The sequence below is a fragment of the Sebastes fasciatus genome, chromosome 2 (genome assembly GCF_043250625.1).
Source record: "Sebastes fasciatus isolate fSebFas1 chromosome 2, fSebFas1.pri, whole genome shotgun sequence".
NCBI lineage: Eukaryota > Metazoa > Chordata > Actinopteri > Perciformes > Sebastidae > Sebastes > Sebastes fasciatus.
This window is the reverse complement of record NC_133796.1, coordinates 41633936-41778114: the sequence shown is the minus strand read 5'-3', so window position 1 is coordinate 41778114 and position 144179 is coordinate 41633936. Positions and strand designations below refer to the sequence as shown.

Genomic DNA, 144179 nt, shown 5'->3' with positions numbered 1-144179 from the left:
GGAATTGGACCTAAATGCAGATAGTCCAGGCAGACTGGAACAGTTGAGGGATTTATCTATAAACTGAAGGTGCATAAGCTGATAGGCAGGTACAGGTACAGTAAGGGTTCAGGTACAGATTGCTGGAAAGCCAAGCATGACAATCTGGCAATCTGGCAGACATTGAGTGGAAATGGGCTGGTTTCATACGGCATGGCTGATGAGGGGAAGTGGAAACGGGTGAGCATGTGGGACAGGTGGGACAGGTGGGAGAGTCTGAGGGCACCTGGTGGAAGGATGGAGAATGCAGGGACCTGGGGAGGTGTGAATGTGGCTGGAGACAGGGACTGACGGGCAGACTGAGGGAAATAAAACCAGGCAGACATTGTGACTCACTTGCAATGACTGAAATAAGGCTTTGAGACAATATTCTGTAGGAAACCCTGTAAGCAGCACAGTGCATACGCACGCAAAACGGCGTTTATGCTCAACGCGCTGTTCGTTGCAGTATTCTCCGAAACGCAAGAGGGCGTACAAACAGAATATTCTGTTGAGAAGCAAGAAGTCAACAAGTGTTACGGACAAAATGCCATAAACCAAACTCCTCAAAGGGAATTGTAATTAACTACAAATTCATATTCATGGACACATTTGATCGTCTTTATACAATCCCTGTAAAGAAAGGAGTAAAATATGAAATGTATTATAAAGAAACAAAGGATGGAAGGTTTAATATCCTATAAACAATTTAATTTGGCTGGCTATATTTACTCAAATATAGATTTCTAAGATCTCCTGCTGTTAAAGCATTTCCAAACTAATTATCCGTCTTTCTAATTAATTATTTTACTTCTTAATTTAAGGTATTTTCTTTTATCTTATTGTGGTGGGCGCCTATTTACAAAAATTCAGAGGTGCACAGCCGAGCGCTGCGACAACTTGCGGAGGTTTTGCACTTTTTCAAGCTTGTATTATCTGACAACAAATGTCACACAAGATTTTTCTGTAATTATTTAATTAATTATTCAATCTTTTTCAAATGATCAAGAGATCTGTCATACTGTTTTATAAAACAACATCTATCTATCTAGTAATATAATGTCACCTGACATTCACAGTTTTACATTCAGTGAGTGGCAAAGGCTTTCGAGCAGTTATATAACATTTCTTCTCTCTTGAAGGTGAAGAAGATTGTGATAACATCTAATGCGTAAAATAATAATTTGTCATTTTCATACTGTATATCATGTCATCTTGCAGCTGCCTATGGAACTGATTGAACAGCTGGTAAGCTGGCCTTTAGTTATTCACAAAGTAGTCAAGCAGCATTTGTCTGCACTTGTTCTTTAAAGGGACTGTTTGTAACTTCTTACACGTATAAATCAATCCTGGTCGGTGTCCCATGCGCGCTCGCGTGTGGCTACGCTGTTCAGACAAGACTCCAACACAAACTACAGTGAAGCACCAAAACCTCTTGGTTGTATCTAGTGAAGCCGTCTGTTAAACAGTGTTGGCCGCGGTCGGAGGACGCGGGGGAGACCGTAGCTTTGGTCTCCAGGGCCGGAGTCTCTGCTGTACTCTGCTCCTCTGCTTGCCTTCACTCACACACCGCGCTCGTTCTCGCTCTTTCGCTCCACTCTCACATGCATGCGCGCACACTCCACACTGCAGAAGAGTTAGTTTAGCTCTGAGAATATCTAGTGAATGTACAGTGAATGTCTGTGCAGAAATAACTGCTGCAGCTCCTCCAGACCAACAGAGGTTTCCCGTGTCTTGTGAAGTGACGGGGCTCCTCAGAGAGAAACGTTATCGTCTCCGACCAAAACTCCGGTGTCACCCCTGTTCCCTCCGGCCGCAGTCGGGAGGCTGAGGCAGGAAAAGCCAACACTAGGATCAGCAGTGATTCATGGAGAGACCTTCGTCTGGTCAGCTAACATTACTGCCAAGCAGCTGAAATATAGAGTGATATTGTGCTTTTAGCTGACGTGTGTCGCCTCACTGTGTTAAGCGATGCTCATTCATGTCTATGTAGAGCAAGCACAAGCGCAAGCGCGAACGCTGACTTTCGTTGACTTAGCGGCCACAGGTGTCGCTGTTAACAAGACATTTCTGATTCTTACAAACAGTCCCTTTAAATATGTACACTGTGAAAGAGGTAGAAAAGGTTTCTGATGAATATACCTGCTCTTCTAAAGGATTATGAAGTCCAGATCCGCTCTCTGGGTTTATGAGTTGTCGTATAAAGATGAGGAATTCTGATAAGGGACAGAAATTTGATGTGTTCATATTTCGGAGATTCTCTGGTGTAATATATGTGGCTGTCTGTGTGAGTGTCTCTGTGATTCTACTGATCCAGTGGAACAGAGAGTGAACACTACTGCTGACGATTTGGATGTTTTATACGTGGAAATAGGCCAGGGAGTGTGCAGAGAGGCTGCTAGGTGCAGTAAATGCAGATGTCAGTATCAGGGAGATCTTTGTGGACCCGTCCTTCCTCCTCGTCTGCCACTGGAGACACAACCAGTCACACTGAAGGTAAAGTGCAGAGCTGTCTGTCAAAGGTTTTCATCCTACTGCTCCTCCCCTGATCCCTCACTACGCTATTGTTCATCAGAGGTTTAATGTCACTTTAAGAGGTTTAAACTGCAGATTAAGTCAAATGAAGATAAATAGGGCCCGTGTCCTAAAGGAGAACAGTATTTGTCATTGTGTACTTGATAAATCAATCCCATCTGTCATCTTTTGGACTTTCTCGCCAGGAGACTTTAACTCTCTGAAGTCAGATTTCTGCAGCAAAAAAACAGACAAATTATTTGTTGTACACATTAATATGACGGGTTCCTTCCCTTCCTTTTACAGGATTGATTTGAACGTGGAAGTTAGTAGACCAAGTAGAAAGAACAATTATCTCAGGGATGTATAAAATATTGTGTCAGAACGGCAAACTTTTACATTTTGTTTGACATCAAAAGAATCGGACACTTCAAACAGAGATACCAAGAAAGTCCGCTGACAGAAAATCCTCATCCAGACAGAAAAACAGAAAACACAACTCACATTTTCAGGAGGTCAAATTCAATGCAGATGTAACCTTGAACTCTTCCTCTGGGGTCAGGAGGAGCTCCTACATCAGGAGAAAGAAGAGCAATTACTTTCCTTCCTCTTATCCATTTTTATTCTTCATAACCCAATCCCTTTTGTTTCATCAGGTTAGCTAGCTAAGGCTAATTAGTGAGTTGCATAGCAACAAGAACAATGATGAACGCTCCTTCAGCCCTTTGAGCTCCTGCTCTCTCTGTTGCTATTGAATGAGCTCTGTCTCCCCATAACCCCGTGGCTCTATGAAATATGTGATGAATGTTGCCTGCATTCATATAGATCTACTGAATCTCTCTTCATCTATTTTATTCCTGACATCCTCTGCAGCACCATAATTACTGGAGATTTAATTAGTCAAAGAACAAAGGCGACTTGACCTTCTCTGCCGGTTCAGGATACATCATACGGACAGTAAGCAGATGCTTGATATTTGCCACCAGCTTCCCTCAAATAAACTAACTAGCTTAAAGGAGCAGTGTGAAAGAGTTAGTGGCATCTAGTGGTGAGGTTGTAGATTGCAACCAACTGAAGACCCTCCACTCACTCACTTTCCGTGCACATCAAAGAGCATACGGTGGCCTTCAGGTAACGTAAAAACCAACACGTTCTCACTCCCAACTCAGCAAATACCGACGCTTGGTCAGTGCCACTCGGTGTCAGACTATGACGCTCAGGGTTACCCTCTAGCGGCAGTTTTGGACGTGTCAGGGACGACATGTCAATATACGCTTGTTACATGAATAATGTCTTTTCAAAATAAAGTTCTATCTTCACAGGAAGTTTAGGGGCACTGACCAGTATTTGTTACGAGTGAGAAGAGTCAGTGTTTGGTTTGTCTGTTCTAGGCTACTGTAGAAACCTGCCTGGTCTCACTAAATGGCGTATGAATGACACAGTAATTTGTAAATCCTTTTGCATGCAATAACAACGCCTTTGTTGCTTTTGCCGTGTCATGTGTCATGTGTCATGTATACCCCATGTAGTTTGTGCTGACTACTATGCAAATGCATCCATGTGAATGTACTACGCTCAGAGCTAGTCACGTAGAATAAATAATGAGATTGCTTATGGTGGATGGGTCCAACAAACACAGGACTTTCAATCAGGAGACAGGTGTTCGTGTTCCAAAGTGTTGTTGAGTTATTTTAAAGTTACGTTTGTGACGTTTGTGATGTGTTTTCCATACTGTTATGTTGTTTATGTATGTATTTTTATTTATTTATTTTCTAAACATTATGTTTTGGCCATTTTTCAGAGGACCTGCTCCCTAAGTAGATATGAAGGGCTCATTTTAAGCTAAAAAAACACAAACCATTCTTATTTTCATGTGATTATACACTAATGAAAACAGTTATTAATATTATATTCTCTTTTTCTGCTAATAGATCCCCCGAAATCCTTCACACTGGATTCTAGACCAAATACACAGATCAGATACCTGAACGCAAACTCACATCGGAGTTATTTATGCATGTTTACACCAGGAAAAGCAAGTTTCTTGCTCACCTCCGTTTGAGAGGAGACAGGGGATATCCTTGCTATCTCCCTCGCGCTCACAAAGACAGTAATTACCCAGAAGGCCATTCAATTAAAGGAGGCCGTGCACCTACATGGCTTGTCACAAAAAAAGAAAAGAAAAAAGAATCGTGGCTAATTAAATGATTCAAACGTGGACTCGAGGCCACAGCATGGAGACACAGAGGAGGGGAGACGCTCCGGGTGAACACCAACCTTCAGCTGAATACTCTGATCAGCACCTGAGAGACACAACACACACAAAAAAGCAATTAATAGACTTTTCAGACTTCTGCTCAGAAAAACTGTGCTGTAAGTTTGATACCACCAACTTTGTGTGGCATATTCAAAAGGGCCAACAGTCCTGTGTGGGCTGCTGGTGGATGAATATGATCATGATAATAGTATAACATACACTACCTTTCAAAAGTTCTGAATCTCTTGCCACAGAAGCTTGATACAGTCCGATGGCTGAGAGGACTACTCTATATGTTCAGCCTGTTCTGATGTCCAGGGCGTTAAATACCAACACTTTGTCAAGCCCCTCGGCATCTGATACAAACACGAGGCACCCTTTGGCGTCGGTACATAGTGAACCCATCTGCGGCAGTATTAAACACTAATAGAAAATGCTCCGGAAGTGTGGTGACGTGGTATAAAGACCTCAAGAACCCACACAGGACAGTGGGAGGGGTGGTGGATGGGTCAAACAAACACAGGGCTGTCATCCAGAAGACCGCTGTTCATGTCCCGTGTTGTGTTCACAACATTAAGTTTCACTTTCACTTTCGAAACAGCCGTGTGTCCCGTAGTCGGCAACTAACTGTCTGAGAAGTGAAGCCAATGCTGAAGTACCTGAAACCTGCATTCTTTCTACCGACTCCTCTGGTTGTATAGAAGTCTGATTGTATAGATTCATTGTAAACATGAGTTTATGGTCTCAATCGCTAGCGGTGTACAAATGACATGAATGATTTTTCCTCCTGCTTGTATAGGTCTGTATCTAATGGTCATTCATTACAGTCAAGGTGAATTCCAGTTTGGACATCTTTGGCTTCTTTTATGAGCTCACACAGACAGGGAGAGGCGATAATTTCATCTAGCTCCAACTCCAAACTAAATGAGCATAAAACAATGACTGCTGTGTCAATAGAACATTTTATCTAATTTGTTGCTGCTTTGCCGTTGAATTCGATTTCTCAAAATCAAAAATGTGTGCATGAGACAAGGTTTCTACTAAGCGTTTGGTTTTAACGTCTGTTAATGCTGTTGCATGCATCTTTCAAGTCCTGGTTTGCAGCATTTACGCTGTAAAGAGCTACTCAAGAAAAAACACTTCATTCACCTCATGGAGACTTCAAACACTTTCACACTCTGTGGTCAAACGTATTGAAATTCAGTGTGCGTGGTGGAGAATGGAGAGCGGCTGGATAAACAACTGTGACACAGAGGTTATCATACTCAATTAAGCCTCCATCGCCGAGATAGAAACAGATCTTTTGTCATGTGAAGGCAGAGGGGCCGAGGGCGAGGCGGCGTCTCATGTCGAGTGGCTGCTGTTAACTCCCAGGGCAAACACAATTGACACCGTGTGCCAACTATAACAGCTGTAGTTCGTCTGAGTGAGCCCGAGTGTGTGTCTGTGTGTGTGTGTGTGTGTGTGTGTGTGTGTGTGTGTGTGTGTGTGTGTGTGTGTGTGTGTGTGCGTGTGTGTGCGTGTGTGTGTGTGTGTGCCAGGGGTTTGCGTCATCGGAGTAAAGAAGAAACACTGGCGCCAACAGACTGTTTCACAGGACAGAAGGAGAAATTCCTCAGGATTAAAGGAAAAATCCTCCTCAGATACTCTGACGCTGTTAGATCTCATCAATTTTTCATTTTGTTTGCTGCAAAGAAACGCTGTGGTGCCAGAAATGACGTTGTGTTTACCTCGTTTGTGTGTGACTGAACTGCTGTTGTGTTACTCCAGATTTAATAAGAGCATTTTTCTGATAACGCCAAGATTACTGGTTAAAGAGTATATTGGGTTTGTTAAAATGCCTTGGAAGTCCTTGGAAGTTAGTCACTTTTGTTGTGTTTTGTTTTCCTTGTTCAGCCCTGAAATTCAGAAATAACTAAATAACTCAACAACATGAGAAATCTTATTGAACTCCCCTTATTGAAACCAAAAACTCAAAAATTCCATTTTCATTTCTACTTTTTTGGTCTTGTCAATTTGCTTCTTTTCCCTTTTTTACTTCTAGTGCTTTCCTACATTTTCCAAAATGTCTTTAAGGAACCCTCAAAGACAGAAAGTGAAAATGTAGCTGTGGTGGAAGAAGTACTTAGATCCTTAAGTACAATACTCCATAACAAGCATGTCGTGCATTTAAAATAATCGGACTTAAGTGAAAGTACAGAAGTAGACCAGTTGTACATAAAGCTAAGTAAAAAATAGTGCTGTCAATCAATTACATTTTTTAATCACTATTAATCGCATGATTGTCCATAATTAATCAGGATTAATCGCAAATCAATCACATTTTTTTATCAGTTCTAAATGTACCTTAAAGGGAGATCTGTCAAGTATTTAAAACTCTTATCAGCATGGGAGTAGACAAATATGTTGTTTTATGCAAATGTATGTATATATTTATTATTGTAAATCAATTAACAACACAAAACAATGATAGATATTGTCCAGAAACCCTCACAGGTACTGCATTTAGCATAAAACAATATGCTCAAATCATAACATGGCAAACTGCAGCCCAACAGGCAACAACAGCTGTCAGTGAGTCAGTGTGCTGACTTGACTATGACTTGCCCCCAAAGTGCATGTGATTATCATAAAGTGGGCATGTCTGTAAAGGGGAGACTCGTGGGTACCCATAGAACCCATTTACATTCACATATCTGGAGGTCAGAGGTCAAGGGACCCCTTTGTAAAAGGACATGACAGTTTTTCCTGGCCAAAATTCAGCGTGAGTTTGGAACGTTATTTGACCTCTTTCATGACCAGCTGGTATGACATGGTTGGTACCGATGGATTCATCAAGTTTTATAGTTTCATATGATACCAGTAGCGTTAAAGAAAGTAGTGGCGTTAAAACAAATTTGCGTTAACGTGTTATTATCGCATTAACTTTGACACCCCTAGTAAAAATTAAGAAATAAGAAGCATAAAATGGAAATACTTAGTACTGTATCTCAAAATTGTATTTAAAGGTACAGTGTGTAGGATTTAGTGGCATCTAATGGTGTGGTTGCAGATTGCAACCAACTGAGTACCCCTCCGCTCATTATTCCCTTTCCAAGACTGACGTAACCTGAGCCGCCGAGTGCAAAACCGTGGTTACGCGGTTCTCCTCGCTCAGAGGACATCCATACCATAATAACACTACTTTAGGAACAACAGAAGTCAGACGGCGGCTGGCGGTACCATGGTTTTGTACTCTGTGGCTCACGATACCACACTTCTCATGTCGGAGAACTACGGTGGCCTTCAGGTAACAAAAACTCTAAAGCCTCTCTCTAGAGCCAGAGTTTGGTTTGTCCTTTCTGGGCTACTGTAGAAACATGGAGCAGCAACATGGAGGACTCTGTGAAGAGGACCCGCTCCCTATGTAGATATGAAGGACTCATATCTACATGTTGATAATGATAGCCTCAGTACTGCGTTTATCTCTTTATTAGATTCAATTGGTTTCTCGCAGAACGTGCATAAACCCACTCACCGCTTTAACCACACCCTCGACCTTGTTATGTCATATGGCGTTGAAATTGAACATTTAATTGTTTTTCCACAGAACTCTCTTTTATCAGACCATTATTTAATCACTTTTGAATTCTTATTACTAGACTATACACCATCAGATAAAAGTGTGTACACTAGATGTCTATCCGATAGTGTTGTAGCTAAATTTAAGGAAGCGATTCCATCAGCATTAAATTCAATACCATGTCTCAATATAACAGAGGACTCGTATGTTAATTTTAGCCCTACCCAAATTGATCATCTTGTAGATAGTGCTACAGACTCAATGCGAGTCACACTTGATTCTGTTGCCCCTCTAAAAAAGAAGTTAGTAAAACAAAGGAAGTCAGCTCCATGGTATAACCCTCAAACACGCAAATTAAAGCAAGCATCGAGGAAACTGGAAAGGATATGGCGTTCCACCAAACAGGAAGAATCTCATTTAGTCTGGCAAGATAGTCTTAAAACATATAGGAAGGCTCTCTGTGATGCCAGAGCAGCCCATTACTCATCATTAATAGAGAAAAATAAGAACAACCCTAGGTTTCTATTCAGCACTGTAGCCAGGCTGACAGAAAGTCACAGCTCTATTGAGCCATGTATTCCTACAACCCTCAGTAGTAGTGACTTCATGAGTTTCTTTAATGATAAAATCATAACTATTAGAGACAAAATTAATCACCTCCTACCGTCAACTGGTACCAATTTATCCTCAAACTTAGGAACCTTAGAAACAGCTGTACAACCTGATATATATTTAGACTGCTTTTCTCCTATCGATCTCCACAAATTAACCTCACTGATCTCCTCATCTAAATCATCTACCTGTCTCCTAGACCCTATCCCAACTAAACTGCTTAAAGAAGTTTTACCTCTAGTTAGCACCTCTTTACTGGATATAACCAATGTGTCTCTACTAACAGGCTATGTACCACAGTCCTTTAAAGTAGCTGTAATTAAACCTCTTCTTAAAAAACCCACTCTTGATCCAGAGGTCCTAGCCAACTATAGACCTATATCTAACCTTCCCTTTACCTCCAAAATACTCGAGAAAGTAGTTGCCAGTCAGCTGTGTGACTTTCTACAGAACAATCATTTATTCGAAGATTATCAGTCAGGATTTAGAGTGCACCATAGCACAGAGACAGCACTAGTGAAAATTACAAATGACCTTCTAATGGCATCGGACAAAGGACTTGTCTCTGTACTTGTCTTGCTAGATCTCAGTGCTGCTTTCGACACCATTGACCATGACATCCTATTACAAAGACTGGAACATTTAATTGGCATTAAAGGAACTGCACTAAGTTGGTTTAAGTCCTATTTATCAGATCGATCTCAGTTTGTACATATCAACGATGAGTCCTCCATGTACGCCAAAGTTAGTCACGGAGTTCCACAGGGTTCTGTACTTGGACCAATTCTATTTACCTTATATATGCTTCCCTTAGGCAATGTTATTAGAAAACACTCCATAAACTTTCATTGTTATGCAGATGATACTCAATTATATCTATCAATCAAGCCAGACGAAACAAACCAGTTAACTAAACTTCAAGCATGCCTTAAGGACATAAAAACCTGGATGACCTGCAATTTCCTGATGTTAAACTCAGACAAAACTGAAGTTATTGTACTAGGCCCTGAGCACCTCCGAAACAAATTATCTAATGATATAGTTACTTTAGATGGCATTGCCCTGGCCTCCAGCACCACCGTAAGGAATCTGGGAGTTGTCTTCGACCAGGATATGTCCTTTAACTCTCACATAAAACAAACCTCACGGACTGCCTTCTTTCATCTACGTAACATTGCGAAGATCAGGCACATCCTGTGTCAAAATGATGCAGAAAAATTAGTCCATGCATTTGTTACCTCTAGACTCGATTACTGCAATTCCTTATTATCAGGCTGCTCCAATAAGTCTCTTAAGACTCTCCAGTTGATCCAGAATGCTGCAGCACGTGTACTGACTGGAACTAGAAAAAGAGATCATATTACGCCTGTATTAGCTTCTCTGCACTGGCTGCCTGTAAAATCCAGAATAGATTTTAAAATCGTCCTCCTCACCTACAAAGCGCTAAACGGTCAGGCCCCATCATATCTTAAAGAGCTCATAGTACCCTGCTACCCCACTAGAGCACTGCGCTCACAGAATGCAGGGTTACTTGAGGTTCCTAGAGTCTCCAAACGTAGAATGGGAGCCAGAGCCTTCAGCTATCAAGCTCCTCTTCTCTGGAACCAGCTCCCAGTTTCAGTCCGGGAGGCAGACACCGTCTCTACATTTAAGAGTAGGCTAAAGACTTTCCTCTTTGATAACGCTTATACTTAAGCTGCTATAGGCATAGACTGCCGGGGGACTTCCTATGACACACTGTCATAAGGAACTTCCTATGACACACTGAGCTCCCCTCTCCTTCTGTATATACTCATGTCCCATGTCCATGTTGTTACTAACTTCATTCCTTCCCGGGAGTCCTTGTGCCTCCTTGTCTCGCAGCTAACCGTGGAGCGGGGTCACACCTGGAGCGGGATCACACCGGGAGCGAGGTTATACCTGGAGCATGGGTACACTTGGAGCAGGGTTTCACCTGGATCTTGGTGGTCTCCGGTATTGTGGCTGCATCTGCTGCCGCGTCGGTGCCTGCTTGACACCAACTGCTACCATCCCTAATTAACTACGTCTGTACGAGGGACTACCAATGCTAACGAGGGATTTCCAACACCTAATGACAATGTGGCAGCCTGGAGAATAACACTTCTCAATCACTGCCAAAGACATCAAGAGCTCCCAGCAAGCATGCTGATGCTGCAGGAACCAACGCACGGGCATCGATCGCAGGGACGTCCCACACCAATACACATGGACGTACTGAGGAGAGATGCTGGACAGTGCTGGCTTTCCGATAGTTGTATTATCACTCTTTCCATCCACCACTATTGGTTTTGTGTTATCAGCCCTACTTGTATTAGTTATTACAGCTGCTAGACTGCTATTGTGGCTGCTTCTATATCTCTCTCTCTCTATCTCTCTCTCTCTCTCTCTCACTCTATCTATCTATCCCCCCAGCCGGTCTCGGCAGATGGCCGCCCGCCCTGCGCCCGGTTCTGCTCCAGGTTTCTTCCCAGTAATCGGGGAGTTTTTCCTGGCCACAGTGCGCTTGGTGGATCCTGTTGGGTCTCAAAACTATGGTGTACGGTCATAGACCTGCTCTACATATAAAGCGTCTTGAGATAACTTCTGTTGTGATTTGACGCTATACAAAAATAAATTGATTTGATTTGATTTGATTTGATTCTAAGATAATGAAAACACAACCATTCTTAGTTTCAGGTGATTATACACTAATGAAAACATAGTTATGAATATTATATTCCATTTCTACTAATAGATCCCCAGAAATGTTATACACTGTGTGTAACATGTCGGGGTTCTACATTTTTCGCGTCGGCCACCATAGTTCTCCGACACACTTGGCACATAATTGGGAGAAGTTTCAGTTGGTTGCAATCTGCAGCTTCACCCCTAGTTTTAGCCAAATTCCACACACTAAACCTTTAAGTACAGTATAGTACATGAGTAAGTGATGAGAAATGTTTCATTAAAAAATTAAAAATATGGGAATACAGCAGTATTTATTTTCAGTTTTAAACATTTGGATGAAAAATAACTCCAATAAAAAAGTACTGGGAAGTTTTACAGTTTGTTTTGTGACTTTGAAAGAATTTTTGTACAATTTCTTCCCATTTTTCTCTGATTTTACCATAAGATTATCCCAAAACCAGAACTGATTACCTTTAGCTGCACTAGACCGGACAGAAAAAACTGAATGTACCTCCGGCTCCATGGTTTATTCAGGCTGAGCTGCCTCAGCTGCATCAGGCTGGGGAACACTTGCTTTTCTTGAATCAACTTTTTTCCAACCCTCTCCTGGTACTGCAGCCCCGTTGACCCTCCCGGTGCTGCTGTTGGCATCCTGGGCTGTGGCTGCACGCTCCCAGCCAACGCTGCCATAATGCTCCCCCATATGGCAGCCAGCGTCTCCTGCTGAGAGACTCCTTCACTCCTATTAATACACACAGTGTAATAAAGGGCTCAATTGAATTAATCAGCTTGAAGACATTAATCAGACATTAATGAAGTATTGACCTCTGCACCGCACTGCTGTTCACGGTGTCTGCCTGCTTGTTTACGTCTAGCGTGGTATCGACCTGCTGCTCCACTTCCTGGAAGCTTTTTCCTCCACTGTTGAGAATCACCTGATTTTCACTAAATGGACATGAAAGCTGAAGCTGTTGCTGAGTTTTCTGTACGATGACCCACAAACAAAGGAACTCAGAAGAAAAAGACATTTTCAATGCAAATGTATGGATTCATTGTGAAACATGGTGTTCAGCATGAATTGTTGACCTTGGGCATAGTGGTTTGACAAAACGTTCTTAGCTCAAGGTCCACTTATTACTGTGGATTTTTACTAACATGAGATGCAGTTTAAAGCTCTAGTAAAAGCTGGTTAGTGGACCTTGAATTATAATGAATCTTTGTTGAATGTGGAGCACCTGTTTCTGTGCAGCTTCCTCCAGTCACTAGTTTGTTATTTGTGCTTTTGATTAACCAGGATTCCGCATATATGTTGTCAGGTAGCCAACAAGTTTAGCTTTGTGATATTGTTTCAAAATGTTTTTAATTCAATTAAATTTATTTGTATATAGCGTCAAATCATAACAGAAGTTTTCTCGAGATGCTTTTTATATAGAGCAGGTCTACACCGTACTCTATAGTTTAGAGACCCAACAAGAGATCAGGCGAGAGCATTGCATTGGAATGCTCTGTGGCCAAGAAAAACTCCTCGTTTAGCGGGTAGAAACCTAGAGCAGAACCGGCTCCGGGTGGGAGGCCATCTGCCACGACACGTTGGGTTGAGAGAGAGAGAGAGAGAGAGAGAGAGAGAGAGAGAGAGACAGAGAGAGAGAGAGAGAGAGAGAGAGAGAGAGAGAGAGAGAAAGGAAGAGAGAGAGAGAGAGAGAGAGAGAGAGGGACAGAGAGAGAGAGAGAGAAAGAGAGAGAGAGAGAGAGAGAGAGAGAGAAAGAGAGAGATAACCCAAGTGGTCAGAGCATTAACTACAATTTTTACGTCAGCAACTCTACTTTTCCTTTCACCACTAAATTTATAAGTACAGCTCCATGTTTGTAACTCTAATCACCACCAACTCTGTTTCCAACAAAATGGCATTCCCATACAACTAAACTGCATTCTCAATTAAGTTTTGAGGGAAATGTATTTTCTCAGTTTTAAACACGTGGTTAATGTTGTAAATTAAAAAAAAGAAAAAAACACAACGAAACAAAAAAACACAACAAAATGAGTTGGTTAGGGTTGGTAAAAAAACATTGTTTGTCTTAAAATGACTGCGTTCGTCACGATATTAAGCTATGAACGTAAATTAAAATAAGTAACCGTTGACTTTTAGTTCCACATGGGACACGAACAGCATTCTCCTTGGGGAAAGTCCTGTGTTTGTTTGACTCATCCACCTCCTCAACCTCCTCCCTACACAGACTTTTGGATTATGATTAGAAACGGATTATGTCACAATCAATAACTATCCTAACTAATCTGGGACAAAATACGTGTCCCTTGAAACATAATTCACAATGCAGCTTGGCTGTATGGGAACGTCATTTAGTGGTGAGGAGCCTCCTACACAGAGCACAACGTCTTGTCAATGAAGTGGAGGATGGAGAGAAGGGGGTGAACTCTGGATCAGCGGGGGTATAAAGAGCGAATGAAGAGAATCCTACGTCAATTTAAGACCAGGACAGATGCTGCTCAATCAGTGGCGACCACCAGGAGCGGATTCTCCTCTGTAAAGTTTTGTCATTTCAAAAACTTTTAAAAAAGGTTTACTTTTTTTGATTGTTCTTTTCAACTCACAAATTCAGAGATTAAATTGTGAAAAAAGTGTCAAGTATTCAAAAAATCATAATCAACCTATTTGACAGTCAATTGGTCGTTTTTTTATCTGAGTCAAGTCAAAAAATCGAATTGCTCAAATTGGATGGGTGAAAATCAGGATGAAACCAAAATTTTGGATGAAAAAGTTGAACAGCAGTCAGTCCAACACGTTCTCATCCCAACTCGTCACATACTGTCGCTCTGTCAGACCCCTCGGTGTCACTCTTTTGGTCGCAGTCAACACATGCTTAATGTTGTGACTTAAACAAAAACACTTGCTTAGGTTTAGGCAACAAAGCCACTTAGTTAGGTTTAGGAAAAAAAACGGCATGGTCGGGCTTAAAATGACTACAGTACGTTTTTACAGTGAAAATGTGACTGGACGTTGTGAACACGGGACTCGAACGATCAGCTGATTGCAAAGTGAAAGTGAAACGTATCACACGGGACACTAACAGCGGTCTCCTGGATGAAAGCCTCGTCTTTGTTGGACCCATCCTCCTCCCCTCCCCCCCGCCCCATGTGTCTCTTTTGCTCTTTAAACTACGCCACTACAGCACTGTCTCTGAGCGTTGACTGTTGCCGTGGATGGGTTTACATTGTAGTTAATGGAAAACCAGGTGCATCTCCGACCGCTGCGAAAAGGTGCAAAGCGTCGGTATTTGACGCTGTGGGAATGAGGACGGGTTGGACAGTCAAACATCTGTTCTATCAGGTTACGTCAGTCATATGATCCAAGAAAGAGCAGTTCAGATGCGCGACTAACAACACCAGACACTCACATAGTAACGTACACTATCTCTGTACACTAACCGTGCTCCGTACTGATGACCTTTTTCACCGATCGCTGAATAAATACTTCCAGGTTGTGCATACAATTTATACGGGTGTCATCTTCAGTTCCCCCTCTTTCATTCAAGCAAGAGACCTCCACTCCATTTGTTAATGTGAGTGCGCACTGTGCGCCCACAGCACCCGCAGCATAGTTTCCAGGGTATCAGAGACTCAAAAGCAATGACAGGGCTTACGAGGGGAACGGAGAACAGGTGAGCAGGTGGACAGGGTGGGGGGGAATCAGGGGCATGTTCAATCTGAAATGGTGTGCACTGTTTTGCTACGGTTTCTGAGTAGAACGTCATGTTAAACGGTGTGAAACAGGCTTTGAGGTACGTTTTCTCTCGTTTAGTATTTCCACCAATGGGCAGCGAGGTGTATATAAACCCCGCCGCGATAAAAAGGCCTAATACTCATAATCAAATAATTAGCTCATATAGTCTCCAAGGTAAGAAGTGGATTATCCTTCACCTGAAATGTTTGCCTTGTCATCCTGAAATGCAAGGCAAATGTTGGATCACTATAATTAGGAATGACAGTTTCCACATACACCTTCGATCGATTGGGATGTCCTCTGCTACTCTGCACAGCGAGGACAGTGTCTGTCACATCCAGTGTGTTTTGTAGCATTAAACACGTATTTAAACAGATTTCATCAGGCTCCGAAAATTCTTTGAAAAGAACGCAGAGCGGCCCTCTCAGGTGGCCCTCTCAGTTGAAAATAACTCATGACACATGACACACCAAAAGCAACAAAGGTGTACACCAGGTGTACACCAGATGACTTAGAAATTGCTGTGTCATTCATACGCCATTTGGTGAGACCGGGCAGGCAGTCAGGTGACTTGGACAGGTGGGAAAGTCTGAGTGCACCTGGTGGAGAGGTAGAGAAATGGCAATGAACGGGGCTGGAGTGGAAATGTAGCGGGACTCTGGAGGGAGAGCTGGAGAGGAAGAATGTGACGAATGCTCTAAATTCAGTGGTATATAGATTTCAGTATTAATGATTCAGTAGTGATTAGATTTCAGAAATCTAAAATGTCACGGCCTTTCTTCGCTTCTATATTCACGACATCACCTGCAACAGATTCACTGCGATGTGGCTGACAGCTCAGAGAAAACCAGTACGTTGTCCTTTGAGTTGAAGTAATTTGGTCACACTTACTAAAACTACTTCTGCATTACTTTCCTACCTCCAGTACTAAAGAACAATTTCTGTAGAATCTGCAACAATAAAAGCTGCATGTTTCCATCTAATTATGTGTTCCGGCGATGTCAGAACTAATTAACATATTAATGGTGCCCAGTATTTTATAATTTGTTTCCAATCAGAGGAGAAGCTACACTGACGTGTTCGATTGTGAAGGACTTTGATTGTCCGTTGAGCAACGTTCTTGATTGGTGAATAATGGAACAATGGTGGCCAACACCTGTAATCACGGTAATTTTCTAAACTCCACACAAACTAATCAATGAGGCGCTTACAAGAAAAGAGAGAGACAGGAGAGCGAAAATCAGGAAGGAGGTAAATTATATACCATTAGACAAACGTAGCTTTTGTCTGTTGTGGAGATGTAAAGAAACGGCGGAGGCACTAATCATCTCCCGTCATTCAGTCGATCCACTTGTGATAATCACGTATTGTTGCCGGGGTCGGAGGGTCCCCTCTCTTCCAGTTCAATCAGCTCCTTTAAAGCTCTGGATGTAAAGAGAAACGACGGCATCAACCCACTCTGCAGGGGAAATAATTAACTTGAAAAATAATTAGCCAATGAACTTTCAATTTAATTTGATCAAGTTTTACATTTGGAACTGACTAAATTAATGCCTGCCTGATTTGCATACGAACGGCATATATTCACATTTCTGTCAGGAAATACTCAGTGTTTCTATTTTGATTTTATAAAAGTGCTCAGGAGTTTATTTATCTCCATTTCCAAATCTTGTCCTCAAGCAACCCCCAAATAATGAAAAATGTCATGTTAAAACATTTAGTGTAAAAAGATGTTAAATAAGGCCACATGGGGAAGATGAGCGCATGGAAAGCATGAGGCTGCATGACTCCCATTTAGAGAATTATTTCATACCAACTGCACTCGTGCCAAATGAGCTCCAGATTACAATAATACCACTGGCGGGCAATTAAGTCCATATAAACACTGCATGCAGAGAGCTGGCACCAGAGTAAGCCACACACACACACACACACACACACACACACACACACACACAGGCTGATGTGGTGCTCAGACTCCATCAGCCTTCACCGTGTCTTGCCCCGTATCCATCAGCAGCAGACGAAGGCTAGCCTGACAAACACCCAACAGCAGCGGGATAATAAGCAGGATAATGTACAGCTAGCGGCTCATTGATGTGAAATAAACCCCTTCAGAGCGATGCAGGACCCTGTCTGGGCTTATTTCACAACAATGACCGACTTGCTGTACATTATTGCTTACTTGGCGGGGTTTTACAAATATTGTGAAAACAATATTACCAAACAAGCTGTCATTTTATGGTAAAAAACACAGATACAAATTTCAGTAAACTTCGATGTGTTCACTCACTCATACAGTATTATTTAATTTGAGAAATATTTGACTGATGTGAGTTGTATTCAATCTTTTGGGATAAGGGAGGACCTGCTGACCTTCATCATCATTGACATGGGAAGTTGTGTATTTAGTTGTCTGACTGCACTTTTTGTGGGTTGCTATAGCCTATGTATCTAACATTTTATGTAAGGGATAACGTACAGCGAGTCGGTCATTGTTGTGAAATAAACCCCGAGGGGTAATACACCGCCCTGAAGGGTTTTAATTCACAACAATGACCCGCTAGCTGTACATTATCCCGCTTATTACACAGCTACTTACTGAAGAAATCAATAATTTGACACAAAAACGGTCCTCCAGAGTCCGACATCTGAACTGCAACCATAGCAACGGTCTGTTATACGTAGCAACGGTCTGTTATACGTAGCAACGGTCTGTTATACGTAGCAACGGTCTGTTATACATAGCAGCGGTCTGTTATACATAGCAAAAAAATAACGGACTGTAGAATGCTGGGATTGACCAATCAGAATCGAGTATTCAACAAAGCCGTGTAATAACTGTGGTTATTTAATGTAGATATGAAGCTTTGTATTTTTCTGATGTGTTTTCTATTGTGCATGTGTGGTTTTACACAGGTTTCTGCAAGGTCACGATTGGGCTGTTTTTTATTGAATTGGGCTGGAAACTCAATCTGATCTGGCAACACTGCAAACATTTAGCATTTAACGTTTACCTTGTTAGCATTCTAATTTTACTATGTAATGTTTAAAATACAGTATTAGTATTCCAGTATGTTAAAGGAGTTGATATACAAATGGTCCTTTTGTTGGTGAATTATGCCTTTCAGGTTAGTTTAGGTTACGTAACTAACATGCTAATCTGAACCCGGCAAGTTACATGAAAAAAATTTGATCAATTAGTCATTAAAGCTCATTAATCACTCATTGAAATAGTAGTTATACTCAGGGAATGAAATTAGCACCTGCCACCTGCCAAATACAGGGTAAATGTTGGCTGTGGCAGGTGAACATTTCTGGTCACCTGCCACCATGGCAGAGAGGTTTTCTTTATATTTATTTTTAAAAAGCAATTCTAAAGTTTAAATTAAATATATGGTAAGACTTTATTTTACAGGTCCACAAATGTCATGGTAATTAGGTAATAATTAGCAAGTAACCTATTTGACATTTCTTTGGAATTACTGCCAAATTACCCAAATATTTGCCTATAAATTGATTGAAAATTACTTTATTATAAACATTATTTAATAATTATATTCTGCTATTTCTCAATAGCTGGTAATTTACTTAATACATTTTCAGGAAAAGAATACAAAGTGAATTGATAGGCTTTATTTCCATATCTGCTGGTAAATAGATAATAATTAGCAAATAACTTCTTTCATCTTCTATCATGACATTAATGACATCAGCTACCAGGTTACATTTGTGTTGACAATAAGTCACAATTGTGATCAGAAGTGTTTTCTGTTAGTTTTAGTTTTCCAGCTCCGATGAAGAGCAGCGCCTCAGGGCCCTATTTTAACGATTATATACTATTTTAGCATGCTGTGAGCTCAGAGCAGACAGCTGTTGATCAGAGGAGAAATGAACTCTCTGTAACGTTACTACCCGACCTCGTAGAGCGATTAAAAGACATTACAACGGGAATACTGGCAGCTACTTTGTTTTCTTGGGCTAAATAATACGTAAAAGTCTACTAAAGTCTAAGCTGCTAGGTCTAGCTTTTAATACAGACAACACAAGTTACACTCCAAGTCTAAAGTTCTGTGTAATCCATTTCTTCCTCCATACTTGATACAAATGATTTATCATTTTACTCTGTTTGTAGCTGTTGCCATAACTACATGATACTGTTATACACCTTGATATTATTAAATGACAGTATATGCTAACAGTGAATCTGTCATGTTTTACAGGTCATCTGAGTGACCTGATGCTCGGCCCTGAATCCACCAGACTCTCCTCAGTCTCTGTATCCATGGAGACCAGGATGACCACTGTGACCTGAGAACTCTTATTACCAGCTGACACAACTTCACTCTACAAGAAACCCTTTACACTGAAGGAGGACATGATCTGGACAGTTTACATACAAGTCATGGCTTTGTTACTTTTGGAATTATGTGTACCCAATTTATAATTCAGTGTTATTATTGTGAATAAAGATGTGTATTTTTAAGGAGGGTTTTGTCATTTTTAAATTTAAAATTTTGTGGTGTTAGATAAATATAACATGTTCTTTCACAAAGGCTTTATGTAATTACACTGTTTAAACAGGTGATATGAAAAATGTATTTAATGTTATGCATGTAGAAGAGTACAGGTAGTAAATAGTGACTGTAAGCAACACAACACATTTCTGTTTCACAGTCAAACTTTATTTGAGTAGACAGATGACAATGTTAATTATACACAGCATTTTGAATGTGAACAGATAAGCTGCAGCTTTGACAAACATTTCACAGCAGAAATATGGCAATAACTGTCTGACAGGTAAAACGGTTACTCTGAAACATAACATAACGTAAGTCCTCCCAGTAGCTGCTGATACTGTGGTTACTAAGTAGTTTTTATATAAGATCAGTAATTCCACCTTCACTTATGTTGACAGAGACAGGATAAAGTCTATTTCAGCATGTCATGACTACAGACTACCGGTCTGTAGTCATGGTAACACAGAGACAGCTCCTACAGTAAACAATATACCATTACTCTGATTACTTCACTACGTTTATCAGGTGTCTTTTACCAGAAATAATGAACTGACTACTGTTTCACATCTTCTATTTTCCACCCTGATGTTCACTGTGTTTACACACGTCTCATAGCGGTAGCATGTAGCTACATGCTAACGGGTTAGCTCTGTATCCCCCATCTGCTCACTGCTAATGTTTTCTCCTCCACTGGGATGATTCTGTCGGTCATTTCTCACAGATGGATCTGTAAAGACAAACGTAAAACAGAGTGTATGTTTATGGTTTACAGAGTTGATGCAGAACGTAAACACTGAGCCAGCTAGCAGAGCTATAAATAGCATTATTTACCGGAGAGAAACCGTCAGGAAAACCTGGAGTCTTGACTGCAGATGTTGTTCATTTGTCGCCGATTTCTGATCAGATTACTCCGGTAACGTGCGCTGGGTGAAGTTTCTGGTTTATAAACTTTTAGGTAATTTATACGTGAAACTCTTCCTGGCTGCTTCTCTCTCTGTAGCTCACGGAGAGCTCTGGGGAGAAAGTGACGCAGTGTTGAGGACGTTTGATTGACAGCAGAGACCAGGAAACACTGACCAATCAGAGCAGACTGGGAGGAGACAGGCTCTGAATCAGAGTTTTTCAGACAGAGGGTGAAAGAGGCTTCATGCAGGCAGACTGAGGTAGACAGTATGAGAAGAATAAAGTTTTTTTTTAACATTACAGCATGTAAACATGTTCTAGTACAATATTAAAATACATCTATGAACCTGGAAATGAGCATAATATGAGACCTTTCAGTAAAAGTACGAAAGTATTAGCATCAAAATTAATTTAAAGTACCAAAAGCAAAAGTACTCATTATGCAGAATGGCCCATATCAGAATGAAATATTACTGGATTATAATTATTGATGCATTAATGTGTTTGTCACTTTAATGATGCGGCTGGTAAAGGTGGAGCTCATTTTCGTAGCTTAATCTCTCCTGCGTAGTTTAATCCATAATAATCCATAATCTGAATCTGCAAAGGAACTAAAGTTATCAAATATATGTAGTGGAGTAAAAAGTACAATGTTTACTTCAAAAATAGAAAAAAAGGGAAAAAAGGTAAATACTGCAATATTTAGCATGCAATACAGAACAAGATTGTGACATATAGTTCAGGATGTAACATTTGGAATATTAGCTTGTTAGCAGCATCTATCAGTTAGCACGTAATGTTGACATCTAGCATGTTAACGTGCGCTGGTGGTGTGTTCAGAGGAAGATGTTTAGCATGTAGCATGTGATGGAGCACAGGGCTATAATAAAGGACTACAGTACATTAGTGTATGCTATATATTTTAAAAGGACTGCAGAGATATAACATGTGCAGCATTAAAGAGCCCGTATGCATTCACACCCACTCTAAGAGGTTGAAGGAACAGAGCGGAGCCGGAGCAGCCGTGTCTCCTCCTGCTCATCTGTGGCCTATGTTAATATGATTAGACTGGATTATGGTAATGTGCAGGGGGATCTGGTGGGTGTGGGGCGATGCTTTGCTGCTCTCGTTTTGGGGAATAGTTAATTGGTTGGGTTGCTTTGATGTTGTGGCGATGAGAGAGGGGGGTTGGTGGGAAAGGCTGGCAAAGGCGCCCCGCAACTCAAGCCCATTTTATTTTTGGCCTAAGAAGGATCTGTGCTGGCCAGTGTTGAAAAGGAATGAAACCTGATGAAAGCAGTGAGAAATGATGCAGATCTGGAGGCGAAACATTGTGAATATTCAGATGATAACAAGTAGAAGGAGAAACACAAGCCCCGTTCTTATTCTCTCCTGCTGAGTGAAGCATGTTGAGTCATCTGTTGATCGGAGTTTGGGATCTGTTAAAGCTTCTTTAAATTGTAGGGTGACTTCAGATAAATCGGGACAGCAGAAGAAAGCAGCGTTGTTCTCGGCCCTGAAAAGTGGGGGGATGATGTGGTCAGGGGGATGATGTGGTCAGCATCGAACATGTAAGAGAAATGGCATAAGCTTCAGCTTGATTTTAATATATGGTTATAAAATTTGAATAACTAATATATTATAGATATAAATGATATGCAAACATGTATGATGTAATAGTGTTCCAAAATAAACATATTGTTTTGAAATTATGTTTAGATTTTTTAAAATTAGGACATTTTGGTTAGTCATGCTTTGTAAAAATATCATACACCCTTAATTTCTTCCCATAAAGAAAGAGACCTTGAGAAATTCAGAAATGTATCATACGTTGGGTTATTTTTATAACTGACGACAAGAACGTGATCACAAGATAGAATTACAAAAACGGTCCCAATATAGCTGAATTCACCCTCCTGATAATGTTCAATTAATAATCGATTGACACATTTACTGTGGTTGAAAACGTCCTTCATATCTGCTCTTTAAGAAATGTTGATCCCCTTGTCAGGTGTGTTCTTGTTGACAGTACCAATGAAGTGAAAAGATGAGTTTCATACCATATTTATCTACTGTTAACGTCACTAGCTGATGCAGATTTAGTTTTGCAGTAGTTGATACAAACAAACAGCAGACTTCCACCACTAAGCCACCATTTCAGCTGCTCTTCTAACATCGTCAAATCATTTCAAATAAACCTCACAGCTGGAGAGGTCAACAGTGTGCAAAAAGTTTTACATGTTTTTTCCACAGTCACAGCGGGGAAAAGCTGCTGCTGTCTTTATCTTCATCTGTGGGTCAAGACTTTAAAGCATGTTGCTCTTCTGGCCTCGGCACAATCAGGACCAGCAGGTGTTCCGCCTGTAGAGGTAAAACACCTGCTGGGACATCGGGCTGTGCAGATGAGTATACATTTATTTACTTTAGACATAAGCATACAAATGGCTCTCATAAGTAGGCCAAGCGTGCTTACAGCGAGGTCCACTGCTCGGTCCAAACCATCAACATCAATATTTACATGACGTGCAAATGTTGCTAACGTCAAAAGAGTATCATGTAAATGTAGCGGTTATTTGAAGTCAAACTAATAATTTATTATTAAGCATTCATTATTTCTGTAGATTTACTGTTAATTCAGTTTAAAAAATAAAAATGGGATTAGATTTGGTGGAGGACATAATGACTTGCGTAGTACTTAACTCTGGACTCCATAGCCAAGACTTGAGACTGAAAACCAATTAACAAAACAGAAAACTGTTTCCTGTTTTGTTAATTGTTTTCCATCCTGTTCTGTGTGTTGCACCTCGGGGCCACCGTACAGGCAATACGACAGCATTTAAAAAGAAATCGTCTTTGGAGATCTTTAATACGCTCCGTTTTCCGTGATGAAAATAGAGTTAGTGTGAACTTGACTGAGACTCAAAGTTAGATTAATACATTCAGGACTAAATGGACTTGGAAGACTGGTCACATTTAAAGATTAAAAACCGACAGACAGAACTTGATAAGTAAAAATCTTGCAATTTTATTTGCATATAAAGGCAGCTAAATATATCACAGTAAACTGAAAGAGAGAACTAACATTTCCATGAAGAGGGATACAATCAGAGAAAGAGCGAGAGCGGAACAGAGCACGGAAAGAGCATTTACAGCGGCAAAGTTGAGACAACTATTGGCAACGTTTTTTTTGTGCTAGCAAGATTGCATTTACACTCAGTGCAAAATTAGAAAAAAAGAAAGCAATAAAACACAAATACTATCAGATTTACACTTTAAAGGACAACTTTACCAGGCAGGCGTGTTGTTGGGAACAACCAGCACCTGTTGGATTGTGACTCTGACACATTTTCCTCTCTCATCCAATATTAACGTCTACCCTACCGGGAGAGTCGATAGAAAAAACATGAAACAAACGTCTGATGGGAGTATTAAAGAAACGGGTCAATTAAACCGGCGCATACAGAAAAAAATGCACCAGATTTTCTTTTTTTCGTCAAACACAACTTTTAGTACAGATGTTTTACAACATGAATATATAATATATATATATATATATTTTATACATACATTTTCCAAATTAGATCAGAAATCCATAGCGGGATGTTACAAAGTAAATTTTTGGGGCTGTAATTTGATAGCTTTCTGTCCCGGCGTTAGTCAGGTGTTGTTTTGCGTGGTAAATAAATAAGGACTTTTCTCTGAGCTTGCAGAGAGTGGGGCTCTAGCTGAGAACATTAAAGCTAGTTTAAGGCAGCGTCCCTGTCAGCCAATAAGAAAAGAGCAACTGACGAGAAAAAAAAAAGACCTAAACACAAAATATCAGATGATACAACATAAAACAATGGCATTCATTGTCCGGCCAATGCAAACCAAACATAAAGAAATTGTACAAATTCACAAAGCATTATTTATCTTACAGATCTGACCAATATTTATCAAGAGCAAGATTGTTTAACCACAAAATCCCTCTGAAAAAGGAGAATACCGGCACTCATAGCTCAGTTTTACATTCCCCACAAATTCATTTTGCATTGCATACTTATGTATAATTTAACACTTATTTTTCTTAATACAAACTTTCCAAATTAACGAAGACATGCAGATGTGACGGTACCACGTTACGGAAGGCCAACGAGGACAAGAGTGTAAATATTCCCCATGTTTGTTTTCCTGTGATCATGAAATTGTGATTTTTGTGATAAAAAAAAAATTAATAGCTTATGTCAGAAATGCCAAATAATATAAAGTATTTTCCTGTAACAAAACAAAAATATTGTTTGGCGACCTCAAGAAAATGAGCTTGCTATGATGAAAATAACTTAATGACGTCATGATCCAGAAAAGAAATGGTCTTAAATCACCGCCGAAGAGTATAGAAGCAAAGAGACCAAACAGCTGCTGCCGCCATTTTGGACTTATATTTATAATATTTAATGTTCGACACAGGCCATTTCGGTAGAATATGACAACAGAATAGAAATAATATTGTTTGACTTTTGTATGGCACTTTTTAAGCGGACGTTTTACTGGCGTCTGGTCGTCGCTTTCAGTCCAAAATGGCGGAAGCGTAGCTCTGCTGCTGGGGGCTGATGTCGCAATGGAACGAATAATTGACTTTCCCTTCGTGGTGATATACGTTCTTTGTCACCGCTCTCCCTCTCTTCTATTTTGCACTAAGGCAACGTATTTTGGAGGGATTATATCCCGGTTAGCATCTCTTCCCGTGGCTGTCAGGCTATTAACAGGAAGTGGAGCGCAACACTGAGTACCGCTGATATAAAAATGCTGAAATCAGGACGAAGTTTCTTCATGGGTTATCTCACTTTGTGGAAGTTTATTTTCTGAGATTGAAAAAAAGGAGGAAAACGAGCCCTGATATCTGCAACTACGCTGACTGTGTGTAGAAAAACTGAAATCCGAGCAGGAAACCAGCATCGTTGGACACAAATTGGACAAAAACTTAAACACCGGTATTCTCCTTTAACCCTCCCAGACAACCCCCCCCCCCCCCACCCCCCCCCCCCCACGTCTCCAAATCTTCTCAAACTCAACAACAGCTTGGAGAAGACAAAAAGTTTGCAAAGAAACACAAAGATTTTTTTTTTTTTTTTTTAACTTGACATATTTATAGAAAAAAAGTAGTTTATCGTCCCCCCCACCCCCCCGTCCTCTGGTCTCAGGAGCTGGAGGGGTTGGGCAGGTCAAACACGATGGGGGGGTTGGTGGGCTGAAAGCTGACGGTGCAGGTCGACGCGTTGATGAACGTCGTGTAGCCGTCTGTCATGATCCCGTAGCCTGAGGAGGAGGAGGAAACATTCAATCTCCTCACAAAGTGAACCGGCAGAGAGGAACTTCCTCATAAACTATTCCACCAAATCTCTCATTTCTGCGCTCAATAGACCCGATTCCTTTCACTCACTTTAGCAATTTATACTCTCTACTTTAAAGTATCTTCCATGAATTTTAAAGTGTTCATTTATCACCTTTATTCCACTTTCTCGTCTTAACACATTCGCTTGGATTAAATACAATTACATTATTATTTAGGGGTGAATTATGTGCATATAATTTGGGTTTTGGCAATTAAACACAATGTCTTGTTTTCTTTGACTTCCCTTAAAAGTGTTTTAAGGGATGAGAGATTTTTTGGATGTAATGATTTTAATGATTATGGGGAGTCAGATCTTAATCTGAAGCTCTTTATAGCTGAAGTCGGAGACACAATAATGCTATTAATGTTAAGAAATAAAGTAATTTGAATGTAGTAGGATTACTATAATAAGGGGAAAGAAATATGTTTATGCAACGCATGAATTAGTTATTTCAGGAATGCTAATTTTAGGTTAGAATTTCTTTGAAGGAAGAACTCAGCAAAACTATTTTTTTTAGCCCAAAAAGACAGCAGGCTGTATGTTGTTCCTTTGTTGGTGAAAGATCCTTTTTCTACATGTGTACTCTCCAGACACCATTCCTCTATCGTACACTGATTTTCCACCGGGTCACCAGAATAAAGGAGGATATACAGTCAGTCAGTACAAAGCTAGACATAACGGTGGCCGGTGTCTGATATGGAGGACGGAACATGTTCAAATATAAAATAAATGAATAAATAAATAAATGACTCGATAAATTAATAAATATGTCATTAAATATATCAAAAATAATATCAAAAATAAATGTAGCCATTAATTAATTGATAAAATCTGACATAAATTATCTTTGTATTAATTCCCTTAATTATTTACTCTTGTTTCATTTTCCCTTTATTTATTTATTTTTAATCGTTTTTATTTTTATATTAATTTTTTATTCATTTATTTATTTTTGAATTTATCTTTTATTTATTTATATTTTTGCATTTATTTTGTATTCATTTATATATTTTTGCATTTATTATTTATTTATATTTTTTGCATTTATGTTTTATTCATTTATATATATTTTTGCATTTATTATTTATTTATTTAGAATTTTGCATTTATTTTGTATTCATTTATATTTTTTTGCATTTATTTTTTATTTAATTTCTATTAACAATTAACTGTATGTATTTATTAATTTATTTCTTTATGCACGATTTTCCATTTGCATTTCACCCCTTATTTATTCCCCCAAATGTATTTATTTCTGTAATCATTTCTTTATGCATTTCTGCCTCATAATGCAAATGAGGGGGCTTCATTTATTTTGGATTTTGGCAGGTTTCGTCCTTCATAGTCTGACAACGCTAGTCGCTGACCTAAAATAAAAACCTAAAGTCAGCAGAGGTCTGACTCCTCTGGATGTCAATATGAAGCCCAGACCCTCGTGACCTCTGACCCTGGTTTTTTACTGTCCTCATGTACCTTCATGTATGCCTCCGAAGGCATGAAGTTTGGGTCGCACCCTCTTCTGGACTGTGTTCAGCAGCTCCACACAGCCGACCCGCTGCAGCTCCTTAGGAACCCAGTCTCGGAAACCTACACAGATACAAACGTCACTTGTTTTAATATTCTCAGTTTCCTGGACAGTTCTGGGGAGGTTTATCAGTTTTATCAAGTGCCTCCATTACGCCTGACCGCTCATCAGCAGTGGATATACAGAGCTGTAACACATGGCCTTTACTACTTTAAATGAGGCTGCAGCAGAGAAAGCTCACTGAGCATCAATGAAGTCAAACAACACTCTTAACATAAGATAAGATATTCCATTATTAGTTGTAGTGACTTTAGTAACATGTTTTATTTCCTACAAAGAGTCATGTAGGTACAATGAAGTAAACTAACTGCAATAAGGTGTAGGGATGTCATGATACCAGAGATTGAGTACTCAAAACAATACCAGTGAAATTCCATGATTCTCGATACCCAATCGATAACACGGTAAAAAACAAAACAAAAACAAAACACTTTGAGCTAGTGTTAGGAAGTTTTTCGGATTTTTTTGAAGATTAAATTAAATGACATTTGAACTTATCATGATAACGTTAGAATTTACCTTTGCTCAATACTCATTTTTACTGAATAGAGTTTGTCCTGCTGATTGCATCACAGATTAGTTGTTCACAATGTCGCTTTATCAGAGAAGAAATAGGGTGAGTCCCCTAGATGTGACTTCACTGCATGCTTTTTACATGCTGTTAGTATCAAGCCCCGGAACAACCAGTACCGTCACGTTTTCACAATTTTGGCATTGACTCGTTACCGAAGTATGGTTCTCGTGGCATCTGTATTAAAGAAGTCTTCATTACATTTTCACATGCACACAGACTGCACGCTCTGTTAACTATCACTTACAGTGAGTCCAGCGATTCCAATTTTGCTCATTGGATCTAGTTGTTATAAAATCCTGGCTCTGATTCTTATCATATGGTTTGAGTCAAAATATAAATATGACGTCACCCGTTGGTTTGTGGACTACGGTTTTGAATCCTCGAGTTCGGCATATTAGCAGTCGGCATCTTGGTTTTTGGCCGTCACCATGTTGTTTTTTTGCAACCAGAAGTGAAACAAGAGGACGGAGCTACAATTAACTTTCATGAAGTGAAAACACACTGTGAAAACCTGTCAATCACAAGATAGTCCCGCCCTGAAGCATCCCCTGCTTTATGGTCTATCTGACTCTAAATGGGACCATCATTTACTAAATGAACATCATGCTGTATTGAAGAAGACTTGAAACTAGAGATTGAGACCATAAACTCATGTTTACAATGTTTACTGAGGGAATAAATCAAGAGAGAAGTAGACTCATTTTCTCATAGACTTCTATACAACCAGAGGAGTCGCCCCCTGCTGGCTATTAGAAATAATGCAGGTTTAAGGCTCTTCAGCATTGGCTTCACTTCTCAGAACTAGGGATGTCACGAGAACCGATACTTCGGTACCAAGTCGATGCCAAAATTCTAAAAAGTGACGGTACTCCTTTTTCTACGGTACCAAAGGTACCGTACGATGCCTGTAATGGTCGTTGGTAGGGATGCGACAGTGAGGAAAAGTTTCCCACCGGTTAATAAACTTGTGACAACACCGGTGTTACCGATTACACCGGACATTTTACAAGAAAAGATGACGTCAACATGTACAGAGCGCTGACTCTGATCTCTACTGTTGGGTGGCGGTGTGTCTGGCCTCTCCGGTAGAGCTTTTGCTGCGGGGCTCCGCTGCGGGGGTCTACATGGAGCCGCTGCTCCGTGCACACCGGCTGTGACGGCTCCATCCACCTCGCAGCGATTACCTCATTAACGTTATGGTTCCCTTTATAGCATAGAGATTAAACATGAAATATTGCCAAATAGGTGCGCTTTGACAATAAATCTTCTGCCTCCTGCTCCTACTCCTGCTACTCTGAGCTGGCAGACCAGATGCATTCAAGGTCAGTATGTAGCGTCCGTCATCTGACTATCGATTGACAACATGCCGCTGTTACACCAAAATGAACCAAATGGGTCAATTATTTTTATTTATTAATTAAAGGCTACATGCCTCTGTTTTCTGTAATGTTCAAATGTTTTTAATAAAAGAATACGTGTTGAATTACAGAACAGGGGATTTATTTATTATTTTTTTTTTTTTACCTTGGTATCGAATTTGATATCGAGAATCATGGAAATTCACTTGTATTGGTATCGACTACTAGATTTCTGGTACCGTGACATCCCTAGTTCGAACCAGAGGTTGCCGCCTGGCTGCCACATGCTGTCATTTGTTCTAAATGCCGAAGTAGTTTGTGATTCTTTTTGTTAAAAATGTAAAGTTGAGAAACCGATACTCTCTCATATCTTGCTACGCACAAGTTTAAAGTCTGCAGTTTGCTGCTGCAAGAAATGCTTCATTATATATATATTGGACTTCCTCCCCTGCATGAAACTACATCCCGGCAATGATTCTATTGTGCTGCTTCACTACTGACTTACTGTACAGGAAGCTTATCTGAACTCCTGACACCACACAGCGACCGTACTGAAAGTTCATTTTCAGAATCTAAAAGTAAATTTTTTAACCAAATTGCCTGTTGTGATATATTGGCAGCCTTTTCTAGCTCAGATCCACCTCTTGATACTCGACTCAACTGTTCATTTACTGCCTTTTCATCGCAATTTAACAGCAATCCAAACACATTCTGGCAGATGAAAACCATTCTTCATATTTATGCCACAGTCGTACAACCCTGATTTTGGTTTTCATTTTGTGTTTTCCAGTTGTGGAGAGCCACCCTACATCTACCAGCCCCCCCCCCCACAAGCTTTGCTCTCCTCTCCCATGGTCTCTCTCCAATCGTTTGCAGCGTCTGTCACACTGCTGCAAAATCGAGTTTCCATGCAATCAAACGGCCACAGCGGCTGCCGCAGCAGCACCAGCAGCAGCAGCAGCAGCAACTCTCCGAAGGCGAGAGGGAAGGAAATCACTCAATAAAGCCAGATGGAGAGCGCGAAAGAAAAAAAATCAACTGGGGCCCAAACAACTAGAAGGAAAACTGAATCAGTCTGTAGTGAAAACCAAACAATATGTATTTTCTTTTTCATAAAGTCAAACACAAATATTGAATCAGACCGTGTTCGGGGTGGATTTAGATGAAAACAGCGTACAAACGCACACATCTACACACACCGCCTGCTGCGACGCCTCCAGTGACTCCATAGAGATTTTGAATAATGAGGCACAATCTCATTAGATATGGCAATGAGAGGGCTGTGATTGGTTAATTGGACTCACCGAGCGGAGGTCCGTGGGTCATCAGGATGTCGATGCCTTCGGGGACGAGGTTCCATTTATCCAGCAGAGACTGACCTCGAGGCAGGTTGAACCCCCAGCCGTTAAACCACGGAGTCCTGCGGAGACACAGGGAGAGAGATCACATTCACATTAACTCAGGAGACTAACTCTACTATGATTAGAGCATAAAGCTAAATAGATATCTGGAAGAAAAACATATATTACTGGATTTATGCACATACTCTTCAGCATACCATTTCTTAAAAGCTGCAGCAGCAGCAAGAAAGTCTTGTTTTAAAGGGCTCCTTTTATGTTTGTTCCCTTTCCATTAGTGTGTTATATAGATTCTGTTTTGTGCTTGTTAAACGTCTGTAAAGTTACAAAGCCCAAAGTCCACACCAAAGGGAGTTCCTCCCCCCCACAGAAACACTACTCCTGAACTGCTTGAAACGCACCGCTTGAAGTCCTGCCTTTTCTTCTGTAACGTGGTGATGTCACCAAGTAACACAATTGCATAACGCACAGCCGGTATGCGAAAAGTAAAGCGTTTTTTTTAACATTAAAGCATGTAAACATGTTTTAGTATAAAACCCAAAATATAAGTATGCACCTGAAAATAAGCAGAATAGCTCCTCTTTAATTGTTATCTTGCTCCTGTGTCCATATTTACTAAACTCACTTCATTAACGTTTTTTACAGCTTCATCCAGGAACTGTTTTGAAGACGCTGATGGATGTTGTCTGAGTGTTTGTGTCCCTGACCTATGCTGGATGAAATATTCATTAAAATAGGTTCAATTATTACATTAATAGTGAATAGTGAATAGTGAATAGTGAATAGGCTGTGTACGCATCACAAAGACAAAGGGCTGCAAGTTGTCAGAAAGAAGGTTCATAAAATGTTAATGCTGCTGCTTCACTGTAAAAGGAACTGGTTATGGCTTTTATTGTGAAGCATCAGCAGGAAGTCTGAAGTTGGCTTGTGTAGTAGATCATAGAGAAAAACTATCACAATATAGAAATACTGTGTTTCTACTAGAGATGTTCCTTCCCGATACCGATTCCAGCCGATACCAGCGTGATCAAAACATATATAATTGAGTTATTATTATTTAACAGCTGTTTACTACTGACCATGTATACAGTACATTTGATAGGATTACTATCTTTGTTGTATAGTCTGGCTCAGGTTAAACCAAATATTACCAAATGGCTGACATTTTCCTCGCCCTGACTACCGTTACCGTTACACTCTCCACCAGCGCTGCACTGTTGTTGTTTGTTATCATCACATGACAAACTACCTGTAATCACTTCTTCTTCGCTGCTCTAAAACAGTAGTTGCCAGTGGCAGCCATGATACCTCCAGGGCGACAGCACGGTGAAGGTTGCTGTTTTGGAGCGGAGAAGAAGAAGAACTGATTTGCGGTTAAACAAGTTGATTTTTTTTCTGGGTTAATAAATGTTGGTATTGGATCGGTGCATTGACTGGTGTACGAGCCAATACCCCATCTAGAATTTTGGGCAGTGTCGGACGCATTTCCGATACTGGTATCAGTATCAGAACAACTACAATTAATTCTACAATTACTAATTCTATAATTCTATTCTATTACTAATTGTAATTTATATAATTAATTGTGCTGAAATGATAATCATCACTATTGTGTCCTGTTGCAGTGGAAACATTTGAAATTGAGCAGAACTAAATTCAAATGCACACATTTTTAAATCAAAACAAGTTTTTTATACATGGAACCTGAAATAATGACGACTCCACGGCAGGATCAGGGCTGCAACTAACCATTATTTTCATTGATGATTAATCTGTTGATTATTTTCTGGATTAATGGATTAGTTGTTTGATTTATAAAATGTCAGGAAATGGTGAAAAATGTGATCATTGTTTCCCAAAGCCCAAGATGACGTCCTCAAATGTCTTATTTTGTCCACAACTCAAAGATATTCAGTTTACTGTCGTAGAGGAGGAAAGAAACCAGAAAATATTCACATTTAACAAGCTGGAATCAGAATTTAGACTTTTTTTTCTTCTTAAAAAAACTGATTAATCTATTACCAAAATAGTTGGCGATTAATTTAATAGATGACAACTAATTGATTAATCGTTGCAGCTCTAAACAGGATGCATGAGAAAAAGGACATGCATTTGCAGTATATCACTGTACACTTGCAGGTTATACCCACAGCATGTAGTGAACATGCATGAGCTGGTTAAACCTGAAAGAGTCAGACTGTTTACCCGTGACCAGGGAGAGCGTTTGGTTTGATGCACCAGAGCAGGAGCTTTAAATTCAAAGAGTCACAAGCAAGTTGAATTCATTTTAGAAGCCAAAACTATATAGGACAGGAACGTATTATGACTTTTATTGTGAAGCAGCTGCAGAAAGTCTGAAATGGGCTTCTGTAGTAGATCACAGAGAAATATAGGATATATAAATACTGTCTTTTTACAATTAGTTGTTGTCTTTTTATTGTTTATCTTTTCATTTGTATTTATTTATTTGATGTGTTTTTTGAATGTTTTTATCTATTGTACTTTCTTATCCGTGTTTAAATTTGACCTTTTGTCTTGCTTTTGTTTGGCTTTCTGCTGTTATATAACCTCGTATCCTGCTTTTGCTTTGTCTGTCAAAACACTTTATAAACTCGGTTTTTAAAGGTGCTATATAAATAAAGTTATTATTATTATTATTATAACTGTGCAGCAAACGGCTACATGCTAAAATCATAATCACAAATGTGTTGTGGGAACATTTTAAATTGAGAGAAACTGAATTCAAATGCACAAATTTGAAATCAAAACTAGTTATTTTTTTGTACCTGAAATAATGAAGGTGCCACCACAGGATGCATGAGAAAAAGGACATCCAACTGCAGTATATCACTGTACACTTGCAGGTTATACCCACAGCATGCAGTGAAAATGCAAAACTCAAATGGTTAACCCTGAAACAAACAGCTGCGATCGGTCAGACTGTTTACCCGTGAACAGGGAGAGCGTTTGGTTTGATGCACCAGAGCAGGAGCTTTAATATCTACTTTAATTAATTTTAGAAGCCAAAACTATACGACTGACTGCCTTCTTAAGAAAAAAAAAAGTGAATTTCTAAGCAGCAGGGAGCCACATCATGTGTCAACCCCCATCCCCTCTGCTACACAGGCTTCAGATTGATTGACAGCAGCTGGGCCACCTCCGGCAGCCTGGATGGGAGTCTGCAGCTCCGGGGTGACAGGCAGCATCTCAGCCTTCCCCAGCAGACACAAAGAGAGCCTCGATCTGGCTGAGTGGGAATGAGGGACGGATAGATGGATGGATGGATGGATGGATGGATGGATGGACGGATGGACGGATGGACGGATGGATGGATGCATGGGGGTGAAAACAGATGAAGAAATAAAGCCAGCCATGCAGAGAGGTTAGATATAAGAGCGGGGGTGGGGAGAGAAAAAGAAATGGAGTAGAGGCTGGTTGATAAATTGAGCCTTCATTTATCACAATAGTTGTAATGGCAGAAGAAGGCTGACAACAGAGGAAAGGAAGATAGATTATCACCACATAATACCTCAGTATATAAGCTGACCTATACTGCAACAAGCCCAGAAAATAAGTCTTTTAATTTTCATTTTGCAGCACAGAGCAGCAGAAGAGTCACTGATGAAAAGATGATTTTGGCTCTGTTATTTACTTTGGGACTGACCGCTGAGTTCAGGGCGGCTTCCAGTCACTTAGTGATGGTGCTGCGTATGGTATTTGACCGAGGGGAAATCAGGGCTCCACAAACATCAATAGGCTTTGTTACAGTGAGGGATGGATGCTCCGGCGCTAATCAATACTTCCTGTTCCACAGGAGGGCCGAGTGGGGCTAACCAGAGCCCGAGCACACTCCAGATGTGTAAAACATGAGATCTCAATCCCTCCTGGTTCATTTCAAAACCTGAAGCATCTCCGTTCAAAATAAGACGCCAAAAAAATTCAGCGTGGCAAGAGAAAAGAGCATTATAACACAGTCTAGTTTGGGTCTGGTGCTTGAGCAGCATCGAGTGTTTGTGCGCGGCGGCGGCAGACCTGAAGCTCGCTCTTTGATTTGCTCGCTCAGTCGTTGCCTCGTTCTCTCGCTCGGTGGAGAGCTGAGAAATGAGGTTAAAAATGAAATGTGAGGAGCGCACAGGGGAGTGAAGGCCACAGACTGAACTGATTAATTAGAACTAATCACACAAATCGGAGCTAATGGAAGTCTAATGGATTACTGGGAAGACTCGCCATTTCATGGATGGAAATAGCGCTGCTGCTGCTGCTGTGGAGAAACTTAGAAAGCAGTGAATCAGAGCCGAGCCGGCGTGGTCGGCCGGCTGCACACAGAAAAGCAGGGGCAGGGTATTTGTCTGGCTCTAGTTTTGACTAATGGCAACCAGGCCAAACTTTGAAAAATAGCCCAACGCATTTATTTTCCCCCATTCAGAAAAATAAATTGTGGTTTCAGGCGGCGAAAACAAATAAATAGCTGCAGCGTGGATTTGGTGTTTCACATGTTTTCTCTCGCATAAACACATTCATCTGGGAGATGAAACATAACCCCTGACATGAGCCGTGGATCCGCAGCCAACCAAAAGGTCCTGACTGAATGCATAGCGCGGCGCTGCAGCCCGACGCCACAATGGCCCCATTGTCGGCTGTCTGCCTATGAAATATACCTTCCATGCAAGTGCATTTGTTAACCTCCGCCAAGATTAATGACATCCCGGTCACATAAAGGAGACACATAAAGGAGAGATTGTTTCCTGTGTGGCTGTGACACAAGTTTTATTATACAGTACTTCTGAGTGTGTGTGTGTGTGTGTGAGTGTCGAGAGTGGGCAGAGCGCATATGGCAAGCCGTTTTTACATTTAATAGCTAGACAGGATATTCATTAGAGATATCTGCATCGTAATTTTTCCTAGTCCAAACTCTAAATCAAGATATCCCTCATTCTATTTGGACTAGTCCAAACTCTAATTTTAGATATCTGTAATTACATTTTGACTAGTCCAGGGGTCAGCAACCTTTACTAACAAAAGAGACATTTTAGGCAACAAAAAAAAAATCTGTCTGGAGCCACAAAACATTTGATCATTGTGATGAAGGTATCACAGTTTATAGTCTAAGTATATAGTATATAAGTCTAATGCAGTGAGGGCCAAAGTGCAAATGTACGACGGAGTATTAGGGCCACATTGAGGGGAAAAACATCTGAGATTTTCAGAATAAAGTATAATAACTTTACGGAAAAAAGTCATAATATTACGATAATAAAGTCATAACTTTACGGGAAAAAAAGGTCTCGTAATATTACGAGAATAAAGTCATAACTTTACGGAAGAAAATGCCATAATATTACGGGAATAAAGTCATAACTTTACGGAAGAAAAAGTCATAATATTATGGGAATAAAGTCATAACTTTACGGAAGAAAAAGTCATAATATTACGAGAATTAAGTCATAACTTTACGGGAAAAGAGTCGTAACATTACGATAATAAAGTCATAACTTTACGGGAAAAAAGTCGTAATATTACGAGAATAAATTCATAACTTTACGAGAAAAAAAGAAAATAACACGTAAAATAACTACTTTATATTATGACTTTATTCTCGAAATCTCAGATTTCTTTTTTTCCCCTCAATGTGGCCCTAATACTCCGTACCATAGACCTACAACAATGATAAATAAAAATGAAAATGTAATTAAAAAAACAAATATTAATTTCCATTTTTATAAGTCCACAGGGAGCAACTGGAGAGGAGCTAAAGAGCCACTTGTGGCTCTGGAGCCGCAGGTTGCTGACCCCCAGACTAGTACGATTCAAACTACTTTTGCCATTCATGTGAATGAGGTTTGTCATTACAGATATCTACAACGTCCTTTTTAGATATCTTGAACTGGAATTGTGACTAGTCAGAATGACGTTGTAGATATCTCTAACTGGAGTAAGGGATAGTCTAAATGTAATTATAGATATCTAGAATAGATTTGTGACTAGGTGAAATGACGTTGCAGATGTCTGTTATTACGTCAGCAACTACGGCAAGCGGGAGGTATTCAAACATACTACGGCGCTGCAGCCGTATGGGTTTATAAAGTGAAGACAATAAAACTATAACAGGCTGTACATTTCTAGCACAACTCTCTAGTGAACAAAGCTCTCGTTGGCCACAGTCTCCTGATGATGAGCTCTTTCTATTTCATGTCATTTTCTATCTGATCCACAGCGGTCCCCGACCACTCGTCTCACAGTCGGCTGCACATAGAGACCGATGTTATGTGTCCAGCTCGGAGGACTAAAGGCTGGTTGTGATTAAGATGAGCTTGTAGCTCGTTGTCTACCTCACTACAGTTAGAAATAGCTCTCGTTGGTGTTTGAACTATGTTTCTCTGATGAGTTATTGATCCGGGAAGAATCTGTGAATATCTTTCACACTTTACCGAACTATCCAAGTTAGCAAAAGCTTCTGCTGACACTGTTCAGATGCTTTGTTGGGCCGATATCCAATGGGAAGCCTTGATGAGCAACGTCATGACAACAACTCTGACTAGTCATAATGAGGTTATAGATATGTGGAGTAAGAACTCTGACTAGTCATAATGAGGTTTGAGATATCTGGAACTGTTATTTAGGATAGTCAGAACTGAATTACAGATAATTCCAATGACCAATGTAATTACGACTAGTCAAAATGTCGTTGTAGATATCTCTAATGTTCATTCTGGATAGTCGAGCTGAGCTATTAAATGTTAGAACTTGCCATAGAGTGCACGTCCACCAGCGTCTGAGTAGGATGTGAGTGTTGAACAGAATGTATGCTGCCAGTGTCTCAGTCTGTTCTCAGAGTGTGTATATGTAGACCAGTGTGTGTGTGTATGTGTGTGTGTGTGTGTGTTGTGATCAGACTACATTCGGAGCCCAGTCTTGCCTTGACACTCGCCATCTGGAGCGCGTCGCCGTAGCAACAAAGGAGAAGCGTCTGGAGGCAGGCACAGTGGGAAGTAAAAACACTGTGGCGGAAATAGAAGCAGAAGTAAGAGAAAGAAAAGGATGAAGGAGGTGACGATCAGAGAGAAGAAAGAAAAGAGGAGGAACAACAACGAGGGAAGACGTGGAAAGACGTCGTCGTCATGTGTTTGGATGTCAGAAGAGGAGGCGTTTAAGAACGTCATCAAGAAAACCTACTGTTAGAAAGCATTTATTTAAAAAGACTCTTTAACTTGACACCCGAAACAAAACGCTGCATCAAAAGGATGAAAAGCCAGAAACCATGGTAACAGGGACAGTTAACGATCACCCCCACCCCCAACCCGGGAATCAAACTGTGGAAACAGGTTAAAAACCCTCAGCCTGGGCCGCCGGCGGAGGTGAAGCAGACAGAAGCCATTTAGCCCTCGTGTGCAGAACGTCAATATTCAATTAGGCCGGTGGACATCATTAGGACGGCGGCGCAGCGTCTCTCTGGGTGTGACACCGCTCTTAACCCCTCTGCTCCCCCAGACTACTCTCTCTGGGTCCCCAGACACTCAGCTATGATACCCCCTAATCACACACACACACACACACACACACACACACACACACACACAATTATTGTTATTGTTTTACCAAATTCTGTTGTTCAAATTTATGTTTCCAAATAAATTGTAGTTAAAAATAGTCCAGCTGTTTTTCTTCCATAAGGCCATCAACAGAAAAATAACTGGCAGCTATTCTCACAATTAATCGTTAAAAGTAATATTTGGTAGGGCGGCTCAATTATGGCAAAAATCCTAATCACGATTATGAGGGTCAATATTGAGATCACGATTATTTGACACAATTAAACATGGACTTTGGAAACATCATGCATTTAGAAAGAACATTTTGTAGCCTACATTTTCAAGTTCAATGCATCAATGTGGTGAACGTGTAGAGAAAAAGAGGCTAGATCTATGAAGAATGTGTTGCTCTTTTAAACCATTCAATCATAAACACATTGGCTGTATAGATATGAACGGTGATGAGTCAAAGTCGTGGTAAACGTGACTCGGTGGGTGTCTAAAGGGTCAGGTGGGTTGCCAACATCGCTGCATTAAGGACAGTCTGCCTCACAGCGAGCAGTAAGCGGCGAGGTCCAGGTGAGCGGTGCTGTAAAGTGCCACCTTCACCCCCCCGGGCCTTTCCAAGCTGACCTACAGCTGTCCGCATTGCATCGCCACGGAGGTAATACGCCCCACTTAGCAAGGCAAAAGTGCACCGCTGTAAAGGAAAAGGGTGCGCTGGATTAATAACACAAGACAAAACGAGAGTTATTGAGGAACGGAATGCTGCAAATTAATAATACAAATATTATATATTATAAAAATATTGTTTTATGTCAATAATCTTGTTTTCATGATCTTTGGAAGCCAAAATCGTAATTGCAATTGAAATTTGATTAATCGCACAGCCCTAATTTTTAGTTTCCAATGTTCAAGCTTCTCAAACGTGAGGAATTGTTACTTTTCTCAGTTTTAAATATTGTAAACTGATTTTCTGTCATTTTATAGACCAAACAATTCATCAATAAATCCAAAAAAAATAATCTGCAGTTTAATTGATAATTAACATAATCGTAGCCCCTATTTAGGAGCCTCATACAGCTGATGAACATGGTTTAGTGACTTACAGTTGATCATACTGTATGGTCATTTATAAAAACGCTGGGTTTATGATTAAAGCACGAAATTCTTCACAGATCTAGCTTCTTCATTTTGCTCCAGATTGATGCATTTAACTTTAAAATGTACAACATTTTCTGGACCAAAAACAAGTAGGCCTACTTAGTCATGAGCTGGTGAAAACTCCTTAATCTTTTCATATCGCAGAAAAAATAAATCTCTGTCAGCTTTTTCCAATACGGTGCAGCCCTAGATCATATTGTATGGTTATATCATATTGTAGCTAAACTCTTATGTTCATTGAATGATTATTCAGATGCAAACTGTCATTTCAAACTAAACTGAGCTGTTCCAAGTTTTGGTTTGAATGTCAGTTTGATCATTTTATGTGTGATTGTGCCAAAATGTACTATATTGTGATACATATTGGTATCAGAAAAAACATTCTTATTAATATTAACTTCAGCCATATAACCACATAATAATTGTGCCATTTTGAAGCTGCACACTGGCAGATTAGTTTCAGCCAAATACAGGTCTGCATTCTGCATTGTGCTGAACACGGTCTCGTCTTCCACCTGGCACTTACATAATCCCCTTTTACTAAATTAATCTTCTTCTTTGGCATCCATGACCTGTTTAACTCATCTACTCTTGGACATATTCTAGTCAAGGTACTTTCTGATAAATAAAAAAATACAGTAATGATCATTTTACTGCGAGCCTCTGAAGTTACAGATTCTACATCCTTTTCTTTTTCCTCCTCCTTCTAACCGGTTGCTTATTTACTGGCTGGACCTACACATCTGGCTTTTGCTTTTTTCTCCCCTCTTTCTGTTCAACAAGCTCAGGTCAACCTCTCCCTTATCCTGAACCGCACGCACGCATGCACGCACGCACGCACGCACGCACGCACGCACACAGGTACCTCCATGTACCCGGTGCAGACTGTTTACCAAACACAGTGCAGACTCTCAGCCACCTCTCGTCATGTCTCATTCAACATACACCTGAGACCCAGCAGTACACACCTCACAACAAACACCAGTCTACTGTCTGTCTGTATCACTACACCTTCAAGTCTAATAGTGTCTTACAAAGGTCCCAAAATAGAGACTGCATTGTCCATGTTAAAGACAGACTGAACGATATACTAGGGGTGTATCGATCCATCGATCCGGATTGATGGATCGATTCAATGATCATCGATGCAAAGTGAAAACATCGATACATATCATCATCTTTAAGATACACATTTTTTTTTTATTCCCACGGCACGTCTGTGTCACCATTTCCGTCCAAGCGCACGTCATTCCTAAACATCCAAACAGTGCTAGCGCCGCTTCGGTTATGCTTTCTGCAAGGACGGCTGCACGGACATGAGCTGACGTGGAATCATGACGAGGAAATGAGCGGCGTTCGTTAGCGGTTCATGAGCGGTTCATGAGCGGTTCATGAGCGGCGTGACTCGCCGCCTCTGGAATCTCCCGAGAAATTTTTAAACTAACCGTTGTCCGGCTAAAAACAGATTCAGCAGCTGCACGGCTTATTTCTCACATTAAATGTTTTCAGAAACACATTTCGGTGAACTATTTTTATGAGTTTCCAAACGAGCCGCCATGTTGGTTCTGGTTTGAAAGCTCAGAGCAGCAGCCGAGAGGGAAAGCATTCGTTGAATCAGGAGCCTTGTGTCTAGTGGCAGCTCATCAAGCGTCCAATGCTGGGAAGCGAGGCGATCCCTCGTGATAAAAAATGCCCCTGTAGACGTGTACCATTAGCGAGCGGCGTCGGTGAATAAATGATCCAGCTCTTCCAGACCCGAGCCAAGTTCCTGTGTCTTGCTTGCTACCTGCTGGTTAAAGTGAAGACGGGGTTTGCCCCGAGGTTAGCAACAACTTCAGCTCAGGCTCATTTAAGGTGGACTGTTAAGGTGGACCAGCTGTCCTCATTTTACTGACAAGCCGCTCACCAGCACTGACCAGCACCCAGACCTCCAACAACGGTCTGGTTTTATTCTTTTTATTAAAAACAATACTTTGTTTTTCATTTAGATATCTGGAAGAGCCCAGTCATAAAATTGTCAAATCATATTTGAATTGCTTTTTGTGAGTTACTGATAGAGATATAAATGTTACTGACTGTGTTAAATGAGCATATGATATAGTCTCATTGAATTGAATAGAAATCATATAATGGTTGACTTTGTGATATCTGCAAATACCGTATCGTTGTCTTAAGTATACTTTATATCTACTGCAACAGGAATGAGTCCTAACACCCAGGAATGAGCTAGCATTTTAGCACTTCTGATTCCTTTGTCTGGAAGTCAATGGGTTACAAATAAAAATTATAAAATACATCAAAACATATCCCACTGGTGAATTTGTAAGCCTTTATGTGTCTTGCTAAGTGGCTAGATGAGAGGACTAAACGTCATCACACTAACTCGTTCTCCTTTACAGCCTCATTGTGTTTACTCGCGCTCATGCGACCGTGGTGAAGTTTGTTTATAGCCCAACGTTAGCTTTTTACTTCTGGAGATTGCATTCACACTTCAAAAATCATGAAGGTGGTGTTCATTAGTGGAGATTATCTTGGTGAACAAAACGTGTATCATAAAGTTTGTTTACCACAGAGCTGATTTTCTGCAATAATCCAAAAGCCAATGGTAAAAATCCCGTTGGCTTTTTGTCGAGGGAACCAGGGAGTGCTCAATGCTGATGATTCATTGACTTAATGTTCACCAAGGTCAAGATCCATCGATTCGTTGGGAATGATGTCAAAATCTATGAAATTAAGTGTTAAAGGGACTTCTTACATGTATAAATCAGGTCGGTGTCCCATGCACGCTCGAGTGTGGGTACGCTGTTCCAACACAAACTACATGGAAGCACCAAAACCACAAAGTTCTATCTAGTGAAGCCCGTCTGTTAAACAGTGTTAATTCTTCCTGCTCCAGGCCCCCCTGACCGCAGCCAGAAGACACAGGGGAGACCGTAGCTTTGGTCTCCAGGGCCGGAGTCTCTGCTGTACTCTGCTCCTCTGCCTGACTTCACTCACACACCGCACTCGTTCTCACTCGCTCCACCTCTCACGTGCATGCGCGCACACTACACACTGCAGAAGACGGGAGTCTGAAGCAGGACAACACAGTATCAGCAGTGATTCATGGAGAGACCTTCGTCTGGTCAGCTAACATTACTGCCAAGCAGCTGAATTATAGAGTGATATTGTGCTTTTAGCTGACGTGTGTCGCCTCACTGTTTTGATCGATGTTCGTTCATGTCTATGTAGAGCGAGCACAAGCGCGAGCAACAGGACGCTGACTTTCGTTGACTTAACGGCCACAGGTGTCGCTGTTAACAAGACATTTCTGATTCTTACAAACAGTCCCTTTAAATAAATAGAAAAAAAGGGGAAACGTTCAAAAACTAGACCCTTAAAAAATTTGAGAAATGGCAACTTCTCTCATGAGAGGAACTCTCTGGTCTGTATGAACACATTTGGTCTGCAGAAGAATTGTACAACACACACACACACACACACACACACACACACACACACACACACACACACACACACACACCTGCAGGGCAAGACAGAGCACTGTGTATGTGTTTTGGTCGTGTTGAGAGCAGAGATAAGATCGAAACATGTCTCAGGTAAAGTATGATCCTCCACCTAAAAGCCAGAGAACAGCTGCGCCCTGGGATATCAGCCCGGCGCTGCTCAATACATGACGGGACGAACAAGCTGCACCGTGACCAGCGCGGAGATAACAGCAGAGAGAGAGAGAGAGAGAGACAGAGACAGAGGGAGAGAGAGAGAGAGAGAGGGAGAGAGAGGGAGAGTTGAGTGTGTGTGTGCAGGTCCAGCGATCCATCGTGTCTGACCTCTGAGTCAGAGCGGCCCCAGGGTCAGCGGGGGGAGGGGTCTAATTGATCAACCTGTCAGAACCAATGAGGAGGGCCATGTTAATGGGACTTTTATAAGCCCCGCGGGACGCACCACCTGACACTCAGAGCTGTATGAGTATGTGCAAAGCAGAGTGCATGCCCTGTGTGTGTGTGTGTGTGTGTGTAATCCCAGAGCCCAGGTAGCCTTATTAAAAGGAGCCAAGTGGAGACTCTGGCTGGGTTTTGACAAATGGCCTCTCAACACCAAGGCCACCTTTGCAAACTTTGGGGACGAGGTAGAAGGTGAAGTCACAAGGGTGAAGGGGCCGTGTATGTATGAGTGTGTGTGTGTGTGCTCTGCTCTGCCCCAGCACTAATAACCTATGCCTGATGACTGATGGAGTGTGGAATGGATTAATCTCGCTGCAGTCATGCTGCCAAACGCAGAGGCGCTAAGGGTTAGCCACCAGACTTAGCCCGCTTAGGAAAGGCTACAACCATGGGGACGGGTTGGCTCACACATACAGTATATATACACACACACACGTGCACACACTCTCTCCCAAGGGTTTGTCTCCCACCGAGATGCAGCCAGCTGCAGTTTGACCTGCAGGCCGCTAATGTAACACAACCGCTGCATCAGCCAGCAGACGCTCCGCAGCAAACACAGATGCTCCCGACGACCCGGCAGCTTCCAGCCATCCACTACATGCAGGTCTGAGTGCATGTGAACACAGAGAGAGAGAGAGAGAAGAAAAGAAGAGAAAAGGGCAAGTGCCCAACATTGTAGCAGGAAATCAAATGAGAGCAGAGATGTTCAGAGTGAATCCCCTGCCATCATTACATCTAAGAGACTCTCTCTCTCTCTCTCTCTGGATATACGCTTGATTAGCACCACAGACATCAAAGCCATCAGAGACTACAGTAACTGAGCCTGGCTGTCTGGAAGGGTGACTCAGTGCGTATGCATCTGTCCCACGTCCCGCCACGCAGTGAGGGCAATTCATATTAATATTGACAAAGTGTAAAAAGGAATTTAAAACACAATAAAGTGTCTGCAGCAGAGTGAGTGAGCACACCGTGGCATTGAGTGAAGAACACGATTTTACATTTAGACCACAGCAAAATGTCAACAGACAGTTAACGGGGTGAACTGAAAAAAAGTATTTACAATAAATATATTTGCACATTTAATAATAACAATACATTTTATTTGTAATGCACTTTTCTAGACCCAAAGCTCCATTACCCCCTCATAACCACTGTGGGACTTTGTCACTAGATTTAGCAACTTTTCAGACCCTCTTAGCGATTTTATTTTTAAAAAGCAATATGCAAATGAGGATATGACGTCATTTGGTGCCTTTTAGCAATTTTGCAGCTAGTACTAGCTACTTTATTGGAAAAGCATTGGCAACATTGGTTACTAGACTCCCACAGGCAAGATGCCTTAGCATCTGACAGGTGAAGGTTAATTTACAGGGTTCCAGTCAGACACCATTTAGTCACATTTTGACACCATTGATTGTAACAATTTTTTCCAAAAGAATTATCCAAAATATGAAAATAAATCCTTTTCCACTAGGAGCACCACTCCTAGTTGTGCTCTGGCATATGTGACCGTGTGACATTGAGCTGAATTGGCCAGAAAGCATCACATAGGTTGCACCATGTTTCATCAAGTTTGTTCAATCTTTCTACCTGCATGCTATCAGAAGAACTGGAAAGTTCACATCCAAGGATCAAATAAATCTCTCAAGCTAGTCATTTAAACTGAAATTGGTTCATTAGAAAGGCTTTGTTACAGAACAAAACCCACTTCAAAAAAAAATTACCTTAACGAATTAGCAAGAACCACAGGTGGTGGAGAAGAGCTCACAGTACCTGAAGCTGGGCCAGGTTTCTTTTTTCAGATTAGTCAGAAACTGCTTTGAAATAAACACCAGTAGAGATGATTTGTGTTTCCTGATCAATAACTGTTAACCAACAAGATGAGTGCCTTGCATGCAGTGGTGCTGTGGTTGAAGTACCGCCCAGCTGCAACAAAAACCTGATGCACAAAAAGGTTAAGTCCATCACTTCACCGCCAGCTGCAGTGTATGAACAAAACAGGCAGTTTCACCCGTCCGGGAGAGTTAGCAGCCACAATGTCGCATGCATTGTCGTGGACACATGCAGCCACTTTCCCAGTACGTCTCCTAGTTTAGCTGCGGGGTTACCAGCTGTGTGTCTGCCTGGCGTACTCTGTCAGGGTTTCTGTCAGTGTATTGCAAGCCCAGCGGCCCGCCGTGTTTGCGACGGTGAGCATGAAGTTAGCAGTAACGTTCTAGCTGTGAACGCAGCAGTGCAGTGCACAGTGTATGTACAGTTTATTTGTTGGGGAATAAATGCTAAAACTCCTCAAGACCCAAGCTAAGTTCCTGTGTCTTGGTTGCTACCTGCTGATTAAAGTGAAGGGGGTTAGCCTCACGCCAAATTCACACCGGCAGTGGCGAAGTGCGTCTCTCCGCAATAATTACATTTTTCTGCGGCTGGAAGGCGTGTTCATGTGTTTCAGGCCGGAAGAAATCCTTTGTAAAATAGGTAACATGTCACCGGAGTCACAGGACAGGCTGCGGGTCCTCTCTGGCTGCAATTCGCCGCTAAAAGTTAAACTGACATCACAGACATTGCATGGCAGCTTGCCGCAGGCCGCACTTTGCCGCTGCTTTGGTGTGAAAGTTAGCGCCAACTTCAGCCTAGGCTCACTTAAAGGCCCTGACACACCAAGCCGACGGTCGGTCGTCGGACAGATCGGGGCCGTTGGTGAGCGTCTGTCGGCCTAGTTTCTGCGGTGTGTCCCGAACCATCGGCTCTAGTCTGCCCGTGTCTGAGTTTTTTTGGCTGATTCAGCATGTTGAATTGGCGGCGGAGCTTGTTGGTGAGAGCAATCACTCTTGCTGTTCAGCTTAAACGAATCAGTGCACGAGAAGAGAAACGGAAGTGAGGAAAGCAAGTCAACGAGTAAAGTCAAGAGGATACACACAGAAGGCTCTTCTCATTTTTCAGATCATTCCAACAAACGGATATTTCACAACGTGAGGCAACTCAGCGGACGGCCTTCGGCGCCGCTAGTTCTTGGATGTCAGGTTGGTGTGTCTGGGGCTTAAGGTGACGAGCTATTCTCATTTTCTGTGACAAGCCTTCTCTCCGAATTTTGCTCAGCTTTTAAAATTTGTTTTAATATATTTTTTGAAATCGTTTAACTGATAGCATTAATCGGTCAACATTTGTATTAACCGTTAAACGGTTGGTTATTAACATCCCCAAACACCAGTGCTACTACAACAAATACTAGAAGTACTTCACACAGACACTGAAGACATGCAGGTGCAGAGCTGCCTGTGGATGTGGTGGCAGGGGGTGTTTAGGAGCAGCGAGGTGTTGTAGGAATACAGATGTGTCAACATGTGAACATGGAATCTAAACACTTTGAAATATGGATATGGATCGCCAGGAAGCCGGGCAGGTCTGAAGAAACTGGAGACCAGACTAATAACGAGAGGGGCTCTATTCAGAGAGCCTGTATGGGGGCTGGGGGCAAGGGCCGAGACCCATTCAGCCTGCCCTGAGACACAGGGACAAGGGTCCCATTACCCTCCTCCAGCCCGACCTCCGTGAACTTGATCCTGGGGAACAATGTGAGACGGGGGAGTGAAGGGAGGCAGGTGGGAGGATAATATCTCTGGGAAATAAGTGAGCTTTCCTCAGTGACAATAACTGACAGGCAAGGTTTCGTTTCCCAGCTCTGCTCCAAGGACCTGGGCTGAAACCTTTTTTCTACGGATTTCAAACAGGACAAGGTGATCTGAAAATGGAATGAACGCACAGGTGTGTCTTTCAGGCCGTTTCAAAGCTGTGCCCTCTTACTGCTTTTCTTCCTCAGCACAAAGACTACAGCTCCAGGTCTGCAAGTTAATTGAAAAAAAACAAACGAAAAAGCTTTTTGAACATCTCAAACTTTCATTTATGACATACAAAAGTGAGAGCAGAAAAAAGATTAAAAAAAATTATGAAAAAGGAGCATTGTGTGTTTTGGCCTCTGCTAGTCATTGTGCCTGAACGCTGAAGGTCTGCTGCTCTTCAGACACAAACAGCATTTCAAGAAGAAGGGAAAAAAGCTGATATTTGAGGTGCTTTGACATGAATTAACCGGAGAGATGACATTAGAAGTTGGGGCATTCAGCCTTCAAATCTTTATGCTTTTAATAAAAAGACAGACTGTGTCCAAAATCATTCACTATTCAATACATTGTCCAGTATTTCTCTATCTTACTGTGCATTCTTGTTCTTGGCTGCAGGACCTTGTTGGCTTTGTCCTTCCCTGGATTTAAAAGAGCACTCCGCCAATTTAGCATTGCACTGCTATAACATCGTCGGACAGTTAAAAAAAAATGATCATAATCGATTCAGCAGAACCAGAAATATTGTCTTTTATTATTCCACACATTCTTCTTCCTTGTCGAAACCTGGCGCCTACATTACCCACAATTCAACTCCAGCACCAACAGTTCAGTCGGAGATTCAGGTGTGTTATGCTAGTAGTGGCTAACGTAGCCTCAAGCTGCACTTTTAGGCCATAAAATGTATATGGGAAGTGGACGTAGTCACCGTGACGTCACCTATTGGTTTGTGGACTGCTGTTCTGAAGCCTTGAGTTCGGCATTTTGGCTGTCGCCATCTTAGTTTTTTGCAACCAGAAGTGACACGAGAGGGTGGAGCTAAGTACAACTGAATGCTGAATAAGACATTTTTAGGCGACTAAAATGTTAATATTAACTTTCATGAAGAGAAAACACACTGTGAAAGGGTTAAAGTTGTAAGACGAAAACACGGACGACTCCCAGACTGGACAACGATGTGGTAGCGACCTGTCAATCACAGGTAACCCCGCCCTAAAGCATCTCCTGCTTTATGGTCTGTCTGACTCTAAATGGGACCATCATTTACTAAATGAACATCATGCTGTGTTGAAGAAGACTTGAAACTAGAGATTGAGACCATAAACTCATGTTTACAATGTTTACTGAGGTAATAAATCAAGAGAGAAGTAGACTCATTTTCTCAGAGACTTCTATACAACCAGAGGAGTCGCCCCCTGCTGGCTGGTAGACAGAATACAACTTTTAGGTACTTACACATTGGCTTAAATTTTCCCCACTTGCCCACTGATTTAAGCACCAGTGTCCATATACTGTACGTGCCTTGTTACATGCACAACTGCTGATGTAGATGAAAACACAACATCTTAACAAATCTTAATTGCTATAAATTCACAACCTGCATGCAGCTCAGAACTAGTTGTTGATATCCAAACCTATAAAAGGGGTAGGGAGGACCATCATCTATTTCCAAGCGAACCAAAAAACAGGCTACAGGTGTGGGCATTTGTTGAGATGGACACAGGTAAATGACAGGTTAACATGAGTGGGAGAGGAAGTACCTGGACTTCTGCAGAAGTCTGATGTTTGTTTGACATCTGAGCCGAAGAGAACAGAATATTCTAACTAAAGCCCACAAAAATAGTGAGGTTTATAAAGCCAATGGAGATAAACTCAAGAGGGGAGTTGTGCGCACAGTAGATCAGTGTGGAGTCAACAAAACGTTAACAACAATATATCATAGTCAGTGATTCCCTGCATAGAAGTGGCAGCTCTCGAGATAAATTCGCTCCTAAGAAGCCCCTCAGCAAATTCATTTTTTTATTTGGTCCGCTTTAATTTGTGCACTGAGAAACCGAACCAGACTAAATAGAAAAGGAACCAAACGTATCAGTTTCACTCTGATTCCGACTATCCAAACGGACTACAGCTTGTGTAAGCGCCCTGAGAGAAGGCAGCCCTAATACATATTTTAGAACATAAAGGTGCACTGGCTTTGTTTCTCTTCACAGCTTTCACACTTGTGGGCTTTCCTTGTCACGGTCGGACGACGAGGAAACTAACATCATTAACACTCTGCAGGCTGTTAAATGACATTGCTGCTTTAATTCTATTGGTATTTGTCGGCGTTGATTTACTCTCCCCCTGAGGAGCAGGAGAAAGAAGGCAGCAGGTTCTCACAGACTCCTGTCAAAAGGCCGGGAGCACACCCTGCCCCGTCCTGACATGACGGGCCAACCACTCTTTGCTGGAGAGGTCAAAGGTCAAGGGGGGAGAACGAGGTGGTGCTGTTAAAGGCAACAGGAAGGGCCACGGGGTCAAGTCAGTGCAGATACACGGCACTCTGTTCGCGGTTATTGTCTCGACCTTACGAGTGGATGCTAGCCGGGGCAGAGACGCAGTGGCAACAATAGACACAGGAAAGCACACAAACTGGCATTGTTAGTCTTGTGGGTTTGTATACAAAGAGCCGGAACACAGACAAAACAAGACACACACAAGGCTGACCAGGGCAGTCTGCACAAAGTGGCTCAGAAGTTGTACAGACGCACCCATCAAATAGATTTCTTTAGGGGAAAATGCTCGACAGATTACTCAATACTGGAAAAGATTTGTTAGTTGCAGTTGAACTGGGCAAGAAGTCATTCCATTTCCACATTAATTTGGCATATTCCTTTAAATACATATCCTAAATATAACTTTCTATTGTTGGTTGACACTGATCACTGAATGGAGGTCACAGTTTGCCCACCTTTTTTTTTTTTATTTACGACCCTCCATCCCTGCAGACACCTGGGTGTTCCTACCACCCACATCGGGTGTCTAAATCCAGCGAGTGGCGATAAGCAGAGTCTCGTCCTTGCCACTGAAGCTGTGCGGAGGTCAGCAGGAAGGAAGGGAAATGCAGCAGGACGATGTGAATGCTATCACCGCCGAGCAGAAACCAGTAGGTAGGCTGCCCTTCTGTTTATGGAGCTGTCGCTACCGCCGTGATTGATGGCTCGCTACAGACAATTCACATGTCCCTAACGGGGCCACATAGTGTGGCGGGAGACGAAGAAGTGTGTGAGAGTGTGTGGGGGGAAAACAGTTCCAGCTGTGGTGAATGTTAAGTCCATTTTCTATCATTCTCTAGATGTCCTACACAGTGACATTTCATGATCACTTTAAGTAGATCAGCTCATCTTTCATCATTAGCTCCCTGTCGTTGGAGAAGTTTGCCTGTTTCAAGTCAGAATCATTTCATATTAATAACTAAATTTAACCAAATGTAATAACCTATAGAGTACTAGTTTAGTTAACGCAACATTTTTAGGTAACCCATAGATTAGATCCCAAACTTTTGGACCCACTTTTTAAAAATGACAAACCATCGCGACCCAATTCCCAACAGGCCTCATCTATAAACTCTTGCTTTAGCAGCAGAAAGCTCAGACGTCTGTCTGTTGTGTCATCATGTTGTACACTCATGATGTCGTCATTACGTTAAGTTACATTCGGTACAAAACGTGGTGAGAACTCGCGGTGATGCCGGAGTACTGCCCCGTAATGGCGGCGGGAAATCATTGTTTCTATGATCCTGTTTAAATCAATGGAAAATAAAAACCATACTAGCGAGAGCATTCATTGTTTTTGCAGCAGAAAGCGAAGGCTTCTGTCTGTTGGGTAATCACACTTGGGATGATGTCGTTGCGTTACGTGCGGAATGTAATGAAACCATTAAAACGCCTTTGCACTTGATCTGCTCATAAAAATGTGAGTTAAAATAACTCATGGAGTGTTAAGAAATATTTTGTTCATGCTTCTACATTATGAAATCTTTCTGATCAATATGTTCAATGTGTTGATTTTGTAACATTTTATGAAAAAACGTTGGATTTTTGCATTTGTTTTTCATTTATGACACAATACAATACTTTTGTCAATTCTTATGGTTTATGAATTTACATAACCTCATAGCTTAGGTTGTAGAGATTTTTGAGATATGAAGTGGAGCTGTAACTAACTATTTTGATCGTTGATTAATCTGTTCTCAATTAATCGATTAGTGGTTTGGTCTTGGCCAGAAAATGGTGAAAAATGTGGATCAGTGTTTCTCAAAGCCCAAGATGACGTCCTCAAATGTCTTGATTTGTCCACAACTCAAAGACATTCAGTTTACTGTCATAGAGGAGGAAAGAAAACAGAAAATATTCACATTTAGGAAGCTGCAATCAGAGAATTTAGACACTCACAAATTCATTGATTATCAAAATTGTTGGTGATTCATTTAATGATGACAATAATGACAATTAATTGATTAGTCGTTGCAGCTCTAATATGAAGCATTTGAAGACCCTAAGAAATGAATCACAATAAGCTAAAATACCAATGTAGGCACTGGCTGGCCCATTCTATCGCAGAGTTTAAAGGGTTAACAGGAACTACGGGGCCTAAACCATGAAACATTGTCCAAGAGTACACACATGTATTTAGAGGGTTGAATTCTCTTTAGTAAGAATACAACAGAGTAATCCTCATGTGCTGTGCTATACTGTATAATGCTGCATCCAGAGGACCGAGCTTGAAGTGTGGGCTGCTTTTAGAGGAAGAAGAACACCTTGAACAGTCTGATTGAGCCTTTGCCTCTTTGTCTTTTTCCATTTCACTCCATCTTAAATCATTCATGTTTTCATCCTTCTAAAACTTACAAGAAAACTCAGTGGAGCTTGCACCTCTTTTCTCTCTATCAAAAACCTTCCAGCACTTAGCATCTCCACCGTTACATCCAGACTTGTTGTCATCGATGGTATGACTTATTCATCTGAGCTTCAGCTGTACCAGCACTTAGGTTGGTGACCTTTCACACCAAACTCTGCAGAGAATAATGGCAGGACAGCAAGGCACACGGAGCTGAATGTTTAGGTAGAAGAGAAAAGCCACCGTGGTAAAAGGTGCAGCTAATGCAGGGCTGCCACACCTCAGGCCACAGCAGCTGGGGACACTGGGCTTCCTCTGCTTTTCAAATATTTATCTCCTCATAGCGTGAGACACAGCATGGGACGGAAAACAAGATGGAGTCCTGCTGAGTCCAGGATCTGCCAGTGTACACACACACATACACACCAGGACAAACAGAGCAAAGCAAAAACAAACAGATGGGAAGATTCAGATGTCAGAGACATACACGCGCCCCCTTTGTAACCATGACCGCAGTGTTGAGAATGATGGAAACCCATTGCCGCGTGCCTGCTGAGGTTTGAGCATCTTGTCTGGTGAATGAGCAGGTAGCCTGAGGTCGGGTTCAGGGGGGAGCAGGGAACCGTCTGCTGACAGATCGCCTTCACTCCCCGGCTGGTTGCTGAGCCATCTTGGGCACCCTTCCAGGGGATTGCGATTGCATTTTATAGCCTCGAGCAGCCTCCTCATGTCATGTATCGCTCCTCATGTCGCAGACATCTGGTTAGCTCTGGGCTCTTCTGGTCTCCCCTGCGCTCCCTGCTGTGCTGGATGGTTTGATTAAGCCTGCATCGCTCCTAATCATACTCAGAGCTCCTTCCTTCCCCCCATACCTGCAGACCTGCTCCCTAACGGCCTCAAAGTCCCATGACAACTGCATACCGAGTCTTGCTTCTCTAATTTGACACATTATTAGATTAAACAGGAAGTTTGGGCGAGACATGAGGCAACTGGAAACAGCCACAAGGAACAACCATCAGGGCTCCAGACTGAGACCAAAATGTGTTTTGTGCGTGTGCAAGTTAAAAATTTCACGTGGTCGCATTTATGCGAGTGCATGACAATCATTATCATTGCTGTCCCCACTGGAGTGGAGACATCGGCCACTGTCTGCTCCATCACCGCCTCCAAAGGCTCAAAAGTCAACTTGAGGAGCGAGCGTTGAGCAGGTGCGAACGAGTAGGGAGGGATGAGCTCTCGCTCGTCACAATCCCACGCTCGTGGGACCGTATTTGTGCACATGGAGCAGAAATGCTCCCTCGCTAGGATGCTTTTCCACTCGTGGATAATGTTCTGTGCACTCGTATCACGTGCATATGCCTGGTTTTTATGTGAGTGGGTCTTGAGACTAATTTAACAGCATACATGTGTACGCAGCAGTGCACAGCGCGTGGTGGGTGTGTACGTAGTGGCGTAGAACTTTACAAACCAATCCCTTTAGCTGTTATTGTGTTCCAAAGATGAAGCGGTTCATAGCTGATTAAATGAGAAGAGAACGAAGGAGGCTGGTGGAGGGAGAGTAGGGATGTCACCAGTCGAGAACCGATATCAATTCCATGCCAAAATTCTGAAAATGTGAAGGTACTTGTTTTAACCAGGGATCAGGGCTCAAGACTAACAGCCTCACGTCGTCCAAAGGACCATAAAACAATAGTTAACGTTGCAGCCGGGGAGCAGCCCAATCCTGCTTTGCTAAATAACGGAGCTAACAGCTAACGTTAACGAGGCTTGAATATGTTACATTATGATGCGTTAAGGCTCTATTAAGAACAAATGTTATTGGGCGAAGGTAAATTATAACGTTATCATGATCTGTTCATATGTAATCTTTTGTAAAATTATTTTTTTGGTGTGAAGCTTAAGGCGGATCATTAGGAGTTAATAACACATTTGCAAAAAACAGTAAGCAATAAAGGAGTGGATGTCGAAGTACATGGGATTTATTGTTTTCTACCGCGGTATCAAATTGGGTATCGAGAATTGTGGAATTTCATTGGTATTGGTATGGAGTATTACATTTGTGGTATCATGACATCCCTAATGGAGAGACAATGAGGTTCCGACTCACTCACCACTGATGATGAACGTGCAGGCATGGAGAGACCTGAGTCACTGATTAATACCATGCCGTACCAAAAAGGAGTGCAACCAAAGTATGTACTGGTGCAACCAACCGAGAAAGTCTGTAGCACCAGTACTACCAGTTGAAAAGTTTGGAACCCTGACCATGGACGGTTGGGAAAAGGAAACAAGGGTCTCAGGGGTTAATCCAATTTGTGACAGTGTTTTTCAAATATGTATTTTTATTTAAGATAGTATGAATATATCATTAGTATTAAGGTAAAGGTAATGAATCCACTCTCCCTGCACCATATTTGCCATGTTATGTCTTTCTTTGTTTGGTTTCAACTTGTACAAATACATTTCGGTTTAAAACAAACTTTCATAAATTGCCCGCCGGTACAATCACTATTCTTTTAACACATCGTGCACAAATTGATGACATGTCACCAAACAGCGTAGGATGAACTCTAATATTCATTCGCACTCGCTTGCCTGTTAAATTGTGAGCAGCATGGAACCTATTTATTACCACTTGCTCACCTGCCCCATCACTAAGCTATTCCTTATCAAGGTGACTAACCTGCACAGCCATTAGCTGCAACGCTATTCATTTCTTGTTAGTTAGCGCCGGTATGCTGTTAACGGGCGACGTGCCATTAATTCTGCAGGTACAAAAGGAAAACGTGACCCCGTTTCAGAGAGCTGCGGTGAGCCGGTGCACCGCCAACACACGGCTGCCGTGTGTTTAACGGGCCTCGTAGGGGAAAGAGACTCTCAGTGTGTTTACACAGTGGCATCTCTGAGCTGGTATTAATAATAGAGCCACTTAGCATTCAGAGGCACCGGTCTCAGCCACGCTGTTTGTTTCACAGGTCATTAAATTTATGCCGCAGCCCTAATGTTCATTACAGCAGCAAACTGGCCAGGGGTCTGTAACACTCGCTCACTGTCTTTAATCCCCCGCTGTATTCCTAACACCGGCTTTCTTTTCATCCCTCGCTCATTCTCCCTCTCTCACATCTCAGTCCATTTGCTTGACAACAATCTTTTCCTGTTTTAATTAAAAGGATTGCACCGGTGTTTCCAGGTTTCTTGTGTTGTTTTTTTTCCCCCGTTGTGACTAAATTATTCAACCAGCACAAACAAATGCCTGGACAAATATTGTAGTGCAGAAGAAGTGTTTGTTTTAGAGAACCTACACCCTTCACAAAGTGTCGTTCTTCCTCCTGTGAAAGCTGTCGCTGCTGCTGTGAGGCCAGCTCGGCCAGTTTCACCTTCGTAGGCGATGCTGGCAAGAGGAAGCTGATCCCCTGCTCTGGCTTAACGGCTGGTAATTCCACTTCCACTGTGAACAAACCAAAGTCACCGTGCTGCCAGCTAACAGAGGCTGGAGGTCAGAATGATAGACAAAAGGCACACACGATGTGAAAACTCATCAAGGGCTTTTACAATGATTTTACCAAAATGATAAGAACAGAAAAAAAGCAGGGATTTAAATCAGCTAACAGGGAAACATTAAAAAAGACCTTATGATTCCTTTCTTTTTCCCTTTTGTCATTATTTTCTTAAAAATTAGGGCTGTCAACGTTAGCGAGATAACGCGTTAACGCAAATCAGTTTTAACGCCACTAATTTCATTAACGCATTAACGCAACTTGTGATTTTTAGGTTGTAGCTGGCTCAGCTTTAAAGCTAGAGTGAAGATACTGGCATCATATGATACTATAAAACCTGATGAATCCATCTGTACCAACCATGTCATACTAGCTGGTCATGAAGGAGGTTAAATAACACTCCAAACTTGTGCGAAATTTTGGCAAAGAAAAACTGTCATGTTCATTTTCAAAGGGGTCCCTTGACCTCTGACCTCCAGATCAGTGAATGTAAATGGGTTCTATGGGTACCCACGAGTCTCCCCTTTACAGACATGCCCACTTTATGATAATCACATGCAGTTTGGGGCAAGTCATAGTCAAGTCAGCACACTGACACACTGACAGCTGTTGTTGCCTGTTGGCCTGCAGTTTGCCATGTTATGATTTAAGCATATTGTTTTATGCTAAATGCAGTACCTGTGAGGGTTCTGGACAATATCTGTCATTGTTTTGTGTTGTTAATTGATTTCCAATAATAGATATATACACATCTTTGCATAAAGCAGCATATTAATCCACTCCCATGTTGATAAGAGTATTAAATACTTGACAAATCTCGCTTTAAGGTACATTTTGAACAGATAAAAAATGCGATTAATTTGTGATAAATCGCGATTTACTATGGACCATCATGCAAATATATTAATCGATTGACAGTCGTACTAAAACACCATTAACCTTCCCTGTCTTGTACCTCTATACTCTTCTATTTTAGCAGCTACTCTTTGCCTCTCATCAGGTGCTTCAGCAGAAAAACATCAATCTTAACCATCACACATCTCAAAAACAAACACACTGCCGTCGGGCAAAAGCAGCAAAACACAGCAGTCCTGACGGGGGGGCAGGTATGGGGGGCACGTTTAACACACACACGCACTGTAAATCGACACTGCGTGAATTCACGTTGCAGTCACAAACAGCAGCCTGGTACCACAGGCTCCAACCGCCGACCAATCACTTCATTATTCCTTAATGCCACTGATTATTGTCTTTAGAAAACAAAAACACACACACACTACCCCACAGTCCTGCAGTAGGAAACACTAACATTTTAAGGAGAAAGCAAACACTCAGTTTAATCGAATTAATCCTCTTGGAAATGTAGTGCACTTTAAAGGCCGACTGTACAGCCGCTGGAGGAAAGCAGCAGCAGTTGAGCCGCAGAGGAATGATTCCTTATAGGAAGAAGCTTTATGGGTCAGACACTGACTGTTCATGCCGACAGTCCTCTCCACCACTGAGACCCACAGGAGCTACAATCCCAAACTAACTTCACATCAAGAATCCAAGGATGAAAAAGATGAACATTAAAGCTCAGGCTCCCATTTGAAGTACAAAAAAAATTCGATAAATTAAGAAAACACGCTGGGGGGAAGACTCTGAATGAATATTTCAACATTCGTTCATCACAAAACAAAAAACATGAAACCATTGGACTATCTAATAATGCAACCTCCTATTAATCCCATGTGCCTATGTCGTGATCGTACATGTGTTGTGAGGCCCGTACAGCTGCCAAAACCTTTGACAAGAACCCAAACCAAACCTGGCCCAAAGCTAATGTCTCTGCTCTGATCTGCAGAGGTAGACTGGACAATAGGGATGCTCATTTTGAAAAATGTTCTTAACCGATAACCGAACCTCGTTAACCGATTATTAACCGTTAACCAACAAGATTTGTGCGTCGCGCCAGCTGCAGGAGCACAACAGACAACTGAGTCTCCAGTTCACCGTCCGGGAGCGTTAACTTAGCAGCTACGATGCTGCGTGTAGTGTCGCGGACATGCAGCCACTTTTCCAGTAAAAGTCTCCACCGCACATTTAGTTTAGTTTAGCAGGTTGTCAGCTGTGTGTCTGCCCGGTGGAACTTTAGCGAGCAGCCAACAAACAGTGTGTATTTGTGCTACGTTAGCAGCTTTAGCATTGCCGGAGGCTTCTTGCTCGCCGCCGCCGCCGCACACGTTCAGTCTGTCAGCGCGACTTAACTTTAACGAGTATCCGTGTGTGTGTTGGTGGTGAGTGTGAGGTTGTTGGTGGTGTTCTAGCTGTGATCGTAGGTGTAGCAGTGTGTCTACAGTTTATTTGTCGCTAAATAAATGCTATGAAACTACAACTCCTCCGCTCCGCTCAAGAGAGCCAGAGACCGGAGCCGACTTCCTGTATCCTGCAACTCCGGCTCCGCCTCTTAAGGTGGGCTGTTAAGGTGGACCAGCTTTTCTCCTTAAAGTGACGAGCCGCTCAGCTTTTTAATCATTAATCGGTTAAAATGCTTAATGTCGGTTAACGGTTAAACGGTTAATTATGGACATCCCTACTGGACACAGTCTAAAATCCATTCAGTGCAACACAACAATAAAGACGTGGTCTGCTCTACTGCTGCAGGAATCATCCCATCCATCATGATCTGGTAAAGAGTGAAGTATATTCAGATCTGAAGACAACATGTTACAGTCCAAGGCACTCTTCTGGTACAAAATAAAAAGCCTTTATTCAAATGGCTATTTCATGATGAAATGCTAAAAACAATGCTGGTACATGTTCAGATTGGGTAACAACCCACATGCAGCAAAAACAGCCTTCTTGAAGAAGTAATTGTTTTAGCATTTCATCATGAAATCGCCATTTGAATAAAGACTTTTTATTTTTTGCCAGAAGAGTGCCTTGGGTTAGGGAAAAAAATGGGAATGGTCCTCTCTAGAGCAGTTGTTGTAAGAGTAGAGCGCTTAGAGTGAGTGTGTATGTGGGAAGTGAGTGGTGAAGCAAGAGAGAGAGACCGGCAGCGACAGGAGAGAGTAACATTATCGGCTCATATATATATATATACGGCTGAATATACACTAAAGAAAACATACGTATGAATATTAGATCCTATGTCTGCCAATAGATCCCACTAATTGTTACACATCTTCCTTTAAAATGCTAAGGTAAATTTAAGAAATTTCCATTGAGTTTTTTTCCGTTGAGAATCGTTTTTGAATCGAATCGTGAGATACGGAAAGATTCACACCCCTAATTATCAGCTAATGTTAGCATAGCTCGTATGAAGCTTCCTAGTAGCGTACCATGCCATTTATTCTCCATGACCCCCGCTTTTTAGTTTTTATTTAACCTTTATTTAGTCAGGATTAAAACAGACTTGAAAACAAAACAGACTCTGGACATCTGGACGTCATCCCCCGTCCCCTCAATGATTCCTGCCCGTCTCCCCCATTTGCTGTCAATAAAGGCTAAAAATACCCAAAAATTATATGAAAAACCAAAAAGGTAAGTACATAAAGGTTTCACGCACACTTTATCGTTTATGAAAAATGTTTCTCGTGTTTGTTGTTCAACATTAATTTGTTCCTTGACAAGAACCAGTGTTCAAACCAGAATTGAAAAGTAGAATTAGAGCCAATATTGATCAAATTTAAATCATACTCTCTTTGGGAACTGGATGATCTCACCCTCTGTGCGTGTGTGTGTGTGTGTGTGTGTGTGTGTGTGTGTGTGTGTGAGTGAGTGTGTCATTACATGCATCTGTCGTCACTTCTGCGCGGTCCATCCTGAATCGGAGCGTTTGCAGCGGAGGATCAGAGGCTCTGCAGAGCGTCGGGTCCTGTGGCTCTCTAATTAAAGCTGACGCTGCCACTGAAGCCCGCCAGCTCCTGGGTCAAAGGTCACCACGCAACCACTGACACAAGCAGGTAGCCAGCCACTGTGAAACGGGCTGTAAGGCAAGCAACCGCCACCACCCCCACCAGCTTCCCCTCCTCCACCTCCTTAACCTGTCCTCCTCCCCCACTAGTCGTTTTCTTCCTCCAATTCCCTCCACCTCTCCTCTCCAAGAAAAAAAACACCCGCCTCCACACATTTATCCATTCAATGACATGGGAGAGAAAGAATAGCAACAGAATAGAAAAGGAGGAAAGAGGGAGGGGAGGAAGAGGAAAGGCTTTTGAGCAGAACATCTATAGGAAACTCGCACTTCAGAGCCCTTTCAGCGCCATGAAAGAGCAGAGACGTCGCTACGAAGGTGCAAGGCCATCATCCGAGGGCCAAACATGTCACTGGAAAAATAAATAGTGTAAGGTGGAGAAGGGAACTTCCCTGTCTACCTCTCATATGAATGATCCTATCTGTTCATCAGAACAAAGGCACGCTGTTGACCTTTGCGTGTCCTTTTTTTTTTTTTAAAACAAAGTGGAACCGGACCTTGGTGTGTTTTCTTGGAGATACAGTCAATAAAAACAGGTATTGGAGGATGCTGGTGTTGAGGTATAGAGGGCGCACATGTGCCGAAGAAAGCCATTCATCATGCTCGGGGGAAAAAAAGGTCTCAACCAGTGTGTGTAAAAGAGTCCCTTGTTGTACTTGGTCAAGTTCAAGTGAACCAGAGCTTGTAAACAGAAGTCACATAGACTCAGAGGTCTCTAGCTGTCGCAGCACGTCGACCCCTGAGGTCAGACACCGCCGGCTGCAGAGGAGGCGAGTCAACAGCGTCAGGTGGTCACTGCAGCTTCATCTGCAGCTTTTTCAGACTTTATTTTGTGCTGCTCGGCTTTCCCGACATGAGGAACTGCTGGCTGTCAGATGTCGACATCCACCTCCTCCTCCTCCTCCTGCTGCTGCCCAGAAACACTCTTTGAGCTTGTTTCTGGGAGTTGATTGCGTTTACATGCTCACTACTAACAAACGGCACCGCTGCTCTTTTTCTTGAGATTTATTTGATATGGACAAACACAAACTGACAAACTGAATACTCAAGTACGACGTATTGTATAAAACACCCATCCCTAGTAGAGCTTTTGTGTCTGCATAAATACAGAAAATACAGTCAAATGAAGCAGTATAAACCTGGCATTGACAGGTGTTGGTCATCAGGGCTGGGTATCATGTGAGAAAATGATAATGATGCCTTACGGCCTTTACACACTGGGGGCGTTTTTCCATTCTATTAATTCACGGCATTTTTTTTCTCGAACTGTTGCTTTTGTCATGAATAATTTCATACAGAAATGTGAATATTACTGAACAAGGTTGATTTTCAGAGCTTCAGAGCTTTTGATGCCATAAAGGCATCAACCAATCACGTTGTTTGGAACGGTTGAGTTGTGTTTATATTCATGAAACAACAATACAACAAAACTCCTTTCAGCCAAAGACAAAGACAGCGCAGACCAAATCCACTCCTTCTCTTCTTACCTTTCACAATATTTGCAGGCGAGTATTTGGTATTGTTTATTGGTCACAGCCCCCGCGACCTTTACTCTGCAAAACCCTTTTTTAAATTTCTACAAAACAAGCCAAAGGTCTCAAATATTATATACTGTGTAAACAAAAGATCTTTGCCGAATAAAATACAGTAAACAAATGGCAAAATTTGAATATAAATCAGGAATCATCTGATAAAAGAATAAATAAACAAGACCATGAATCTGACCAGGCATTCAACTTTCAGTACTCAGCAGCTTTCAATACTCTCAGTCGGTATGAAACAAATGAAATACGGAGGTCTAATACGCAGCCCTCAGTATTTTTCAGAATACCTTATTTCTGTGAAAGATCAGGAGAAAGAAAGCTGATAATGTGAGAACTCATAGCAAGAAACACGTCAGCACGTCTCTGTTCACACTGGAACCGGAATTAGCTGAAGGTGAGATGCATTTCCTTTTAGCCCGGCGTTAAGTGTCTCGCTGCCTCAGACGGATGTGTGTTCCTCTCACTCGGGAAGAAAATCAAGGGCTTCCAGATAAAAGATGGAAACAGTAATAGGCGAAAAGAGCCAGGCGACTCATATGGTGGCCGGTATATAATATTAGGTAAAAAAAAACATCCTGTTTCTTAACATGTCTCATGTGTTTTATCATGCACATCTTATATCCATTAAGTTTGGTCATACAAGTACAAGAAGTCTGCTTCAAATGGACGAGGTGGTCCACATCTCATTCAACGATAAACACACGCACGCACGGCGCACAAGCAGAGACATACAAACCGACAGGAACGATTACCTTCCAGCCGGAGGCTCTGTGTGTATTGTAACCCGTCTGTCCACACCGCCAGGGACAAACAGCGATCTGATCTCAGAGCAGCGCCGACAGTCTGCCACACAACTAGAGAGCAGGAACACACCGGTGGCTGAAACACCGCTGTCTCCCTCCATTATTCACAGAGCACTCAGTTTTATATACTAAATGTGGGAAAACCTCATGCAGGACTTAGTTGCTGCTTCAAATTATTCTTCATCATTTGATGAAGCTCAGAAAGTCAAATTAACCACAAAGGAGATTTTTGCTTTTTCATTCATTCATTCATTAAAAAAATGTCTAATATAACGCTGCAATAAAAAAAGACAAATGGCTCCAACCGAAGATATACTGCACTCTTCCAATGCAAAATAACAATCAATACAGTCCAAAAACCTGATGTCTAGAGATGATTCCAAATCAATACCCAACTAAATGACTAATCCTTCTTTTATTGGATCCACCACAAGTGTCAAGAAAACGTCAACCCAATTGTCAAAGTGCGTTGATTTACAACGAGGACTAAAGGGTTGGAAATGGGTTGGAAATGGAGTGGAAGCAGGACTTTTCACTGCTGTTGGACAAGAAGCAGAAGCAGAGAAGCAGTTTTAAAGGAGACATATCAGTTTCTCAGTGCTTGTGCTCAACCATCTGGGTATCTGGAGCTCCTACCAACCCACAAGCTGGGAAATAAGACAACCCAGTCAGTTTCTGTGGGCTGTCTAGAACAGAAAACATGTGATTCAACAAGCCATTCAGATGTGGCTCCCCTTCCTATGTCACATGCACCTGCACCCCCCCCCCCCCCCTTAAGCTTTACAGACAGAGGGTGAATACAGGTATATTCAGACAGACAGGAGGAGATAAATACTGTGGTTTTTGAACATTAAAGCATGTAAACATGTTATAGTAGAAAACCAAAATACAAGTCAAAACCTGGAAATGAGCACGATACATGCCCCTTACATCTACATCTTCATCGGAACAAAAGCTTGACTTCTACTGCATTAAAAACAAGAACTTGTTAAGAGTGAACACCAGACTAAATGTGTTTTGTGTGATGGCCTGGATCCAGAACAGGATTGTGGCTGCGTCAGCTCTTTTCCAGGCACGACAGTGTTTGATGGAGCTGCTGGCGGTCGTGTGGCAGACCTCTGCCTGCCCGGCCGGTGACTGATGCACACAAGACCACGGCGGAGAGCTTTATTAAACGACGGCGAGGCCCCATCACTCTCCCTTTGACATATTGGGGGCTCACCTTGGGGTGGGGGGTGTTGGTGGGGTGCACCAGGAGGAGTCAGGGAGATGTGAAATATCCACTATGTAAGTCTGTATTAACACTTTTGATGACGTACAGTGTAGTGTGTCTGTTGGTTTCCAGTATGTTGCACTTTTTTTTTTTTTTGACCGTATGTGTGTTTGTGCATATGTGTGTGTGTGTATGTGCGTGTGTGTGTGTGCAGGGTGAGTCATTTAACAGAGAACACTGTGAGCCGGCATGCTGCAGAGAGCGAGGTCACGATGACAAATCCATCACTTAACCCTCTCATTCTCACACGCACGCAGACACGCACGCACGCACGCACGCACGCACGCACCTTCTCCTCCTCCTCCTCCTCCTCCTAGCCTTCATCACCAGCTGCAGGAGGCTCCATACAGTCTGAACCTCCCCGCATCTGTAACCTGACGACCACCTGCAGCTGCACCAGCACCCATGGGTGCACCAAGCACGGCCAACAACAACAGCAGCATGCAATACACACACTGATACACTCACACAGCAGGAGCGTCCAGCTCCGGTAACAGATGCTGGACGATTTCTATTATACGCTCCATTAAGTAAAGGTGTCACATTTTAATATCAATAAATCATTATCTCATTAATTCTGAAACATTACTGTAATTAATGTGACACGGCTGTCGACTGAAGACGTTTCATTTCCAACAAAGTTTTTTAGGGAAAACTGAAAAGAAAAAACAGATTTTATTGTTGCTTGACAACATTTTTATAATTTGTTTTAAGAAGACTTTTGGAAGAAAAGGTGGTAAAACTTTCAATGTGTAATCCTCCACAAAGGATAAGGAAAAATATGGATTCAGTTACAAATCTGCATTTTATTATCTCTTAATCTCTTTGTTATTTCTTATCTACATAACTCCTGAATCAATATTTCTAGTTGGCATATTTAAGACCTACAATTACTGTTTGCCTGAATTTCAGAGAGAATTAGTAATAATAATAATAATTTTATCAGCAGGGTTGGACTGTTTAAATATAATTTAAATAAACATTTTATTAATAAACTGTATAATTGTATAATAAACTGTATTCAGATGACCTGTTTTAACCGACCATCAGCCAAATGCCACTAGCATTTTCACTTTACTATCATATATGAGGAAGAGAAGCAGCTCATGCTCATATTTGAGAAGGGGATGATGCTTGTCATTTTTGCTGGAAAAATGACAAATAATTGCAGATCAATTTTCTGTTGATCGAGTAATTGACTGATTGTTTCAGTCATCATTCGTTTCAGTCACATTTCATGATTTTTCTAGACATAAATATACTATAATGCAATATTCTAAAACACCAACTGACAGTTACAGAAAACGGACATGTTTACATTGAGAGGCGGAGAGCCGAAAAACTTTGTAAAAAAAGTGGACAGATATTATCCAGGTAGTCTTGGACTGTCAGTGACACTACAATTAGGGCTACAACTAACAATTACTTTCATTGTTGATTAATCTGTTCATTATTTTCTCGAAAATGTCTACCTGGAGAGACGATGGGATCCTGGGACTTCTGTCTGGAAGGGCCGAAATTGTCCGACAAATTCAGGGAACGGCAAGAGACTCGTTGTTTATGACCAAATTACGAAACGGCTCCATGATGGTGGTGTAATCCGCGCCACCTCTCGCCTGAACCAAACAGAGTATTCCCAGGAGGTGAGAACGCATCTGACACGGATAATCTGCTCTTGTGTGAAAGGGAAACTCTGGAAATGTCCGAATCTGATTCTCCGGACGTTGTCCGGCTTAGGGCTGCAACTAATGATTATTTTCATTGTTGATTAATCCATTGATCATTTTCTGGATTAATGGATTACTTGTTTGGTCTATAAAATGTCAGAAAATGGTGAAAAAATATCCATCAGTGTTTCCCAAAACCCAAGATGACGTCCTCATATGTCTTGTTTTGTCCACAACTCAAAGATATTGAGTTTACTGTCATAGAGGAGGAAAGAAACCAGAAAATATTCACATTTAACAAGCTGGAATCAGAGAAGTTTGAGTTATATTTTTCTTAAAAAATTACTCAAACCAATTTAAATAATTTCATTAATTTAATAGTTGACAACTATCATATATCAATTAATCGTTGCAGCTCCAACTAAAATGGAAATGCTCTTAATTTTCTAATTGAATAAGTCACAATTTTCTTGTAAAACTGGGGTGGCGAATGCGTAGTTAGAAAAAAGAAGAACTTTTCATTAACTACATGTTGTTCATCATAATGTGACGGTTCGGAAGTTGAAAGAGACGAGGGCAGAGCGACCACCAAGCCCTCCACTTGTTGACGGACATTTGTCAGGGCCCATTGCCTCATCGGAGGCAACGCTGCCATGTGCTCACACTCAGACAGAGAAAACACTGTGTGTGTGTGTGTGTGTGTGTGTGTGTGTGTGTGTGTGTGTGTGTGTGTGTGTGTGTGTGTGTGTGTGTGTGTGTGTGTGTGTGTGTGTGGGGCAGGCAGACTGCCAACACAAACTGACAGAGGCTGGCGCCGGCGAAGAGGTGACTTAGGGGTGATTAAGCTAAAAGCAGCCGACACAAATGTCAGATCTCAGCGACACAGACGAATGAAAACACAAAGTTAAACATGTTTGTTTTCACTCTCTCTCGGCCATCATGGAGACGCTGCTCCGTCGAAATATACTCACGTTTGGAAAATATTGATAAAAAAACTTTTGCCACATGTTTAAGACCAATTTCTGGACACATCATGCAGGAAGATTTCACTTAACAGGTGGCATAAGTACAGGGTTTTACACGTATTTACATGTATATATGTATATATACATGCAGATCCACTCAAGATTGTTCAGCTCCATAAATGTTTCATTCAATGTAACCCTGTTTTTCTTTGCAAAACTTGGCAAACTTAAGAATTTAGTTTGTGCAGTAATAGTTAGTAGTTTTAGTAGTTTTTGGGGGCTTATTAAAATTGTGTTAAATAGTTTATCTGTTTAATCCTGTTAATAAAGATACTGATTATTATTATTATTATTATCTGCAGGGCTTTAGAAATGATGTCAACATAGAAAACAAGAAAAACATTGAACATATTTTTAAGACCTGCAAAGATCCTAAGCTCATGAGGAGACCATACAAACTAGAGATGTCACGAGAACCAATACTTCGGTACCAAGTTGATGCCAAAACTCTAAAAACGTGACAGTACTCTTTTTCTACAGTACCGAAGGTACCGTACGATGCCTGCAGTCAGGTTCCCAAATTAACACCCGCCAAGCGCCAAATGCGGGTGGATTTTCCGTTTGGCGAGTAACTCTCTGAAGGTTGCCGTCCTCTGCTCTCTGTGTGTCGGAGTTTGACACACACACACACACACACACACACACACACACACACACACACACAACAGCGCCGTCGAGATGTTGGGTTTGTTTACTTTTTCAGAGATCCTTTATTAATTTGTTGGAGAAGATGATTCACTCGTGGGGGGAAAAACAGAACTGAATTTCTATCTTTTGTTGTTTATTGCTAAATCTCTGAAAAGTGGTGCTTTTTTATTGTCATTAAAATATAACATTAGCATTTTAAATAAATATTTAATGGTCTAATGGTCTGTCACCATGTCAATGAATTTAAACTACCGCTTTCAATCTGAGGATTTACTGTATATAGAGAGTGTGTGTGTGTGTGTGTACAGTCTCTGCTGTTCTCTTACAGTCATTGAGCTATACCTGAGGAATAAAGTCTCAGCATTTCCCTTTATTTATTTATTTTTTAACGTGGTGTCGAATTGGGTATCGAGAATCGTGGAAATTCACTGGTATTGGCATCGACTACTAGATTTCTGATATCGTGACATCCCTAATACTAACAGAAGTTCTGTCAAAAGGAAAGGTATCTGTTTGAATGGAAGCCTCCATCAGACTGGAAGGTCATAATACACGGTGGTAGATGTGAGGGCTGTCAAATCAAAAGTAAAATAACGTGAAGACATTAAAACGATTTGGTTTCAGGTTATTTAGTTTCCGTCTAATTTGTTCTGCAGTTTTGATGTGTAGTTTATAATGAGGACACCACTTGTTCTTGTCAGATGAGAGATCAGAGTGTTTATACATCTATAGCAAATATTTTAATAAACTGTTGATTAAAAGAATATTTTCAAACTGCATTTTCCCAAAAGGTAAGTAAATCTATGTGTGTGTGTGTGTGTTGAGGGTCAGGGGTGTTTTATAACAACACCAGGATGTTCATTCAACAAAAGACCACTGAAAGAAAAAGAGAGAGAGAGACTGAGGGGGGTAAAAGATTTGTTTTCCTTTTACTATATGGCCAGAAGTATATGGACATATACACATATGTAAAAACCATGGGCATTAATCTGCTGCTAGAACAGCCTCCACTTTTCTGGTTTCAGTCTTTCCACCAGATGTTAGAACCTGGCTGCAGGAATTTGCATCATTGAGGTAATCAGGTCTGGCTCATTTCAGTTCATCCCCAAGGTGTTGGATGGGGTTGAGGTCAGGGCTCTTTGCAGATCGGTCAAGTTCTTCGGCACCAAAGTGACCTAACTTTGTGCACGGGGGCATTATAGGGCTGGGCGATAAAATGATCTAAAAAAATTTCACAATAAAATCTTCCACTATAACAATGATAAATTGATGAGATTTATTTTTGATAAAGTATTTCGATATAGAACAGCCGACACATCGTAGCTGACTCCGTCGCTGCTGTAAAACGGTGGATGAATTGTTTTGAGCGTCACAAACTCCCACGAAATGACTCCTTTTACTATCACAATATGATCAGTTCTGTCCGCTAACATTTGGAAAGTCTAGAAGAGCCTCAAGATTGAGGTGAAGTTAGTTAGTTTGGGACATTGAAGTTAGCCTACTCAGCTAGAGGAAGTCTCTAATGTGCATGCTCTAAAGTGCAGCAGTGAGACAGCCAGTATATACGTAATGGACCCTCATCGTCCCGTTCTGTTCAGAACTAACCTCCTGCTTTCTTTAGGGTTTTGTCCTGAGGAGAATACTCTTAAAATGTAAACCACATCAATTATTTCTGTATTTCATCCCATGTCACTATGTAAATGTAAAATGATTATAATGCATATGATTACCTTTTTGAGTAGATGTTCATATTCATTCACTCTAGTTGTAAAACTGAGCCCGCTACAACCTAAAAACTGCAAGTTGCGTTAAAAAAAAGAAATAAGTGACCTTAAAACGAATTTGCGCTAACACGTTATCGCGTTAACTTTGACAACCCTAATATTGTGATCATTATCGATATCGATTAATGTAAAAAGCATATTGTGATATCATTTTTGGCGATATAGTCCAGCCCTATGACCCTCGCACCATGTTGAAACAGGGAAAGCATCTTCCTCAAAATGATATGATACTATTATCTAAAATGATTTAGATGCTTAAGAATGAACATTTTCCTGAACTACAGTAAAAAAACCTGGAGCAAAATGACATAATGTAGAAGGGGGTGTCCATATACCTTTGGCCACATAGTGTAGACAGAGAGACAGATTATGGGGAGAGGAGGGTCAACCTCACAGATCTCTGACCTACTCATAATGAACACACGCACCCCAAACACACACGCACACGCACACGCACACGCACACGCACACACGGCTGACCTTTACAGTGAGAAATGAATACATGAATAAAACTAAAATCTGCAAATGACAAATCTGCATTTGGCCCTCCAGGTTTCCCCCGAGGTGAGTTTCAGAGAGTCAAATGAGGGCAGTTGGATTTAATCTGCCGCCTCTGGAAGGCACACAAGCGCGCGCGCGCACGCACGCACGCACGCACGCACGCACGCACGCACGCACAAGCCAGCAGACTGATTTGCTATTGAATAAACCAACCAAACATTGATTGCAGTTTCATTTGCTAACAGGAACCAAAGTAAGTACTGTGAAGAAAGGAGAAAAATAATATGACAGAAAGGGAGAGGAAGAGACGAGGCAGAGGAGGAGAGAGGAGAGCTTCGGCTGGGAGGATCAGGGAGGCAACAGTTTGACCTTCGACCAGGGAGTTAAGTTGCGGTCAAGTCTAGAATCACAGAACAGTTTAATCCCTACAGACTGTCTCTCTTCTCTGCTCTCTGCTCGCATGTCTCTGTTCGGAATCAGTCAGCAGAGCTTATCGCAGTCGGCGAAACCGGCAGGATTCCTCACATATCTGTGACCAGGCTGACCGGTCACTCCTCCTATTATTGATGTCCGAGCCAAGTCTCTGCATGTGTGAGAGATTATTTTCAGGATTTCTTTTAATTGATTCATAAATTGATTGCTAAATTGGAAGTAATTCTTCCTTTGGTTTGAAAAGTACGACGGCACCGTTTGCATATCGGCTTTTGTGACTATTATTACTCCTCGATGATCCGCCTCGAACGTAAAGTACCTCCATACCTGACTCTTGCTACGTGTCTTCTCAACGAGTCGAGGCGGAGCTGGCGCTGCGGCAGCACTTGTTGCTGTCTTTCACATGTACTTGTTTTTTTCCGTGCTGTTGGCGTTCTTCTTCTTCCTTCGTTTCACGGCAGATGAGAACACTTGTAAGCGTTTATGCCCCCATATATGAGCTGCGCCCATCAGATCCGGAAGGGTCGCATCTCCAGTAACTCCGGTACCAATGACCATTACAGGCATCGTACAGTACCTTCGGTACTGTAGTAAGAGTACGTCACGTTTTTTAATTTTAGCATCGACTTTGTACCAAAGTATCGGTTCTCGTGACATCCCTAGTCAACACTAGTGGCATGAAAGGACAATTAAAACTTAATTGAAACAAATTCCTGAAGATCTCTCTCCATTTTTCTCTCCTAGATGGTTAGTGTACACTATGTATTTACTTGAATTACTTTGATATTTATATGGCCAAGCCAACTTGTTTTGTTTCCGGTTCACAACCTCTTCTTCTTCTACTCTGTTTACTGGCCGATTACAGCCATGCTAGCCTATAGCGCCAACTTCTGGCCAAACTACACTTTGCATAACCGAGTTTGCAAACTTCCAGTTGATGGGAATGCAGCTAAACAACATTTCTTCTTTTGGGACATTTCAAAAGTTCCTTTAAAATGTGCTTGACAATTGACTGGGTTAGTGCTGACCTCTGAGGGAACGGAGAGTCAGAGTCTCCAAAATGGAGGAAGCTATCGTTGCTTGCTAGCTGTGTTGCGCAGACTACAGTTATGAGACAGGAGACCACGGTACACACACATCCTTTGAATCAACTATAAAATCATTGTCCCGTTAACAACCTAGACATTTCTTTGCCCTCTCTTCCATATCAAATGAAAAGTAAGGGGAAGTAAACAGAACACTGCGAGAAGAAACCTTTTGGGACTGACTAGTGCTGACCTGGCTGGCTAGCTGTTAGCTCTCCTGCTGTAGTACTTTACAAACTACCCCTGCGAGTAGTAACTACGTCACGGAACTACTAGACTTACAGATTTCTCAAAAACGTGTGAATGAATAAAGTGCATGTTAAAGTAAAGCTGTGGATTAACATTTCCGCCTCTACTTAATCTAAAGAAGCTGTGTGCTCGTTTCCAGAGCAAAAATGACGTCATCAATTTGTTTATTTTGTCTCTCCTGCTTCCATATACTGTACAGGGATACCAAAACCTCTTCATGTTTCAGAGGCTGTGACCACAAAATAGTTCAGATTTTTAGTTGATAAATGACTCAGTTTACAGTTTTATCACTCTTAGGGGTATAATCATGTAACAATTCAGCTCAGATCTGAAGTGTTTTAAGTTATAAAGCTGTCAAGACTGGAAAGGCACTCAACTTTTTACCATTTACAAAGGGCAAAAAACTGAATTTCATATCCTGCATTAAAGCAGTAGATTAAAGACTGAAGGTTAAAAAGCAGATTAATAAATACATTAAAAGGGTTTAAAGTTCAGAGAAGAGTTTTACTTTGCCCAAAAATCTTGTTGCCTGAAGCAGAAAGAGTTGACGATGTGAATAAAATCATAAACTGTCCAGCGAGAGAGACCTTCAGCTCCTCCTAAAAGAGGCTGAATTGACAAGCTGCAGAAGCCTGCTCGTCTTTCCACAGTGTGTGTGTGTGTGTGTGCGTGTAGGAGTGTGTGAGTGCGAGAAGAGGAGGTTTAGGTATTCGGTCTGTTAAGCATCTGTCATTAAACGGTGTGTGTTGTATGTCTTTCATGCTACACTGCTTTCACTCCAAGCAGGAGTGAAAAGGGTCAGAAGAGAGCTTTACTCCAAATGTTTATAATTCTCCTGATACTGTGTGTAAAGGTAGAAAAAATGTCTTATAAAGTCAAATTTGTTCAATAAATACAGAGAGTAGAAATGAACATCTGGACATCTCTCAACAGCATTTTGTCCTTGAGGTCATAGAGTCATACAGGAATGCATTTCTAAAGCAAAAAATTCTAAATATTGTTGCTGGTTTCAGCCTCTCAGATGTGATGATTTGCTGCTTTTCTGTATTTGATATCATTGTAAATCCAATCTATTTGGGTTTTAATTAGGACTGTCAAATGATTCAAATATTCAATCACAATTAATCGCATGATTGTCCATAGTTAATCGTGATTAATTGCAATGAATCACATTTTTTTATCTGTTCTAAATGAACCTTAAAGGGAGATTGGTCAATTTAATTTATTACTATAATATTTAATACTCTTATCAACATGGGAGTGGACAAATATGCTGCTTTATGTAAACATATGTATACTGTATATTTATTATTGGAAATCAATGAACAACACAAAACGATGCCAGATATTGATCCAGAAACCCTCACAGGTACTGCATTTAGCATAAAACAATATGCTCAGATCATAACATGGCAAACTGCAGCCCAACAGGCAACAACAGCTGTCAGTGTGTCAGTGTGCTGACTTGACTATGACTTGCCCCAAACTGCATGTGATTATCATAAAGTGGGCATGTCTGTAAAGGGGAGACTCGTATCTGGCGGTCAGGAGGAGGAGCTAAAATGAATTTATGTCAACGCGTTATCGCGTCAACTCTGACAGGCCTAGTTTTAAAGTTTTAGTCGGACAAGACGAGCAACAAGAAGATGTCCCCTTTGAGAAATAGTGAGAATTGTCATTTCAAACATGATTAATCGAAAAACTAAAAGGCATTTTAGTTGAAAATAATTTGTAGTTTTAGCCCTGGAAAAGTGTAATCCTCCCTGTTTGCTAATCATTCATATCACCCATTTAATCTGATAAGGAAAGTTCAAGGATATTTTCAAAGGAATTAATTTATTCAAGACGTTTCTTGTTTCAGTAGCTGCATTTGGGTCAGTTGAAAAGTTATCTGTTGCCACTTTAAGGAATTAAGGAAAGTCTCCTGCTTTTAAATGAATCTAATCTCTGATATATATATTTTTTTATCGGCAATAAACCCACAGCCAGAGGAGTACTCCCATTTACAACATCTGGGGCAATTTTCCCCTCAACACTGAAGATGTTTTTATAGATACTCTTGTGAGATTAATTAACTGAGGCAACATGTTGGACACATATTTAAGTAACCAAAAAGCTATGAGTGTGTGTGAGAGAAAGCTTGACCTTGTTCAAATCCACCTCGATCCCTAAAGAGTGGAGTTCAGACGAGCTTTACTTCCTCACTTTTAGGAGATAAAAAGTTGAAACAATCGGCGTGGGAAAGTGCAGACTTTTACTGATAGGATGTGAAAGCATGTTTGCGTGTGCTGCTTTTATGTCTAATGTGAGTACGGCAGACATGGATGTGTCCACAACACATACATATCGTACTGAATGAACTGTTTCTCAGCGCTATATCCAAATCTTTCCACTATAAATGACCACATACTGAACTGACAACCTGCTGCAGATAATTATAAGAGATTATGTTTGAAAAGCGCTGCAGCAGAATGTCATTTTGATCCATTAGACCTTTAAAAACGCCATTTAAATGATGAATTGATAAAAAGAAATGGTGGGAGCAGCGATGGAAAGTAGGTTGTTATTTTGCTAATCAGAGCAGAGTGTTTGCTTCCATCTTGTACAGATGAAAACCTGCAGTCATTGTGTGTAAACCTGCTGCTTCTCCACCACGTCACAGTCCTGCTTGATCTTGTGGAAGTGTTCTTGTGTTTTTCGAGACACAAATCATTCATTATTTTAGTGGATTTGATGAAACATAACAGAGGAGCTGTGAAGTGAATATTAAAGAGTGGCTGATGGATTAAAAGAAAAAGCAAACTGCTTTTTAGAACAGCAACAAGCAAAGTGGATTTCTCTACAAAGTGAAAGGAAACACGGAAACATCCTTTGGATGGCATTTTTTCTTTGTCGTTGACATTTGTCAGTTTGAGTTGGACGGCGGTGGGACATAATACAATCTGTGGCATTTGAGGTTAAAAAAAAAGCCAACAAATGTTGGTAAACTCGGAAATACCCAATTTCCTATGAAAAATTTAATTTTGTCATAAAACTGAAAGTCTCTAAAACTTCAAACTAGGGATGCACGATATATATCGGGCCCGAAAAATGACTGGCAGATAATAGGAAAGTTATATTATTATGAAGGCTGTCAAAGTTAACGCGATAATAACGTGTTAACGCAAATTCATTTTTAACGCCACTAATTTCTTTAATGGATTAATACAAGTTGGGATTTTTTGGTTGTTGCTCAAAGGAGGTTAAATAAAGCTCCAAACTTAGACTAAAGTTTGTAGAGGAAAAACTGTCCTGTCCATTTTCAAAGAGGTCCCTTGACCTCTGACCTCCAGATCAGTGAATGAAAATGAGTTCTCTGGGTACCCACGAGTCTCCCCTTTACAGACATGCCCACTTTATGATAATCACATACAGTTAGGGGCAAGTCATAGTCAAGTCAGCACACTGACACACTGACAGCTGTTGTCGCCTGTTGGGCTGCAGTTTGCCATGTTATGATTGGAGCATATTGTTTTATGCTAAATGCAGTACCTGTGAGAGTTTCTGGACAATATCTGTCATTGTTTTGTGTTGTTAATTGATTTCCCATTATAGATATATACACATCTTTGCATAAAGCAGCATATTTGTTCACTCCCATGTTGATAAGAGTATTAAATATTTGACAAATCTCGCTTTAAGGTACATTCTGAACAGATGAAAAATGCGATTAATTTGCGATAAATCGCGATATATACTATGGACAATCATGCAATTAATCACAATTAAATATTTTAATCGATTGACAGTCCTACTAAAACACCATTAACCTTCCCTGTCTTGTACCTCTACACTCTTCTATTTTAGCAGCTACTCTTTGCCTCTCATCAGGTGCTTCAGCAGAAAAACATCAATCTTAACCATCACACATCTCCCCCTTTAAGATACAGTTTGAACAGATAGAAAAAAAACTTTTTTTAATTATTTTTTTAATTAATTATTCAGATAATTAAATTATAGCCCATAGATTATTGGCTGACAATCCAAATTGCTTCATTAACTCAACAAGTGCAGCATGTACACAAGGGCTCTAGACTGCGACCAAAATGATCGCATATGCGACCTTTTTGGGAGTGTGCGAGTAAAATTTTTACCTAGTGGCATTTTGCAAGTGCATGATCATTACTATTTTGGTAACAAGGTAAGAGCGTTGGATATAGCAGATGAAAGCAGTGGTTTTTGTTCCTCACTGGCGCAGCCTCTCTCTCCTCTCCTGCACCTCCTCTGTTCTGTGGAAACCTTCTATGATGAAAATGACTGCAGGTTTTGTGTAGCGCACCGTTATTATTAAACCTCCGTGACAACATAAACCCACACACGTATACACACTGTATGCGATCCGTCCCACACACACACACACACACACACACACACACAGCCGGCCTCTGATCTCAGGAGCTGCAGCGTCAACGGAGAATAACTCAAGTCAGTGAGTTAAACTCTCTAGTAGTTACCAGTAACGTTACAGTTAGCTAACGTTAGACTGTTGGATGTTAACGGTAACGTTACAGTTAACGCTCACTAACGAGCCGGCAGCCGACGTTTGCAATCACAGTGAGTGAGATGACGATAACGTTACGTTAACGAGGAGTCAAAACTCCGCCACAGCTCAAATCATGTTACTGATGTTAACCACTTATTTACTTACTGACTCCTCTCTTTGTCCCCTTTGGGTAACAAGGCTGCAATGAATGAATTTAGTCCGTACCAACATGATCGCCTCATGACAGCAGCATCTCCAGCAGCTCCTCTAACTTTAGAGAGCAGCTAGCAGGGCCGGTCATAACTTTTTGGGTGCCCAATGCAAAATCTTGTTTTTCGACCAAATGCTATTTTTTTTTCACAGCAATATAAAATAGATAATAGAAAGGGAATTATTATTGTACATATTATATTTAAATAATCACAATTAATAATTATGTTTTTATGCAATAATCACTACAGATGGCAATAACAAACCACAGTTAATGGAAAAAAGTTAATTTCAGACCCTGCTCACGCGCATCACACACTGCAGGGCGCCAAAGTTTCGCTGTTCACCAAAATGAAGCGGTCTATCGCTGATTATTTAAAAAAAAAAAAAATGAGGAGAGAACGGAGGAAGCTGGTGGTGAGGGAGAGTCTAACAGAGATGCCGACTCAGACACCACCGATGATGAATGTGCAACAGGCACGGAGAGACTGGCTGACAGACAGGTGAAGAAACAGAAGTACCACTTTCAGCCACAATGGCTAACACAGTACCCGTGGTTACGGTACGAGGGGAACACTGTGCTATGTTTTTATTGTAGGCAATGTGGGCCGTCCGTTGCAGGAAACTCTAAACTTGTTAGTTAAAATATTTTGCAAATATCAAGCTTGGAGGCATTGTCAATGTTTCACTGGGATATGTAAATTAAGACAACTATTTATTAGCATGCAAGGTCATTGATTAATACCATGCTGTTACCCAAAAAAAAGGGTGGGACCAAATCATGTGCTTGTGCGACCAACTGAGAAAGTTGGTAGCACCAGTGCTACCAGTGGAAAAGTTAGTCTAGAGCCCTGTACACCCTCAGTAGGTGGTATGCACCATGAAAATTGGTTTGCAATCCACCAATAAACACGGAGGAGTAGAAGAAGAAGAAGAAGAAGAAGTAGAAGAAAAAATAAATAAAAAGCTCCATATCGTGCATCCCTACTTCAGCCCACTGAAAGCAGATGTGGGATTAGATGAACTGAATATGATATTTAATTGTGTTTTTAAAGCAGCAGCAGCAGAGCAGACCACTGCAGCGTTTATCAGGTGGTAGTTACACGCTACATTTCCTGAGTGATGCTGTCGCGTCCTGGCCTGCAGCAGCAGGCCGCCGAGGGACTCGGAGGAGCTCGGCCACCCAGGCGGCGAGCTGGTGAGCTGTTGATGAAGTGAGGGGTCACTGCGGGGCTAAGTGAGACCTCACACCGGACAAGCAGGCCAGACCTCGGGCCACGATGGCATATGGGTGTGAAGGAGGTGAGGAAGCTGAGGAGGGGTGGGGGTGGCCAAGCTGTCCACTCCGCCTCTCACGAGACCCCCAGCTGTCACAACAGACACTTACCAGCCCTCACACTAAACACCCACCAGGGAGGGGGGGCAGCATCCTTCCTCTGTCAAACAGAGGGATGGAAAGGAGGAAGGATGGAGGGGAAAAGAGAGGGTAACCTCTTCTTCCTGCTGCTGTGATGTCGGAGGAATGCTGGGATCTGCCCCCGCCACTGTCCCTCTGAAGCCAGCCTGAAAACCTGCTAATTATAGACACTGAAAGGATGAAGGTGTGACCTAAATAGTTATTTTAAGTCTGGAGCAGACTTGTGAGGACTACTGAACATACACACAGAGAGAGAGAGAGAGAGAGAGAGAGAGAGAGAGAGAGAGAGAGAGAGAGAGAGAGAGAGAGAGAGAGAGAGAGAGAGAGAGAGAGAGAGAGAGAGAGAGAGAGAGAGAGAGAGAGAGAGAGAGAGAGAGAGAGAGAGAGAGAGAGAGAGAGAGAGAGACATTTCAGCCTCGACCGTCACACAACAAAACATACAGGTCAGATGGTTCAAATACTGTGAGACGGCAGGACTCTTTCTATTGGACGATTGCATTGAGCAAAGAGAGGGCACCACCGAGATGACAATAAAGGATTATTAGAAACACACTACTGAACTGGCAAACTATCAGCATCAGTCTAAGAATATTTCTACTGCAGGGAAATAATGCTGAAATCATCATCAACCATTGTTTACTGAGCATTGAGCTCTTCTACAGCAATACTCTGAATCCATATTCATACGGGCTAGGAGGATATACAACATAGAAGATGGACAGATACAGTATACAATAGCAATACAATCTAGAAAATGTAGAAATTAGGGGTGTCACGGAAATTTTCCCACCGATTCCTAAACTGGTGACAACACCGCTGTTACCGATTACACCGGACATTTTACAAGAAAAGAGACTTTGATCTGTAACGTTGGATGGCTGCGTGTCTGGCCTCTCCGGTGCGGGGTCGCAGGTTTCCACCAGCACACCGACTGTGACGGCTCCGTCCTTCTCCAATTGTCTCATTAACATTATGGTTTCCTTTAAGGATGTTCATAATCAACCGTTTAACCGTTGACCGACATTACGCATTTTAACCGATTAACACTATCGGTTAAAACGGTTAAAAGAAACATTAACAATTAATTAAAAAGCTGAGCGGCTCAGAGGAACGGCTCATCACTTTAAGGAGAAAAGCTGGTCCACCTTAACAGCCCACCTTAAGAGGCGGAGCTGGAGTTGCAGGATACAGGAAGTCGGCTCTGGTCTCTGGCTCGCTTGAGTGGAGTGGAGGAATTGTAATTTAGTAGCATTTACTCAACGACAAATAAACTGTACGCACTGCTACACCTACGTTCACAGCTAGAACACCACCAACAACCTCACACTCACCACCAACACACACACGGACACTAGTTAAAGTTAAGTCGCGCTGACAGACTGAATGTGTGTGGCGGCGGCGGCGAGCAAGAAGCCTCCAGCAATGCTAGAGCTGCTAACGTAGCACAAACACACACTGTTTGTTGGCCTCTCGCTAAAGTTATGCCGGGCAGACACACAGCTGACAACCTGCTAAACTAAACTAAATGTGCGGTGGAGACTTTTACTGGGAAAGTGGCTGCATGTCCGCGACACTACACGCAGCATCGTAGCTGCTAAGTAAACGCTCCTGGACGGTGAACTGGAGACTCCGTTGTCGTTGTGCTCCTGTTGCTGGCGCGACGCACAAATCTTGTCGGTTAATAATCGGTTAACGAGGGTCAGTTATTGGTTAAGAAAATCTTTCAAAATGAGCATCCCTAGTTCCCTTATAGTATTGGGTTTAAATCTGAAAACATTGGCAAATAGTTGGGGTGTAAATCACAAGTTTCATCATGATACAATACTATATTGATTCTTTGGACAACAATACGATATTTGCTGATATCACAAAGTCTGCCACGATATTATTACGATTTGATTTAATTCAGGGGCCTGCAATCAATATGACATGATATCATATGTCCATTTAACACAATCACTTACATTTATATCAACTCACAAAATGCAATTAAAATATGATTTGACAATTTTATGACTGGGCTCTGTAGGAATAAGGTGCACTTGGATGGAAATGACACAGATGTGCCATGGGAACTTCAAAATAAAGGTGTACTTTAAAGGTCACATATTATGCTCATTTCCAGGTTCATAGATGTATTCTAATGTTGCACTAGAACATTTTTACATGCTGCAATGTTCAAAAAACCCTTTATTCTTCTCATACTGCAGCCTGAGTCTGCCTGCCTCAGAGCCTAATTCAGCCTATGTCTGAAAACCCCTGATTCACAGCCTGTCTCCTCCCACTCTGCTCTGATTGGTCAGCGTTTTCTGTCAATCAAACGTCCTCAACAACACAGCGTCACACTCTCCCCCTCCCTCCCGGAGAAGCTCTGGAGAGAGAGGAGCTAGAATAAAGTTTATAAACCACTTTAAAGTTTATAAACCAGAAACTTCACCCAGCGCACGTGACCGGAGGAATCTGATCAGAAATCGGCGACAAATGATGAACATCTGCGGTCCAGATTCCAGGTTTTCCTGACGGTTTCTCTCAGGTAAATAATGCTATTTATAGCTCTGTTGGTTAGCTCAGTGTTTACATTATGCATCAACTCTGTAAACCGTAAACATACACTCTGTTTTACGTTAGTCTTTACAGATCCATCTGTGAGAAATGGCCGACAGAATCATCCCAGAGGAGAGCAGACAGCTGAGAGCAGATAGCTGAGAGCAGATAGCTGTGAGCAGATGGGAGATACAGAGCTAACCCGTTAGCATGTAGCTACATGCTAACGGGTTAGCTACATGCTACCGCTATGACACGGTGTGTAAACACAGCGACCATCAGGGTGGAAAATAGAAGATGTGAAACAGTAGTCAGTTCATTATTTCTGCTAAAAGATAAATGTATGGAAGATCAGAGTAATGGTATATTATTTACAGTAGTAGCTGTCTCTGTGTTACCATGACTACAGACCACCGGAGCTTAGCTTACCATAGTTTACCAGAGCTGAAGACTTTCTCCTGTACCATGTTAACTTAACTGCAGGTGAGATGATTACAAATGCTGTGAATAATTAATATTGTCATCTGTCTACTCAAATAAAGTTTGACTGTGAAACAGAAATGTGTTGTGTTGCTTACAAGTCACTATTTACTACCTGTACTCTGCTACATGCATGACATCAAATATATATAATATATAAATATCATCTGTTTAAACAGTGTAATTACATAAAGCCTTTGTGAAAGAACATGTTATATTTAGATGATGGGAGTACATGAAGCCTGTTCTGCTGGTTCTTGCAGACTAACAGTAGGAGCTACTTTGCTCAAGTTCGGTTGAGGAGGAGAGACAGTGACGCGCTGTGGGGCGGGGTCAGCTACTGAAGGTTCTGCTCTGGTTCGACCAGGAAACCCTAACATGGCTTGCATTTCTCAAACGACGTCAGAAGAGAAGGAAAAGCTGCGCAGCGTTTTTCGACACCCATTTCCGGACAAACGGAGCAGGAGAAAGAGAGAGAGGATGGTCTTTTATGATACTATGGTGACTTGTAGACACACTGGGGACAGATATTGATGTTTAAAAGACATGGAAAAGTGCATTTTGCATAATAGGTGACCTTTAAAGGTGATGATACTGCATGTATCAATGTTTTCACTTTGCATCGATGATATTGGATCGTTGATCACTGAATCGACATATCGATCCATATTGATGTATCGTTACACCCCTACCAAATAGGCGCTTTTGCTGTCTGCTTTGACACCGAATCCTCCGCCATCGTCGCGTCTGTCAACTCTCAAATATACTGGATATTGGTGTTGCTTTCATAACAAACAAATAATACCATTTCTGAGAAACACTTTCTCCCAAATAGTTCTTTTAAAAAAACAGCTACAAAACTATTGTTACGTGCATCAAGCTACAGAACCTACCGGTTAACCCAGGAATCTATTTTGAAATGACACTAATTCAAGAACACGTTATCATTTCTAACATTATAGTGGATGAAATTTCAGCTGCATGAGTCAAAGTTTTACTTCCATGAATGCAGCAGTGGTCTCAGGAGACTTTTCCTCCATCAGGACTACAAGTACTTTATCTGCACAAACACTTCTCAGTCCCCCTGTTGAATACATGCTGCTTACACCGTTCCTCCACCATACACATCCTCTCTTTCTCTGCGTTCTTTCCACACCTGAGAGCCTATTGACAGGAGAGTCCCGGTACCACGCGTATCACTTAACCCCGTGTCAAAACACAGGTGTAACGTAAGCCCGGGGAGCAGGCGAAGGTCCTGAGCTCATAAAGAAATGTGCGAGCTGGGAATAGCACCCTGCGTGTAAGAGAGGCACCTCACTGAGAGTACAGAGTTACTGCAGGGAGCGGAGCTGGAAAACAGCCAGACACTGACAGAGGGGAAGGCACACCTTCACCTCAGGGATCCACAACACAACCACACACAATTGCGACTCAGCGATAAAGAAAGACAGAAAGTGATGAGGGTTGTTTTGGATGGAGGACAAAAGGGAGCTTGGTGCTCTTACCATGGCGCTCCGTATATCCGGAATCCCTTTATGGTGACGTCCGAGTCCTGCAGGTACACACAGTTTGAGAGGAGCGTCTGGACATTGTCAAAGTCCTCCGGTTTGAGTTTGGACACTGAGGGGAATCGGTAGTAATCCTGCTTGACCAGCTCGGCCATAAAGTCCTTATCAAAGGTCAGCTCGTGGTTGCCGGCGATCACCACCTTAAACTCGTATGGGAGGCCACCTAGAGGAGACAAAAGAGGGAGAGGGTGGTGAGCTGAATATCTAGTCTGTATCACGTTCTTCTCATACTCAGTGAGGCAACAATGTCCTCCTATCTAAAATGTTCTAAAACCTCTGACCTGAAATAAACCATCTGCTGTTCATGTGGATATGAATGTATAGCACATCAGGAACAGTCGCTCCACCAATATGTGTGATGATGACATTTTTGTGCACAAGCTGACTGAAGTGACGGCCGGCATAGAACTGAACTGAGGACATTGTAGTTACTGTATATATAGATGGACGACACTTCTCCACCTCCTCCCACTGTACAAAACTGAAGCCAAAATATCCCAGATACGGCACCACCACCTTGTGCTGGTGACGTCATTAGTGATCGTGGGGGTGGAGATGCAGTATTGAGGGCCCACCCGACGAATGAGCGGTTTTTCTGTAGCTGCAAATAAAGAACGTTTTGTACATCAGAGGTGGACAGCACTGATGAGCCAGGTCGCTGTTTGAACAGATCCAAAGGTTTTAATATCTGGTCTCCTTTACTTCAGTTACAGCTCCCTGTTAGGGCTGCATCAGGTTTTGCCTTTTTATTATTATTGCGATATGAAATTATTGGAAATATAAGCATCAACTCAATTCATACGGAGAAAAGTTTCTGTTTATCAAAAAATAAACAAAAAGATTTAGACCAACTCTTAACTCACTTGTAACCCTGAAATATTCAGGCTTTTACTTCGAAGCAGTTGCAGAAATGTGGCACATGTGTACACAAATATTTGACTTAGCCCGGAATACTAATTTGTTGCTTGATAAAAGTATTTCTGAATCCATCATATTTTACTGCATGTTGTCAGCAAATCAGTAAAGGATATTATTGAGAATTGAATCAGCAGAATATTTGTTTCTAAGGTTGTTAAATTAAATTAACAACAAATTCTTACGATTTCATGACACTGCTAATAATTCTTAACAGCCAACAGATTCTTCACACGCGGTCATGATCGTGCAGCGCCGCTCTCCTTTCATGGCAGATCAGCGTTTTATAAAGTCACAAAGGGGCTGTACGTTTCCACCTGGTCGGTCTGCTTTTACACAAACAGCAGGTTGTTGTAATATTTTGTACACGGAGCGTATACGCTCTCCTCAGCAGCTCCCTGTATACCTAACCCAGAGCACAGATCAGGACTGGAAAGAAAACTCAGATAAGTGGAGGGGAAAAATACCCTCAATTCAGACAGTCAGAGAGGTTACAACCAGCTGACTGCTCTGCTTGACCCCAGCACACCACCGTCCATCTCTGCAGACGCCGGGCGGCTGGAGAAAGCATGAACCTGAACTAAATAGAGAAGAACATCTATTACAATTCTCATCCCCTCATCTTTCAACTTCTGCTGTGCCCTTTTCGTCTCCTCTGTCGGGGTGATTTGTCCCCGGGTCCCCTTCGCCATCAAGAAACTGACTTACTACTTTATTCCAGCAGATTGAGCACTCAGCAAAAGGCTCTGGCCTTCATCACCCCTCCGTCCTTTCTCTAGTTCTCCTTTTCCCCTCCTTCATTCGGGGTTTTTAGGCTTCCTGTTGATTTAGTTCCTTTCTGTCTCTTTTCACCTGCTCTGTAGGTTCTCTATAGACTAATCTGCAGGCTAATAGAGTTAACCAGCAGCACCCCCAACCCAGGCTATATCATTTATAATAGCGCTGCTGCAACTAACAATGATCTTCATTAATGATGCTTATCTTGATCAAACTATTAATTGTTTGGTCTATAAAATGTCAGAGTGAAACTACAATTACTGTCTCACGGTCATATGCCTCCGCCAACCAGCCAAGTTACAGTTACATCTAGGGATGTCACGAGAACCGACACTTCGGTACCAACTCGGTACCAAAATTCTAAAAATGTGACGGTACTTGTTTTCTTCGGTACCGACGGTATATACCGAACGATGCCTGTAATGGTCATTTGGATCTGGAGCGGAGGTACTGGAGATGCGATTCTTCCGGATCTAATGGGGGCAGTAAACGCCTACAAGTGTTCTCATCTGCCGTGAAATGAAAGAAGAAGAAGAACGCCGTAACGGCACGGAAAAAAACAACAACACGAGACGTGAAAGATGGCAGCAGCTGCAGCGCTACCTCCGCCTCAACTCGCTGAGAAAACAAATAGAAGAGTCGGGTATGGAAGTACTTTGCGTTCGAGGCGGATTTACAAGGAGTAATAATAGATCCGTTAAAACCAGTATGCGGTGCAGTAACGGTGCCGTCGTACTTTTCTTCCAATTTAGCAAAGCACCTCAGAGACAGACATCCAGACAATATGGTTTGTTTTAAATACTTGAAGGCTTCATGCCACTGTTCTGTTTTACAATGTTAATAGACGTTTCTTTTTATTTATTACTTAAAGGCTACATGCCTCTGTTTTTTGTAATGTTCAAATGTTTTAATAAAGGAGTGCGTGTTGAATAACATGGGATTTATTGTTTTTTTTACCGTGGTATCGAATTGGTATCGAGAATCGTGTAAATTCACTGGTATTGGTATCGACTACTAGATCTCTGGTACTGTGACATCCCTAGTTACATCCATGTCTGTCCAAAATGTCGTCACTTCATCATTTTATCCTGTTAGACATTAGGGGGTGAAAAAGAATATTGAAAATATCAAATGTCTCAATAGTATGTTTTGTGATACTGTATAGATTCTCAAATACGGTATTTATTTTTAATTAATAGTTAACATGCAAAGATGAACACAGTCAATCAATACTTTATTTCATTTGCAAAGAGATGCGTCCTCTCAGTGTATGAGATAGGATGCTGGATGTTAGAGGGACTGTGATAACTGACAGTTCAGATCCCACTGTTCTGATTGCATAAAAAAAGTAAACTTTTTTTGTCAGATTTTATGCATATGGTGGTGTGTTCTTTATACTTTCCCTAAATTTCGCCTCGCGTACAGTATCACAATATATTGAATCATAACCCCTGTATCAAGATACGTATCATGTTGCCGATAAACAGCCATTCTGTGAAATTGTCATAATTAACATATGAATTCTTGAGTTATGGCCAAAAACATGTTTTGTGAGGTCACAGTGACCTTTGACCACCAACATCTAATCAGTTTGTCCACGAGTCCAGGTGGACGTTTGTGCCAAATTTGAAGAAATTCGCTCTAGGAATCCTGAGATATCATGTTCACGAGAATGGGACGTTCGGACATACGGACAAAACAAAAACGTAACGCCTCAGGCCACGGCTGTCACAGAGGCATAAAAACACAGTTTCCTATGACCTAAAGTGTTTTGTCCAACCAACCAAAATATTTTTTGTTCACTATTAAATAATAACAAGAAAAGCAGAACATCATCACAAGCGAGAAGCTGGAACTGGGAATTATTGCCTTCATTTATTAATCTGTTGTGGCAGGAGGGTTTGGACAGAATTTGAAGTTCAACTTCTGTTTTCAACCAGCAGCAGCACTTACTGTACGAAGCGTGGCATTGACATGAGTGATGACTCCATGCTATGCTAATGAATTCATCCTGATTAAAAAAGTACATATTGTCATATTGTTTGGCTGACGTAAGGTCATGTGGTGCTGTCAAGAGGTGTCAAGTCGTGTTTTTGATTTATGAACTGAACGCAAATTTGAAAGCTCTGATGTTGGCTTGATCATATTCAGAAATCATCACTTCCAACAGATAAAGGCAACCTGTATGAATGTGGATGTTCCTCAGTCTCTAAACACAAGTAGGAAATTGGTTCTCGACCTTGGGCAAAAAAAAATCAACTTAAAACGCACCACTGTCTGACCTCCTTAGGATAAATGTGTAGCACTGGGAAGCCAACATTACTTTGGTAGCTGTTTTATGAATTGTATTCAGGTGAAATATATCAATTTAAAAGATCCAGCCCAGTTGCATTGTACGTTTCTGGAAACCGTTAAATGTGGAGGTTTCCGCATTCTGGCAGAGCAAGTGAAGTAGTATATGGAGCGGCTGTTATTATTAATAATGAGTATAACAAGCAAGAAAGTCCACTAAGGGTGGATGGTCAAACAAACAGGACTATCACCCTTTACAGTTGTTATGTAAAGTCGTCATGCTTGTTACGTAAGAAAGTCCACGAAGGGAAGTTGTCATTTATTTATTTATTATAACACAAACCATGATGTTTTTTCTTGCCTGAACCAAGTAGTTTTGTTGCCTAAACTAGGGATGTTCAAAATTAACCGTTTAACCGTTATGCGACATTAAGCATTTTAACTGATTAACACTATCGGTTGAAGGGTTAAAAGAAATATTTATAATTAATTAAAAAGCTGAGCGGCTCAGAGGAGCGGCTCGTCACTTTAAGGGAAAAAGCTGGTCCACCTTAACAGCCCACCTTAAGAGGCGGAGCCTGCGTTGCAGGATACAGGAAGTCGGCTCCGGTCTCCGGCTCGCCTGAGTGGAGCGGAGGAGTTGTAGTTTAGTAGCATTTATTCACTGACAAATAAACTGTACACACACTGCTACACCTACGATCACAGCTAGAACACCACCAACAACCTCACACTCACCACCAACACACACACACGGACACTCATTAAAGTCACGTTGCTCTGACAGACTGTATGTGTGTGGCGTCGGCGAGCAAGAAGCCTCCGGCAATGCTAGAGCTGCTAACGTAGCACAAATACACACACAGTTTATCGGACAATCGCTATCGTTAATCCAGGCAGACAGAGTATCGTTATGCCGGGCAGACACACAGCTGACAACCTGCTAAACTAAACTAAATGTGCGGTGGAGACTTTTACTGTGAAAGTGGCTGCATGTCCGCGACACTACACGCAGCATCGTAGCTGCTAAGTTAACGCTCCCGGACTGTGAACTGGAGACTCAGTTGTCTGTTGTGCTCATACACTGCAGCTGGCGCGACGCACAAATCTTGTTGGTTAACGGTTAATAATTGGTTAACGAGGGTCGGTTATCGGTTAAGAAAAGTTTTCAAAATGAGCATCCCTAGCCTAAACCTAACAAAGCATTTCACAACATTTACCACGCGGCATTGTGCGTTTCTGCAAGCCGGATACGAGGCTGATATGAAACATATTTATGACACATATTTGTGGTATCCGTAGTTTGCAGAAACGCACAATGCCAACAATTTTTCTGGTGAATGGAGTTGAAAAAAATGTCTCTCTTTACGGCCAGTGACTTCATGTAACAGTTTTATGAATTCTGCTAGTTAGTAATTTGTTTATTGTCTGAGCAGCTGATGAGCACAGCTCAGTCAGCTGGTTTTAGTGATTTGCAGATGGAACATCTGGGGTTGATTAAACAGAGCTGAATTTCGTTGAAAAGTTCAAATGTATAGGTCTAGATTGCATATATCCTTTACAACTGCATTTCAGTAGCTATATTTAAACGTTAAGCAGATTTTACCGGATATACTACACAAATCTATTGACAAAAACTGTACAAAAGTCAAATCCTTCACATACATTACAGGATTATTGCACAGATTTACAGGCAAGAGGGCTACATCCACCTACAACAGGCAGTCCGGCTGACAGGAAAGTATTCGTTAGATAGCCCTTTTACCCATGTGTTCCTCTGACTCGGTGCTGCTCTGGCCAGTAATAGCAGAAGGTTATGATGCATGCCAAGAGGGCAAATTGAATAAAGAAACCAATAAAACTTATTTGTTGAATAAAAATGCTTTTGACTCGTGACAGTAAGTGAAAGAAAAGATGTAAAGGCACTGCTCCATGCGGTCAAGTTCACAATTGGAAATAAAGATAATAGAAACTGAATAGAATATAAATTCAATCAGGATACACTGGCTCAGAGCAGATAGATACAAAATTCCACCGCATCTGTCTAAAGTGTGAGTGTGTGAGACAGAGAGAGAGAGAGAGAGAGAGACAGACAGAGAGAGAGAGAGAGAGAGAAATAATCCTGAAAATAAAAGAATCATGGTTCCCCGGTCTACGGGTTTCATTCCCGCTACTCTAAATTAGCTGTTGTCGCGTCTGAGGATCATAAATTCCAGTCTAACCTTATATGAGAGCGCCGTCTTGCAGTCCCCCAGCACTATAACTGGATCACACACACACACACACACACACACACACTCATCCTCTCCTCCACCTCCATGCAGGGAAAAGGTGGGGAAAACATAATTACCATCAAACAACTCCATCTCCATTACTCTACTGGGAGTTTCTACTGCTTTTTATTGCCACCGTGATACATCTCACAGAGGGCTGGTGGAGTGATCCACCTAGATTTATTATTTATTCTTCGCCCACAAATGGGCGTGAAAGACAAAATCAAAATAAAACTCTGCAGAACTACGTGTGCAGAGGGTTGTTTTCAAGAAGGAAGACTTCCATTTGTATAAAGATGTAAGAAGGTAAAAACATTTCAATTAGATTGTTTTTCACACTGCAATACTAAAAATACACTCTTTAAAAAAAAAACACAGATTCTATATGACATCCCTTAAATTAAAGAGGTGAATACCTAAGAAAATTAAATTGTCTCGTCTCCTCAAATGAATGCTTAAAGAAATATGATGGAACCAAATCAACACGTATTCCAAGTGCAGATTAAACAAGTAGAGATTAAGCATTTTAACCGATTAACGCTATCGGTTAAAACGGTTAAAAGAAATGTTAATAATTAACTCAAAAGCTGAGCGGCTCAGAGGAGCAGCTCGTCACATTAAGGAGAACAGCTGGTCCACCTTAACAGCCCACCTTAAGAGGCGGAGCCGGAGTTGCAGGATACAGGAAGTCAGCTCCGGTCTCTCTGGCTCGCTTGAGTGGAGTGGAGGAGTTGTAGTTTCATAGTTTTTATTCACCGACAAATAAACTGTACACACACTGCTACACCTACGTTCACAGCTAGAACGCCACCAACAACCTCACACTCACCAACAACACACACACACGGTCTGTTGGAAACTCACTAAAGTTAAACAGACTACATGTGGTGGCGGCGGCGAGCATGAAGCCTCCGGAAATGCTAGAGCTGCTAACGTAGCACAAATACACTGTTGGACACTCGCTAAAGTTATGCCGGCCAGACAAAATATCGTTACGCTGCGCAGACACACAGCTGACAACCTGCTAAACTAAACTAAATGTGTGGTGGAGACTTTTACTGGGAAAGTGGCTGCATGTCCGCGACACTACACGCAGCATCGTAGCTGCTAAGTTAACGCTCTCAGATGGTGAACTGGAGACTCCCGTCAACCAATATCTGTTGTGCTCCTGCAGCTGGTACACCGCTGCATGCGAGGCACAAATATTGTCGGTTAACGGTTAATAATCGGTTAACGAGGGTCGGTTAAGAAAATGTTTAAAAATGAGCATCCCTAGTCGTCGCTGTGGAAGTTCCTCAGCGTGAGTGACAAAAACAACCGTGTAAATTGTTACCACTATAATAAAGACATGAATGTATATAATTGGGATTTGTTTGTAGTTTGTGATTAGCTGGATTGTGATATTTGCACAATGTTTATTTCAAATGATTTACTCTTTAATCAAACTAATGAAGACTGAATGAAGAAGAATACGCTCTCAAACCACACACGCACAGGAAGAGAACCAAACCTTCATTCGTTAGTTCTCACTGTTTAACACATATAATCAACTCCTGTATTAACACACATTACACATCTGAGGACAGACAGACACACACGCACACACACACACACACATACACAGAGCAGCTACAGAGGCCTCTGGGAGCAGCTCAAAGCAGCAGATCAGAGCCGGTGCTCTACCATCAGACAGGCTGGGTCAGGGGAAGCTCGTTCCTCTGCATCGATCTCCAATGATCTACTTCAGCTGGCCAAGCTGCAGTCGATGGCCGAACAAACAGCTGCTTCCTTCAGAGCATTCTGAGAGGAGCAGACGAAGGAGGCCGAGAGGGAGGAGAGGCAGTGGAGCAGCACTAACACACCTCACAGTTTACAGAAGCTCTACATCTATAACAACAACAACCCCATCCAGCCCAAATACTCTGACTGCAATAGAGCGCTGCAGGGATGGCGTATTTTTGTAGGCCAACCAGGAAGTTAGCATCGCACTGGTTCCCTCCACAAAAAGCCAATGGGATTGTTCCATTGGGTTTTGGATTATTGCAGAAAATAAACTCTGTAGCAAACAAATGTTTATGATACTTACATGTTTTGTTCAGCAAGATAATCTCCACACATGAACACCACTTTTAGGATTTTTGAAACATGAATGCAATCTCCAGAAGTACAAAGCTAACGTTAGGCTACAAACGAAATACACCACGGTCACATGAGTGCTAGTATACACAACGAGATTGTAAAGCAGGACGGGGCGGCGGGATGACGTTTAGTGGTCTCATTTAGCCACTTGTTAGCAACCGCCTTTTTTAAGACAAAAGCTTCAATATTCACCAGTGGGATGTTTACTGCCCTATTTTATATTGTAGAGCAAAACGTTAAAATCCCTTCAGCCTGTGTTAACCACAGACCTGCAAACCTTATAAATATACATCGCTGCATGCTTAACGGGTGAACAGGCTCCATATTTTGCTTTCTTGAAATGCTAAACAAAAACTACAGTTGTTTCTTAAAAAAATAAAATCCCTGATTCTTATAAATCTGGAACTGGTTCTTGTCACTTAACCTGATCCAGAGTCACAGTGGGATATATAACCACCAATTCTCTATATCCTCACAATATTTAATGCCCAAACAACTCAAATGCTGTACTTTTACATGGAAATCCACTGACTGTTATCAACAGGAAACTATTTTTCAAAGTATACTTCAAGTCAGACCAGAGGGCGACAAAACTTTGAGTAGAATCAAGCTACGACTGCAAAAAGCCTTTTTGCTTTTCCTGTAACGCCACGTTTTCGTCTCACACCCTGCATGTTTAAGTTTTGAGCGTGTCAGAGCAGTCAGTCAGTCTGTGCATTGCAACCCTGGACTTTCATCTAGAAATCAGTCAATCAATCTATTGAACTAATGTGCCTAAAAACTGCTATTTCTCTTCTCGACATTCATCACGCTGCCGTCTTTGGACTCCGTTCTCTTCCTCTCTCACACTCTCTCTGCCTCCGTCAACGAGGACAAAAGCCAGCCTTGGAGGGAATATCGAACCTTTCACATGCACTTGCGCACTTTCTTTATTGGAGCCCATTCTGTATGTGAAGCTCACAGCAGCGCAGTAAAAGCCACAACATAAATAGGCCACATTTTCTGAGAGCCGTCTGTCCTTCAAACGGCAGAAACAAAAGATACCGACTGAAACATCATCAAAATGTTTTCACTCACTTAAAAGCTTCTAAACTTCATCTGAAACAAAAACTAACTTTGACAGATTGAAGATGGCACTTTGTATGATAAAATGGCAGACAGAAGATGGAGGAATTACATCTCTTGTTAGGATTTGACCAATACAGGTAATTGAAGACGCGATGGAGCAGTATTTGTGAAGGTAATGATGAAGTCCATTTAACCTCTAGATTCTGATAATGTTGTGACTTTTCTTTCATTTCCCTGTTCTCATGTACAGTCTCAAATGTATAACTTAAATCTCATAACAGTTTGACTAGTGTTACTTTTTCTTCTGAAATTCCAGCTGTATTCTCATAATAGACTTTTTTCTGTAAATATTACAACTATCTGAGAATATATTTTTCATTTTCAACAAGTGGCTGTACTTCTTTAGTTTTACTTTTCTGCCCTCCCTTCCAGAGAGTTTGATGAGCAGGTGTACAGCTCCACGCTCACAAACCAGGCAGGGTGCGCCCAAATACACTGAGCCATTAGCCACTCTGCCCTGCATCGATTCCCCATTATGGACCATATCGCTGTTTTCAGCCTGGCTTAACAAAGTACACACACACACACACACACACACACACACATATATACACACACTTGACGTAGCTGTCCGTGGTGATGGATGGAGGAGTTTGATAGAAAAGCTGACCAAGGTGCCCTCCTGGTGGTGCCAGGTGCTGTATTAGCGGTGACACAGCAGAAAAACAGTGGTGTGTGTGTGTGTGTGTGTGTGTGTTTCAGGGGAATTAGGACACAGCAATCTGCAGTCAGCCTGGTAAAATAGGTGCTAGGTCTGTACCGAAGGCCTTTTTTTTTTAACATTCGAAGCTTAGACTGAGGTTTTCGAATGAAGCTTTGAATGTCTGTCGTCATATTTTATGACGTCATCACCCTAAAAAAAATATATAATCCTAGAACAAAATCCTCAAAAGTGATTCATCTGATTAAATGATTTAGTATTTTCTTATTAAATCAACTCTCTTTAATGAATATAACTCGTCAGTCGCTGCAACATAAATACATGTAGGATGTACTGAGGATGCTCACTGTGTGTGTTTGAGAGAGAGAGAGAGTGAGAGAGTGAGAGAGAGAGAGAGAGATGAAGAGAAGGTGGATCATTTCACGCAATGTTTCTGTTAGTTATTGATAATTTATGGGAACACTGCTTTATCACCTGCCCACCCAAACCTGTGATCATTTCTATTAAGCTTACTCGAACACATGCATAACTACTACGCAGCCACCACAGGAGTCTAATTCTACAAATAGTATAATACAAATAGCATTAGTGTAGCCTGATCTTTACCTGACACTGAAAGAAATACTGGGTTTAAACACAACGAATAGACGTGCAAAAAAAAGAAAAAAAGAAGAAGCTGCACAGCATGTGAATGCTGATTTACGTTTTTTAATGTCAACGTTATGAACGGAGCTTAAACTTAACTTAATCTTTATATTATTAGAGTCATCATATACAGGTACATACATAAAATCTATGCCACCCTTAGGAGCAGGGGGCTGCTGTAGAGCGCCCAGGGAGCAATTTGGGGTTCAGTGTCTTGGAACTTCAGTCCAGCCCTAGTGGGTGCACTACTGGGGCTGTCCAATTACAAATCACACTCACAACTCATAAAACTGACACTTCAGTAGGGGTGTAACTATAATTTTTACAACTATACCATACGATACGATTTCCATGGTTCCGATACGATTCAGGACGATATTTGGCTCATCTAGAGCGATACGATACGATTCAATGATTTGAAATCGATACAGTAACTTTTTTTGCCAAAAATTCAGTCAGTGTGACTGTGAAATAAATATGTGATACTGGACAGAGCAGGTCAGGATTCCTCAGGTTTTCTTGTAAGGGAATCAGGGATAAATTAATTATGGATATAAACAAGTAAACAACCATTAATGGCAAATACATACAGCTTTTATTAGAAAATAATAAAAAGTGCAACTGCAGGACCTGCTGATTCAGTTCTCAAGATACAAGGCAGTGCAATATTTAACAAAAAAATATAATAAACCAACTTCTATTCAAGTTAAATGAACAGTGGTTTAACCTGCTGCTTCTGTCCTCATTTTCAGTATAAACAGTAGAGCAATCATACAGAGATCAACAGCTGATAGTGATCAAACAGCTGATAGTGATCAACAGCTGATAGTGATCAAACAGCTGATAGTGATCAAACAACTGATAGTGATCAAACAGCTGATAGTGATCAAACAGCTTGGGACAGAATCATTCCTATACAAACGCTGTTTAAATAATCTGCTTCTAGTAATCAAGTAGTCCACCTACAGTGTTCATTTGGGGTCTTCTCACACATGAAAACATCTGTAAAAACATTTTAAAGCTATGTCAGACTGACGTTAGTTGAATTTCTGTTTTGTTTTTTACTTTACTCCCATCGTGATAATTCGCCTCGCGGACCGTCTACCTTCCGGCTGGATATGTGAGGCTGATGCTTCGTTCACATACAGTAGATATCATGGCGGGAAAAGGAAAGTCATTTTATCTGAATGAAAAACCGACAGCGCACGGGGAAAGTGCCTGTGGGTGAAGCCGCCCTCGTCTCATGCAGAGTGCTGCTCATCTCCCTCCAGCCGCTGCCGGCTGAGAGAGGAGGAGTCCAGAGCTCCGTTCGTCCGCGTGCACGCCATGGATGAGCGCTCGCGCTGCAGAGGGCAGAGCTGGCGCATGTCTGGAGAACCGGAGTTACGTTTAACATTTCTTTACTAATACAAGTGCTTAAAAACACTTTCAAATAATGCTTGTCGTCCTTAAATACGAGGTGCAAATCCTTAGTATCGATACAATAAATTTTTGAGTTTCAAATCGATTTTATATCCATATACGTCTCCCGTGAAGGACAACTTGCCGAGTACCTATCGATGTAGTTGTATCGTAGGAATATAAATCGATACATCGATGTAGGAGATGAATCATTACACCCCTACACTTCAGCTTTAAAGGTTGACAGTATGTTTAAAACTATGTAAAGAGGATTGAAGAGGATTTTAGCTACACACCGTTAGCAACATGTGCAGAGGTTAGCACAACAATCTGATCGCCGTGTGCGTCAGTCACACTATGGCGAGATCAGATGACCTGCAGGTTCCCTGTCAGCTACAACAGCAACGGAGAGAGAGTTGTGTATAAGACGAGGACGGTGTGTCGGCGTCGCTCCACCGTTGTAGGAGATGTGAATGGAAACACAGCGAACATGCCAACGCACATTTGACAGCATCAACCAGATGTGCTGATCCCCTGGATAATAAATACCTAGAAATATAGCCAAGGTGGAACTAATTGCAACACTCCTCGTAATGCACACGTTTAGCATAAGAGAAGCTTTTCAGTTTTATAGTCTGTTGTGACCTGTTGCCTTTTGGAAAAGTGTTTGTTCAGTGTTCGTAAAGTGTAATACAGAAATGTTTGAAATGTTCCAGTGGGACAAATGCTACCTCAGTCCCCAGCAAAAGGATTGTGTCCGTCTTTGACACTTGCATAAGGACCCGTTTATTTTCATTATCATTTTGAACAGACCGTAGTGCATTTGTTTTTTCCCCGCAGCACCGAACCGTGACTCCTGAACCAATGTATGAACCAAACCATGACTCCTAAACCAAGGTATGAACCGAACCGTGACTCCTAAACCAAGGTATAAACCTGACCATGACTCCTGAACCAAGGTATGAACCTGACCGTGACTCCTGAACCAATGCATGAACCGAACCGTGACTCCTAAACCAAGGTATGAACCGAACCGTGACTCCTAAACCAAGGTATGAACCGAACCGTGACTCCTAAACCAAGGTATGAACCGAACCGTGACTCCTGAACCAAGGTATGAACCTGACCATGACTCCTGAACCAAGGTATGAACCATACTGTGACTCCTAAACCAAGGTATGAACCTAACCGTGACTCCTGAACCAAGGTATTAACCGAACCGTGACTCCTAAACCAAGGTCTGAACCTAACTCTGACCCCTGAACCAAGGTATGCACCGAACCGTGACTCCTAAACCAAGGTATGAACCGAACCGTGACTCCTGAACCAAGATATGAACCGAACCGTGACTCCTGAACCAAGGTATGAACCGAATCGTGACTCCTAAACCAAGGTCTGAACCTAACCGTGACCCCTGAACCAAGGTATGCACTGAGCCGTGACTCCTAAACCAAGGTATGAACCGAACCGTGACTCCTGAACCAAGGTATGAACCAAACCGTGACTCCTGAACCAAGGTATGAACCGAACCGTGACTCCTGAACCAAGGTATGAACTGAACGGTGACTTCTGTGTACCGTTACGCCCCTTGTAGCTAATATCCAAATCTTATGACATCATCACGTATTGTGCGTATTATGCTAAGGCTCCGCTGGTTGTTGCAGCGCTTGGCCGTGCCCCTCTGGAGGCACCTGCTGCGCACACTGGGCTTTTCAGACATGACCGCCACAATAAGATAAAATAAAATAAGTTTAATTAAGAAATAAAATAATGAATTAGAAAGATGTCCAATTCATTTATAAATGCTTTAAAAGCAGGAGATCTTAGAAATCTACATTTGAGTAAATATTTTGCCAGCCAAATCAAATTGTTTACAGGATATTAAACCTTTCAACCTTCGTTTCATTATAATAGCTGACATTTTGAATACTTGACTCCTTTCTTTACTGGGATTGTATGAAGGTGATAAAGTATGTCCATGAATATGGTGGTGTCTCACGTGGGTATAAACAAAGCTTAAGGAAGAAGAAGAAATTGATCCATTTCCCAGTGTGGACTGTACAACAAAAACTCCTAATACACTGATGTGAATGGAACCCTGGTTGTCATATGAATGGCGTTTTCAAAAGTATCCTCAAGTTTACCCACGGTGAAGAAGTGGAAGAGCAGGAGGCGGCAAGTTTGACAAGACTGTGCATGAGGATTGTTCATGTTTCAGGTGAATTCTGTTGAAGATATGACTGGTAGAACATGCTTAGCATACTGACGGACAGTAGAGAAGGGGATTATGCTGCAGGAGTGGTTTGAGAATCCTCTACAGACGCCTGGATTTCTCTCTTTTTTTGCGGTGAAAACTGGGTCAGTGTTGGTATCCACTGGAACTGCTGTGAATCCAGCCTGGCTGTCGTCTTTGGAGAGGCCAAACTTTGACAGCTACCTTTCAACTCTACAGGGGGCGAGTGTCTGATACTCTAAACATAGATTTTGAGAGCAGTGGCACTTTAAGCTAAGGGGTTTACTTTTTTTAAGGTAAAAGTTTCTCACTCTGAAACAATAAAAAATACATCAGTAACTTCATGGTTAAATAAGAAACATTTTTACAAAAAATTTGTACAGTGGAAACCGCTGACAGTGATCACGGTTACAGTGATCAACCAAAGCGTGGCAGCTCATGCAGCTCATGCAGACCGGCGCCGTGTCCCTCCACACCGCTACCGTGTGAGAGAACGAGGAGCCCCGGCGAAGAGGCGCCGTTCTGCATGCAAGCTTGCGCTGCAGAGCCGGCGAAAAACGGCAATGTCTCACCGTCGGTGAGGGAAAAGGCAGAAGAATTGGCAACGAGCCAGTAAATAGCGAAGCGGTCCGTTTCATTAATTTGTGTTCATGTAATACATGTACAAATGTCAATTAGATGGTAATCTGCAAGATAAATGATGCACAACAAAGATTCGGTTATAATAATCATCCGCCTATAGTGATCGATATGACCCGGACACACGTGATCACTGTGCTTCGTCAACATCAAACCACTTATGTTTCTTGTTGCATCTCTTTTCCACTTTTGTTGTGCATAGGCCAGACTATTGAGAGAAAAGTGGAGGTGTGTCCACATAGAACACAAAGTCAATGTTCTCCTCGACCATTGGATTTCCTTTCCTTGTTTGATCGCCCCTAACAGCCAATCAGAGACATTAGTTGTAACTAGCTAGCATCATGCACACCAATTTGGTCTGTTTGAGTGTGTGTTTGCATGACAGTTCAGCTTCTGACTCGCAAGGTACTCCAGTTCTTCTGGTAATTTCCTCCAGTGTCTTTTATTTTACTCTCATCTCCCTATGTTCATGAACAAAGTGCCCTAAACCTGCATTCTCCCTACCAGCCAGCAGGGGGCGACTCCTCTGGTTGTATAGAAGTCTATGAGATAATGAGTCTACTTCTCACTTGATTTATTACCTCAAAACATTATAAACATGAGTTTATGGTCTCAATCACTAGTTTCAAGTCTTCTTCACTACAGCATGATGTTCATTTAGTAAATGATGGTCCCATTTAGTCAGATAGACCATAAAGCAGCTACCTTGTGATTGACAGGTCGCTACCACAGCGTTGTTCAGTTGTAATAAAAGACACGGTTCATGTCCACCAGATCCGGCGGGGACGCGCTGCTCCATTCAACTGGCCGTTCAAGCGGTGAAGTACCCGTCATCGTTGAATGAACATGATTGGTCCCTGGTTTTCTGATTGCCATTTCAAACGGGAAACAACGTGGCGGCCTGCTCGTAAACTTTCTGTTATTCCGTTTAAACAATCCACTAAAATCTACTTCTTCGCAATAAGGGATGCCCCTGTTGAATCTCACTTCAATTTAGAACTAGATCGCCTAGTTTGACGGCTTGGTTCAAGTTTCGGGAGCCGGACGCGTCACGCTGTACGTGCTCATTTTCATAAAGTTGAGAATTTTCAACTTTATGCAAATACAGACCCCCTCCAACTCGCCGCAACACTCCCACCATGCACTTGGCGACTGCTTCTCCTGCTTTCCATAGGAAATGAATGGAAAGCGTTGAGACACCCTCCTCCGTCACCGGATCTGGTGGAAATGCGCTGTAAGGATTCGGCTGGTCACTTTTATTGACAAGTACATTACAAAGAGCAAAATTAGCATCGCAATTAATATCACAATTAACGTGAATTACGGATGCACCTTCCTTACCAAGCTAGCTAGCTAGTGCTAAATTTAGCTGCTAACAGTACCTGGCCCCACTGGGCCTCGCTCTTCCCCAGCTCCACCCTCTCGCCCAAATATGGTCAATCCTGGTTCCAAGAAACCAAGATGGCAATGACCAAAACGCCAAACTCAAGGCTTCAAAACGGCAGTCCACAAACCAATGGGTGACGTCACGGTGACTACGTCCACTTCTTATATACAGTCTATGATCTAAACACATTTCTTTACCTCAATACATGTCTCCCAGGGAGAATTTGTCCACTTGCGTCTTTCCATTTTCTTTATATTCAATTGCAATGCCTCTAATATTTGCTTTGCATTCAGTCTTTTAGGCATTGGGCTCCTACTGTTAAATTTCAGGAGGGTGTTTTGTCTCTGCTGATCAAAAGGCAAATACAAATGAGTGACGCATAGACAAAAGAATCCAAATGTCTTAAAACGTGTGTGGCGGGTGGCACTTATTGATTTATGCACTCAGTGAGAGGGAATGTCAGTCAGTATGTGTGTGAAACATGACTACATTAGAGGGACAAAAATGCTTCAGCTCTCGTCTGGAGGGTCTAAAGATGAAACACTTGCTTCTGGGACAGAAACCACACACACAAACACAGCCCAGTGCTACCACCCACAGCATGGGGCCAGAGGGAGAGGTCAAAGGTTTACTGAGTCAGGGTGTTAGGTCAGAAGGGTTAAACTGGACACTTTAGCACAGCAGTTGTGGGTCAACAGGGGAGGGGGCGGGAGTCATTGTGTGGTCCAGTTACTGGTTATGCGTGCAACATGTCTCGTGCCCCTGCTCACGAGACAGCTTGTGCATGTCAGCTTTGTGTGAGTGTGAAAAACATGCGTGCATCCGGCAGAGTGCGGATGAATGTGTGTCTTAAGCGGCTTAATACCTAGCCAGTCGTTGAACTTCTTAACCTCGGAGGGCAGGCCCAGCTCGGTGAAGTCACCCATGTGCAGCAGCACGTCGCCGTAGGGCATCTGGATGCCGTCTGTACGCGAGTGTGTGTCGGACACACACACAAACCTGGTGTGTCCTGATGGCTTGGGAGTGTCATAAGGAATGGGGTCCACCCTGAAAAGACAGACACAGAGAGACAGTGAGCCCTAAAGAATATGTAATAATAAAATGTCACATTATTAACCTCCATAATGATACAGTTACCAAAGTAATTCATCAGTGGTGGCTTTTCAATTCGGATAGATTTATTTTGATTTATTAGAAATGTTCGTTCTTTGTTGCATGGCGTCTCCCCCTCTCTCCCCCCACGTTGCTTTCAATAAAGGTTACAAAACACACACTGAAAAGAAAACTGTAATAAAACAGTAAATTATGCATCGCTGGGTCGAGATTTATAATGTCAGTAACTCTGTTTTCTCAATTCAGTTTGTGGTCCAGCCCTTATTCAGATTGTGTGTGTGTGTTGATGGTGTGGGTCGCCCCTCTTCTTTCCTTTCCAGGGCTCCCTCCTCAGAAACACATGTGCTATTGTTCATTCTTTGTACAGTATTTAACAACAGCTTCTTCCACATACCAAAATAATCAATGACTTGCATCTCTTTTATTGTGCTGAATTAGGGCTGCAACTAACGATTATATTAATTATCAATTCATCTGCCAATTATGTTCTATATTAATTGATTAACTGTTTGGTCTGAAAAATGTCAGAAAATAGTCATAAATGTCCATCCCAGTGTCTCAAAGTTCAAGGTGATGTCTTTAAATGTCTTGTTTTGTCAGTCCCAAACCCAAAGATATTCAGTTTAAAAATGATATAAAACAGAAAAGCAGGACATTTCCGTATTTGAGAGGCTGAAAACAGCATTTTTCGGCCATTTTTGCATGACAAATTACTTAAACAATTAGCAAAAAAGTTGGCGATTATTTTTCTGTCCATCGCTTAGTTGACTAATCGTTGCAGCTCTATGTTGAATTAACTATCAGTGCTTCATTTTGTTATGCTCTATAAAAAAAAAAGAAGAAAAAAAAAAAGGTGTGCACGATCCAGAAGCATATTTTTAGGAGATGTATGCTAATTTCATACCAGATAGCAGAAGGGGCACAGCTGAAAACTGGAACCTTAAAAAGATCATTTGTTGTGCAAAATAAATTACACGGTCCACAGAATAATGCACGCAGCGGAGCAAAATGCATCTCAAAGAAAAGAGGAGACATTATAACAGTGAAAAATGTGTGGTTTTGGCTGGAAAACAACCGACGCTCGGGTTGATTTGTGCACACAAGGAGGGCAATGGCTGTTTTGTGGCATCAGATTGGCTAAAGAGACAGTGAATTAAGGCATGCCATGTGCTTTCTATCCATTATCTAAAGAAAAAAACACTTAGACCCAAGTCTGGCTGGAGAAAAAAAAGCCTTTTATTCAGCCTTTTTGTTCGATGTAAGCACGTCTGTTAAAAAGGAAGAAAAACCTGTACTTTCTTCTGACTGAAAGGAAAGAGGGGGAAAAAATCATCTTGTCTGTAATTGAAGTCTACAATGTGCAATCCTCCAGCACTCTGCCACTAGACCATTATTTCATTAGAAGGGATGTCACTCTGTCGAAAACATCAGACACATAATCAACGCTGCAATCTCCAACCTGACAAGCACACACACACACACAGAGTTAACTCGCATGTGTGCACAAACATGGAGCATGAAAACAGCCGCAGAAGCAGATGAAATCAAAAGGTTTCAGACCGGAGAAGACGTCATTAACAGAGATGGAGAAAATGGGCACTTCGGCACAAAAGAAAATCTTATTGGGGGGGAAGCAACATTTGTGGAGTCTCATTTAGGAAGCAATTTTCCTGTTTTCCCATTTCTGTGGCATGTTGAGTAGAATATTAGATATGGAAAAGGTTCACAAACAACCTGGAATATGTTGTTGATCTGTTTTTGAGTTGAACAGTCATCTGCAAGGTCGTGTTAACGGTGGAACAACAGTGGACAATCTGGTCACCGTCTGTAATGTGTAGCCACTGTATAGGCTGGCCCACAATGAAAGATTTTTCAAATCTTATCAGATATTGAAAATGTGAGAGAGCCCACACATAACGACTTGTTATGTTAAATTTAACATTTTGGTTCTTGTAGTGTGTGGAGAGCAACGGTTTTGCTAAAACAGCACACCATACACTAACAGATTCATTTATGAACAACAAGAGTCCGGACGGAAATCTCGCTAAATCTCTCTCGATCAAATGTGAACAAACATGGAAGATGATGGGCAGGAATAATTAATGATGTTAGCTTTTGCACTAATTTGTAATGAAAATTCACAAAGAAAAAATATGCATGAAATCATTTTGACATGTTAAATAACACTCGCAAATCAAAGTTGGTCTTCCATTTCCGGGTCCATCATGATGCTACTTTATGTTTCGCATTTTGCATTAGCCGTGGCCGCCATGATTGCGGTTATTGTCCCTCCTTCTTCAGTCAGTTGGGCTGTCATTCTTTCCCACATGATTGCGTCATCAGCTGTCCTCGGGGTTCCCCACACACAACAGGTCGTAAATATTGACGATAGGATGGACTTCCGAGCCGATCTGGAGGGAGCTCGGAGTAGAGACGCTGCTACTTCACCTCTAAAGGGACCAGCTGAGTTGGTTCGGGCATCTGATCAGGATGCCTCCTGGACACCTCCCTTTGGAGTTTTTCTGGGCACGTCCAACTGGTAAGACAACCCGGGGTAGACCCAGAACACGCTGGAGAAGTGATATATCTCTTCTGGCCTGGGAACGCCTCGGGCTCCCCCAGGAAGAGCTGGAAAATGTTGCTGGGGAGAGGGACGTCTGGAATTCCCTGCTTAGCCCGCTGCCCCCGCGACACGGCCCCGGATAAGCAGAAGAAAATGGATGGATGGATGGATGGATGGATACCTCCATGCTAAAAGCATAGCAAAGTCAAACTGCTGTTGTCTCACTGTATATGTCATCGTATCGCACAATTCTTTTGTGTTACTTGTCTTTAGTTTAACCACCATTTGTAGTCACCATCTGTGATCAGGAGCAGCAGCTGCATACTTGCTGCATCTCTTGTTCCCCACCAGTGTTTTGTGTATGCCTCTGCAAAACTGGATGAATAAGAAGCTGCAAGGAAGAAGAGGCTGCTGAAAATCTTTACTCTGACATGCTAACAGATAACAGGAGGGCCTGAAAAAATGCAGCACCCTCATTCATTTCAATGAGTTAAAAAAAATGCAGTCATCCAGCTAAAAGATTAAATTCAAACTTTTGTCGCAACAAAATGTGACGTCATCCAGCGTTGGCCAATCACATATGTGTAATTGCAAAGTCTTGGTAGATTTGTTGATGTGAACTAGAGCTGCAATGACTAATCGATTTAAATATGAAATTAATCTCATTATTTTGATAATCGATTGAGTAATTTCTAAAAAAAAGTCTAAATTCGGATTGCAGCTTCTTAAATGTGAATATTTTAGTTAGTTGCAACCCTAATGTGAACGCTGACATATTTCTACAGCTTATCTTGCAATCATTGCAACGAAACATTAAATAATTGCTGCCATGATAGCTTTCCAGAAAATGTTTTTACATATCATGTTTTGGCGTCTAATAAGCCTCCAAACTCATGGATCTGTAACTCAAACTAGACATACCGAATCGTATCTTATCATTTTACCAGAATCTAGTATTTAGTCTGCTACTTGTATTTTCTCATTTGTAGCCTGCAGTGGGTCGCTCCTTTAAACCTTCACAACTTCAGCTGGAAGAGACACTGGAACAGAGAGAGCTTCTCAGTGACCCGAGCAGGCCTGGACTCCATATTAAACACACTGGACAAAATGGATCACTATGTACAGAGATAATGCTATTTACTACTGACCGTGTGCAGTAAATAATGCTCCTATATACCCACAAACACTATACATTGCAGTGAAGCTGGTGATTAGATGTGGTGCTCTGTGGTGCCTGGACGTCATGCAGCTTTACAGGATTCGACAGTTCTCGTCATGGAGGAAGGACGAACGCAGAACCACATGGGATGACAAAACACACACATGTATATATGCACACACACAAGCGTGCATATTAAGACAAAGCAAGGAGAAAAACAACCTCCATCTCCTCCCCTTTCCTTTGAGATTTAATCCACCCTGAGAATGTAAGTAAATACCAGCAGCCCCTATCAATTAAGAGCCGGCCCGGGCCAAGAAACCTTCATGATAGTGCTGCATGGCTCTCACACACACACACAAAGAGAGAGGGCCCCTGTCTTTCCTGTTAACGTATGACTGTATAACAATCCAGAGGTTCATTAGTAATGTATACAGGAGTTCAGGAGTTCAGCAGCGCAGCAAAGGCCTCTGATCTATTGTAAACGGAGACAGTGAAAATGAAAAAGTCTAGTTGCGCTCCGGCAGCAGGTAAAAGAATATTCTCCAGTGACAGACTGAACTGTGTTAGCATGAAGGTTCGTGTTAACATGTCTGAGCTGCGGCGTGACATCAGAGGGAAGACTGCGGAGGGAAAAAAGCGGGGGAGAAAGAGAAATGCTAATTCGCTCGAGGAGGGCAGGAGCACACTCTCAAATCCGCCATGACATCCGAGCTGACACAAAACCGAGGTCTGTGGCTGCAGAAATATCTGCTCGATGAAGAAACGTCTGTGATCCTTCAGCAGAGAAACCTCGCTGCATTATGACTTCTCCTCACCTTCAGCTGCAACATTTATCCTTCTCCATTTTAGGAAATAAAACTAGATCATTGCACTTCTGCGCCTTAACATTTTCACTTTAGTGCAGCGTTTCTTGAGCTAACAAGAGCCAGACAATTCTGTTCTTATTCTTACTGTCATACTCGTGTTGTGTTCTTAATTACAACATTCACAGATGACAGTAGAATCAATTTGTTCTTTTTCACTTTGCTTATTCTGTTTATCTCAAAGAAGTCTCTATGCTGTTTTCACATCTGAAGTTGTGGTTTATTCACATTACATACTGCCTCACATTCAAATGTTACTGGGCAAATTCAACAAGGACTTTCATATGAATTAAAAATTAAATACTTCAATTCGATTAAAAGGGACTGTACGTAAGTTTTTACACGTAGCAACGTTTTTTTTTTTTTAATGGTCTTTTATTAGACCTTTCATGACTTTCTGGGTTTCCTCGATCAGCCTGTAGACTGCTTTTAATGTGAAGAATGTGGGATGTTTTTTCATGGAAAATCCAACGGATGCGACGACATGCACGCTCGCGAGTGCCTTTACCCTCTTCAGCTCCGCTACAGGGCTAACAGTGTGCAACCATAGCTAACGTTCGGTTAGAAATGGAGTCCACTAACGCCATCAAATGACCAGCCCCCCCCCACCACAACTCAGACTCCAACACAAACGCCACAGAAGCAAAAAAAAAACAAGTGAAGCCCGTCTAGCAAAACAGGAATGTGACCGACGTTGGGAGGGGGGGAAACTAGGATCAACTTTGATTCAAAATTGACCTGTAAGCTTACATTACTGCCAAGCATGTGAAATACGTATATAGTGATATGGTGGTTTTAGCTGTCAGTCATATTCAGTCTTGTGTGTGGCGCCTCACTGTGTTGACCGATGCTCGTTCGTGTCTTTGTAGTGCAAGCACAAGCGCGAGCAACAGGACGCTGACTGTCGTTGAATTAATAGCCACAGGTGTGACTGTTAACAGGTAATTTCAGATTCTTACATCTAGCCCCTTTAAGTAATCATTAAAAAATAACCTGTAGCCTCCATCAATCACATAAACAGCACATCTACATACAGTATCAATGCTAAAATAAGACAGACAAGCCGATATGCTTGCAGATCAGAAAGTATTCAATCTACATGTGAAACACACAGTTATTGGTCACATGTGTGATATAGAAGAGAATAACAGTGAGTAAGTAGAAGTATAAATCAACGTGGGAGAGGCAGATGGAGGGAAGCTCTCTGATGTCTGTAGGAGGATATTCAGTTTGACTGAGCACACTTGGCTCCATGGCCTTTTAGAAAAACACACAAGCAAACAGGGTCAAAGTTCAGGCCGAGCTTGCTTCTTCAAACGTGACACTTAACTCGCAGCAGATAAGAAGGTCGCGCTCTGTGTCACTCTCCCGACTCGTCCAGCTCTTTAAGGATGCCACATAATCATTGTGATTGATTGCAACACTTCCTCCCGAGTCGTCGCGCCGTCCAAAAACAGACCGTGGCGGTTTGCTGCGCCGCCAAAAAACTGTCAGAGCTCTTATCATAAATTTTAGTATTAGTTCCATTTAAACCCTGCTATCCATCAGTACAGGAGATAAACTCATGTATACCTTTAATGTAGAAAAGAAAGACCTGACAAAAGGAATCATTGCAGAACAGTAATCTCTCAATGATTTCAACTGTCAAATCCACCATTTGATTAAAGAAGGGAAGATGAGGCTGGACCACTGTCTTTCCTCTCTTAGGGTGGAACACCTCTTTGTCAACCATCATCATCAACTCACTGAGCTCTTAGAATTCAAACTTTTAGCTTTTAAGTGATGTGTTTGGGCATGCTGGGTAGGGATGTGACCGTGAGGACATTTTCCCAGCGGTTAATAAACTTGTGACAACACCGGTGTTACCGATTACACCGGACAATTTACAAGAAAAGATGACGGTCAATATGTGTAGCGCGCTGACTCTGATCTTTACCGCCGGGTGGCGGTCTGTCTGGCCTCTCCGGTCCAGCTTTTGCTGCGGGGCTGCAGGGGTCTAACGTTACCTGGCACCGCTGTGCCGTGCACACCGGCTGTGAATGCTCCGTCGTCCTCGCAGCGATTAACTAATTAACATTATGGTTCCCTTATAGCACTGGGTTTAAATCTGAAATATTGCCAAATAGGCGATTTTGCTTTTCGCTTTGACACCGAATCCTCCGCCATCGTCTCGTCTGTCAACTCTCTCTCGTCCCGTGTGTGAAATCTGACTCCTGCTATTCTGAGCTGAGACTCCGTACGGAGCAGACACTTTCACTGTCAGTTTTGTATTGATCACACGGCGCTGATACGTGAAAATGAACTAAAGGGGTTTTATTTCTGTAAAAAAATGAGGTTGCCATTACTGCAGTGGCATCTCCCTACAATATGCACACTTTTGTATGCAAGCTGTCCTACCAAGTGTACAATTTTCTACTTTTACCTTTACTTTCATTAGGGCTGTAAATATCTGTTTAAAATGAACCTTAAAGGGAGATTTGTCAAGTGTTGAATACTCTTATCAACATGGGAGTGGGCAAATATGCTGCTTTATGCAAACATATGTATACTGTATATTTATTACTGGAAATCAATGAACAACACAAAACAATGACAGATATTGTCCAGAAACCCTCACAGGTACTGCATTTAGCATAAAACAATATGATCCAATCATAACATGGCAAACTGCAGCCCAACAGGCAACAACAGCTGTCAGTGTGTCAGTGTGCTGACTTGACTATGACTTGCCCCAAACTGCATGTGATTATCATAAAGTGGGCATGTCTGTAAAGGGGAGACTCGTGGGTACCCATAGAACCCATTTACATTCACCTATCTGGAGGTCAAAGGTCAAGGGACCCCTTTGAAAATGGACATGACAGTTTTTCCTCGCCAATATTTAGTGCAAGTATGGAGCGTTATTTAACCTCCTTCTTGACAAGCTAGTATGACATGGTTGGTACCGATGGATTCATCAGGTTTTTTAGTTTACTATGATACCAGTATCTTCTCTCTAGCTTTAAAACTGAGCCGCAACAACCTAAAAATCGCAAGTTGCGCTAATGCTTTAAAGAAATTAGTGGCATTAAAACAAATGTACGTTAACGCGTTATTATCGCGTTAACTTTGACAGCCCTAGTTTTTATGTAACTTTTTTTTGACAAAGATGTCTACGAGTCTGGGAAGAACCTGAGCTACTCTTAGCTGCCTAACGATAGCCTGAGATGGTGAAACAAACACGAACAGAACATGTAGGTGTTCTCGTAAAAGCCTTCAATTTGACTTTAATCCATTTTAAATAGTTACTCATCTCAGCTGCTACATCACAGAACACACAAAGCGGTCGCCAGAGTCATCTATAGTTGGGCAAAACGCCAAGCGGACAAAGCTCGTTCTAAAACAAGAGTGAATCAGGGGTTGTCTTTCACCCGCTGGCGAGCACCGTAACCCTCGTTGAGCCGGGGAGGAGGGGCCAACTTTGAATGTTCTGTTTACAAACTGCAGCCAACAAATCCTGCTCACCGTGCCTTTAATTCATTGGAACAAAAAGAGCCTTGCCTAAATAATGGAAAACAGTCAAACCGTATTACTTGAAGAGTAACATAGTATATTAAAGGTCCCATATCGTGCTCATTTTCAGGTTCATACTTGTATTTTGTGTTTCTACTAGAACATGTTTACATCCTGTAATGTTAAAAAAAAAAAAAAATTCCTCATCCTGTCTGCCTGAATATACCTGTATTTACCCTCTGTCTGACACGCTCCGTTTTAGTGCATTTCAATAGAATTGCAACGGAATTGTGTTGTTAGGCAACAGTTTGGGTCAATGTTTACTTCCTGTCCGTTGATGTTATTTACACACACTGCAAAAGGAAATAAACTGGGACACATTTAGAATGTGTACGTTTAAAACCGTGTAATGGTCTAAATATTGTATATTTGTGACATCACAAATGGACAGAAATCCTAACGGCTTGTTTCAAACGTGTAATTTCTGAATACGTGCTGTGTGTATTTCTCCGTATATTGAGCGTTTTGATAGTTTAACAGTATTTATATATCACTTAAACCTGCTTTGTAATGTAAAAGATCTGAAAATCGCACTTTTTACAATATGGGACCTTTAAGTCTGGGTTGAATATTCTGATGCCGTTGGCGTTAGCAGCCTCCCCCAGCCCTGGCAGGGTTAATGGGGTCAATGACCTCTGAGCTGCCCACTTGTCTCAGACAGAAACACGTCAATCACAGTCCGGCCCGGGTCTCTGTCCATTTTATACCTGCTGCCGAAGGATTAGCCTCCAACTCCTCCTCTCTTCTTCATTGTTAATGGAGTCATCCTGCTAATGATTTCTCATCAATAAAAAGGCCACCAAAAACCCCCAGAGGTCAAAGGTGAAACGTGGAAATAGACTGCTAATCAACTAAAGCTGACCTGTTCATACACGACAAACAGGATCAAGACTTGTACTCGAGCTCGAATCAACAGGCAGTGATTCTTTTGTGTGTAATTGAATTCACTCATCGTAAATTGACAAATTCACACATCACATGCAGCAGGATTAGTCATCCTCAAAATACCATCATGCATTCCTGTTCACTTTGAAATAAATGCCAGCTGATGACATTGAATATTTGTAAAAAACAAAATATATAAACTGCCCTCTGCACAGGTTTGACTGGATGGGAGCTTCAAATCATGAGCAAACAGAATTTCCAACTTGCTTCCTGAATTTGAAAAACATTTATAACGAAACTTCTGGTAGCATGATGTTACCACTAAAAATATGTTTTTAATGCTTGAAACAATTTGTCAATTAATTAAATTTAATTTTATATAGCGTCAAATCATAACAGAAGTTATCTAAAGACGCCTTTTTTAAAGAGCAGGTCTAGACCGTACTCTATACTCATACTAATCTAGAATTAGTTGATTAACAGCAATCGTTGGATTCTTTAAGTCATTCATCCAGTTGCTCAAATGACGATTATTTGCAGATTTTTTTTGTATTCTTCTTCTTATTATTTATATCAGTAGTTTTTTTTACTTTTTCTGACAAGACAGATGAATCTATAATGCAAAACTAATCTGTTGCAGAAAAACTAATATAACTGTGATATAAAATGGAGAAAATTTGTATTTAAGGTTTAATTTATTGACTTGACTTTATTGATCCATCTTATTAAACTGAGCAGGAAAAACAAAAAGACTATCCCTGGACTTAACACACTTTCTATGTTCCGACTTACAAACACAGCAGCTGATAAATGGAATTAAATAGACCTCAAATTAGGACTGGTTGATATGGACAAAATCAAAAATCACCATATTTTTGACCAAATACCTCAATATTTATATTGTGACAATATTGTAGGGTTGACTGTTGTTGCTTTCATAAAATATTTACACAATGAGATTTCTGATAAATAATCATCAGTCATGTGGATATAATGACAGTGTAAAAGACAAATAACAGAACAGCTAGAACAGTCTGGTAAGTTCAGAAAATGACATCACTTTACTGAAATGCAGCTTTTAAAAGCAGGAAAAGACAACACTTATGCCATATTATGATATCCAAAATCTAAAACAATATCTAGTCTCATATCATATCGATATAATAGCCCTATAAAAGCCCTACTCTGTACTTCACAACAAAGACCGTCAGAGAAAATGTGATGTTTGTGTGTCCACTGCGCTACATTTAATAGTAAATTTAAAAAGATAAATCCCAACTGAACTGGAGACCAAACAGTCACTGTTCTTCCACTGAGCTCACACACCGTCTTTATCGCTCTTTCAGGAGAAAACATCAAAACACAATGCTACCCATTTCTTCTGTCTATAACCTCTGCATTGGTTCCCCTCCCCCTCCTGTACACGCACGCACACACACACAACGCTCACTCATCCACGGTGCAATACCATTTCGCTGAGAGGAGCAGAGAGAGCGCCTCTCTTATCTTCTGCATTTCAGCTGTCTGCGTTAATTCAATAAACTTCAGAGGAACAAAATGAACACAAGAATAACGGAGAGGTGGTGGTGCTGGTGGTGCTGGTGGTGGTGGGGGGTGCTCAAGGGAGCGGAGAAATAGGCAAAGGTGGGAGAGAGAAACAAGCAAACAAGAAAACCTAACAGGAAAAAAGGGGCAAAAGCTCAAACAGATGGTAGATGTAGAATGATGGAAATTCACAAGAGAGAGAGGAAAAAATAAGTGCACTGTGAAAAATATTCAAATGAGAATTGATTTTAAAGAATGGTGAATAATGGCCTTTTGCCTTAATGTCCCTCTCCCTCCCCCTTTACTCCATTTGTTCAGGCAGGGTGCGTCCTCGTCCCTCCCATAATGGCCAACTACGGCACACAAAGCCTGCGTTGGAATATCAGCACCGGAGAAACCTTCCGGCACTGCGCTGGGAAATAAATTGCTTCTGCTAATGCCCCTTTCATTACGGCACAGCCTTTAATTGTGCTGCTGACAGTCCGCCTGGCTGCGGGGCTGATGGGAGGAAGGCTGAGGAGACGGGCTCGACGTGGCCCACGGGGGCCAAACACTAACCAGCAGACTGCTGGGAGAATAAACTAGTGGAGTAGTTTGGACAGACAACACGGCTCACAGCTGAGAGTCGAGGAAGGTAGTACATTTTTGTATAGCCCAAAAAAAAAGGTAGCATTCAAACGCTTTATGTAGCTCTGTTCAGTATCCACGTATACTCAGCTGATATAAAGATCCATTTAGAGACTGCAAAATTGAAAATAATCAGACTTTCAGAAGATATTTTCACATTAGGATTGGGTATTGAACCTCAATATATATATATTGAGGTTCAATACATAAATATATATATATATATATATATATATATATATATATAAAAAAGTAAAATAATTACTGAAAACTGTGTGCAAGTATGTCAGCTAGCAACTAATGTCTGGTCAGATTCATAATCTTTTTAAATCATGCTATAAATGAAAAAGCGCGATCCTGGACTACTTTATTTAGGCAGAGTTCTTGAGCAGCTGCTTGTGTTTAAAGTCCTTTTTAATGCTTTTAGATCACATCCCTGGTCATATTGTGCATCTATATAACAATATATTCAAAAAATCTATTTCTTTGTATTTTATATCAAAATCCAATCATCTTTTCTTCCTGTAAAACACAATATAACATGTGCTAACATGAGCAAGTACAGTACCAACCGATTTCAACCAATAACATCATGACATCCATCTGTCAATCAATCTGCAACTTTATAGCAACAAGGGAGGCATGTGCGTCTCTGGTCTCTGTAGCTCCGTATACATCAGACCGGCAATACGGCATCCAGAGGAGGCTCTCATGACCACGCCCCCTTTTTGGGGGAAACCAATCCCGTGTCCCTCATCGACGGTAACAGAGTAAACAGAAAAAGTTGAAACATGTCTCCAAACTTCTACTTTAAACAAACTGGTAACAGTAATAACGCTATGCTGAAGAGTTGCTGTTTAGCTGGTTGCACCAACAATAAATCCAAAAACGCTGATCTCCAGTTTGTTCCCCTGCCATGTCCTAAAAAAGATCTAATAGAGGGTCTTTATGGCTCCAAGCTATAGACCAGACCAGCATGGCGTCATGGCTCCAAGCTATAGACCAGACCAGCATGGCATCATGGCTTCAAGCTCTAGACCAGACCAGCATGGCATCATGGCTCCAAGTTATAGACCAGACCAGCATGGCGTCATGGCTCCAAGCTATAGACCAGACCAGCATGGCATCATGGCTTCAAGCTATAGACCAGACCAGCATGGCTTTATGGCTCCAAGCTATAGACCAGACCAACATGGCGTCATCGCCGAGGCTGCGCTCCCTTTTGGGGGATAGAAACTCGCTGTCACAGGAGAGAAAATGATGAAAAGCTGTTGTGTAGCGGGTTAATGAGGTTTTCACACTGAGATCTGAGGCTCATACGATACGTGAATATTCACTGTCAGTGTGCTAAATGGCTAAATGGTGCTGGTGACAGTGACTAGCATGGCTAGCTAATGTTAGCTTGAGTAATACAGTCATACATCAACATTAAAGCAGCATCAGACTGTCATCTCCAACTAAATCTCAGCGTATAGATCAAACAGTTGGTTATTAACACGTTGGGTATTTACTGACAACACTTAACCTAACGGGGTTCAGTCAGATATGCACAGATGTCTGGATCAGCAATATTGTCCACTGTGTTGGACGGTGGAAGACCGAAGGGACATGGCGCGCACATCCTTCATTTATTACGGTATTGCGTACGCTCAGGCAAGATCGCAAAATAATTATTAGACGTGTATAAAACAAACGTTTGTTTAACCAGAGATGAATGCATACCAACTTGTCAAAATCACAATACAAACATACGTCCGATTGCATTGAAGTCTCTGAGATCTTTGGTTTTCTTTCCCTCGTAAAGGGGGCGCGGCCTTCACTTTTTGCAAAGTACCCATATGTGCTGGTCTGATGTATTGCACTACAGTCTAAGCCCGCCCACTTTTTAGCAGCCCAATCAAATGTGAAGGATTTGATTTAAATCCTTCTTGTAACTGTACACCACTGAAATATTGCGTTCCACTGGGGAACATGTCACAGTACAGAAACTAAAGATGCTCCAACTTCCGTTTCACTGGCACTTTAAACAACATTTGAGGATTCTTTTGTTAAATGAAAGCCTAAAAGTAGAATTCACACAGCCCATTAACGCAGTACAATAGTCATTAATGATTAAAGAAATGCAAATCGCTGGTGTGTAACACACAAATACCACTTGTGTTGAGCTAGATCCTGCAGGTACCTGACAGTAACGGGTCTCAGCAAAACAGAACAAAGAGTAGAACACCCACCGATTAAAGCATTAAGTGGCTGCTTCTGTTAAAACAGAAGATGAAGAGATCCCATCCCAACAACGTGAACACTGTTCAGCCTCCCTGATCATCCAAAGGACAAATTTAATGTCTTGTCTCTAGTTCTGATGGTAGGATGCATTCGCCGATTTCGGAACACCTTACAGAAAAGAGAAAGAACGTCTAGTGTACAAGCCTCCGTGAGATGAAATGAGTCACGTGTATTATAAACAAAACACTGATTACCGGTAAAGGCAAACCAAACACACTTTAAACTGCATAAATGGAGGACTTGTCACGTTGAGAAGTTGCAGGCTCGGGCAGCTTTGCCTCCATGTCATGTCAAGAGGAGGGAAGTGACATCATCAGGAGATCGTGCCCTGCGATGCCAGGCTCCGGGGGCTAAGAGGCCCAAATCTCAAAGACATCAAAAGGGCTTCAATCTCAAAAACAGCAGACCTGTCCTATGTCAACTGTCACTTAACCCCCCTCCCCACCACCAGCAACTCCACCAGCAGCTCCGTCCCGCCGGGCTCCAGCAGCAGGTCAGGGGTGGAGAGGGAACTTAATCAAGGGTTCTCCAGTTACAAAAGCCCCTCCACTCCTGCTGGCGAGCTGCAGCAGGCTGACAGAAACAAAAAAGGCCACAAAATGGGACTGGCTCTTTGTTCTCAGGAGACCTGGAGCCCGACTGCTGCTCCTCCACAAACTGTTCGGGAGGAAAATAGAACAATGGATGGCGAGGTGAGAAGTAAACATAAGGCTGCACCATTAATCGGAAACTTTCGCCTTTTGATTAATAATCATAGATTTCCAGGCCACAGAGGCATTTTCAATTACTGAAGTCATATTGTGGTACATCAACAGCCTAATAATAATAATAATCAGACTGAATTTGGTTTTCATTTCATTATTCAGTCCGACATTGTGTTCATGTTAGCCGTTTTCTGTTTCGGAAAGGGAAAGTGGGGTTATTCTGCTCTCAGCAGGGTCCTACGTATGCGTCCCAACGTAATTCTTTTGTCCACAGGACTGCGGTTGCTAAGTTAACTTAAAAGGGATGAGTTGGATGTTTTGAAGTGAGTTTATATGAGGTACTTCTCCATAGTTATTACCTACAGTAGATGACGGTCGGCACGCCCCCAGTCTTGAGAAACAGACAGGAGTACCAGCACAGGAGCAAAGCAATGTACTGCTGTGGACGGGGGCAGCGGCAAAACGGATTATATATACATTTATTCAATACCAGTTTAAGTGTACGCTATATCAAGAATATTTAGAATATCTTCACCCCTTTACCCGGACTGTCTGACGGCAAGCGGTGAAAATATTGTAAATATAGTGTACACATAAACTGATATTGATTTGACACCTAAAATCCATTTTGCTGCTGGCCCCGTCCACAGCAGTACGTTGCTTTGCTCCCGTGCTGGTACTCCTGTCTGCTTCTCCAACCCACCATCTACTGTAGGTAAGACACTATGGATAAGTAGCTCATAAAACCCCAGTTCAAAACATCTGGACTATCCCTTTAATGTTTGTGTTGAGCAAGGAAACATGTTGATTTAATAGCTATGATTTGTGTAAGTCCATCTACAACAACCTGTATAGCTCGTCTAGCTCATCCACATCCGAGGAGCAGATTCTGGCACTGGTGCAGGAGGATGACGTTGCCTGAATCCCGCCTAAAAAGTTGATGTCTTGTAACCATAATAGAAGAACAAGTGCCTCCATTACAAGTGACCGATCAGAACCATGCGACCCAAACAAACCTCACACAAAGTGTGAAAAAAAAAAAATCTGAGCCACAAGCAACACAGAAAAAAGCAGCAGCATCATCTGGAGACACTTTTTACCAGACGACCACAGCCAAGAACAGATCATGGATGGAGTTTCCCTTCAGGTTGTAGCTGCACCACAAACTAATAAAAGAACTGGATTGTAACAATTACAGTAAAGCAGTAACACTGAAAACCTTTGGACTTTGAGAAAACACTACAAATCAAAAAGGAAAAACAAATGTTTGGCTTATGTTTCTCAAAACCAAGACAAATAAGTTATTTATAGTTGTGATGACAATGTTTAGCAGAATGAGAACACAAGTGAAAGGAGTGGAGACATCATCATCGAATGACTGCTTCACCCGAAAAAAAAACATCAAACAGCAAAACGAAGCAAACACTGATCTACTTGAAAGGGAGGAACATTTAGTTTGTCTTTGTTTGTGTTTCTAAGATCTATTAACGCTGGAGGAGAGGGGGAAAAACGGCCACACTTCTGATGTGTTCAATGGTAAATTAGACAACACAGGCAGTTTTGAAATGTCCACATTTCTGTTTGAAAGTCACCCATTTTTCCACAATTAAATTGCCAATTATCTGAATCATCTTCAAAGCGTCCACCCCCTTCTGAAGTAAACCAGGTCGAACTTATTTATCCACATCATGATAAAAGGCACAGGGTCCCTTCTTCTGCCGGCAGGCCCGGCCGCTACTCAGTATTTCAGAGGCTGTAGCAGGCTCAGTTTTAAAGCTAGTGGAGTTAAAAGGAGATGAGACTATAAAAACCTGATGAATCCATCGGTACCAACCATGTCATTCTAGCTGGTCATTAAGAACGCTACATAACGCTCCAAAGTTAGGCAAAATTTTGGCGAGGAAAAACTGGCATGGCCATTTTCAAAGGGGTCCCTTGACCTCTGACCTCTAGATATGTGAATGTAAATGGGTTCTGTGGGTACTCACGAGTCTCCCCTTTACAGACATGCCTACTTTATGATAATCACATGACGTTTTTTGTATGCAGTATAAATGTGTTATTTTCATCTATTCTAAAATGTTGTATTTGAATATTTCTGCATACTGGGGTCCCTAATCGAGCATCCAGAGGATGGATGATGACGTGCTCACCATCCGATCACCGAAAATGAAATTCTTGCAGAAATCTCCAAATGTTAAAAGTTTTTGATCCCAAATCACAGCATGGCTTTTTCCATGGTGTTCCTCAAGGTCTTGGTGTCTTAATGTGGTATTCTGGAAGGATTATTGAGCATTTTTATCAATTTCGTGGTAAAAATGGTTGAATGTAGCACCAAATCTGTGTAACAAATGGTATCAACCCAGAAATTGCTGCCAGAACCTACAGTATGAGACACAATAAAGCATGGGAATGGCCATCATATACATCCATCATAATATTAATTCATGGTCATTCTGATTAATGACTAGAACAACTTGACACACAGTGCTGAGCTGCATCTTAAATTAATCTTCAGGTTCCCATCTTTCAGATGATGTACACCACTTCTATGTGACATCTACTGTTGACTTTTCATTTACCCCTAAACATCCCATCCCCCACCTCTCTAAAAAATTGGGGGGGAATGGTAAGAGGTTAATGCAGACTGCAATAAAAGATGTTGATTTTCATTGTGTGCATATATAAGAGCATCAGCTGTGAAACTGGGCCTGCTCCTCTCACCGTGCAGAAACACATCATATGAAAAGAAAAATCATAAATCCAAACAATTTCCCCGACTGCATTTACTACACGGCTCCACCATACTGAGAATATTCTCAAGGAGTTCATTAATAAAAACTAGGACGGTGCTGAAATGAATGTGTGAAGGCCGTGTTCTTCTGGTGCCGTTTCCTCACCAGCTCGTGTCAGAATATCACGTGTACGAATGCAGGCGGCGGCGTCATTAAATGATTCATACTTACGAGCTTCTCAATTATTCAGAGGGCGGGAATAATTAACAAGGCATCTGGAGGAGAAGGAGTTGGTTAAATGTGGAATATTTTTGTGAGGAAGTTTAAAGAATTTCCATTTCCCAGCATTAAAATTAATGTATTGAGCCAGGTGTCTTCAGTAAATGATGTCGTATATATAGTAAATAACAGCCTAGAAAAGGAAAAAGGATGCAGCATCTCCTCTGTGTTTACAAGTGATGCTTCTGTGCCACGGAAAATACTCCGATTGTGTGTCCACATTGTTCCAGTCAACAGTTTTTATGTCGTTCTAAATCAGGTAACCACAAAAACTGCTTTGTGCAACATTAGGAGCAGGGTTTGAAATTAGCACCCGTCAGGCACTGCGCCACTCCGGCAGATAGGGAAAACGCTAGGGATGGGAACTCCTGGCATCTCATGCCTGTGTGACTATCGATTCCTCTTATTGATGCTTTCCGACAAGTACGCATGCACAATGATGCGACGGCATTTCAGTTTGTTTGGGACCGGAGCCATGGCGGAAGAAAAAAAAAAAAAAAAAAACGCTCAAAAGCATGGTGCTAATAAACCTGAGATGAACCACAGATGCATATGAGATATTTATCATTATGAGCATTTCTATATTCCTCAAAGTAAGGAATTGTATGAAGGAGAACTAGGGTATTCTATCGACGCTCAGCTCTACTGGAAAAACAGCAAACTGTTTTGATCACTTCATCAGAACAGGATATCTTAGCTCTCTTTTCAACATTCTTTCGACAAAATCTGGAAATTAAATTAATGCCGATTTAAAATCTGAAATGCAAAAAACAAAGCCGGTGGAAAAGCGTGCAATCTGTGAAACTAAAAGGGACAGAAAAAAAGACACCAGACTCCATATTCACAAATGGTTCCAAGATGCTCTGACAGCTCTTCACTCAGCAGAGTCCCATTGTTAAGTACCATTTAGAAAAACTCTTAGCGAGGAATTGACAACAACTTGGCGGATATGTTGCTCTCTCTTAGGCACTGGAACTGGTCTCAACACACTCCAGAATCACAACAATACCTTCAACGGGGTTTACTGATTACTGAAAAGAAATGGAATGGTATGGAAAGACAAGAGAAATAGTGTTGTTGAATCAGATTAAACCTCCCGTCTTCCATCACTGACCCTGGCAGCACCGGGGAAGACGTCTCTCTCCACTGACACAGTTCTGTTGGCTGCAAGGTGTGCACGTCCAGTGGGAATTAAATAAATTAACACTCTAAAGGCGCTAATGGTGTAATGCAGTTAAGTCATCGAGTGATAAATGCCAACACATCTTCCATCAAGATCAACCACAAACAACATCATCCCTGCACATTATAATGTGGTGCACATGATTAACTCCATGTTGTTTAGGGTTTGGATCACTTTCCTCCCTCCACTTACTCAGGACGTAGGGCAGGGCAATATGAAAAGATTTATATTGTCAAAACAATATAAAATGTCCATCGTATGTATTTTTCTACAGACGTAGGCAAAGTTGTTGGTAACGTTCCGTTAAAGAGAGAAAAACCCACAATGGTCACTGAAATAACTTGAAACTGACAAAAGTAATAATAAACGAGAGCTGCACGCAGCTATGAAAGGGCCCTCGCCCCTGCTCGCGGGTCGGGGTTGCTGGCGGGACGCCGACCGACGCGGCCGGGCACCGCGAAACCGAAACTCTGACGAGCGCCACGACGCCTGCCGCAAGGCTCTACGACAAGCGGTTCACGAGTTATGAAGGGGGGCGTGGCTAATGTGTAGGGGGCGGGCATAACATTCACCAATGAAACAGGAACTCTCTGCTGAGTTATATGACACTTCCCACAAGACTCTACGACAAACGGATCATGAGTTATGAAAGGGGGCGGGGCTAATGTGTAGGGGGCGGGCATAACTTTCACCAATGAAACAGGCACTCTCTGCTGAGTGATATGACACTTCCCACAAGACTCTACGACAAACGGATCATGAGTTATGAAAGGGGGCGGGGCTAATGTGTAGGGGGCGGGGCTAATGTGTAGGGGGCGGGGCTACCCTTAACGAATAAAACAGGAACTCTGCTGAGTGATATGACACCTCCCATAAGCCTGTACGACAAACGGTTCATGAGATATGAAAGGGGGCGGGGCTAACGTCTTGGGGCGGGGCTATGAGTATATTTTTTCATATACATGTCATCAGTACTGGAGCAACATCATACCTGAGAGATTTGGGGCAGATCGGACTATGTACAGTTGAGTTACAATAACTGGCGAATGGCTCAAAATGGCCGCCACGCCACGGTCCGCTCGTTAAGTGAACGCTCACCATTTTAATAACTTTTCATCCTCGAGGTCTTGAGATGGTCCTGACCAAATTTCAAATCGATATGATCAAATCTGTAGGAGGAGTTCGTTAAAGTACGCGGCCAATAAAACGCAAAAATGACATAAAAATCCAATATGGCCGACTTCTGGGTGGGCGGGGCTAATGAAACCCAATGAGGAATATGTTTCAAATGATGAGTGGGATATGCATACCAAATTTCATGAATATCGGATCAACTTTGACAAAGTTAAAATTTCAACGCGTTAGGGGGCGCTATAGAGCCGAATAAAAACACACTGAGCCTAATGGCTATGCAGTTACATAAAGTTCACAGGTGTCTATCATTTTGCCAAATTTTATGAGATTCCGAGTACCTAAAGGTATGTTCAAAATCTGAAAGACATAAGGGGGCGCTAGAGAGCCAACATGCCACGCCCAAGCAAAATTTCACCACTAAAATTAAGTAATTACTAGTTTGGATGTGTGTGTAAAGTTTCATAAATTTTTGTGCATCCTAAAGTCTTCAAATATGCGTTCGTAAATTCTAAAATCACGCAGGAAGTCCAACATGGCTGACTTCCTGTTTGCCGAAGAAATCTCAAAATCATTTAATCCAGGTATGAGGGCGTGAGCAATGACATACTTGAATTTCGTGAAGATCGAAGACACTTTCTCGGAAAAACTGCGTACGTTAGGGGGCGCTATGGAGCCCCCTGGAGACACCCGAGCCCAGTCACTCCAGAACATTGAATTTCCCACCAGTTCTGACGCATACTCCACTTTTCGTGAGTTTTGGGGATGGCTAAGGTCGTCAAAAACGCGATCTAGTGGCAGAAAAATAATAATAATACTGACAAAAACAATAGGTTCCTTGCACTTCGTGCCAGGACACCGTTGGGTCCTGGCACTTTCGTGCTCGGGCCCTAATTAAAGCTGCAAGCAGCGATGAACGGGCCCTCGCCCCTTGCGCGTCGGGGATGCTGGCGGGACGCCGACCGTGAAACAAAAACTCTGACGAGCGCCACGACGCTTGCCGCAAGGCTCTACGACAAGCGGTTCACGAGTTATGAAGGGGGGCGTGGCTAATGTGTAGGGGGCGGGCATAACCTTCACCAACTTAACAGGCACTCTCTGCTGAGTGATATGACACCTCCCACAAGACTCTACGACAAACGGATCATGAGTTATGAAAGGGGGCGGGGCTAATGTGTAGGGGGCGGGGTTAACCTTCACCAATGAAACAGGCACTCTCTGCTGAGTGATATGACACCTCCCACAAGACTGTACTATAAACGGTTCATGAGATATGAAAGGGGGCGGGGCTAACGTCTTGGAGCGGGGCTATGAGTATATTTTTTCATATACATGTCATCAGTGCTGGACCACCATCATACCTGAGAGATTTGGGGCAGATCGGACTATGTACAGTTGAGTTACAATCAAATCAAATCAAATCAATTTATTTTTGTATAGCGTCAAATCACAACAGAAGTTATCTCAAGACGCTTTATATGTAGAGCAGGTCTATGACCGTACACCATACAACTGCCTGTTTCATGGCGAATGGCTCAAAATGGCCGCCACGCCACGGTCCGGTCGTTAAGTGAACACTCACGATTTTAATAACTTTTCATCCTCAAGGTCTTAAGATGGTCCTGATCAAATTTCAACACGATCTGATTAAATCTGTAGGAGGAGTTCGTTAAAGTACGCGGCCTATAAAATGCTAAAAATGACATGAAATCCAATATGGCCGACTTCTGGGTGGGCGGAGCTAATGAAACCCAATGAGGAATATGTTTCAAATGATGAGTGGGATATGCATACCAAATTTCATGAATATCGGATCAACTTTAGATTTCGACGCGTTAGGGGGCGCTATAGAGCCCGCTGGCGACGCCCGTTCCCAATCACTACAGAACATTGCAATTTTCGCCACTCCCGACGCATGTTCCAATTTTGGTGAGTTTTGGGGATGGCTAAGGTCGTCAAAAACGCGTTCTTGCAGCAGAAAAATAATAATACTGACAAAAACAATAGGTTCCTTGCACTTCGTGCCAGGACACCGTTGGGTCCTGGCACTTTCGTGCTCGGGCCCTAATAAAAATTGACTGAAAATTAACTAATGAAAATCAGATATTGTTTTTTAATTATGGTTCAGCAGAATCATTTAAAAAAACAAACTAATGAAACTGGCCTAGACAAAAATGATGGTAACATTAACTTAATATTTTGTTGCACAACCTTTTGAGGCAATCACTGCAATCAAGTGATTTCTGTAACTCTCAATGAGACTTCTGCACCTGTCGACAGGTATGTTGGCCCACTCCTCGTGAGCAAACTGCTCCAGCTGTCTCAGGTTTGAAGGGTGCCTTCTCCAGACTGCATGTTTCAGCTCCTTCCACAGATGTTCAATAGGATTTAGATCCGGGCTCATAGAAGGCCACTTCAGAATAGTCCAATGTTTTGTTCTTAGCCATTCTTGGGTGTTTTTAGCTGTGTTTTGGGTCATTATCCTGTTTGAGGACCCATGACCTGCAACTGAGACCAAGCTTTCTGACACCGGGCAGCACATTTCGCTCCAGAATGCCTTGATAGTCTTGAGATTTCATTGCACCCTGCACAGATTCAAGACACCCTGTGCCAGATGCAACAAAGCAGCCCCATAACATAACCGAGCCTCCTCCATGTTTCACATTAGGTACAGTGTTCTTTTCTTTGGATGCTTCATCTCTTCGTCTGTGAACATAGAGCTGATGTGACTTGCCAAAAAGCTCCAGTTTTGTCTCATCTGTCCAAAGGACATTCTCCCAGAAGCTTTGTGGCTTGTCAATATGCATTTTGGAAAATTCCAGTCTCGCTTTTTTATGATTTGGTGTCCTCCTCGGTTGTCTTCCATTAAGTCCACTTTGGCTCAAACAGTGACGGATGGTGCGATCTGACACTGATGTACCTTGACCTTGGAGTTCACCTCTAATCTCTTTGGAAGTTGTTCTGGGCTCTTTGGTTACCATTCGTATTATCCATCTCTTCAATATGTCATCAATTTTCCTCTTGCGGCCACGTCCAGGGAGGTTGGCTACAGTCCCATGGACCTTAAACTTCTGAATAATATGTGCAGCTGTAGTCACAGGAACATCAAGCTGCTTGGAGATGGTCTTATAGCCTTTACCTTTAACATGGAGGTCTATAATGTTCTTTCTGATCTCCTGAGACAACTCTCTCCTTAGCTTTCTGTGGTCCATGTTCAGTGTGGTACACACCATGACACCAAACAACACAGTGACTACTTTTCACCCTTTAAATAGGCAGACTGACTGATTACAAGTTTGAAGATACCTGTGATGCTAATTACAGGACACACCTTAGTTTAACATGTCCCTATGGTCACATTATTTTACATCTTTTCTAGGGCTACCATCATTTTTGTCTAGGCCAGTTTCATCAGTTTGTTTTTTAAAATGATTCTGTTGAACCACAATTCAAAAGCAACAGCTGATTTTCATTAGTTAATTTTCAGTAAATTTTTATTTATTATTACTTTTGTCAGTTTCAAGTTATTTCAGTGACCATTGTGGGTTTTTCTCTCTTTAACGGAACGTTACCAACAACTTTGCCTACGTCTGTATATCGTGTCTATCACGATATAGACCAGGCCAGGGGTCTCCAACACGTCGACTCAGAAATGGGTTCAGGACTCAGCTCCAGGCCGCGAGCTCCAGGCCGCGAGCTCGGTGCATGCACTGACTGTGATTGAATGTTGTGTTAATGACGTGCGTGCCGTGCCAGTGATGACAGACAAGGATCATTATAGAATTATAAAAAGGCAGAAGTGGTAAAATGAAGAGCCGTTTGATGAATCGGTTGACTCCAGCGATACGGCCCAGCTTTTTCTGACATGAAATCTAAGTTCAGAACAAGACTGACAGATGAACATTTAAATGAGTCCATAAGAGTGAACTTAAGTGGATCCACTCCAGCATACACCTCTCTTGTTGACTCCATGCAGTGCCAGTCATCTCACTAACTGTTAAAGACTGAATGCATGTACTACATGCATGTGAACTACAGATGATGAAGGGAATGAGAAGGGAAGTGATGTGATGCAGTGATATGTGGACAGACAGTAAAATAAGTAACAACATAGTTTTGTTTTCTATGACATTAATCTGATGTGAATGTAATAGTGTGAGCTTAACACACATGCACATGCTGCTGAATTTAAGATGTTTTTATACAAAATGTGAGTGTTGGATATCAACATTTTCTAAATGTTCACAAAAAAGAAGCTTATTCAGCTAGTTTGGGTGGAGCTGAGGGATGTGAATAAATGTTACTAATAATATAAAATATGAGCTCTCAGCCACTTTCACTTTGTCAAAGTAGCTCTCAGAGGAAAAATGGTTGGAGACTCCCAGACTAGGCCTATATATTTTTTTTTTTCCCTCTATAATTTCACTTAAAACGGTTATGTTCTTTTGCACTCAAGTTCTTAAAATGAGAAAATACTCCGTACTTTTAATTTAAGTATTTAATTCACACAGGAGTATACAAAAACAGACTTTACCATGTGGTTATTTCATATAGACTATTTATTTATTGAGTTATCAGAAAACATGCTGTATCGTGATCAATATCGTCGTTGAGGTATGAAATGACCTCTATCGGGATAGAGATTTTGGCCACATCAGCCAGCCCTACATGTAGCCATTTTCTTCTGTTTAAGAAACTACGACGGTACGTCCAAGTTCTCCTTCACACTTTGAACAATATTTAATCATCAATATTTAACCTTAGCTGTTATCTGAACGGCTAAAATGCTTAATAAATAACTTTTATCTTTACTAAGTTTGGTGCTGGAACAATCAGTCAATTTATAATAAATTGCAGATAATTTTGATTATTTATTAATAGTCATTTATCAAGCAAATACGCACAATATTTGCTCTTTCCAGCTTCTCAAATATGCTGCTTTTCGCTGTTTTCTATCATTGTAAATTTTGAATTGTTGGCAGGACAAAACAGACAATTTGAAGACGCCACCTCGGGCTGCGAGAAATTATAATGGACGCATTTTAAAGGATCAATTGAAAAAAACAAATTGACAGAGTAATTGATAATAAAATATTAGTTGCAAACACAACTAGGATTTAATTCTTAGGGGAAATTATTTTCTGAAGCTTTGAGAATACAGCCTCAGGAAATTAAATGTTAAGAGCAATTATGTTTAACAGTGACTATGTTTACATACAAAATATTAAGTTTCTTACCCTTATTATGAAAAACAAAATATTCCCACTAAGCTGTTTACATGGCTAACGAAAATGAATATTCCACTAATATTCCCGTTACATGCAGCCGTGCATACTCTGACGTGTTCCACCGTGCAAACACGATCCTTCAACCACCTTCTTGAAAAGATCGTTGTGATATTTGCGCATAACTAAAACCCGTTGATATCCGAGTCTTTCGTAATGTTTAAAAGTAGGTGTGTTTCTCCTTCCAACCAGAAACGTGGGCTTTTCATTTGGGCATGCATCTCTGCAAACTGTCGACTAGTTGGTTTGTGTTCAACGCACAGAGCTGGCCGTAAACAGGCGAGAGGCCGCGTGTCGCAAACTGCCGTAAAAACCCCGACTGAGAAGCATATTCTGAATGTGCATGTCCAAAGAATGCTCCCAAAACCTGAAAAGTCATCATATCCCAAATGTCTTAATCTGAAAAATGCTCCATTCGGAATATCCAAACAGAATATACTGTTTACGTGACCCTTATCAAGTTCAGAATATTGTCATATCCAGAGTAATAGTGGAATATCAGTGTGCATGTAATCATAGTCAGTGTAAATCTAAATATTGTAGTAATAATTTGCTGCTAAACTTTTCCTGGAGTCTAATAAAAGGAGATGTTTAAAACTTCTTTAGTCCTTGAATTCAAGAATTTCTCAGACTATTTAAGGGCTCACAACCAGTTTTAGATACCCCCAGATCTCCAGTCTAGAGTCCTTTTAGTTTCAACTCTCTTGTCAGTTGGTCTGTCTGCGTCTGTGTGTCGGGCCTTACCGCAGTCTGGCCCAGATCCTGCTCAAATTGGATTTGAAGCCATTAGTGTCCCAACTCGAAGCATATGTTCCAAGTTGCTGAGCATTTCATTTCACGAGACGACGACGATGAGGGGGCCGAGTAAAAAAAAGAAAAAAGAAACACAGACGGCGCAGAAAAATAAACCAGACACAAACCGGGCTGGACTGAGTCTGTCGCTCACTGACAGACAGACAGACAGACAGACAGAGACGTCCCGTGCTCTGAAGAAAGACCACTTTGACTTCAGGGTCACGTTCCTGAGCGTTGGTTTGTGACTGCCACTGTGTGTTTGTCAGTCTGAGTGTGTACATGCATGTTTTCATATGCGGTTCAGAGAGCGATACCTTCCACACTCCACAAAAGGCGCCGCTGTACTCCATCACAGAAATCTAAATATTCTGTCTACGGGGGGAAAAAACATTAGAGCAGGGATTATATTTCAAATGTCGGGCAACCCCCTCACTTTCTCTCTCCCTGTCTCTCTCTCTCTCGTTCTCTTTGCTGTCATGGAAGCAACAACTTTATTTATGTCCAAATACTGTGGATGCAGTGAGTGAGAACCCCCAAGCAAGTCGGATCATTATCTCTCAAATCCAAACAAGCCTTTACTTTCCCAGAACAGAGCGCGTATTCTATAAGCACTTAAACATAGCGGGGGGATGGGCTCATAGGAGAGTGTGATCCCGGGGTTCCCAGTCTGAGTTTAAGAAGGGCAGGGTAAAACTCTGCAGGCTCTGTGGAAGCCAGGAAACAGCCTAATGTATTTATCCAAACACATATCTGCTGAGAGGCCCCACGGCTTCAACACATCCCCTTCCTACGGGAGCTTCACCTCCAAAAACTGGAGGAGAGCTGCACAATATGGGCAAAGAAGGAAGATTATACTGATTATTTAGATAAACGTTGGGATTATTTGTTCCAAGTTTCAGGAATTTTAACTGCATTTCTGCACCTCAAACACACCGTCACTGTGTCACTTCTCATTGCCGTGTTTCTCAGAGCAGCAGAAGCTGGAAAATGTCACTCCTGCTGTCTGACTCTTAATACACCTAATAAACAGCTTATTTGAATAATATCATCCACTATCTGCTCGTTTGTCGTCGTGTGGAATAAAACTAAGCTATCTCCGGATGACAAATGATGATACACTTTTAGAAACTGAAGCTTTTTCAGGATTTTCCTCTTAAACATCAGGCATATCTGTTCTTTCCCCACTTTGCTTGTTTCTTTCCTGTTCATTTTGTTAATGAAAACTAGAACGAAATTAGGGCTATCCTGAATAAAATTTTTTAGGCTTTGAAGCTTCAGCGAGAAATATTCAAAGGTAGGGGTGTTACGAAATATCGTGCCACGAAATATCGCGCTATAAAAACGTGACATTGTGCATCGTCGAGACGAAAAACTGAATTGCAATATCAGCGCATCATGGGTACATCTAGTCATACAAGCACTGATCTGCATTTCCTCGTCTTTTTCAATGCTTTGTTTGAGCAGACGAGGGCTCTCTGAGTTCAGACCAGTAGGTGAAGCACCGCCCCCCAACGTCGGCTTTTTTTTCCAGAAATAAAACTCATTTAGTTAATTTTGGCGTATCGGCAGCATGTTATCAATAGATAGTCGGATAGAAAATGTATAATATAAAATATATACTTAAAGTACCAAAAGTAAAAGTAGCCTACTCATTATGCAGAATGGCCCATTTCACAATATTATATATTATGGTATATCATTGTAATATAATTATTGATGCATTAATGTGTTCATCACTTCAATGTTGCAGCTGATAAAAGGTGCTCATTTTAACTACTTTATATGCTTAATAAAGATATATTACTTAATAAAACACAGTTTATTAGTTGATTTTTATTTAGTATTAAGTATCTGAATCTGCACATAGCTAGAAACTTATATTGTCAAATAAATAGATAATTTAAGTAAAAAGTACAACATTTCCCTCTGAGATGTAGCGGAGTAGAAGTGGGCTATAAAGTTACGTAAAATAGAAATACTCAAGTAAAGTACAAGTACCTCAAAATTGTACTTAATTACAGCACTTGAGTAGCCTACAGTCCACCACTGCTACAGCACTAAATTGTTTACAAGAGCACAAGATCTAGTCTTTTAATTTTGCTTTCAAAGTGCACCAGATTGATGCATTTAACTTTAAAATGTACAAAATTTAACTTGTGATTTCCCCCTTATTGCATGCAAAATTAAAAATGTTCCAATAGAAACCACTAAAGAATATAGTGTGCTGCAGGGACCACAAGAACCATCATATTGGTGTGATTGTATGCATCAAAGGGTTAAATCGAGCATTTATGAAGTGCTTGGAGGATATTTGAAAATATCGCCCAGCCCTACCTTCCACCTTCTCTTAAGCCACACACCCACCCACTGCACGCTGCGACGGCGGGGCTTAGTCCGTCCCTTTTCTTCTTCACTGTGCTACCATATAATGCACAAAGTTGGCAGTTTGCGGGTCGGGTTCGGGTTGTTGATTAACACATATTTGCATGTTGGGCGAGCGGATTGGATCAGGTGAGTGCGACTGGACTGACCCATACATCAATAATGAGCGCAGTCAGGAGGACTTGGAGTAACTGCAAAGCTGCATTCTTAATCATTCAACCCGTGTTTTTCATCAGATAATGAGAAGAGAACATCTTTTATGAAATAAGTTTGACTAAAATGACAAATGTATTGGTTTTGGCTGGACTACTGACTGAAATATTCAATATTCAATCTGATGACTAAAAAAGGACTTTTGACACAGGACTGAGACTAAATAAAAAATATAGCTGAAAACATTTTGTCTAATGACCAAAAGTTGTGAAAACTGGACTAAAACTATGAAGGATAAACATGTCTAAAATGTGACCAAAACTAATGACAATTTTTGTCTTAAGACAAAGACTAAATCTAAAATAGCTGCCAAAATTAGCACTGCTATTTTCCTTTAAAGAGGTTTTTTTTCATGTGAGGTCTCTGCTGCTTCTCCTACTCAACTACGCTTGAGGTCAACTGGAGCAATACTGCACACCTACAACAAAATCTGTCAATCATAAGTAACAAAAACATTAAAAATAAGCAGTGAAATTTCAGCAAAAAATGGAAGTAATTCATCTTTTAGAGCCAGAAAAATATTATTTGCACCATCTATTTATTGCCTTGTTGAAAAATGAAAAATTGAGGGAGCCTCTTCAGACATCAACCTAGAATCTGTCCTGGTGAATCCTGTACTGTCGGCCATGTGTTAACCTTGACTCATATTGAAGCATTTGGCCTGATTTATTGCCGTCTTTTTTGCCAACCATTAAAATGGACTGACGTAACACAAACTGCGAGGTGACCTCGTCTCCTTTTCACATTGAAGGCACCGACGCTCGCCGCGCTGGCAGCCCTGCTCTCACAGCTGAGGAATCCCAGAACAACACAGTGGCACAATAATGTGAACGCTGCCAACACCGGCGGGAGGACGGTAAGAGTCCCACTCTTCTGTTTACACGACCATCTCCCCAAAATAATCCTGTTTACATCAACGTGATTATCCAGACAGAATTGTGGGAATCTGAGTGTTTGCGGTTAACAAAAAAAAACTTGTTTGCCAGATGTTGTTGCTCCCAAAAGAGCAGCTGGTTGACTTTTCAGCTCCTCAGTCTGCTGTCCAAATCTTCCTCTAGCTGAAATCTACCTGACGTTTGTCTCCTTTATGATGTTTATATATATATATATATATATATATATATATATATATATATATATATACATACATAAATATACATACATATATCTGCATCAGTGCCATGTCTCACTCGTCATGTAACATAAACTCCTGTTCTGAGTGTCAACCTCACCGGCCACCATTGGTTTAACTTCCCTTCCACCTCAACGTAACACGATGATCTGAGCACACGTGCACCCTGACCGCCATCCAGGACAAAGGACCAAGTGAAAGGACTTCACAGTGTCTCCTATCCGATGGCCATTCAATTTAATCAAAATCTAGATTTTTACAAACTGCTGCTGTTTTCTGGAACAGTGTTTCATGCTTGTGGTAAAGAAATGGTTGTTTACCAGTCCGTCCTTTTTAACCTCACGAGACAATCTGTGGCATTTCACCTTTAAGGACAACAATGAAAATAAGCTTTGAGCTTTGTGTTTTTACCCTCAAATTTAATTAGATGTCATGACTTGGGGACTGCAGCGTTCTATTTAAATTAGGGCTGTCAAAGTTAATGCAATAATAACGCAATAACGCAAATTGTTTAAACACCACTAATTTCTTTAACACAATCGATCTTTGGAGGTGGTAGCGAATCCATATGAAACTAGAAAACCTAAGGAATCCATCGGTACCAACCGTGCCATACTAGCTTGGAAGGAGGCTAAATAACGCTCCAAAGTTACGCTATTTGGCGAGGAAAAACTGTCATGACGATTTTCAAAGAGGTCCTGTGACCTTTTGACAATTAATAGCCCTAATTTAAATAAAAGTAAAATCTGTCTATTACAAAGACTACAACGGCACTTATCAAATCAGGGTGTTAGCACGGGCTCTATTTTCTCATATTAATGCCTGTTCGGTGTGTGACTTTCTTAAATTAGTAGTAAAAATCACCACCAACATGCTTCATATTAAACCATTTTGTCCAAATATTTCACCTATTCTTATTTGTTGAACTTCTAATATAGAAAATACCAAAGAGAAATTGAAAACAGCAGAAGGAATGTGTGTCGGCTTTTCTCCAAAAAATAATCATGCATCTAAAACAGCCAAATCAAACCGAAATGACCCAACAAAGAATTTCAATATATATATATACACCATATATGAAGTTAAATCAAAGAGCAAAATAAAATGAAGCGACAATGGAATCCACTATGAACACAGCCGACCGGCAGCACTTTAGTGCTCTAGTGCTCTCCTTCAATCACTTCCTGTCCCTGCTGCAGCTTCACTTTCTTTTTACACTCTGGGTGAAAATAAAATATCTCAAGCACACTGTGCCTGTAACCACAACCAACAATCACAACTCTTTTATAAAACTGCTGTAATTGGGAGAAGACACAAAGCATGCAGACACAGATAAAACACACAGCGCTCTGGTGAGTGTGTGCGTGGCGAGGGCTGACGGGTCACAGCACTCTGACCCACTAATGAGAGGCAGAGCGTAACCACATCAGACAAGAGGCACGCTAAGTAACTGGTCCGATAAATAAATAAAAAGAGCGCCCTAATGCGGACAAAGCGTTCATGCACCACAATGACAACATGGCACAAACGCTAACAGTCTCGTAGGGAGCAGCAGTGAGCCGTCCGCAATGAGAAACGCCTGAGTCAGAAAAGCTTTTACTCCGATCTGTGTGAACCGCGTTTAGTTTTCAGTGTGTGATTGTGTTGCATGTTTTTAAAATGGGACTTCACCTGCCACACTCACTGCAAACGTTTATTGTAAAACCAGTAAAATCTATATTCTTAAAATGTTACATAGTACAGTTTGTGCACTTTTTGGTGTTTGCCTGCTCTCAAAGTTTGTCCTCGCTGGCCACCGTACGCTCTCTGAGCTTGAACCAATTAAATCAAAGTATAAACAAAGACTCTGCATCAAACAGGCTCCTGATTGGCTTCCTGTTGCAACTCAAAATGTCTACATTTCTGCTGTCTGGATTGTTACATCTTCTGGAATTTGTTTGAAATGTCACACAAAACCAGCCTTAAACCACCAAAAAATGTACATAAGATAAATAAATCAGAGTATGTTTAAAAGTTGTCCATTTAAAATTGAAAACAGACAGGAGGACACATTTTATTAAAATTAATTTATTTTGGATTAATTCTGATTTTAGTTGACATGGCAGGTGATCCACATTGTGTGTGTGTGTGTGCGTGAGACACTTACATGTGGACATGTGGAGGTTGGAAGCGGCTCTGGTTGATGTTGTAGTGTGTGAAGGCCTGTGTGGGGTTGGAGCTGTACTCGTCCACCGTGATGGTCACTTTGCCATGAGCCATCCTTCCGCCGTTTGGACATGAGATGCCGTTCGTTCACCGGGATTCTGCAGCAAGCCGTGCAGCGGTCATCCTTCAGAGCCGCTCAAGAAGCCCAGGAAGTCTCCCAGCAGCAGCAGCAGCGACCCGGCCGTCCAAATCGACCACGACACACTGCAGTCTGCACCGACGGGAGCAAAGAGAGACACAGACACACACATCAGCTGCTTTAAACAAGACCACAAGGCATGCATGCACTTCTGAATACACTGGTGGGAAGGTCTTTTAGATAAAGAAGAAAGTAAAAACCTCTGTGAATAAATTTAGACACACATTTACTGTTCAAAAAATAAAATGCACAAGTAAAAACAGGTGGCTTGAAGAGCTATAATGACTGAGCACAAGCAGAGCACACATCAAGTAATCTTTTGCTCATAATTTCCAATCACAATATTCATTGTGATCAATACTTTACTGCAATTAAAGGTTCTCTTGTTTGGTTTCAGGGAGCACAAATAGAAACAGTTGGTTTTTGTTGTGTCACAATTTGATTTAATTCCTGAAACCATAACTTGTAAAATCCTAATTAGAAAAATTCAGTGAGGCAACTTAAATATAATTAGCAGATTTATTCTGCCTTTTCAAACAATATGGCATTTTGTTAAGTGAATAGAAAATTATTTCAAAAACTCAACACTGGACGCAACAATTTACAATCTGGAAGGTTTCTAATTGCTGCTCTGCTGCTCATAACCCAGCTGGTTTTAATGCAAACTAATATATTCAAATGTAAAAATGACTACAGGCATGGCCTCTGAGGCATTTGCCTGTTGAACATAAACCAAGCAAATAAAAAAAAGCTGCAAGTTGATCAAATATGTTGCAAAGACTTCAATAAAACAAGAATTGCACAATGCATGCACAAAACAGGTCTGACAATTATCCCCAAAACATGCAAAAATAAGGCAAAGTCCTGCTTTTCTTATTCCAGGCCTGGTGCTCTAATTCTGAAATGAACAATTAATGTTCCAGCTGAACTGCTCTCTGCATAACCATACAATAGAGACTAAAATTATGCAAAAACACACCTGAAATTCTGGAGGAAAAAGCAGCTAAAAGGCTGTACAGCAAGTGTGGTGTGTATGCATCTTCAGAGCTCACTCACCGGGCTTTGCTGTGTGTGTGTGTCTCCTCGCAGCCCTGAGCTTCCCTCCTGCCTGACCTCCCTGACTGATAGTAAAGTGGCCACTGTGGGCTTGACAGGCTTTTTATACCAGACCTCCTGATGCAGCCACGAGCACAGAAGAAGAAGGAAAAAAAGCCCTCAATTTGTCTTTTTTTGGAGTGTAATAATCAGCAGCTCCCGAGTTCATTTGATGGTTAAATCCTGTGATGCAGCGGTGAGCAAAAAAAGAAAAAAACTCCAGTTGTTGAATAAAGCAAACAACCTCCCAATTGAAACTGTCCTATTTTCACAAAAAAACATTGATTTATATTTTCTGGGTCAGCTGGGTGCTACTTCCTATGATATGTGCTATGAATTTAAGTCAGAAAGATTTATGCAAGCCTAGAAAAAAGAGGGTATACTATATCCTGCAAATAAAAAAAGCTATTTACCTTGCAAAGTTATTATTCCAACTTAATCCTGCACAAGAAACACGTTGGCAGATCTTCCAGGGCCTTCAAAAAAACACTTCAATTAAAAGCTGCCCTGTCAGATGCCTTGAGCAATCATTTCTCCCATCTGAACCTCAAGTACACAAAAATGTGCTCTTTTTGTGCAAATGCAGGCCGATTTGTGTGCAGCGTGCTTCCTCGCCGTGTGTGTGTGTGCGTACGTGTGTGAGTGTGTGTGTGTGTGTGTGTGTGTGTGTGTGTGCTCGCCTGCCTGTCTGTCTCTCTACCTTGTGGCTACAGTAGCAGCAACTAGCTGTGTAGCTTAGCCTGCTAAACCTGCGCTGGATGTGTGGATGTGTTTTATTGTGCAGGCTGTAGCTTCACTGTGAGCTGCTGTTCTAACAGCGGCGGTGCAGCTCAGTCTGTGAATGTCCAGAGAAGCCTCCATAAAGCTAACTTCACCATTACAAACCCCTCTCAGAGGGTAGAAGGCGAATACATTGACCCTTCCTGATACCATGCATATACTGTATATATAAATATATATATATATATATATATATATATATATATATATATATATAGATATAAATATCTATATATATACACGATGTGTGCTACGCGCCTCTTGCTGTTAACCGCCTGCACAAATGTAGACAAAAAGAGAGGAGGTCCGTGCACTGCTGAACTCTGCTCCTGGAATAATGAAGAGCACCGAAAGGTGGTCAGTGTCAGTGTCACGGCACCGCACCGCCGCGCTAACCTCCTGCTCGTCCTCGGAAATGACAAGCCACCTTTAACCGACGGCTTTGTGTCAGGAATCTCTTTTTTTCCTCCCCCTCTCTCCTCTCTCTCCCTCCCTCCCTCCTCGGTGCTCAAAGCAAAGCGGAAAGGTTGCTCTACCTTCGTCCTGGAGCTTTTTTGTGGGGGTTTTTTATCTGGCCGGAGAACGAGTGTCGGGTCGGGGTCGCCCTCTACGCGGCGGCGGCGGCAGCGGCGGAGGGACGCGGGTCCATGCGGCAGCAGCAGCAGAAGAGCGGGGAGGTTCGTCCGCGGCCGTCCGGGGGTTGCGGCAGTCTGGGCGGATAGGGCAGAACCTTCGACCCGGCGGGACCTCGGCTGGCTCCTGTGGAAAGAAACCAGACAAGAGAGCGAAGGAGAGAGAGCCGGAGAGGAGGGTGAGAGACACTGGCAGACAACAGGAGAGCGAGAGAGAGAGAGAGAGAGAGAGTGCAGTGAGTCGGAGCAGCCACTGGGGTCAGAGAGCAGAGAGAGCACGAGCGAGCACAACCCCCCGCCACCTCCCGTGCGCGCGCCCTCACCGGCGGGCACACGCGCGGCAAGGCGCGAGCGAGAGAGGGAGGAGGAGGAGGAGGGCGCTCGCGCAGTCCCGCTCTACCTCCGTGCTGCATTCGCTTGCTGTCGAATATGACACAATTACTAAATGACTAAATTGAATAACTTAAAGGGGGCGGATATTTTGGGTTAATAAAGCCAAAATGCTAATGTAGCTTACACGTATTTACACTTTTACATAATAGCAATAATACAGTTTGATAAAGAGGTTATAAGCTAACTACTGTATGAAGGGTTTATAAATTCTAACTAACTAACTAACTAACTAATATGTTGTAAGAGCTCTATTAATTTATTATTATAAACGATTTATAAAGACTGCATTAAGTTCATTAAGTGGAATTAATTTATATATATATATATATATATATATATATATATATATATATATATAGTACCACACAACACAACCTGGCAACATAAAGGCTCTCTTACTAATGGCTTATTATTGATCTAGTAAATTTATTAACCATTGATAAAGTCATTAGTTACAACTTATTAATAAAGCTAATTACAACTGTCGGAAATGAACATTCCATTGAGATAGTGGTTGGAGCTAAACTGATTAACTTTAAGGGGGAGGATGTTTTGGTTAATAAAGCCAAAATTCTTATGTAGCCAACACATTTTTTTTTAATAATAATAAAAAAATAATAATAGCACCACTTTCTAATAATATACTTTCATAAAGGGGTTTTGTAACTACTAACTAATATGTTGTTTAATAGCTTTAATGGTTAATTTTTTGTTGATGTTGTAACCCCAAGGAATAAGTTTGTTTAAAAGATATATATATTATTTATATTGAATGTATAATTAGTACCACTTACAAATAATGCAGTCTTTATAAAGGGTTTATAATAACTAATATGTTGTAATAGCTTTATTAATGGTTATTCATTTTGTGTTGTTGTAACCCCAAGTTGTCTGGAATACATGTTATAGCCTATATGCACACTTTGCTATTGTATATAGTATGTTACTGTTATTCTATGTTTATATTTTATATTTTCTAAGCTAGTTGTAGTAGTCTAGTATATTCATAGTGTATTCTAATATATCATTTACATTGTGTGTACTATATATGTACAATGTAATAAATTAATACATGTTAGTTAATAAAGTTTGAAGTTTCTTCATTCATCATATGCACAACAATACAATACAAATACAAATACAAACGAAGCAGTCACTGGCAATGGAAATCTTGGGTCTTGTGTTCCCTTCAACAATGCTCATTAAAAATGTACTGTATATATAAAAAAGGAAAATCACACACAAGGAAAAGCAAAATGAGAATCCAAGGCATAAAATCGTGCAAGTTTAAATATAGGGCTTAAATGTAATCATACATAAATATAAAATAAGTAATGTAATTCAACATATTTCAAATGGATAAACTGAATGTAAAAAGGATGAAGTATGTATATGCATGGTGAGAAGTAATAGATATATGTGTACAACAGTTTGTAAAATAGTAAGATAATAAAGCCACAATGATTATGTACAATTGAGTTGTCACATATTTTATTTTTTAATACATTTAATTAATAACGTATATAGGTTATATGGCTTCATAAATGCTGAATAATGGATGACTTACTAACATTTGCTGCAGGAAGATGAACACTGCCAGCCTAGGGGATTTTTCACAACCTGGCAATCTAAAGGCTCTCTATATGAATGACTTATTATTGATCTATAAAGCATTAGTAAATGTATTAACCATTTATATAGCCAGTAGTTATAATTTATAAACCCTTTATAAAGAGTGTCAAATTAGAAAGTGGTAAAACATCTTCAACTAGCCTTATTTGCACTTTCTCTTTGTTTAAAAAAATAGGCGCATATTAATTTTGAGTTCTCAAGCTCTTCAACACCGACCCATCTGATTACTTTTATCATGCTGGAGACACTTGAACAGAAACATCCTAAATTGACTGTTTACCCTGAGTGTCTTCTGTCTTTGTGTGTCCTCTGTTGTCCTGGAGAAAGGTTTTACTGTGGTTTACTTCAGGCTGTGAGGCTTCATGACATGGCATAATAAGAAGGTTATTGATCTTCTCCCATGAAATCTTATGCAGTATTCAATATTGTGGTTGCTGCACCTTGAACTCTGCATACACTGCCTCGTTTGTAAACCAGCACACATGCTGAAACTAATTGATTGACGCTAAGGGTGAAATCCTGATACAGTAGATGCATTTTTAAATTGGACTTATTGAAATAATCGGGGCATCTGAACCCCACAGACTTACTGTTTATTGGAGCATCAACTACTGAAACACTGTACATTAATTCAGAGCAAATGTTGACCTGGAATATTTCTTCACAAGATCACAGATGTGTGTGAAAACGGTGCCAGAGTGTAGAAGGTGTTGTAAAATCTATGATTAGAAGACAACACGGCCCCTTTGGGTTCACAAGTAAACAATACTAATGAGTACCTGCGGGAGTCCTTCACACAACCTGAAATGGGGCAGCACAGGAAACTGGGAAAACCCTGAAACCTGGGTGTAAAAACAGCATCCTGGTCACCAGGGTTTAACTCCTTCATTATCAATACACTAAATCATAAAAGAAGTCTGGGAGAAAGTTGGTCTTTATTTTGTCTCAAGTATTGTACCATATTTGCTTAAATAAACTCTTCCATATAATTGTTGATTCTTTTCTAAATGTTACTTTCTCAAAGTGTGCAGCAATAACAGAGGGTCAATTCAAAACAAGGTTTTCTGTATTTAAAGTACAAAGGAACATGTCGTGCTAAGCTTAAAGGGTTGTAGGGCTTCTTTTTTCATTGTCGATTAATCTGTCGAGCATTTTCTCGATTAAGCGATTAGTCGTTTGGTCTATAAAATGTCAGAAAATGGTGAAAAATGTTGATCAGAGTTTCCCAAAGCCCAAGATGACGTCCTCAAATGTCTTGTTTTGTCTACAACTCAAAGATATTCAGTTTACTGTTATAGAGGAGGAAAGAAACCAGAAAGTATTCACATTTAAGAAGCTGGAATCAGAACATTTTGAGAGTGTTTTTTTCTTTAAAAATGACTCTAACCGATTAATCGATTATCAAAATAGATATTGATTAATTTAATAGTTGACAACTTATCGATTGTTTGATTCATCCTTGCAGCTCTAAAGGGTTGCTTACTCGTTTTCTGACCTTTCAACTGCCTTTCAACCTTTTCGACTTCAGATTTGTTGTCGTGGCAACCGTTCTGTACTATTGAGGTTGCATTTTACAAAGTCAGCAAACAGCCTTTAGGGACGATAATGTCAGTCTGTTGGTCGGTAGGTAACACTGAAATATCACAACAACTGGATAATAATCAATTAAATAACTCAGTTGTAATTCATACTGTGCAATATTTTCAGGTGAAATTTCATTTCATTTCATTCTCACTGTGCAATATAATTTTCCACTTGTGCAATTTTTTAATAGTCTGTTTATTGTCAATACTGTATATACTGCTCCTATTTTATACTTCCTTCTATTTAAATGGTTTATACTTTGTTACACTTTGTTTAGCTCTTCTTTTTTTTTTTTACTGTGTTAGCTGATGCTTCTTGTTTTTTTGCATTATCCCCTTTGCTGCTGTACACTGCACATTTCCCCACTGAGGGACTAATAAAGGAGTATCTTATCTTATCTTATCTTATCTTAATGAAAATATTAATAATAATTTTATTCCTATAGCAATTTTCAAGCTTCAGCACAAAGTGTTTCCAGATTAAAATATTTGCAGAATAAAGAATTAAAAAATCTGAAACCCTTGTAAGTTCCCCATCCTGTACGGCATACAAAAATGAGAGCACATAAATCAAGCAGCACTGAGCCCATAAACAGATGGAAATGCAATTGCAGAATAAAAGAAATAAGTTCAAATAAGTAGGCTAAGTAAGATGTGGATAAGAGAAATAAGCTCATATAAAGCAGGCAGAATTTAAGTAAAGGAAATAACCACATATTTCGTTTTAATGCCACTTTTTTTTTTAATGCATTAATGCAACTTGTTATTGCACTTTAAAGCTAGAGTGGAGATACTGGCATCACATGAAACTAGAAAACCTGATGAATCCATCGGTACCAACCATGTCATATTAGATAGTTGAGAAGGAGGCTAAATAACGCTCCAAACTTACATTTAATTTTGGCGAGGAAAAACTGTCATGGCCATTTCCAAAGGGGTCACAATAAACAAATAAAGCACCACAAAATAGTAATATAAAGAAGAAATATGAAGTGATGCAATAATGGAAAAAAAGAACAATGTTCTCTAAGGCCATCTTGTAAAAGTGAGTTTTAAGGAGGCACAAGTCTGCCAATCTCACTGTGAGGGGAAGGCTGCTTGAAAGCCGAGGAACAGTAACCGAAACGGCACGGTCACCCTTTATTTTTAGTCTGGTCCGATGGATTGCTGTGAAATTTTGTACAAAAATTCATGGTCCCCTTAGGATGAAGCCTACCAACACATTCTCATCCCAACTCGTCACATACTGAGGCTTTGTCAGGCCTCTCAGCGTTACTTTTCGGTTGCAGTAAACACGCGTTTCATGTTGTGAAAAAACAACATGGTTGGTCTTAAAATTACATTTTTACAGTGAAAATGTGAGTTGATGTTGTGAACGTGGGACACGATCAATCAGCTGATTATAAAGTGAAAGTGAGAATTAACACACAGGACACGACAAGCGGTCTCCTGGATTAAAGCCTTGTGTTTGTTGGACCCATCCATCAAACTTTTCTTTAGCGCCACAAGGACATTGTCATATTGGGGTTTGGTGAAATGTCTTGACACCTTTTGGATGGACTGCAATGAAATTTGGATCCCAGATGATGAATCGTGTTGACTTTGGTGAATCGCTGACCTTTCATTTAGCGCCATCATCAGGTCAAAATTTGTCCAATACTTTGGTTCATTTATACAACAGTTAAAGGGACTGTTTGTAACTTCTTACACGTATAAATCAATCCGGGTCGGTGTCCCATGCGCCCTCGCGTGTGGCTACGCTGTTCAGACTCAAACTCCAACACAAAAAACCTCTTGGTTGTATCTAGTGAAGCCCGTCTGTTAAACAGTGTTGGCTGCGGTCGGAGGACGCGGGGGAGACCGTAGCTTTGGTCTCCAGGGCCGGAGTCTCTGCTGTACTCTGCTCCTCTGCCTGCCTTCTCTCATACAACACGCTCGTTCTCACTGTTTCACTCCACTCTCACGTGCATGTGCGCACACTCCACACTGCAGAAGAGTTAGTTTAGCTTTGAGAATATCTAGTGAATGTACAGTGGACGTTTGTGCAGAAATAACTGCTGCAGCTCCTCCAGACCAACAGAGGTTTCCCATGTCTTGTGAAGTGACGGGGCTCCGCAGAGAGAAACGTTATCGTCTCCGATCAAAACTCCGGCGTCTCCCCTGTTCCCTCCGGCCGCGGTCGGGAGGCTGAGGCAGGAAAAGCCAACACTAGGATCAGCATTGATTCATGGAGAGACCTTCGTCTGGTCAGCTAACATTACTGCCAAGCAGCTGAAATATAGAGTGATATTGTGCTTTTAGCTGACGTGTGTCGCCTCACTGTTTTGAGCGATGCTCGTTCATGTCTATGTAGAGCGAGCACAAGCGCGAGCAACAGGACGCTGACTTTCATTGACTTAACGGCCACAGGTGTCGCTGTTAACAAGACATTTCTGATTGTTATAAATAGTCCCTTTAACTACAATACACATTATTCTATCGTCACGTACATGAAATGTGACCTCTGCATTTAACCCATTCTAAGCATTTAGGAGCAGTGGGCTGCTGTGAAGCGCCCGCGGAGCAACTAGGGGCTCAGTGTCTTGTTCAAGGACACTTCGACAAGAGGAGCCGGGGATCAAACCGCCAACCTTGCGATTAAAGGTCGTGTTTAACAACAGTTAACAATGAGCATTACATTACATTACCATCACGCAGTTGCTAGCGTGGCTGTAGATTTGTCGTCTTATTCCATCTACTTCCAAACATTTTGGTGTCATGATTATCCGTTAAATCATAGTTAATGACTCATCGTATCTACAGCACATTCACAGCTGTACTCCACATGTGCATCACATGTACACAGAATGAATTAAAACAGCTTTGAACACTAGAACTCAAATGAGCTTTCTCAGAAGCTAATATTCTTGCTTATCATGCATAGTGTCCAGCTCTAATCTTCTGTTAATTCTCTGTGACTAAACTCAATATTAATATGTTAGTTTGAGTTTTATTCATTGTCTTTCAGTAGCCTACTATGAGCCCTGCAAGTGGAGTACACTTCTCAGTGCATTAACTGTGACTCTCTTTGTGAAAGAAGAATTTAGCTTTAAGTAACATTAAAGTGCTAAAAAAAAAGAGTACAACTGGATAACTGTCTATCTTTGGTCTGCATGACTTTATTGGAATGATTCCAGGATATATATCTCACTGGAGAATTCAATTTAATCATGGATAAACCGACTACAGACAAACTTTAAATAATGGATGATGATTTAAATGCTGCTTTTAACGCTTTAGTGTGGTATAAATATGATATAGATTAGACTAGAAGTTATCCTGCTCTTCATCTGCTACTTGTCCATTATTTTCCTATTATGGATTGTCATTTCCTTACTGTAAAATGAAAATTGACTCTGTTTATTAGTTCAGTTCTTTTTTTTTTTGCTCTAAATCTGTAAAACATTTGACTGAATATCACTTCATGCAACCTGGTCTGATAAAACATGAAAACAAATTTGTTTCTTCCTCAAAATGAAAAGAGAAGAGTTTTGGAGGACCAGTGTGTAACACCTGGGGGGATCTATTAGTAGAAAAGAAATATTATATGAATAAGTATTATAATAAGAATAATTTCTTTAGTTTATAATCATCTGAAAATAAGAATTGTTGTGTTTTTGTTTGAAATGAGCCGTTTCTATCGACATAGGGAGTGGGTCCAAGTCCCCAGGAGGAACACCAATTTGAAGCATATTTTCATAGTGGCCAGACAGCGGTACTATAACTTCTTGGGCCCAAAAAGACTTTTCCCCATAGACTTACATTGGGAAAGACACGTCTGTAACTCAGAGGATCATTTATTTTGAGGTGAATCAACGTCCCAGTATGAACACTCTAATAGTCCTTATTTAAATCATCAGGTCCTAAAAGTTGTAAAACGCACTAATAGCTGAATCCAGAGTTATTTCTCTTCCTCCGTTCATGTGAATGAGACCCAGACCGAGGCTGGAGCGAGGGCTGGGAGGCGGTTGCATCGCCATGTTTCTACAGTAGCCCAGAACGGACAAACCAAACACTGCTAACTTTTCCTGCTTGGGGCGGTGTCGATGACGTTACTCGCTGCCATTGCTGCCGTTCTCTCTCTCTCTCTTGTTTCATAACTCACTTCCCACGTACAAACACACACACTCTACGCACTGGCTCTGCTCCAAATGACCTACGCTACTCTTACAACAACTGGCTCTAGAGAGGGTCCTTTGCGTTTTCACGTCGGCTATCGCAGTTCTTTTACACGCTTGGCACACGGGAGATGTTTCAGTTGGTCGCAACCTGCAACCTCACTGTTACATATAGATAGATCCTACACACTGCTCCTTTAAACATACTATTTACAAGGTAACTTGAATAAAATCATAACTAGGGCTGTCAATCTATTAAAATATTTAATTAACCGTATGATTGTCCATAGTTAATCATAATTAATCACAAATTAATCGCACATTTTTTACCTGTTCAAAATGTACCTTAAAGGGAGATGGACAATGGGAGTGGACAAATATGCTTGTTTATGCAAATGTATGTATATATTTATTATTGGAAATCATTAACCAACACAAAACAATGACAGATATTGTCCAGAAACCCTCACGGGTCATTTATCATTAAAACTATGCTCCAATCATAACATGGCAAACTGCAGCCCAACAGGCAACAACAGCTGTCAGTGTGTCAGTGTGCTGACTTGACTATGACTTGCCCCAAACTGCATGTGATTATCATAAAGTGGGCATGTCTGTAAAGGGGAGACTCGTGGGTACCCATAGAATCCATTTATATTCACACATCTGGAGGTCAGAGGTCAAGGGACCCCTTTGAAAATGGACATGACAGTTTTTCCTCGCCATATTTAGTGTAAGTTTGGAGCTTTATTTAACCTCCTTCATGACAAGCTAGTATGACATGGTTGGTACCGATGGATTCATCAGGTTTTATAGTTTCATATTATGACAGTATCTTCACTCTAGCTTTTGAGCAAGCTAAAACCTAAAAATCGCAACTTGCGTTAATGTGTTAAAGAAATTAGTGCCGTTAAAACAAATTTGCGTTAACGGGTTATTAACTCGTTAACTTTGACAGCCCTGATAATAACACTATACTGGTGCTTTATATAGTATAGAGTAGTTTACAGAAGACTTTCAATGAGGAACAGAGGGATGAAAATGTTTCCGTCTTGTACCACATCATCCACGTTCTGAATATCTAAAATATGATCAAACTGATTTTTTCAAATATTGCTCTCTATTTTTTTCAGGTCTTAACAGTACAATATTATTGTTAATATCATTGATTTAGAAAACACAATTGTATTACAATAATATTTTTCATTTTTCTGTAGGATATTTTTCTGCTGAAGGAAGATGAATGATAAGTTCAGCAGTGATTCAAATCAGTCAGGAGGAAAAAAAGAGAATTAATTTGTCAGTGCCGAGGCTATACCTTTTAATATACTGATGGGATTTCTGATGAGAAAAAGCTGCGTGGGTCGGTCCATAATGGACTCATCTGAGGGGCTCTGCCACATTTACATGTCTGCCAGTTGACGCGGAGCTGGCTTTTTCTAATTTTACTGACATGCTTCAATTTCCCCAGCCCATCAGCACGCTCCCCACTGCCACAACAGCCCTGCGAGTCATTTCCATTTGACTTTTCTCTTATCTAGAAAAAAAAAGAAGCATTTTCCATCTACTAGCCGGCGGGTGTTAATGTGAAAGCGGGGTTTGAATTTTATGTGGAGAGGCCACATTTAAACATTTGACCAGCGTTTGTTCTCCTGGCTGCATATAGAAAACTGATGATAGATAGGAGACCAAATGTCACAGGAGAAATGGCTTTTGCCATGAATGTTTTATTCAGCCCCGTGTCGCGGCGATCACATTCATACAAAAGAAAATGTAAATGTTATGCAGAGCATTAAAAAAAACACTATATATTTTATGACCTTCTATAAAAGAGGGTACTTTCCATCCAAATAAGGCAGAAATGAAACACATATTTAACGGCAGTGGGAAATGGGAGTGTGAGCTTTTTTCAGGAGGTAGAGGGTGATATTCACTTAACCTGCCGGCTGAGGCGGTTCAACGGCTCTAACCTGCACAGATTTATGCCTGTCTGTCTGTCGGTGGCGATGCCTGTCTTCCCTGCCTGCCGTTTGGATAAATAAAATGGAGGCCTGTCTGTCTGAGAGGCCCATCCATCCACAGACAGGCAGGAGTTGGGTTTTTTAAATGTTAATGTCATTCAGATTTATGGGAGGCAGATAGATGGGTGCTGAGGGTATGGCAGGCTGGATACTATTTATTTATTTATTTATTTATTTATGTCATTGAAATGCACACAGACAAAAAGTGTTTGCCCCTGAGCCTCAGCAGCACTCTGAAGCCTGAGCTTACAAATGAACAGAAAATTGAATACAATCTCAAGATTCAAGGAGTTTTCTTCTTCTTCTTTTTACTTTTTTTTTTGCTCAGCCTGGTTGTTATCGGCTAGGAAAAAAAAAAAATCAAAGCAATATACAAGTTAATTTTATTAGCACACAAAGTGCTTTTGTCCAGTGGAGCTTGAAGAGAAAGAGAGAGCAGGAGGGTAAGAGAGTAGAAAGGCGAAGAGAGAGAGCACACTGGCATGAAAGCCAAGTGTATTAATTCTCCTCCCATTCTCCTGCTGTGTTGTGATAGACTGAGTAATATGCAGGCTCACTTTCTATGCCAAAGGCGAGACGAGGGCTCACAGGAGAGGACTCTCTGAGTCAGTCTCTCTCTCTGCCCCGCTTGCTCTCCGTCTCTTCCTTTCCAGCCCTTTAAACTCCAGCAATGTGAAACTGTTAAAAATAAAACAATCCTTTAATTTTCCCCTGAGATCCAGATTTACCCGCAACCATTCAACACAAGCCGCCTGCCTCCGCTTCTTCTGCCTCCCTCTCCCTCTCTCTCTGCATGTGTGTGAAACGGTCGATACAGTATAAATTAGGAGAACACTGAGCCCCGCTGGCCTCTGTGTGGAGTGACTGTGTATTAAATCACACTAATTGATTAGCTGAAGTTCAGAAGAGGACAACGCTGGATTGCACTCAGTCCTCAGCTGCTCTGTTCAAGTGGCTCCTGCTCGTTTCAGGTGACGACCTGAACACCTACACTCGCAATTAATCCACCGTCGATGCCTTTTATCGTAGTGTTGTAGTGCTTGTGTTTGAAGCAGAACTCCCCATGTGCAAATGTATGTACTGCTGTATCCAATATCCATACACACAAGGTTCTATTAGGTATACAAAGAGTTGCAAAAGTAAAGTTGTTGATGTTTGTTGGCACAAAGCTTGATTAATTTCAGTAAACACGTGGTTTACATTGTGAATTCTAACAAAATCACTTG

The 144179-nt window shown here is 41.4% G+C and overlaps 1 protein-coding gene across 4 annotated transcripts; it reads right to left on the bottom strand.

Annotated features, from left to right (window-relative positions):
* Nucleotides 1-23819: 23819 nt before the first annotated feature.
* Nucleotides 23820-133503, bottom strand: mpped2a (metallophosphoesterase domain containing 2a). Of its 4 annotated transcripts, XM_074624791.1 has the most exons (8): nt 132169-132934; nt 131717-131938; nt 130463-130732; nt 98750-98931; nt 81332-81557; nt 31008-31123; nt 27660-27773; nt 23820-26109 (listed from the first exon to the last, which is right to left on the bottom strand). In XM_074624791.1, the coding sequence occupies exons 3-8, from the start codon at nt 130573-130575 to the stop codon at nt 25991-25993; spliced, it is 870 nt and encodes a 289-aa protein (XP_074480892.1). In that variant the 5' UTR covers nt 130576-130732; nt 131717-131938; nt 132169-132934; the 3' UTR covers nt 23820-25990. The 4 variants fall into 4 exon arrangements, with proteins under 4 accessions (XP_074480892.1, XP_074480903.1, XP_074480914.1 ...); XM_074624802.1 differs by lacking the exons at nt 131717-131938; nt 132169-132934 and adding an exon at nt 133072-133503; XM_074624813.1 differs by lacking the exon at nt 131717-131938.
* Nucleotides 133504-144179: the final 10676 nt, after the last annotated feature.

Bases quoted from the DNA above. Each gene is read 5' to 3' on its own strand.
- mpped2a (XM_074624802.1), bottom strand. From the start codon at position 130,575: ATGGCTCATGGCAAAGTGACCATCACGGTGGACGAGTACAGCTCCAAC. The intron at 81,558-98,749 runs GTATTAAGCCGC...TGTCTCCTCTAG, and splicing joins GAAGTTCAACGACTGGCTAG to GTGGCCTCCCATACGAGTTT. The intron at 31,124-81,331 runs GTAAGAGCACCA...GTGTCTCCGCAG, and splicing joins CGGATATACGGAGCGCCATG to GACTCCGTGGTTTAACGGCT.